At 54.0% G+C, this 121,896-nt stretch overlaps 3 protein-coding genes across 14 annotated transcripts; all 3 read right to left on the bottom strand.

Moving 5' to 3' along the window:
- On the bottom strand, positions 268-9,823 carry MBD3 (methyl-CpG binding domain protein 3). Of its 4 annotated transcripts, none has more exons than XM_003122994.4 (7): positions 9,595-9,823; positions 5,208-5,367; positions 4,564-4,701; positions 3,585-3,675; positions 3,162-3,339; positions 1,797-2,000; positions 268-1,625 (listed from the first exon to the last, which is right to left on the bottom strand). In XM_003122994.4, the coding sequence occupies exons 1-6, from the start codon at positions 9,606-9,608 to the stop codon at positions 1,802-1,804; spliced, it is 780 nt and encodes a 259-aa protein (XP_003123042.2). In that variant the 5' UTR covers positions 9,609-9,823; the 3' UTR covers positions 268-1,625; positions 1,797-1,801. The 4 variants fall into 4 exon arrangements, with proteins under 4 accessions (XP_003123042.2, XP_013850297.2, XP_003354028.2 ...); XM_013994843.2 differs by having other exon boundaries at positions 1,797-2,039; positions 9,595-9,809; XM_003353980.3 differs by having other exon boundaries at positions 9,499-9,793.
- Positions 17,427-20,484, bottom strand: LOC100524239 (cytochrome b-c1 complex subunit 10). The gene is made up of 3 exons (XM_003122996.3): positions 20,354-20,484; positions 17,972-18,116; positions 17,427-17,578 (listed from the first exon to the last, which is right to left on the bottom strand). The coding sequence occupies exons 1-2, from the start codon at positions 20,401-20,403 to the stop codon at positions 17,996-17,998; spliced, it is 171 nt and encodes a 56-aa protein (XP_003123044.1). The 5' UTR covers positions 20,404-20,484; the 3' UTR covers positions 17,427-17,578; positions 17,972-17,995.
- Positions 17,428-64,624, bottom strand: TCF3 (transcription factor 3). Of its 9 annotated transcripts, none has more exons than XM_021084225.1 (21): positions 64,333-64,624; positions 62,259-62,396; positions 58,612-58,684; positions 41,571-41,644; positions 41,401-41,479; positions 38,949-39,016; positions 37,744-37,873; positions 36,984-37,033; positions 35,605-35,707; positions 35,361-35,527; positions 35,140-35,272; positions 34,663-34,721; positions 34,472-34,550; positions 33,708-33,781; positions 33,170-33,331; positions 32,986-33,088; positions 30,140-30,263; positions 27,728-27,954; positions 20,354-27,479; positions 17,972-18,116; positions 17,428-17,578 (listed from the first exon to the last, which is right to left on the bottom strand). In XM_021084225.1, the coding sequence occupies exons 2-19, from the start codon at positions 62,328-62,330 to the stop codon at positions 27,337-27,339; spliced, it is 1,920 nt and encodes a 639-aa protein (XP_020939884.1). In that variant the 5' UTR covers positions 62,331-62,396; positions 64,333-64,624; the 3' UTR covers positions 17,428-17,578; positions 17,972-18,116; positions 20,354-27,336. The 9 variants fall into 9 exon arrangements, with proteins under 9 accessions (XP_020939884.1, XP_020939883.1, XP_020939882.1 ...); XM_021084224.1 differs by lacking the exon at positions 27,728-27,954 and adding an exon at positions 29,804-30,039 and having other exon boundaries at positions 64,333-64,609; XM_021084223.1 differs by lacking the exons at positions 27,728-27,954; positions 64,333-64,624 and adding exons at positions 29,804-30,039; positions 63,018-63,673.

Below are 121,896 nucleotides of genomic sequence, written 5' to 3'. Positions count from 1 at the left end.
AGGCAGAAGGGCCGCTGGGGGTTGGGGACAGAAAGCCCCACACAGGAGTGTAAGAAGGGGTCTGGGCACCAAGGCCCTGACCAGCTATGGATGGGGACAGGAGCACTGGGGGTCCAGGAAGGTGAGAAGCTGGGGGCAGCGGCTGTGTGGCTGCCCACTGCTCCCTCCTGTCCCAGCCTAGGACAGGATAATGAACTTCAGCCAGGGAGGCTCCTATCACTTTGACACAAACTCTGGGATGTGGATAAACCAAAGTCCAGACCACACTTGCCCAACACGCTTTATTCGATGCCAACCAGAGGAGCCTCATGTGGCCCCACCCAGTTTTCCCTCAGTGCCGCAGCCTCAGCAGAGGGGTCTTCCTGGCCCCTGGCATTGGTACTGCAGCCTCTGTGGGGCAGAGTTCACGGTCCTTAGGGTTTTGTGCTTTGACTTGGAAGGATGTGGTCAGCCCAACCTCCGGGCCAGAGCCCTGGCTGGGACCAGGCAGCGAGCCACTGCCCTGAGGGCCTCCCACTGTCACCATCATCCCTGCCCAGCAAGCCCTCCACAGCACAGCTCAGAGTGGCCAAACGGGCAGTGACCTGGGCCCCCTGTCAGTCACAGCTGCAGACAGGGCAGGGCTGAGACAAGGCTGGCTGGCTGTGGGGTGCCACTGGCCCATGGTTCACATCTCTAGCTGAGGGAGGGGAGCTGGCCGGGGTCCACTCAAAGCAGTGGAAGCCGCCCTGGCCAAGGGCACTCCGGCTGCAGGAGGTAAGTAGCAGGACTCTGATGGCCTCTAAACCCGATGCTTGGCCGAGGCTGCTGCCTGGGCCCAAGTGTGAAACATGCCTCAGGAGGGACGCGGGAGGGATAGGAGGCATGAGGCCCCACCCTGCCAGGTGAGTGTCACTGTCCCTGCTGAAGGCTGCCTCAGAGCCTGGCCTGGTGGGCCCAGCTTTGAGTAGTTCTCCATCCATGGCACCGACTGTCAGGCAGTTGGACAGACAGCAAGGCCATCCTCCAGCTGTGCCCCCGGGGGCGCCAAGGCCGGAGTTCCTGTCCACATGAGGCCAACACAGAGGGTGGAGCAGCTACGGGGACATCCGGCCTCATTTGTCCCATGGATTTATTGAAGGAACCATCTGCTTCAGGTGTGCCCTGCCCCACCAGTGGGCACAGGGGAGCCTTCCCGCACCCCTTGTGGAAGAGCTGATGGGGACCCTGAACGTGACTTCTCGCTTGCACAGGTCCGGAGGCAAGACTGTTCCAAAATGTTTCTCCAGCCCCATGGGGAGCTCTACAGGCTGCCCGGTGGCAGTTGTCCTGTGTGAGGAGCCCAGGACAGTGGCCGCAGGGACCAGCTGGTCTACGTCCAGAGTGAGCGATGACCCCACCGAAGGGCCTGCTGCAGACAGCCCTGGAGCGACTCGCAGTGATGGCCCCAGGCTCATGAGACAAGAGCAAATGTGGCAAGTATGACGGGCAAGGGCCATCCTCCAGCCGTGCCCCCGAGACCTGGGGGAGGGGACACACCTGGACAGGGTGAGGAGAAGCCACCTTCCTCCTGGCTGGGCTGGGCCACCAAGCCTGGTCCCAGTGTGGCAAGGGCTGAGTCCGAAGGTGGCCTGGCAGGCAGGCCTCTGTGGGACAGGAAGAGCACACCATCAGCTCGTTCTCCATGGAGACAGGAACTCTTGGGGACGTGCCAGCCCAGCACTGCTGCCACTGCCCAGAGGCAGGTTCCATGGACCGCCCCCCCATCCTGCAGTCACGGCTGGAGTGCATGATATGGCCTGGGGTCCACCTGGCACCTGCTCTAGACGTGCTCCATCTCCTGGTCCTGGTCAGGCTCCTCCTCCTCGTCGTCGTCCTCATCCTCGTCCTCCTCGTCGGCACCCACCTTGTCCAGAGGGGCCTCGCCGTCCCGGGCCAGCTCCTCCACATGGGCCAGCATGTCGGCCATCAGCGCCTCCTCCAGCCGCTTGCGAACTTGCTGCACCAGCTCTTCCTGCTTCCTGGGGACACACGGACCTGCTGGCCAGGGAACATCCCGCCTCGGGGCAGACCAGGAAGGACGTGCAGAAGTACATGGGACAGCTACCCTGGAACCTGTCTCCCTTCCCGATCTGGTGCGGCCTCTGGATGGGGTACCCACCCCGTCCTCAGACAGACACAGACCCTGGCCCTCCCCCCTGTGTTTATATCACCCCCTCCCCAGCACCTGCAGGTCCCCCCCGTCCCCTCCCTGCTGCCTTCAGACACACCTTCACGACGTGGACCCAACTGACTGTTGCTGGCCAGTCCCTCCCGCCAACACCGTGGGGGTGCCCCCCTCTCCACACAGCTGCCGGCCATAGGCCCCCTCTTCAAGCAGGACCAAGGGCACTGCCTGACCCGTGACATGGCTTCTCAAGTCAATGACCTTCTCTCTCTACAAGTTCTGCTCAGCAGTAGACTTGCACGTACTTTTCTGAAAGTTGTGTTCTTTCCTTACACTTTCACACCTGCCCTTCCCCTTGGGAGGAGCTGCCCGCGACATACACAAGGGGCTGTGGTATCTTCATTTCTCATGGGCACAGGGCTCCCCTCACACCACCTGGCTTGAGCTCTAGTCCCAAAACCACCTCCCCGATACTGCAAGAGCAGCTCCTGTGGCTTCTAGCACCTCAAGACCCTGCCTCCTCTTGAACTCAGCTGTGCTCCGTGGTTTCCAAGCCAAACAAGGATGTGCGTCCTTCTGCCTCATCCTCCTGGGTGTTTCTGACCCAGAGCAGGTTCCAGCCATCTTCTGGGAGGCCTTCCCAGATGGCTCCTCCTGCACCCAGACACCACCCACAGGGCTCTGGCCAAGGGCTGGCCCAGCACTCAGGGCCTGAGACATCCCGCCTCTCCTCCCCCACCCAGCCTGTTCCCAACTTCCCCACCCCCAACCCCCCTGCAAGCACCCAGAGGCCTCAGGTGCCAAGGGCAGGGGTGGGGTGCACCCTCGTGCGGCCGGGCACAGGGGAGCCCTGTCCTATACTGAGAAGGCAGCCCCCACTAGCGCCTGCCTGATGGAATAATCAAGTCTTGCTGCAAAGGCAGCCCCTGACACTCCCCTGCTCTGCGCCTGCCCCGGCCACATCAGTGTCACACCCAGCGCAGCAGAGGGTGGGGAGACATGGGGCAGGCGCTACCTGATGTCCTCGTCCGTCACCATGAAGGCCTTGCAAAGTGGCTGGGCCGTGTTGAGCCACACCCCGGGGTTCTTTTCCACGGCGGCCGAGAGCTGCCCAGTGATGGGCATGGTGCTGGTGTGCAGGGCACTGGCGATGGCCGAGAGCAGTGTCTCGTCTGTGCAGCCAGGACCCACGCCTGCAGGGCACAGGAGGACACTCACTGCCGGAACCAGCCTTGTTCCCCTGGGTCTCAACTGTGTCCCCAAACCTCCCTTTACAACAGCCTGCAGTTGCCGTTCCAGTCCACCCCCACTGGCCGAGCTGCAGTTGGCCCTGCCCGTGCCTCCATGGTAAGGTGCACCCTGACTGGCCCTGGCTGGAGGGAACAAGGCCCACCCTGGGTTACCAGCGGCCATTTACCAGGCTGTAGGGCTGGGTTACCTTGCAAGCCTTTGGGGAGGTCCATGGTCTTCACCAGCTCCTCTGCGATGTCGAAGGCGTTCAGACCACTCAGCTTCTTCTCCCAGAACAGCTGCCGCCACAGACAGATGTTAGGACAACAGGACAGCCAGGCTGTCCAACCCCACAAAGTGACCCCGGGTAGCACAGTGGTCTCAGCGTGATCTCTGACCTCCCCCAAAACTTGTCGGGTGGCTTGGGCACCTGACTGGGAGAGGAGGAAGTTATGGGACCCAGGAGGGGCCACTCCAGAGACATCAGACTTGCGTTGGACAGTGTTTCCCCTCACTCTGAACTTGGGAGTTTAGAGGTCCAACCTGCACCCTGGGCCCAGTGACTAGGGGCCCCAGGTGAACAGACTCAGCTGGCCTTGCCATGGCCTGAGCGTGGTCCATGGGCACTGCCTGGTACTGATAGGGGACCCAGAAGCCCCCAAGGGTACAACAAACTCGCACCTTCTGCTTCACCTTGAGACCTTAGGGAGAGCACCCTAACGGGAGTGGTTCTGAACCTGGACAAGAAGACACACGGGTCTCCCAACTGCTACCTGGAAGGCCACCACCCAAATGGCACTATGGCCAGCGGCGATGACAGGGGCCCCTGGGATCTGCGGGGCCCCGAGTGTGTCCCCTGATGCCAACCGCAGCCTCCTGCTGGCCCAGCCCCCACACCCACTGTTTACTAGGCGCTGTAAATACACATGAAAATGCCTGCATAGTGTAACTCTCAGTTTTTGAAAAACAGGTCAGAAAATTGCTTTCATAGGATCTTATTTAACACAACTCTCCTTGACCTACTCGAGAATGGTAGGTCCGAGGTGGCCCCCGTGCCCCCGTGTGGGCTGGCTCTGCTTCCTGCAGCCCTGGGGGACCTGGAGCCTGAGGACCGACCAAGCTGTGGCACCCGCCTGACTCGAGCTGGGCCTCCTGCCGTGACCACTAGGGCGTGTGTGAGGGCTCACCTGCCGGGGCTGCTCCACGGCCTTCTGGGGGTCACTCTTCACCTTGTTGCTGGGGTGGTTGGTGATTTTGGTCACTGGCTGCTTGAAGATGGATGCCGTCTGCCTGACCGGGAGGGCTGTGTTCAAGTCAGGCTTGCCCTGTAGAGACATGTATGGGCAGGGTCCTCAGCCGGCCTCCAGTTAGCAAGTAGGCTGTGTCCTCCTGAGCTCTGGGGGACAGGCCCTGGGTCACCCACGGATCTGGGGGCAATGCCAAATCGAGGTTCAGACCACTCCTGTGGTGGGGCTACAAAGGGAGCTTGGAACATACACCTGCCCTCTTGCCTTGTTCTCTGAGGAGCACGGGCCTGGAGGCACTCCGGCCAGGTCTGCTCTGTAGCCAGGGCATGCCGGACAAAGCCCCTCAAACTCAAGAGATGCCCACCAGAGACCAGTAGATCAAGTGTGGACAATAGCTGCCTCCTAGGGCCTGGGAGGTGGGCCTGCAGTGGTTCCTGGGGACAGACGGTGCCTGGTTTCCTACCTTCTTTCTGCTTTTCTGTGGCTGCCAAAGTTTTCCTCAACGAGGAGCTATACCTTTAAGCCAAGAGGAGGCTCTCCCCACACGTGGGTCTCAGAGAGTGGCCCAGGCCCTCGGGGCTCACCTTGACCTGGCTGGGGGAGTCGTACCGCACCCTCTGCCGGCTCTTGTTCATTTTGCTCATCAGCATCTTGCCCGTCCGGAAATCAAAGGTGCTCAGGTCCATGGAGCCACCCAGGTACCGTGCCAGCTGGGGCTTGCTCCGGAATTTCTTCCCGCTTGGGCTGCGGACAGAGAGGGGTCAGCAGTGGCCAAGATGTGCTGGGCCAACCTCCACCCTCTCCCCAACATGGCAGGGCCCTGGGGCTGGGCTGTAAAAGCTCATGCTAAGTCTTGGGGCCAGGACCCCAAACAGCTGCCCAGGCCTGACCTGTCAGGAAAGCTTGAAACCAGGCGCTGTAAACCTGGCTGTGAAGCTCTGCAATCCTACTTGCCGCGTGGACCAGCACAGGCAACTCTCCTTTCGAGGAAAAGTTGCCATGCATGCTCAGAGAGCAAGCTTATACTGGGAGTGACTGGCCCTGGGCCCAGCAAATCTTCACACTGATGGCTGGGCTGGGGAGGGCACAGCACTTTGGAAGACAGCCTAGCAGGTCCTCAAACGGTTAAATAGCAAGTCCACCCCTAAGCATCCGAGAGAAATCAAAATACACAGGCACGTAAAAACTTACACCCAATTATTCACAGCATGGTGACTCACAATAGGCAGAGTGAAAACAGGCTACATGTCCCTCCACACACGGGAGCATCATTCAGCCGTAAAAAGGAGAAAAGCACTGACATTTGCTACCAAGGGGACCGACCCTGAGACCATGATGCTCAGTGAGAGAAGTAGACACAGGACACAATGTGTGAGCCTATGGATGAGAAATATCCAGAAGAGACACATCCAAGGACAGGAGGGCAAAGGGAACTGGGAGGGATGCTGACTGGCACAGGGCTGACACCTTGGGTGATGAGACCACCCTGGAACTAGAGGGTGGAGGTGGCTGTACAATGGGGTGAACATCCCAACAGCTACTGAGTTGGACAGAGATTGAAATGGAATGGGAATTCTCAAATTTTAATTGTGTTTCTTTCTTTGTTTGTTTGTTTAGGGCCACACCTGTATCATATGGAAATTCCCAGGCTAGGGGCTGAATTGGAACTACAGCTGCCCACCTATACCAGTCACAGCAATGCTGGCTCCTTAACCCACTGAGTGAGGCCAGAGACTAAACCCCCAACTTCATGGATAGTAGTTAGGTTCTAAATCAACAGAGCCACAATGGGAATTCCTTATCTCTCAAAATTTTTTTTTTTTTTTTTTTTTGGTTTTATGGCCGCACCCGTGGCATATAGTTCCCAGGCTAGGGGTGAATCAGAGCTACAGCTGCTGGCCTACGCCACAGCCACAGCAATGTGGGATCCAAGCTGTGTCTGCAACCCACACCACAGCTCAGGGCAATGCGGGATCTCCAACCCACTGAGAGAGGCCAGGGATCAAACCCGCAACCTCATGGTTCCTAGTTGGATTCATTTCCACTGTGCCATGACAGGAACTCCCTTATCTTTCAATTTTAAAAATAGATTTTACAGATCTGTATAGACAAAAGATGTCCCTGATACTTTATCTAAGGAAAGAAAAATCTTCTGGATTTAGTAAAACCACACATATAGAACAAGCACTGTGACCTTTCTATGAACACAGACCAACCTGGGAGAGCAGAAAGGCAGCCAGAAGCTGGAAAGAGGGCAGCTCTGGGCTGAGTCGGGACCCCTGAAGCACTGGAGCCGTTAGAACCTGCTGGGCTGGTACCTGGCAGGCCAAGAACATGGAAGCCAGTGCCTAGCATGGACACAAGGCTGAAGGAGGTATAGTAAGTGTGGTATCGCCAAAGTGAGACCCAAACAGCAATCTGCAGCTGGTTACAGCATCCTGCTGAGCACCTTCTGCTCTCCTAAGCAGATTTCTGCCTTTGAAAGTCCTATTCCACACATCCAAAAAATGACTACCCCAGTCAAGGCACTAACTTCCCAAGAGCCCTTAACTTTTGCCTGATAGACACTGTCAGGCAATGAGGCTGCTTCATTCAGTGGCCCCCTCCCCACCTCCTGGTGCCAAGTCAGAGGGCTCTGTGGGGACACCTCCATAGGATGGTCTGTGAGGTCACCCTACCTTACCTGCCTGTATGACAATCTTGCAAAGAGCATCCTTGCTCCCTCCCACTCTCTGGACCAGAAAAATCACAGGTTCCACATCCCTAGGGGCAGGGCTAGGATCCAAAGATAGGGCTGTCCCACTCAGGGCCCCTGAGATCTGCCTTCCCTCTGCATTAAGAGAACCAAGAAAATCCCTGTGCTCCTGCCCAGTTGCCTGACTCAGCAGTGGCTCCAGCAGGTGGTGGGAAGGCCAAGGACCCACATTCCAGAAAACACCACAGGTTCCCTATCACATACTCCCCAGATCACCTACCTGCCAGGGCTGGGAGAGCAATGGACCTGTCGCAACCACCCCCCTATAGGCCCTCACCTCCCACTGGACTGAGATCCATCCTGTCCAGCCTCAGTCTGAAGCTCTTCCTACCACCAGACCCCAGTGCTCAGGACAGGGCCTTGCAGTGGGATCCCACTGGCTAAGGCCCTGAGAGGCTCTAGCAGGCGGGGACGAGAAGTGGGTGATGATGGTCTGGGGCCCTCTAGCCATGCTGGCCTTGGTTCAGTGTCCAATCCTCTGCACAGGCTGTCTGCACTCCCTGGACCACTCTTCCCAGCTCCTTGGCCAGGGCTCAGCTCTGTGTCACTTCCTCAGACAAGCACTCCCTGACTGGCCCTCGCTCAAGCAGGCATCCGCATCATCTGTCCCTCACAGATCCTGCATCTCTGTGTACGTCATCACATGTAACTTCGAAAGGAATGGGGTGATGGCTGGGGCACCAGCTGTCACCCAGGAGGGGAGGGCCTGGGTCTCACTCCCAGAAAAAAGACTGGGACAGGCCCCCAGCAGGTGCTGAAAAGACATCCATTAAATTAACAAAGGACTAGAAGCTGAGACTTGCCTTGGTTTTTAGATCTAAAAGGAAGTGAGCAACAAACATGATCGGAATTAAATGAGCAGGTGGGTCCTGGCCTGAGGCCTCTTCACAGACTACCAAACTACAGCACTGTAGAACTACAGGACTACAGAAGTAGGATTCAGGTTTTCTAAAGAGCCAGCAATGGAGTGATCTCACAGTGGCAGTAAAGGGGGACACACATACACCTCTAAGAAATGCTTAATTCCACCATCTCATGCCTGAAGTTATGGGATCCCAGCCAAATACGGCTCACACTGGGGGATGTCAGTCTTGTTTCCCCTTTCAGAAACTAGAACCTGAACTTGTTCTGAACAAGGTGCCATCACATCCTTACTTACTCCCCTCCAAAAGGGGTTAGCAAGGCCAGGACCTGCTGCACAACCCCATCACTGGGCAGGCATTCAACACGTGGCAGGTGTCCTGCCTGCCTTCCTTTCTCCAGAGTCCTGAAGCAAAGGGGAGTGAGCCATCAAAGCTGGCTCAGACACAAAACCATCTTCCACCAGTCAGGAGAAAAAAAAGGAAGAAGGCAAACAGCAGGTGGCCGACGGTCTGGGGCTGGGTTTCCAGTCGCCTACTAATTGTTTGTGGAGAAGGATCCTTGTCACTTTTCCAAAGCCAAGGGCAGCCCCCCTTTCAATTTGGGTGAGAAGAGCCCACAAATCTCATATCCCCCATCTGGCGGCTGGAGGGGCCAAAACCCAAGGGGGGCGCTGATCTTGAAACGCACCCAAGGATGGGGGAGGGGTGGCTCTTAAAAGACATGCTGTGGAGTTTAGGCCACCCTGGGAAGGGCTCAGGAAACTGCATCTAAGTTAGCCCTCTCCCTAGACCTCCAGGTCGAACGCTGCTCCCCGAACCCCTGGCTCGCCACCCGCCTCGGTGTGCACACCGCCCCTGGAGCGCCCCACGCGGATCAAAGGGACAGCCCAGCCCCCACCCCCGCCTCCCAGCGGCGTCTGGCCCGGGCCAGGGGGCCCCTCGCCCAGCCGGCCGCTTCCCCGCGGCGGCCAAACAAAGGCCGCCAGCAGCCGGGGACCTGTCCCAGAGCCATGCGGCCATGCTGCGAGAGCACGCACACGAGCAGGGGCCCTGGCGGGCACGCACGCGCACTGGGCTCGGCCCCGGCGGGCACGCACGCGCATGGGGCCAGGCGCCTGCCGCGCGCCAGCACGCACGCACGCACGCACAACGCACGCGCGGGGCCCAGGCCGCGGCCCGGGTCGGGGCACCCAGGCCGCCGCAGAGGCCGCTGGGAGGCGCCCGTTGGGGCCCTGCCCGGCCGGCACGTTCATTCACCTATAGTAAAAGACATCCCTGTGGCCGGCCGACAGCCCCGACCTTCTGGGCACTTCTTCCCTCTCCCAGCCCTGCGGGAGCGCCGGGCACTCCCACCTCTTCCGCTCCATCGCGCCCGCCTCCTCGGCTCGCCGCCGTCGCTGCCCGGACCCCCGCGCACTGCCGCCGTCTCAGCTGCCTCCACCGATGCCGCCGCCACTTGCCGCGGCTGTTCCGGCCCTCAGGCCCCCACCCTCCGCCCCCAGCCGGGCGCGCGCCGGCTTTGCCGCCCTCTCGGCCCCCTCCCCGCGCTCGCCAGCCCCCGCTCGGGGGGCCCGCTCCGCCCACCCGCCCGCGCGCGGGGCCCCGTGCTGCGCAGGCGCCGCCCCGCCTGCGACCGCCGGCTCCGCCCTATGGCAGCGGCGCCAATCATAGTGCGGCCTGTAGGCGGGGCCTGCGGCGGCGCGAGGCTTGTCCGTCTCGCGCCTGCGCCCTGGGCTGCCCTCGAGCAGCGCGCTGTCACAGCGGGGTTAGCAGTTACAAGCCACAGTCTCTCTTCTGCGACCCTCCTTTCCTCCACAGCTCCGCTTGTCTCCGAGGATCCCCTTCCAGGGCTGGACCGCCACCCCTCCACCCTGGCAACTACGTCTTGGGGGCCTTATCGGTGATCACCCACCTCCACATTCCAAGACCCACCGAACGCTTCAGCGACACCTTAGGATCCAGAAATCAGTACTCCTTTCTCCTCGCCTCCACTTTAGTCTAGCCGCCTTCAGTCTCCTGGGGGTCCAATATCTTCCTTGGGAATCTCCCGCCCCCTTTGTGTCCCCTCCTCCTTCCTCAGTCCCTCCTCTGGCTGCGCTTCTACCCCTGGGCGGAGTTCGGCCGGCCCAGACCCGGTGATAAAAAGATTGCTGAGTGGCCGCAGCTGTGGCCAGTGGCATCTAGTCCCTGGGTGAGTGAGGAAGCGCGGGTGGGAAGGTGCCACCAAGGGAAGCTGGAGCTCTACTGCTGGTCTCTTCCCAGCCCTGAGCCCCTGCGTTCTTTGCTCGAGTTGGTGTAAAACGGAAGCCCATGGCAGGCAGGGGTAACTTGTTTGTTTTAAAGTTCTCAGGTAAGTGCAACTTCTTAATTCTCAATTCCTTACATCCTTTAATCTTTTGGGTTTCTCAAGGGGTAGCTGGGCTGCGGTCTCACAGATAAAGGGCAAAGTGGCCAGACAAGCACCTTGGACTTTGGGTGGTCACCATATGACAAAGCTGGTTTGGGGCACTGGATTCCTGTGTGCAGAGTTCAGGCTCAAACCCAGGCTTCCAGGACCCTGGCCTCCCATGGAGGGCAGTGCTGGTAACTTTTTTATTTATTTATTAAAAAAATTTTTTTTTGCTTTTTAGGGCTGCACCTGTGGCATATGGATGTTCTCAGGCTAGGGGCGAATCAGAGCTGCAGCTGCCAGCCTACGTCACAGCAACACAAGATCTGAGCTGCTTTTACGACCTACACCACAGCTCGTGGCAATGCTGGATCGTGAACCCACTGAGCGAGGCCAGGGATGGAACCTGCAACCCCATGGACACTATTTGGGTTCATTACAGCTGAGCCACAACGGGAATTCCATCGTGCTGGTAACTGTGGTATGTGTTTTCTTCCACACTCCCCCCACCCCCAACCCTGCCCCTCTGTTGCATGCAGAAGTTCCCTGGCCAGGTTTCAGACCCAAGCCGCATTAGTGACAATGCTGGATCCTTAAGCCAGTGAGCCACTGGGGAACTCACCCTTCCTTCCTTCTTCCATACCCATGGCATATGGAACTTCCCTGGCTAGGGATCGAGTCCAAGCCGCATCCGTTGGAGATGCTCCAGGTTGGAGATTGAACTGGCAACACCACAGAGACAAGCTGGATTGTTAACCCACTGTGCCACAGCAGAAACTCCCTATTTCTTAATTTAAAAATCACAGCTACACACACACACACAAAAGAGAGAACTTGAATTACTGGGTCACATGATGATCCTGTCTTTCACTTTTTTTTTTTTTTGCTTTTTAGGGTCACACCAGCAGCATATGGAGGTTCCCAGGCAAGGGTTGAATGGGAGCTATAGCTGCTGGCCTACATCACAGCCACAGCAACGCGGGATCTGAGCCATGTCTGCCACCTACACCACAGCTCATGGCAACGCCTGATCCTTAACCCACTGAATGAGGCCAAGAATCGAACCTGCGTCCTCATGGATGTAGTCAGATTTATTAACCGCTGAGCCATGCCTTTTTTTGAAAAGGGCAAAACATTTTATTTTTTAAAAATTTTTGGAGTTCCCTGGTGGCCTCACTGGATAAGGATCTGTCATTTTCACTACCATGGCTCTGGTCACTGCTGTGGTGGGGGTTCAGTCCCTGGCCCAGGAACTTCCACCTGCCATGGGCACAGCCAAAACACTTATTTTTGTACAATTTTTATTAACGTTTACTTTTGATTTCCCCATGTTGTACAATACATCCTTACACCCAGTAGTTTGTCCCTCCCATTCCCCAGCCCCCATATTGCCCCTCCCCCCACTGTATCCACTAGTTCTTTGTATCTGTGAGTCTGCTTTTTTTCTAGTTTGTTGTGCTTTTTAGATGCTACATGTAAGGAATGTCATACAGTATTTATTTTTCTCTGATTTATTTCACTTAGCGTAATGCCTTCCAAGTTGATCCATGGTGCTGTAAATGGCAAAATTCTGTTCTTTTTTGGCGGCCGAGTATAGTGTATGTTTGTGTATATGTACCACAGCTTCTTTATCCATTCCTGTGTTGATGAACACTTGCATTGCTTCCACGTCTTGGCTATTGTAAACAGGGCTGCTGTGAACATTGGGGGTGCATGTATCTTTTTGAATTAGAGTTTCCATCTTTTCCTTATGCAAAGATTGAGATTGCTGTATCATACGGAAACTCTATTTTTAGTATTTTAAGGAATCTCCGTACTGTTTTGCACAGTGGTGCACCAATTTACATTCCCACCAACAGTGTAAGAGGGTTCCCTTTTCTCCACATCCTTGCCAACATTGGTTATTTGTAGAGTTTGGATGCTAACTATGCTGACAGGTGTGGGGTGATAATCTTATTGTGGTTTTGATTTGCATTTCTCTGATGATTATTGATGTCAAGGATCTTTTCATGTGCCTGTTGACCCTGTGTTTAATTTCTTTTTTATTTCTTTTGCTTTTTATGGCCGCACCCGCGGCAAGCGGAAGTTCCCAGGCTACGGGTCGAATTGGAGCTACAGCTGCCGGCCTACATACACCACAGCCACAGCAATGCTGGATCCCTGACCCACTGAGCAAAGCCAGGGATTGAACCCACATCTTCATGGATACTAGTTGGATTCGTTTCCGTTACACCACGAAGGGAACTCCCTGTGTTTAATTTTTTGAGGAACTGTCAGACACCTCTCCAGTGGCTGCTCCACTTCACATTCCAACCAGCAATGAATGAAGGCTCTGATTTCTCCACGCCCTCCATCTTTTGTTACTTTCTGGATTTTGATAGTTGTATACCACTGGGGGTGTGGTGTTGGATGGTAGGTTTTGATCTTAAGAACCACATTTGGGAGTTCCCGTGGTGGCGCAGTTGTTGATGAATCCGACTAGGAACCATGAGGTTGTGGGTTTGGTCCCTGCCCTTGCTCAGTGGGTTAACGATCCGGCGTTGCCATGAGCTGTGCTGTAGGTTGCAGATCCCGCGTTGCTGTGGCTCTGGCATAGGCCGGCAGCTACAGCTCTGATTTGACCCCTAGCCTGGGAACCTCCATATGCCGCAGGAGCGGCCCAAAAAATAGCAAAAAGACAAAAAACAAAAAAAAGAACCACATTTGAGGAGTTACCTTGTGACTCAGTGGATTAAGGATCTGGCGTTGTCACTGCTGTGGCATGGATTTGATCCCGGCCCAGGAATTTCTGCATGCTGTGGGTGCAAACCTAAAAAAAAAAAAAAAGAACTAAAATTGAAAATGCAGGAGCTCCCACTGTGGTGCAATGGGTTAAGAACCTGACAGGATGCGGGTTCAATCCCAGGCCTCACTCAGTGGGTTAACGATTTGGCATTGCTGCAAGCTGTGATGTAGGCCTGCAGCTGCAGCTACAATTTGACCCCTAGCCTGGGAACTTCCATGTGCCACAGGTGTGGCCCTCAAAAGAAAAAAAAAAAAGGAAAAAAGGAAAAGGAAAGAAAATGCCGTGTACCCCACCTCAAGAACCAGCCCCCACCCTCATTTGCTTCTCAGGGAATCAGAACCACTTGGGCTCAGGCTGACCACAGAGCATAGACAGTGGGTCCCTGGGGGCCACTTGCCACAAACCAGGCCCCTGAAATTGTCCTTGAGGGGTTGGTCCAGAGGCCTGGCTGAGAGGAAGGATGTGATGCAGGGGCACCATGGCAGACACAGAGGTGACAGGCTAGGAAACCTGGAGGCAGGGGATGGGCTGGGCAGCTCCTCTTCCATTGGCTGGCTCTGATTCTTTGAGAGACTTTCCCCAAAAAACATTAAAGTGGTTGAAAAAGTATTGAAATATTAAAAAGCAAGTTGTATTAAAACTCATAGAAGTTTAAGCCTAAATATTCTACTTATTCCAAGCCTGAATTTATTAGTTTTGCTTTTTTTTTTTTGCTATTTCTTTGGGCCGCTCCTGCGGCATATGGAGGTTCCCAGGCTAGGGGTCGAATCGGAGCTGTAGCCACTGGCCTACACCAGAGCCACAGCAACACGGGATCCGAGCCGCGTCTGCAGCCTACACCACAGCTCACGGCAACGCCTGATCGTTAACCCACTGAGCAAGGGCAGGGATCGAACCCAAGACCTCATGGTTCCTGGTCGGATTCCTTAACCACTGCACCACGACGGGAACTCCCCAGTTTTGCTTTTCCTGGTGTTCACAGAAACAAACTCATATATGTTTTCATTAAAGCCAAATGGAGTTCCCTTGCTGCTCAGTAGGTTAAGGATCTGACATCACTGCTGTGGTGCAGGTTGCATCCCTGGCTCAGAATTTGAAATTTGCACATACCATGGGTGTGGCAAGTAACAAAAACAAAAAACCATTAACTGTTATCAAAAAACCCCAAACCCATTAGCCATTATAGAAATACATTAAAAACTCCTGTGTTAGGGGCTCACACTTTCTTTTTTTTGGGGGGGCCACACCTGAGGTATATGGAGGTTCCCAGGCTAGGGGTCAAATCGGAGCTACATCTGCTGGCCACAGCCACAGCAAAGCTGGATCCGAGTCATGTCTGCAAACTACACCACAGCTCATGGGAACACTGGATCCTTAAACCACTGAGTGAGGCCAGGGATTGAACCTGCAACCTCATGGTTCCTAGTTGGATTTGTTTCTGCTGCGCCATGATGGGAACTCCTCACGTTTCCTTTTGTCCAGGGCTTTGATGGGGGACTGTGGGAATGTCTTCACCTGTGTGAAGAAATTGTTTCTTTCAGAGTTCCCACTGTGGGGCAGTGGGTTAAGGGTCAGGCTGCATCTGTGGCTGGGACCTATATACCTCAGGCGTGGGCCAGTGCAGGAGCGGGGTTTTGTTTGTTTTTAGGCCATAATGGCTGTGTGTGGAAATTCTTGGGCCAGGGATCAGGGATTGAACTTGAGCTGCAGCTGCAGCTGCAGCAATGCTGGATGCTTAAGCCACTCTGCCACCTGGGCACTTCCTAGAAATTTTTTTTTTTTTTTTTTTTTTTTTTGTCTTTCTGCCTTTTCTAGGGCCGCTCCCACAGCATATGGATGTTCCCAGGCTAGGGGTCTAATCAGAGCTGTAGCTGCCAGCCTACACCAGAGCCACAGCAATGCAGGACCTGAGCCACGTCTGCAACCTACACCACAGCTCACGGCAATGCCGGATCCTCAACCCACTGAGCAAGGCCAGGGATCGAACCCGAAACCTCATGGTTCCTAGTCGGATTCATTAACCACTGAGCCACGACGGGAACTCCTGACACTTCCTAGAAATTGTTAAAAAAAAAAAAAAAAAATCAAGAGTACCTTTTCTCACAAACTTACAGGTTTTTAAGTGGCATCTGTTCATTTGTCTGAAATAACATCACTCCATGGATACTGTTAAAATGGCAAATGACAGGAAATTAATGTCTCTTGCTAATAGACTTGTTAATAACGTTGGTACTAGGCAGCTGCTTAAAAACTTAAAAACTAAGGATGCTGTTTTTTTTTGTTTGTTTGTTTGTTTGTTTTTGCCTTTTAGGGCTGCATGCATGGTTTATGCAAATTCCCAGGCTAGGGGTCAATAAGAGCTAGGGATCACGGCAGTGCCAGATCCTTAACCCACTGAGTGAGGGTAGGGATCAAACTTGCAACCTCATGGTCCTAGTCGGATTCGTTAACCACTGTGCCATGAAGCGAACTCCTATTTTCAGTTTTTTAAGGTATCTCCATACTGTTTTTTATAGTGGCTGGGCCAAATTACATTCCCACCAACAGTGTAGGAGGGTTCCCCTTTTCTCTGCACCCTCTCCAGAATTTATTTGTAGACTTTTTTTTTTAGGGCTACACCCTCAGCACATGGAAGTTCTCAGGCTGGGTGAATGGGAGCTGCAGCCGCCAGCCCACGCCATAGCCACAGCCCCATGGGATGCAAGCTGTGCCTTCTACCTACACCACAGCTCACAGCAAGGCTGGATGGCCTTTATCATGGACACTGTGTCAGATTGTTAACCTGTTGAGCCACCAGGGAACTCCTTTGTAGAATTTTTGATGATGCATGTGCTTTCTTGTGTGTGTGTCTTTTTAGGGCCATACCTGTGGCATATGGAGGTTCCCAGGCTAGGGGTCAAATGGGAGCTGTAGCCACTGGCCTACAGCACAGCCACAATTCGTGGGTCCAAGCCATGTCTGCAACTTAACAACACAGTTCACGGCAATGCTGGATCCTTAACCAACTGAGTGAGGCCAGGGATTGAACCTGCGTCCTCATGGATGTTGTCAGATTTGTTTCTGCTGAGCCACAGTGGGAACTCCTTGTGTGCTTTTTTAAGTGGCATAGCTTCCAGGAAATAAGCTTTGGATAAAAAAAGTTTGTGCAGCAAAGTGTGTAGCAAATGCCACTACTTGTGTTTAAATATATAAAGGTGTTATGGACCAGATGTATGCGTCTCCCTAAAATGCGTATGTTGAATCCCTAACCTCCAGTATGGCTGCATCTGGAGATGGAGCCCTGGAGGACATAATTAAGGTCAAATGAGGTTGGAAGGGTGTGGCCCCAATCCTGTAGAATTAGTGCACCCTAAGTCACTGAAAGCTCACTTGTCATGTCAAGGAAAGGCCATGTGAGGACAGTGAGAAGGCAGCCATCCAAGGGCCAGGAAGCAGAGCCTCACCAGAGACAGGTGCTGCCAGATCCTGACCTGGGACCTTCAGCCTCCATAACTGTGAGATACCCATGCTGTTGTTAAAGCGCCCAGCCTGTGTTTTGTTGTGGCAGTGCTCGGAGCAGACTGACAAAAAGAGCTGTTTTCACAGAGAATGTTTCTAGAATCTTCAAGAACTTGGCAAGAGTTGGCAGGAACTGCTTGTATACCCCATAGCCTCATGTACCTGTTCATGTTTGTATCCTGGTGATGCAATTCCAGCTCCTGTCAGGCCTTCAGATGAGGCCAAGGCCTCGACTGCAACCTTGCAAAGGTCCCTCAACCAGATTCCCCCCCACCCCCATCACTCCCAAATCCTTCCTGGGAGATGATAAATGTTTGTTTTAGGGCAGCAACAAATAAAAATCACTCTGCAGGGATTATCCACTGAACATTTTAAACCAGCAAGCCATGTCTTCCAGCCACTGGGAAATGCCTACATTTGCACAGTTTGGGAGCTAAAAGGATCCCAGGATCTCTCAGGGCCCTGGGCCTGCAGTCAAGACAACCAGGCCCCAGCATAAGCACATCCAGGTGGGCAGGTTTCAGAACAAGTTTAATGCTGTGCATTCACACACCAAAGCGATTTCCACAACATAGAAAGTCTATTTGTTGTGTACTTCCCCGAAGTCCATCCTGAGAGCCTGGGCTATTCCAGATGCAGATGAAGGAGGCAGCACCACCAGATGCCTGGAGAGGACAAAGCAGGGTGAGCAGCAGGGAAGAGCAGACCCAGGAGTCTGTGAAACAAGGGCGCGCGTGCACCTCTGACAGTCGGGTGTGCAGCACAGCGCCAAGGTCAGCAGCACACACCGCAGCCCATGCAGGGAGGCCAGCCCCTGCTTCCTATTTGTAAAGTGGGTCACAGCCCCCTCCCTGTCCCACCCGGGGCTGGGCAGACCGAGATGACAAGTATAGCGCAGGGCGCTGGCTCCCTGCACTGAGGCTACCAGGCTGGGGGGTCCTTAGAGGGGCCCGTGCAGAGCTCCATCCTCAGGTGAGCCTCCCAGACCTGCAGGGAGCCCTGCTCCTCTGCCACTAGGAAATCACAGGCTATACCAACCAAAAGCTGCTGAAACTTACCAGAGGGGTCTGAGGGGGCTCAGTTTAATCTTCCTTCTTAAACTTGCCATTGATGTAGGGCACCCAATCCAGAATCAGCCGCCAGTCAGTGGCCCATACCAGCCCCACGGCACCCACAGCACCCCACATGCTGGCCGTGGGAATCCTGCAAGGACAGTAGGGGTCAGGCCCCATCCTCCTGGTAGCATGTCTGGATCCCACCCCCCATCCCAAGCTGCCATTTATCAGGGGCCCACCAAGTACTGCCCAGCATGTGGACACATCTTGCTGAGGATGGCATGAGGGCAGCCCATCCAGCGTGTGGGCAGGCATGAGGCAGATGACCTTAAGGCAACTCCATTCCCATCTACTTTCATATTGGGATCTGCTTAAGGTTTTATTTGAGGCATTCTAAAAAAGGCAGGAGCCAGAGCTTGTAACGGTAAGGATAGCTAAAGTACACACAGGGATGTTAATGCAGTTTACAGCAGCTCCATCCCTGACAGAATAGGACTGAGGGATATGTGAGTGTCAGGGGCACTGTCTTACAGATGAGGAGACCAGACACAGAGAGGGCACATCACTCTGTTAAGACACACAGCCTACTAGGCACAGAGCTGAGGCAAGGGGCTCCAGGACTACCACACCACGTTTATGTCCGGCAGGATCCAGGATGGGGCCAACAGTCCCACCTCCTACTGTTCACACCCTTCCTTGTACAGCCCTTCCCCTTGGGTGTGAGTAAGACCCTGTCCCTCATCTCTAACGAGTAAAACTCAGAGGGTGGGCCATACCTGTGTTACAGACTGTGGCTCCAACCAGGTCTGCTGCCTCCTCTTACTCCCTTTAGGGGGAGCTCCTGGCCCTTTGTGAGCTGCCCTGTAGAGGGGCCCATGTGGTCACAACACATGTGTGAGCTTAGAAAGCGATCCCCAGGCAAGGCTTCAGATGAGACCCTGAGCAGAGGACCTGGCTCAGGTGTGTCTGAATACCTGACCCACAGAAACTGATAATCAGTGTTTGTAAAGCTGCCGGATTTGGTGGGCTGTTTGTTACACAGCAATAGAGAAGTCTTACAGGTTCCATCGCTGGCCTGTGCAGGACCAGAATTTGTACATGGGTGACCACCTCACTGGATCATCCTAAGCCATGTGCTTGGGGGTGTTGGGGTGGAGAGTGGAGGGATCAACAGTCCCGAGCCACCTGCAGCAACCCCTGCTCTTGGGGTTGAGGCCCATAATACTCAGCTTTGAGCCTGGGAGAGGTCACAAGTTACCGCTGCCTTTGGAACAGACTACGGGGCAGGTGTCCTGAACAGAAGGGGAATCTCCTCCCACAGCCCAACAGCTCTGAGATTTAATGTCAGAGAAGCCTTCCCTCAGGGAGGCCACCACCCCTTCTCATTCCTGCCACGCACAGGGAGGGAGTGGCCACGAACCTGACTTCTAAGAGGAACCAAAAGATGGAGAGGTGGTGATGATGCTGACAGCCCCTCGTGGGACTTCCTTACACCCTCACGACCTGTCCTTCCCCTCCTCGCATGAAGACGTGGGGTCCAGAGGTCCTCAGTTGCTGAGCACAAAGTCTGGGACACAACCCCCACGGTTCCTGGGGCTGGATCCCGCTTCTTGGCCTCTGGAAGCCAGCAGGGGGGGGACAGGGTTGCACTACACCCCCTTTAACATTTTACATCAGCCTCAGGCCGTGGGTCACATCGGTTTATTTTTTCTTGTTCATGGACTAGAACGTCAGACACGAAGGTTCCGTTTATAGCTGTGTCTCTGACTAGAAGCGAATACACTCAAGAATGCTGCCGGCTGCCGACGGAAAGAAACTCTGGAAGAGGTGTCGCGGCTCTGACCACAGGCAGATAGGAATGGACAGTTCCGGGGGCCTGGGCCGCCTGCGGGAGGGGCTGCGGGTGCTGCCGGAGGTCCCACTCGACGCCAGGGACGGCTTTTTCGTTTGTAAAGCCCACCCGAAGATGCCTGCCAGATCCACCATCCAGGGCCAGCCCCCACCCCTAACTCCTTGCCGGGGACACGACTGCCGAGTATAAGCCGGTTTCCTAGCGCCCCACGTCGTGGGCACGCCCATCCTAGCTGCCACGTGGGGTCACCCCAACACTACCCGCCTCTGACAAGTGCAGCTGTCGGCTTCATAACGTCAAACAAAAGCAAAGTTAGGAGCGTATATGGTCAGTTTCCAGGCCCCAAGAGCTGAACCGGGGGTGCTGGGCGCGGACTGGGTGGGCAGCATTACGGTCCCCAGGGAGAGGGGGTCGGGGGCCCTCCACGCACGTGTGCTCAGAACACACCGCGCCGCCGCTCCGTGCCTCTGTTTCCCCCATCTGGGACCCGGCAGGACACGGGGTCCAAGTCCGAGGGCGAGCTGCGTCCTTACCAGTTTCTGGCCAGCTCGCGGTAGCGCGGACCCAGGAACCTGCTCAGCATTGCGGCGCAGTCTTAGCTCAGGGTGACCCCGGCCCCCTCGGCTCGGACGCACTGCGCAGGCGCGACCGCCGCTGCGCGCAGGCCCTCAAGGAAGCCCCGCCCCGTCTGGGCGGGCTGACTGCGCGAGACCCGGAGCCCACCGCTGCAGGGCGCTCAGACTTGGAAGACATTTGCAATCGCTTCCGGGGAGGGTCTGAAGATCGCACACTGGAGTGGGCGGGCCTGGGGGCGGGGCTTTCTTGCCGCGGGACCCGAGGACGCCGGCCCTGCCCCTCCGCTCCGCAGGTCAGAGTGACTCCTGCTGAGCAGCCTCCAGCAACTAAGCGTGGCCCGCGACATTTGTCCGGTGAGTTTGTGTCCTTACTACATGCCAGAACTTTATTAACAGTTAAACCGAGGCCATACGAGGAAGAGTGTCGCAGAGGGGAAAGGAGGCGTTTTGAACTCCCTTTTGGAGGATTTAGGCGTTCTCACTGGACTTGCTGTCAGCGGGACCTTGGCCAGATAGCAGTGCTACCCCGAGCCTCCGAGCGTCGGTTTGCTCGCGCTGAGTTGTTTGTTGCTAAGAGACCCTGTTGTAAATTGTTTGCACGTTTCGTTTGGGAGTGATTCCTCACTCCGGCGGCAGAGGGAGGCCTGGCTCCTCGCATTGTCAGCACTTCAGGACACCTGTTAGCTGCTGGGACCCGGACAGGCGGCTCCTCCTCACCCTGCTTCCCGCCGCCCCAAGCTCGCCTTCTTCAGTCACCGCCTTTGGGACCACCAGTGTCGAATGCAGGCTTGGGTATGAGGACTGGACTCTGGGTTTGTCTGCCCATTTCGTCGCGTTCCAGTCCTTTTGGAATCAGCACCTGGGCACCCTCCAAGACTGCAGTTTCAGGGGCTGCAGGTTCTCACCTGCCCCTGGCCACGGGGGTGGGGGGTGGGGCAGAGAGGACCCGAATAAACCTCTGTCCTTGATGGACCCTTAACATGTGGGACATAGAGGGTGCCCTGAAAATTACAGAGAGAGAGAAATCTTGAGGCAGAAGAATATACCAGCCCAAAAAGATGAGCAGAGGTGGGTGTAGAGGCCTTGGCGCTGCAGGTCCTGGATCCAGCAATTTCTGAAGCTCTGCCTCATTGTTCCTTCTGCTTAATGCACTTCAGCTCATGATGCAGAATACTTTTCCTTTCAAGTGATAAAGAACAAAAGTCGGCTTAAGAGAAAAGATGGACGTTTAAAGGCATGTTGGATGGCTTCAGGCACAGGTGGATCCAGGAGTCTAGCACTATCATGAATCTTTCCCTCCATTTCTCAGCTCTTTTGTGTTGCTCTCACTCTCTGGTGAACTCCCTCTGAGCAGAGGCACCCAGAAACTCTGGGTTGACATTCCAGCAACCCTTGCAGGAAGATGGCACCTCTTTCCAAATAATCACAGAGAATGCCCCAAAGCTGGTTCTCATTAGCCTGCTATGGAAACAGGGCAGAATCACCCCCTCTCACATGAGAACATGGACTGAAATTGGGAGAGGATCCCCAAAAGAGAATACCAGGGTTATGTGACCAGAAGAGATGGAGGATAAGCCAGAATGGTTGGCTACCCTGGCACACCACTGGCTCTCTGCCCAGGCCTCTGGGGTTCCCTGTAGGATCCTCATCTGGCCCTTGGGAAACCAAACTCCTTTTCTTGTGTTTAACTGATATGAAATTCACATAACATACAATTAACCATTTTAAAGTGTACAGTTTAGGAAGTTCCCCCTGTGGTACAGCAGAATCAGCATTGTCTCTGCAGTGGCTTGGGCCACTTCAAGGGTGTGGGTTTGATCACCAGCCTGGCACAATGGGTTAAGGACCCAGCATTCTGAATCTGTGCTGTAGGCCAATGCCTGGCCTGAGAACTCCATATGCTGAGGATGCCGCCATAAATAAATAAATTAATTAATTAAATAATTAATTAAGTGTACAGTTTAGTGGCCTTTAGTACATTCACAAGATCATGTACCCACCATCTCTGTTTTATTCCAGAACATTGTCCTCACCCCAGGAGCAACGTCAACCCCATCCCCAGCCCCTGACAACCAGGACCCCCTCTCTGTGTCTGGGGATATGCCTGTTCTGGACGTTTCCCATCCATGGAATCCCACACTGTGTGTCCTTCTGTGTCTGCTTCTGTCACTGAGCGTTGTGGTCTCCAGGTCCGTCCACGTGGTAGCGAGTATCAGTGCTTCTTTCTCCTTCAGGGCTGAGTGATGCTCCTATGTGTGGAGGGACCATGTGGTGTTCTGAGTGGTCCTTTCATCTGTTGACAGATTCTTTTCTTTTAGAGGTTTTAGAGCTTTATGGGGACATATTTGACATACAAAAATGCACGCACTTAAAGCATTTAACTTGGCACTTGGACACCTGTGCACACTGGTGAAACCATCATTGCTGTGGAGATGCTGAACAGCCCCCTCTCCCCCTGGGAGATTCCTCCTGCCCTTTTGAACCCCTCCCACTTCCCCTTCCCAGCCCCTGCCACCAGCATCTGCTCTCTGCTACTATGAATTATTCTGCACTTTCTAGACTCTTCCACAGAAGGGAATCATAGACTCCGTTCTCTTTGAGGTCTGGCTGCATCCATGCAGCACAGTTGTTTTGAGTCATCCAAGCCATTGCATCTGTCAGTGGTTCATTCCTTCTGCAGAGTTGGGTTCCATAGAGTGGGTGGACCTGGGTGTTTATCCACTGGCCTGTTGAAGGACATGTGGGTTGTTTCCATGTTTGGGGGCTTGGAAAGGAATCTGTGATGAGCAGTTGTGTCCAGGTCTTTGTGTGGACATGTCTCCTGGGTGGTCACCTGGGCTGGGCTGGCTGCTAGCTGACTACTAGGGGAGGCTTATGTTTAACTGTGGGAGAAACTGCTGGATGCTGTGATCATTCTTATTGTTACTGAGGTAGAGTTGACATGTAAAGTTAGGTGAGTTTCAGGTGTACTGCCAACCTCTTTTCTAAAGCTGTTGTAGCTGTTTATGGTCCCACCTGTTTACTGGAGTCCCTGTTGCATTTGGACTTGTTGCTGCCTTTTTTTTTTTTTTTTTTCTTTTAGGGCCACATTTGTGGCATATGGAAGTTCCCAGGCTAGGGGTCAAATCAGAGCTGCAGCCACCAGCCTACACCATAGCCACAAGCAATGCGGGATCCGAACTGCATCTTCAACTTACACCACAGTTCACAGCAACGCTGGATCCTTACTTAACCCACTGATCGAGGCTAGGGATCAAACCCACGTCCTCATGGATGCTAGTTGGGTTTGTTACCACTGAGCCACAGCGGACTTGTTTTAAAAAAGGGACAGACACACAGGCTCTTCTTCCCGTGGCTGCCGTGACACAGGACCACAAGCTGGGCAGCTTGAAACAGTAGGGACGGGAGTTCCCTGGTAGCACAATGGGTTAAGAATCTGGTGTTGTCATTGCTGTGGCTCGGGTTGCTGCTATGGTGTGGGTCCCATCCCTAGCCTGGGAACTTCCACATGCCACTGGCACTGCCACAGAACAAACAAAAAACATAAGGGATTTATCCTGTCCCAGTTCTGGAGGCCAGCTAAGGTTTCACAGAGCTGTGGTCCCCCTGGAGGCTCTGGGCGAGGGTCCTTCCTGCTTCCCCCAGCTTCTGGGGACTCCATGCATCCCCTGGCTTGGGGTTGCCACCCTCCAACCCTTTCCTTCTCTTGGCTTCTCCTCTTCTGTCTCTTATAAGGACACTTGTCCTTGATTTGGAGTCCCCCTAATCCAGGATGATCTTGAGAGCCTGCACTTGATTACAGCTGCCACATAGGGTCCTGTTCACAGGTCAGGACATGGGCCTCCTTCTTGAGGCCCCCACCATCCTGCAGCAAGGGCACCATCTGGCTGGCATGTCCCTTCCCTCCCAGGCATGCCGGTGGCAGGGCTGCTCTCTGTGCCCCATCTGCTACCCACCAGAATTCTCTGAACCCAGTCAAGCAGATGCTCCTTCCAGAAGTTTCCATGGAGCCAGCCCTTATTGGGACAGAGAGGCAACACCTCACGAGATGAGGATTTTTGCGCCATTGAGGTATTTTAAAACATTTCTATTGGGAGAAAACCCAGGCACCATACAATTCACCCATTTAATGTGCATCATTCAATGGTGTGCTGCGTTGTTAACTTTAAAAACAAATAGGTGGCGTCTCAGGGAGAGGCCTTTCCCCAGGAGCCAGTCAGCTGCCACATCCCAGAAGCCCTCATTCCAAGGGCCGGTCTCTGGCCTTGCCTCAGCAGCTTTGCTCTAGAATGCGGAATCACCTGCTTCCTGTTCAGCCTGAGGTTCCACTGGCCTCGTTCCCGACCGTGTTCCCAAACCCCAGTGGAGAGCTGAACTCTTGTCCCCCAGAGGTCGTGTTCAAGTCTTGAACTATCCGCCCCAACCATGAACAAGACCTTATTTGGAAAAAGTCCTTGTGGATGTGATTAGTCAAGGTCGTTCTGGATACTTTTGTGGCCCTAAGGCAGTGACAGGAGTCTGTGTAAGAGGGACATTTGGACCCAGACACGGGGAGAAGGCGCGTGAAGACAGAGGCTGAGGTGGGGGGGGGGATGAAGCTGCAGACCAAGGTACCCCAGGGCCCCCAGAGGCTGGAAGCAGCAGCAAGAACCCTCTCAAGAGTGTCAGGAGGGAGCACGATCTTGGCACACCTGGACCTGGCACTTCTGGCTTCCAGAAAGTGACAGAGTAAGTTCAGTGTTTTCAAGTCCTCCCCCCACCCCGCCCCCTGTGGGGAACTGTTTCAGCTGCCCCCGGAGATGCGCCCCTAAGGCCACAGCCCCGGTGCCATCCTTAGTAGGTGTTCAGGCCACCCAGTGAGCGCATAGGTGGACACGGGGGCGGGGCCACCTTCCTGACAATCCCACCCTTCCCTAGCCCCCTTTCAACAAGCAAGCACAAGGCAGCTGAATGATCCGGGGACAGCCATAAAATGTCACATTTATTGCTACAGTGCTGTTATGTACAGGACAGGTCTCTAAATCGACTTTAAAGAGGATCATTAAAAAAATCCAGCCAGCTGTGTTGACACTTGTATAAAATTATTCTTCTTTAAAAAACCATTAAAAAAAAATCAGTTATCCTGAGGCACTCAGAGAACAATTTCCCCTGTAACTGTGGTTCTTCCCCTTCTCCAAGGCTGTGTTAATCTCATTTTATGTGTGTGTGTGTGTATATAAGTATTTAAATTATATATGTAATACACATTTCAGAGTGTGCAGGCCTTGGGACCATGTGGGTCTGAGATGAGACCACCTGAGGCCAGAGAGAAAAACTGAGGCAGGTTCCCCAGCGACAAGGCCCACAGACCAGGGAAGTCATCAAGGAGAGTCCCCTGAATGGTCTCGGGGGCAGACCCCAGGGGTCAGGAGCTTGGCCCCTGGGGGGCCAAGCTGGGAAGTCCTGCCCGTGCTGGCTCCTGGGTTCCCACAAGGCGAGGTGTTCCAGTTGTAGGGGTAGGGCAGGTGTCAGGCAGCCCTGGTGCTCTGGGAGTGAGGGTTGGGGGTCCTGGGGGAAGACACCTGGGATGCTGGTGGGGTGCATGTGGCAAAAAACTGGGGGGTGGGGTGGTACATAAGGCCTCTACGTGGGGGTAAAGGGAAGGAAGCTGAGACCCCAGCAGACCTGGCCCCCTGCCCAGGTGACACGGAAGGTGATCAACTGCCCTGGACTTTCAACTTGCACCTGGGACAGCTCCAGGCAGCCCAGGACAAGCGGGAGAGATATACTTTGGGACACTGGGAGCTGGGGCAGAGGCTGAGGGTGGTTCCACACTCTGGTTTGCAGCTGGGCGTTAAACCTGGCCTTTCTGGCAGGGGGACCCAGTACCCTCTCCCTGATCCATCCACACCAGGTTGGCCACTTAAGGAGCAGGAGTTTCTGTGCTGGCTGCGAGCCACAGCTCCTGTGCCAGAGTTCAGAGAACAGGCTCAGGTCCCCTAGTCAAAGGGGTGCAGGAAGAGTTGTTTAGGGAAGCCCCCCAATATGTGTCCTGGCAGAATGGTCCCCATGCTCAGGAACAACGGTCCCCACTAAGTCCCAACTCAGGGCTCTGGGGCCAGCCTTGGCAATGACTGGGAAGTGTCTCCACTGAGGGGCCAGGGTGTCCCCCTTCCTGAGGGAGGAGGGTGGATGAGACAGGGGAGGTCCCCCCAGGGAAAGGCCCACCCACCACTTTACAGGTAGCCAAACCAAGAGGAGAAGCAGCAGGGACAAAACCCACTGTCCTGTTTGCTTTGGAGCAGGGGTGGGGACCTCAGGTTTACATTGGGTCTTTTTAATACAACTTTTAATAATCTGGTTGATCATGAAATGCAATGCTCAGTTCTAGAAACAGCAGCAGAAATAGCAAGAGACACAAGACTTTTATACAAAAAAAAATTTGTTGCTTACAAAACATATGCAAAAAAAGTAAAAAACAAAAAAAAGACCAAAGGCATCTTCTTTGCTAATTTTCTTCTACATTAAAAAAAAAAAAAAAATCTCATAACTAAAGTTCCTTTTACTCTCCTTAAAAAAAGTATCAAGGCGTAGGCACAATTTGCTGGCAGCTCTGACCCAGCTGGCTCCCTTGCAGCCCCTCCAGCGAGCAGTACTTCCTCATTTTATACTTAAGGCATTTTTTTTTCCTTTTCTGACAAAGTGTATATATCTCCTGTTTACTTTTCTTTCCAGTTTTGTTTATCAAAAACAAAAAAAATGCTCCCTTGGGCCTGGGTGCAGGCCAGTGGTAGGGTGGCCGAGTCCTGGGGTGGGGCCTGCCGTTAGAGCCCCAACACCAGAGCCCCCAGGTCCGCACTGGCTCGGCACTGACTGCAGGTGTACATGAGATGGGGACCCGGTGCTGGCGTGACCGTCCCAGTTAGATTGAGGTCAGGTCACTTGACCGGGCCGTGTCCCTGTCACATGTGCCCGGTGGGGTTGTGGGCCTCACCCAGGCCAGGGTGGGCAGCTGACAGCACCATCTGGGGGTCTCCGGCCACGCCCGACACCTTCTCCTCTTCTCGTCGCTTCAAGCAGGCCGCTTTGGGGTTCAGGTTGCGCTCTGGGGGGAGGGGAGAGCACTGTGGGAGAGGGTCCCCAGGAGGGAGAAGGGGAGGTGGGGGTCAGGGAGGGCGAGGCAGGGACTCTGCCGAGGCCGCTTGTTTCTCAGCCTGTCTCTTTCCCTGAGAAGGCCATGCCGGGGGTTGTAAAGAACAGGATGAGTGGGGGGAGCTCTGGGGCACCCCAGCGTCCAAGTCCACGCCGACTGGGCGGGGAGGGCGGGGCGGGGGCTCCGGGCCGGGCGCCTACCTCGCACCTGCTGCTCCAGGCCCAGGATGACCTGCACGGCCTGCTGCAGGATGAGCAGTTTGGTCTGCGCCTTGTCCGACTTGAGGTGCATCTGGCACATGCGCCCCAGCTCCCGGAAGGCCTCGTTAATGTCCCGCACGCGCACCCGCTCCCGCGCGTTATTGGCCATCCGCCTCTCCCGGTCCCTCAGGTCTTTCTCCTCCAGGGACAGCACCTCCTCTGTACTGCTGGGTCACAGCACCGGGGCCTCCGTTAGTCCCGGGCCAGGGGAGGGCACCCGCTGGCTGAGTGTGCATGTGCACGCCATGGTCGCGCCCTGTGCGTACCAGCACGGGGTCCAGGTAGGGGCTGTGGTGTGTGCTGTATGTGTGACCACTCCGTGGGGAGACCCATCCCGACCCACCCAAGACACTGCACGCAGCTGGAGGCAGGGCCTCAATTCCTATCCGGGCACCTATGGGGAGCTGAAGCCCTTGTCCCCTGCTCATCCCACATATCCCAAGACTGGCCAGGAGGGCAGGGCAGGCGGGCGCCCCTGCGGGGATGACGACCTTCCCCGTTCAGAACAGTCTGCTTGCTGGGGGAGGAAGAGCTGGGCCTCGCCGGCTCACCCGGAGCAAACCAGCTCACAGCCTTGAGACCCCTCACCCCTGTGGGGGCCTCCGAAATGCATCTGCCCCACACTGTACTCTGGCTGCCTGAGAGCTGGGCCTGGAGCAGCTACGCTGAGCCCTGCCCACAGGCCCCCTGGCACACCCACTGTGACCCTGCATTCTTCTCGCTGTACTGCGGGACAGGGCCACACCCGGCTCAGGCCTCAGCCCCCCCCCCACCTGCGCACGAGGAACACCTCTCTGCCTGCTGTGTCCCTACTGGCAGGACAGGCCCATTTCACTCAGGACACCTGCCACACATGGTGGCACCAAGAAAATGGACACAGGTGGAGGCTGGCGTGGCCTGCGAGCTCTGTCCTGCCCGCCCGCCCACCCGCCCTTGGGCCTGAGCGATCCCTCCGGGTGGCAGCGGTGGCGGCTGGAGCCCAGGACAAGCACGCAGACCAAACTGACAGTCAGGCCTCAGGTCCCCTTTCTTCCCTCAAGTCCCGTAGTGGGTCTTGGGGGAGGAAAGGCCCTGCCAGGGCAGCTCCAGTGCTCGGGCACAAGTGCGAGGTTAGGAGGGCGGCCGGTGGGAGCGAGGAGGTAGGTGGCCGGGAGAGGGGGGCGCGGGAGGCAGAGAGCAGAGAGGCAGGTGTAGGGGACACGGCGGGACGCCCACACCACCGTGGAGACGCAGAAACCTCAGAGCTGAGGGGACAGTGGGCAGCAGGCCAGGGCCCTAGCTCCAGTCCAAGCGACAGTGCTGCAGGAGAGAAAGGGTTAATGGGGCGGCGGCGGTGGGGGGGGCGTTTAAGGAAGCAGTTGGGGTGGGAAAGTCAGAGGACGGCCCTTCCTGACTGCCCACCTGCCCACCCAGCCTTTGGGGGGCGGGGTGTGAATCCCCTCAGATGTCTGCTCAGGGTTGACAGTGTCTGGGACCCAGGGAGGCCCTAGTCCCTGCCAGCCAGGCTCTGGGCTTCCTGAGAAAGAAGGGCCTGGCAGGTGGGGAGGCTCTGGGGTCTGTGAACACGGATCTGTGTCCAATTGCCCAGGCCTACAAGGCTGGAGTCCAGAGTCTCTCCCTCCTATTCCAGAGGGGACAATGAGGACTGGCCAGGTGAAGGGACAGTGATCAGAAGGAGAACGGTCACTGTGGTGATAGTAACTTCAGGGACAGTGGCCACTACAGGGAGGATGTTACTACAGGGGAAGGTCACAGGGTCTGTTGTCACTGCAAGGTCAGAGCAAGGGGAGGTCAGAGCAGGCGGTAGATCACTGCAGGGAAAGGTCACCCCCCCAAAGTGGTCACAGTAGGGGGTGACATCCCTGTAGGGAGAAGATCACAGCAAGGGAGGGGGTCGCTGCAGGGAAAGGCGGTGAGGTGGGGGCAGGGGATGTCAGCAGGGGAGGCTGGCTCCAGGAAGGGGGCAGGGAGCGAGCGAGGGCAGCGGTGGGGGAGGGGAGCGGCGCCCCCACTGACCTCGCACCTGCTGCTCCAGGTTCAGGATGACCGACACGGCCTGGTGCAGGATGAGCAGTTTGGTCTGGGGCTTCTCACTGTTGAGGTGCAGCTGGCACATGCGCCCCAGCTCCTTAAAAGCCTCATTGATGTCTCGGACCCGCAGCCGCTCCCGCGCGTTATTGGCCACCCGGCGCTCCTTCTCCCGCTCAGCCTTCTGTTCTGGGGGGAGAAGGTCGTCCTCGTCCTCCTCCGGGCTACGGGGCCGGGGGGCCAGAGGGAGACAGTGAGGCGGGGCCAGTGGCGCCCTGTGCGTGTGCGCGTGCACGCTGCGGGGTAGCGGGGTGGGGGCGGCACCTGGTGCGCGCGCGCGGGGCCTTGGGCTCCTTCTTCTCCTCCTCGTGCTCGGCCGCCAAGTTCTCCTCATCCTCCTGCTCCTCGCGCTTGATCTCACCAGCTCCAGAGGCGCCACGCCCGAGATCTGCAACAGCCTGGGTCAGGGGGGCGCCAGGACCACCCATCCTGAAGCCTACCAAGGAGACCCTGCCTGATGCCTGCATGGGCCCCCCACTCCAGGGCCGGGGACCCCCACGGGCAAGCAGACCCTCACAGCCTGTGGGAGAAAGTGCATGGCAATGCCAGAGAACCGTTTCCTGACACGCTGTCACAGCTGTCCTCGCAAGGAGATGGAGAAATCAGTGAACTCGAATATGGCAAAACTGAGCATTTCTGATCACTCGGAAAATAAGTCCACCCCAAGAAGGAAAGCACTCGGCTTGTACAAAACACAGCCTGAAAGAAGCCCCACAAAACAGGCAGAAGGGGACACATGGCTCAGGTGAGCAGGCAAAGCACCTGGGGGCAGTCACTTCAGCACTAAGGTAACCAGGAAATGTCTGGGCACTGCTTGTGGGTGTGGCCACGTTGGAAAACACCCCTTTTCTGGAATATGTAGGCACACACATACCCACACATTCTACAACCTGGGAGGATACCCAAACTAGGGGACACGGGAGGAAAGTTCTGGAAAGAGCCCGGTACTGGGACAGAACCTAGTGTCCCATCAAGCCAGGGCCAGGTGAGTGAGCAGGTGAGTGGCAAGGCCACGCAGCAGGACAACAACTCACAAAGCCCCTACTGCACATAAATAAGATCCAAGGCCAAGGGCACGCAGCTGCCTGACCCCACAACAGGGCTGTAGGCACAGCCTGGGCTCTCCAGCAGCTGAACCACGCTGGGGGGAAGCTGCAGGTCAGAGAGCAGCTCAGGGGCCCCCTTGCTGTTTCCAGGCTGGGGCATCCTGGGCACTGTGGGGCACAGAGCAGCATCCCTGCCCTGCCCCCTCAATGCCAGGAGCCCTGCTACTGTGACAAGTACAGGAGTCCCCAGAGGCCGCTAACTGGTGAAAGACCAGTTCAAAGGGATATCGTCAAGAAACCCAGGGGCGCTGGTCAGTCAGGCTGGTTCTAGGTGGGGGGGGGGGGTGCTGGGGGAGTGCTGCCATGTATGATGGCATGCTACTGCCACATGATGTGGCCTGTTTTATACAGGTGAATGAGAGGTGGGTGGGGGCCAGGTTTGGGGACTTCCCAGCGTGGGTCCTGGACCCTCTCCACCTCAGATTCCACAGCCCCCTGCCCCTGTTAATTGACCCTAGGACTGGCTACCATGACCCAGGACCCCAAGACCCCCATGGGTACTCGCAAGCGTGCTGCACTGTAACCCCCACCTCTGCACACAATCTCCTGCCAAGTAGACAGTTGTCCTCTGACTGGCTGCAGGATACTCAACGTGCTGGCCCCTCCTCAGCCTCTCTTAACCTTGCCCCTTCCTGCTACTGCGGATTGCTCTGCTCCCCTGGAAAGTTAACACCCCAGAACTCCAGACACCTCTCTCTATCTGCCTTGATTGGGTCCTGGACTCAGCAACCAACACAGCCCACCCTGCTCCATGTCCCCCAGCGCCTGCCCTGCCCCTGCCCCTGTGCAGACCAGGCTCTGCTCCATCCACTCTCCAGCTGGGACCCCATCCAGGCTCCCTGTTCTTCACTCCACCACGTGCCACAGACGCCCAGATCCCAGGTGTGGATCAGAACCCCACCTCCTCCTCTCCATCTGCAAGTCCTGTGGACCCTGACTTTAGAACACCTGGAAATCAGCCCTCTGCAGCCTCTGCCAGGGCCAGTCTCCAGCATCCACTCACTCCATCCCTTCTGAGAGGACAAGGTGGTCCCACGAGCCCTGGTCTGCCCTGTCTAGCCCTCAGCCCAGAGTCTGTCCTCCCTGCAGCGGCCACCAGAGGGCACCTCTGAGCACCTGAGTCAGACCCCACCCTCCTCTGCCACAGCCCTAGGGACTCCTACTTCTCTGGGGTAAAAGCCCAGGCCCCTGCTCCACCTGCCTGGCCCCTTCCTGCCCTCCTGCTCCCTCTCTGCCCACCTCACTCACTCAGCTCCAGCCACAAGGCCTCCTTGCTGTTCCCCCAACATAGCAGGCACAGGCCTGCCCCAGGACCTTTGTACAAGCTTCTCCTGGGCACCTGCCTCCTTTGATTCCTCCCTGGCTCTATCCAAATATTACAATCTTGTCCCCATCACTAACTTCAAAACCCCAGACTATTCAGCTCCCCCCGACCCCAGCAACTGTCCTGAAACACTCACTTCACCTTCCGATTTCCACACTACAAGGCACCCTCTTTTTCCGCTCAGTCTGTTTTGTTCCTGGTGCCTAGAAAAGTGTTAGGTTCACAGAGGATGCCAAACATATGTCTGTTGGGTGAGCTTGGTTTACTGGGTGAATAGAGAGGTAGTAGCCCCCTCCACAGCCACAGCTGGACCCCTGGGCCCACTTCCTTCCCAAAGGAGCTGACCCATGACCTTACTAGCCTCTAAGTACCACCAATACCTGCCCAGCTCCCTGCCACCCCTGTGGGATCTTGGCCCCAGGCCCAGAAGGGCTTCTCTGGTGAGGCTGAAGGTGGCATATTCCACCCCACCCCCCCTCATTCCATGGGCCTCAGTTTCCTCATTTGGAAATAGGGATGGACAGTCCTGAGCCCAGAGACCACCTAGGTCTGGTGGGTGGTTCTCAGTTCCTCTGCCACAAGCTCCCTCATCCCGCTTTACAGAGTTATAACGTGGCTCTGAGGGAGAGTGACACTCAATGGCCAGGCCACCCTGCCAGGGGAATGACGCTGGGACTTACCACCGTAGGAGTCAGGTGGTCGAGAAAGGTCGGGGAGGGCCACGTGGTTGTGCATGAGGCCACTGCTGCCTGAAAGGCCATCTTCTGAGTGGCCGGCTCCCACCTGTGGACAAGGAGGGGGCTCGTCAGTGTGGCCTACTCCCGCTGCCTGCCAGCCTGCCTGCCCGCTCCACCCGGCACTTACCAGGCCAGCGTGCCGCCCGCTCAGTGGCATGACAGGGCCGGCAAAGCCTGAGGCCAGTGCCCCGTGGCCAGGCAGCAGCCCGTGCACATCCCCTGCTGTGCCCACGGCGTGGCTGCGGAGGACATGGATGGCCTCGTCCAGGTGGTCCTCCATCTTGCTCTGCTGTGGAGGGGATGGGGGTGAGGGGCCTGGGACACTGGGACCCAAACAGCCTAGCCAGCCCATGTGGGCCAGGGCCACACCTTTGGCTGCCCACCAACTTTGGCCCTTATTCCCAACCAATTAACTGTGAAGTTCATTCTGGTCGAGGGGCACCTATCTAGCACATTCTGCTGTTTCCATGAGACCTGAGGGCTCTTACAAGACGAGGTGTCAATGTCACGTGAGATGTGGCCACAGCAGACATGCTAAGCTACACGCTTGGGTCTCCTCCCAACCCTGGGAACTGGAGGCTGTGTCTGTCACAGGAACCTCTGCCCACCCCACCCTCCACCCTCCTCCCATCAGCATGCACCCTCCTTGGCCCCCAGATGCTCACCAGGCCATGGAGGCCCCCATCGTAGCTGGGCGATAAGGCACCAGGAGCTCCGGCTCGGGGCCACTGTGACGTCCCTGGAAGGGCAGGGGGCACAAGAATGGGCAAGGTGTCCATGCAGCCTGACCCAGGGAGGGAGTTCGCATGGGGTTGTGATGCCCGAGCTGGCCACGTGGGGGCTCCCACGCCCAGAGAGCAGCCCCGGGGGACCCCAGAGACACGTCTCAGCTAGGCTAGGATGTGAACCCAGTGGCAGGTCAGGTGTTAGAGCCGCAGGTACCCCACCTTCAAACCCCATACCCAATCCTCCTGTTTAGGAAAAGCAGCTCTTCCCAGTCCTGACCCTGCGGGAAGAGCAGGGGAGGAGCTTGCCCCAGGGGACCCAGGCCAGGGCAGTGCAACTGCCTAGGCCCCCCAGCCCTCAATCCTCCCTGACGCCCAGCTGTACCTCAACATCTATCAGGTGAATAAACCCTAGTGTGCATGTTCTGGAGCTCAGGCAGGAGCCCGGGGCTGGCTGCTCTGGCTCTTGGATGCCCCAGGCTCCTGCTGGATCCCACCGCCTCTCAAGCTCACACCACATGGACTGTCGCGCTCTGCTTCCTGGCCTTTGTCTGTGTTGTGACCTAAGAGCACTGGCTTGGATACCTCCTCCCCCAGGGAAACTTCCTGGAGCTGAGGGAGGTGGTCTGTCCTGCTTCCCCCCCCCCAACTCCAGGGGCTGCACTCACTGCCACAGCCTCCCTCCCCCAGCATGCTGCACAGACCTGCCAGGCCCTGTGGGGAGCCCACGGGGGTTGAGGGGCTGGATGAGAAGTTATTGCTTGAGTGATCTGGGGAGTAGATCTGCAACAGGGACAAGGAGAGAGAAAAGGGCCACCAGGTAGCCAGTCAAGGGCCAGCCTCTCAGGGTCACCAGCCCAGCCCCCACTGCCACCCACCATGTCCCATGCCTCACCGAGGCTAGTGCCTTCCCAAGGGCGTCCCCTGAGCTGCTGGCTGTGGTCCCACGGGAGCCTGTGGATGGAAAAGGGAAGCCCAACCTCAGGGATGCAGCAGCCCTAGAACCTGGGCCAGGCTTATTTGCCCCGGCTGACGGGGAGCTCCCTTGTGGACGGACGCCCCAGCCTGGGACTGGGCAGCCCCAATCTCAGCCCACCTTCTTTCTGACATCTCGCCACCTGCCTCCATGGGTGACTGGGGAACAGGCAGGCTGTGAGACTTCAGGGGAACAATTCCCCTCTCTGAGCCTCAGTTTCCCCAATGAAAAATGGGACCTACTCTTCAAAAGGGCCTTTGTGAAACACCTGAAGGGAGGCTGGGGAGCCTGAGTCACAGGCTGGTCCAGGACAGGAAAGTGTTGTAAATAACAAGGACTGGACCCTGGGAAAACATTTTGAGTCCCCCAGGGAGCCAGAGTGAAAGGAAACCATACCCAGGAGGCCGTCGGCCCCGCTGACAGGGGGCGTGTGGCTGGAGACGCTTCCGTAGGCGGCTGCGGGGACCGAGGAGAAGGTGGACACGGCTGGGAGCCCGCCATTCACCTCCGTGCTGTGCAGCTGGTAGCCCTGCAAGTGGGGTCAGGGTCGGAGGGGGTCAGACAGGGGCCCTGCCCACATGCCACCCCCGCCCCCCAGGCCACGCCGAGGGGCCTACCATGCGCTCGTGCTGGTGTAGGCCACCAAACCCACCGCTGCCGCTGCCCACGGAGCTGCTGCCACCTGGTGGGAGGGGCAGGGGGGACGAGGCACCGCCCAGCATGGGCCCAAAACCTGCCTGGCCTGGGGGGCTCCAGAGTTCGGCTGGGGGGTGCAAGCTGCCATCTGCAGAGAGGGGAATGGTGAGGTGGGTGGCCAGAGGGACCCTGGACCCTGCCCTAGGCACCAGGAGCACCCCGCACCTGCCATGTAGAAGGGGGTGGGGTAGGCGCTGCTGGGGGTCTTGGTGGACGGGTAGGCGGCTGTGTTCCTGCTGTAGTCATCACCTGAGCTGGGTGGGTACACCTGCGGGGAGGTGGATACGTGGGAGTGGTCAGGTAGAGGGACGGGTGGGAACTGGCCAAACTCGCCCTCAGCCGGCCCCTTCTGTCTCCCCCTCCACCCCACTTCCCTGTGCTGCTCTAACCCTTCTGGCTACAACAGCACCACAGCCCAGCATCTGAGGCTCTGCTGGTGTTAATCTCTCTGCTATTCCTTCTTCACTCCCACCTCCCGCTTGCCCCACAAAGTCCCAAGCTCACACCAGAGGCCTTTGTAGACTGGCTTTCCTGCCCAGAATGCCTCTTCCCTCCTTAATCCAGCAAACTCCTATTGACCCATCAAAACCCAGTGGTACCACCCCTGGCCCTTCTTTCTCCCTTATTCCCCCAGCATCGGAACCTCCCTAAGCCCCAGTCCTGATTACACAAGACCTGGGGGCCTCAGAGGTAGGGCCTTAGGTGAACAGTCTGCCCAGACTGCCTCAACTCTGATTAGCTGGCACTGCCTGGAACTGAGGCTGGGCCAGCAGCAAAGTGCTGGGATCAACTGGCAGAATCAGCCCAGTACTGGAGCAGAGAGTAGGGTACCAGTTCGAGCAAAGGCAGTGGGACAAAGTGGGCTCAGGAGCCTCTTGGCTCTGATGTTCCACGACATGGGCAGGGCGGGGGGTCGGTCAAGTGAAGAAAATGCAGTGATGACATGAGCAGGGTCTTAGAATAGCCCACGCCTGCCTGCACCTCCTGGTTGCAGGGTTTCAAACTCTGATGGTGACTCTGGTGCAGGCTGCATCAGCCTCGGAGGCCATGCTGCAGGCCAACGAGGGAGCCAGGCAGAGGGCAGTGGTGGCTGAGCTGGAGAGTCTAGCAAATTGCCTTTTCCTCCAATGTGATTAAATTTCGGGACCACGGTGCTGGGAGCCACTGATGGCTCGGCACCATCTGCTGGGCCTGGCACCTTGCCAGGCAGCTCCAAGCTGGGCTGATGGGGTGGGAAGTAGTAGGTACGTCCAAGCAACCCTGGCAGGGTGGGGTGGGGACCCTCTGAACTGGCCCGCAGGTCGCCCACCTGCTCCTGCTCCCAGGACCCCTGTTCACACACTTTCTGAGGTGCCTCAGCCACAGGAAACCACTTTCTTTTACAGCAGGAGGGACCCAGGCTAGACCCAAAGAAGGACTTCCAGATGGCCTCAGAGGCTGTCTCTGGTCAGGGCTGGGTCTCAGGGCAGAAGTCCAGCTGAGCCCACCCCTGTGGGGCTCACAAGAAGCACTTGGCCTGTGGGGCCCTCTGTCCCCCAACTCACCGAGGATGGGAGACCTGGTGGCACCTTTCGGACCTTCTTGGGCTGTGCATCTGTCAGAACAAGAGGCATCAGCACCCCGGCCCAGCCCCCGGCTCTCCTGCCCAGACACACCTGTTCGCAGGGGTTGGGGGACAACTGAGAGACCCCCAAGCTTGCCTACCAATAGGATGATGCACACAAGCCTTGGGCCCATGTGCAGAACTCAGGGGGCAGGTGTGTGCGGGGAGCCGGGACGCAGGGGTTAATGGGCCCAGGGGCCAGTGTCGGCTCCTTAAGTGCCAGATCACACTTAAAAGTCCTGGACCTGCCAGTGCCCTGCCCCCGAAGTTACTAACCACCTCAAACCCAGGGTCCTTCTCTCCGTCTCTCGGGTGCCCTGTTTTCGCATCTATGGGCTTTGTGGTGGCTGATCGTGCTGTCTTGACAGCCCCCACGTTAGAGTTGCGGGGCTGTGTGATATCCTGGACACATGGAGGCTGTGACAAGCATCACGGGTGTTAAGGTGCTTCCTTCAGGCCAGGAGCTCAGCGTTAAGGGGTGGATGATAGACATTAAACACACATCACACAAAGGTGTGTGGGGGTTGGGAAAGCATGACCAGGGGCTCACAGGAGCCACACCCTTTGCCGCAACTTCTCAGAACACGACCACTAGGACCCATGGGAACCAACGGTGTCTGCTGCTCCGCAGCTCACCAGGGGTCCTGCTGCCCACCCCAGGCCCAACCCCCTCCCCCAGCCCCGGCAGCCGCCCCACTCACCTAGACCGCTGTCCGCAGTTCTCCTCCGAGGGTGGCCAGAGTAGGAATAATACTGGGTCCCTCCCTTGACACCTGAGGGGGACAGCGGCCCTGGGCTGCTAAGGGCCAGCTCACTGGGAGGGAAGCCAGCCTGAGGGAGCAAGAAGGAAGGGGAGGTCACGGCAAGCCTGCGCCCAACTCCCAGACCAATTCCAATTTAAAAAAAAAAAGTGCAAAGGCTGGGGCCAATGTACCAGGGTCCACGGGGTGACAGTGACCTGATGGGGGGGTTCCCTTCCTGCTGACAGCTGTGGCCTTTCTCTGAGCTAGACAGGGAAAGGAGTACCGTGGAGCCTGAGGGATGCTGTTGTTCTGGGTGCTAAAGGTGCATAACCGCGCCTCAGGCATCAGCAGACTCTGCCTGTTTCCCCCCTTTTTTTTTTTTAAAGGTAAATGGTTTCATCTTGCAGACATTAATTTGAAATAGACTCTTCCCTTGAGAGCAACTGGGAAAGCTACACAGCTTCAGCTTGTCTGACTACAAAATGCAAGCCATGGGGGTGGGCGGGCTGTGCAAGTTCTGCCCTTGGCACAGGCCCTGGTCCTTGGTGGGCGTTCAGCGCCTGTGACTACTGCCCCCTGCTTTGGGCCCATGTGCACACAGGCTGTGCTGCCTGGGATGGGGACATGGACTAAAACCCTTGGATGTCGGGGAAATGGCCCCAAAGAGTGACTGGGACAGGAGGCCACACAGGACCACTGTGCAGGTCACAGCCTCCCAGCTGGGGTGGGTGTGGGTGAGAATCCTGCCCAGGCCGGGGACCTGCAGAGTGGGCTCCCTGAAGGGCAACAGGGCACAGGCAGTGCTGGGCCAAGAACACAGGACCAGGCTGGGATGAGCAGGGCCAGGGCCTGTCTGCTACTTGGGGGTGGGAGGGTGGCTCCTGGAGCCCCTACATCTGTGCTTGAGGGCTCCCAGGCTGGACCCCAGGCCGTGGCCTCCCCCTTCCCAGCTGGCCAGGGTCAAGGACCTTTCATAGATCAGGAGGAAATGGGGACAAGTTTGTTTAAAATTACAACTAGGAGGGAATAAAAGGTGAGGATGAGGGGTCGAGCAGTGACTGTGGCTCCCACTGGGTCCCCCCAAGTCCCGAACCACCTGTGCTGCCCCTAGTCTGGATGTGGGATGCCACCCTTCCCCGCCCACCACGCAGACAGGGCCTCACCTGAGACAGGCTGCCAACCCCTGCGTCTCTCCCAAAGGGGGTGTATGTGCCCCGCTCGCCGCCCTTGCCTGGAGGATAGGAAGGAGGATCACCTGGAGCCAACTGGGCACCAGCACATGCCTACATACAGCAGGTGCTCCACAAGTGCACCATACTGAGAACCATGGTGGGACACCAGTCTCCCCACCAGGTGGCAAGGGGCTGAGGGGCAGGTGGGGGTCCAGCCAGATGCTGTACCCAGATGACCCGCAGAGGATTCTGCAAACCAGTAGGGCCCCCACATGTCCTCACCCCCAAGGCGGGACAGCACCAACTGGGCCCCCACCCCCGCCCTTTCCTCTGTTCAAGGTCATGAGGTGTCAACTCCCCAGGGTGCTGGGTTCCCAGGGGACAAGTCGGGGACCCTGGCATCTGCAAGGTTCAGCGGCTAGGCCCTGGGCCAACCTCCCAGCCACGGTTAGTGCAAGAACAAACATGTGACGTCCCTGGGGACGCTGATTCTAGAGACTCAGTAAGAAGGGGGCCTTGCTCAATGTGGGTGGGCCAGACCGAGGCCATGGGGATGGCTCGCCCAAGAGAGCTGCTGGTGTGACAGCTCCATAAACACCTGAATGCAGGCTCACCTAAAGCAGATCCTTGGATCAATCAGTACCTGAGCTACTTAAGTCTGTTTCTGGCTTTAGCTGAGCAACAATTTTGACAGGGTGGACCTTAACCAGTTTTGCTGTGAACAAGCAATCAGAACACTTGACTGACTGATTGGTTTACTCTTAAACTGGGTTGGGGGGTGGGGGAGAAATCTCCCCTTTATTTATTTTTTTGGCCATCGTGGCATATGGAATTCCTAGGCCAGGGTTCAGATCCCAGCCGCAGTTGTGACCTACACTGCAGCTGTGGCAATGCCCATCCTTAACTTGCCACAGAGATGCCACTGATCCCACTGTGCCCCAGCAGGAACTCCTCTCCCCTTTATTTTAAAAGGACAACAATTTTAAGTAGACCCTTGGAGCAAATGCTGTTCAGGGGGCAGAGAGAAGGGCCAGCTCCAACACCACGTGCACCAAAGAGACCGGAGGCATCTGCTCCCTGGGCCAGTGGTGAACCTCCCTCTTCCCAGGTGGGCGTGGGAAGCCAAGTGGGCCAGCCCAGCCAGGGCTCTGGGCTCCACCTGGGAATGTGGGTCTCCCTGCAGGATGGGGCTGTTGTGGGTCAGTCTTGCATGGTAGGCACTGAAAGGAAGGATGAGACCTTGCGGGGTCCAGAAACCCTGCGGGTATACAGTAGGCATCTAATCCGTGCACTGGGCCCAGGCAGAGCCATCTGGTCTCGTGGAGGAGCCAGACCAGGTTGGGGGCTGCAGGGAACAGAATGACTCTGCCCCCTGGAGCCCTGGCGATTAACACTTGCTGCCGTCCACTGCTATCCCCCCATGCCCAGCACCAGCCCTGATTTATAACCAAGGCCCAAGGAAGTGGAGGCTGTGCCCACCTCCCAGCTGGCTCGCTGGGCCCTGGCTCCACACTGCCCTCTCTGAGCAACTTGGCCACAGGGGCATGTAGTGGGCATGGGACACAGCTGGGCCTTGGGCCCTGCTGACCAGGCCCAGCAGTCGGAACTGCTCAGGCCAGGAAGAGACCAGAGGAAGGAAAAGCAGAAGGGTGCAGAGGCCACCCCAGGCCACATGGGCCGGGCCTCACCTCCAGATCTGGGGATGGGCACAGGCTCCTACTGGACAAATGGCATGCTGGTGGCTACCCTCCCTGCCTGCCTCCTGGGACTGCTCTCGGGCCTCACTTGCCATCCAGCTCCTACTCTGCGCCCCCACAAGGGCTGGATCCCAAAACCCTCCAGCCTCAGCTGCCCCACTGGTTGGTGAGGCCCAGAAACCTGCAGTTCCCCCATCCCCCAGCAGCCACCAACCCCATGATACACCTTTACCTGGGAGCCAAGCCCACCTGGCTGTCATGTGGAAGCACCTTGTGTCTCAGGACCGCTAGGCTGCACAGCACAGGGCTGGGGCAGGAGCCGACTCAGAGCAGCAAGGCCCCCCTTCCCCACCTGACCCCCTAGAGATGCCAGCTTTACAGTCACCCTGACGGGCTCTCAGAACAGGGAGGGGGCCTGGAACAAAGACCTGTACAGGCCTGAGGGTCCCAGCGGTTGGGTCCCTTCTCGCTGAGCCTTTGGCCTGGGGAGCTGCAAGTCCTCAGTACTGGCTACGCACAAGGTTCTGTAAGTGAGTCCCTGACCTGTAGGTCTAGGCTCAGTCCCAATTCCCGTGGGGAAAATGCCGGTGCCCCAAGGAGAGCATCGTTAGGACTCTGGGGTCCACTTCCCAGCAGGGACCTGGCCGGTCACCACTGACCCAGGGGAGCCAGGCTCTGTCCACTTGTGACCTTTGCTCCATGCTCAAGGACCATGGGGGCAGGGCCGGCGCCAGGCAGACACTCACCTCCGAGCCCGGGTCCTAGGAATGTGGACGAAGAGAGGCTGGCGTGGGACTCGCTGAACTGGGCACCTTCACCATAGCTCTGTAGGGAGACGGGTGGGGTGAGGGTACTGCCGGGGAAGTGAGCTCAGGGAGGCACCCCCACCCCAGGGAGGGTGACCCAGGGTCCTCACCCGGCTGGGGTCGAAGGAGGAGCTGTTCTGCTCACTGGCGCCCCACGAGCCTGAACTGGGCCGGTCCTCCAGACCTGCAGAGCGGGAAGACAGAGTCAGGGGCCTGCCTGCTCCACACCAGCTCCAGCCATAGAGCTTTCCAGGCCCTTCCCCACCCAAGCTGTGCCCATGGGCCCCCTTGGCCAACAGCAGCAACCCTTGACACATTGGTGATGAGTAACCCTCCAGGTGCACAGCTCAGAAGACAAGGCCACCAGCCATGCTGCTGGCAAAATCTGAGGCACCTACCCAGGGCCCGCCCCCACCCCCCGAATAGGCCCTCGCTTTCACTCTGACCTGCTCTGCCTGCCTAAGTCCCAGGTCCTAAGTCCCTCTGGCCCAGGTCAGGTTCTCAGGGGACAGGGCGCCAGGAGACAGGCAGAAGCTCTATTCTGAGAGTAGGAGCCTCCCGCTTCCCACCGCTTTGAGCAGCGGGGCTGACCCTTGGTTGAAATAACCGTGATGACTGCCACTGAGTACCTGCCAGGCATAGGCTGGCAGCTCCCTCAAGGTGGAATCCAGTCCCTAAGATGGGGCTCCACCCGGCCACACCTTGGGAGGCCAAGGCACGGCAGGGGTTAACCACTGCGGGGACAAGGACCTAGGACGGAGGGGTGGGCAGGGTGGGGCCCTTATCTCCCTGAACACTCGCCAGGCGGCACATGCTGGCACTCTTCCTAGGGAGTGGGCACGGGGGAATGAGCAGGGAGCTGTCCTCGACCCTCCGCCCTGTGCTCCTTTCCCTCTGCAGAGTGGGGCCAGCCCCATCTGACTCTGAGGCAAAGCTCCCCAAGCTAGGGTAGGAGGCAGAGGGACCCTACATGGACCCAACCTGCCCTCTGACCCCACATGGTGAACACCCCAAGCACCCTGGCTGCAGTCCTCCCCCCACTTTCCCCTGCTCATCTGTACCAAAAACTTCTTTCAAATTGCATCCTTCTATTTTGGTACCTCTGTGTTAATCATCCCTCCTGGAGAACTGCTGTTTAATTGTTACCTAATTTGCATAATTGTGCATATTAATCTCCCAGTCTGATGAATATTCATATTCCTCAGTTGATTCTGTATTCTAATCAGGAATTTCCAATGTGATAACGATGTGGGCCTTGCGGGCTGCCTTGGCGGGTAGGGGGTCAGACAGGAAGCTCTCATAGTTTCTGGGAATCCACCTAGCATTTGCCACCAGAACTGAGGTGCCTGCACCCCAAAGTCCTGGACCCCCCACCTGGGCTTCAGAAAGAGAGCAGCTGGTGAAGGGGGGTGACTGAGCAAAGTGCCAGCACCCTGAGCCTCAGCTTCCCTCTACATCCATGGACTTGTCAATTCCTCACCCTCTGGCACAGCCTTCCCACCCCCATGGGTATCCCCAGGAGTTCTGGAGGTGCCAGGACCCTTGAGCAAGAGCAGGAGGCCCCATCCAAGGCCAGAGCCAGGCTGCCTCTGAGCCCTCCCAGCCCCACAAGGCCTGGCAGAAGTGAGGGGAGTTTCTGGAGCCTGACACCCAGGGAGCCTCCAACAAGCTTCAGGCAGAGGCAATGGGGCCCTGCTCTGCCCTTTCTGGAAAAAAATCCTCATCCAGCCCTGGCTGTCCTCTTCTAGAAACAACAAAAAATAGGGGTTGCCCCTCCCCCACCACTCCCATTAATATAGTTATTAACCCCCTCACTGGTTAATTATGCATTTTAATAACCCAATCATGAATATTCATAACACAGCTCTTGTTTGTGTTCTAATTAAAACTTACTCACAGAATAAGATGGTGCTGTCAGAGTGTAAATTTTTTTTTTTAATGCTGGAGGTGAAGTGGTGGCAAGGTAGCCCCCAGAAAGATGATTTCTCTGCTCAGATCCAGCCCACTGCCCCAGAAAGGGGCAGAGGGCTGGGGGGTCCCAGAGCTGGTGAACCCTGGGGCGCTGTCTACAGCCCCACCTCCAGGACCACTTCGAGGATGCCACTGAGTGTGCCACAGCTGAACTCACCAAGCCCTGGCTCTAGCCAGGTGACCTCCTCTGCCGGCCTGGCTGGATGCAAGGGTGGTAGGCTTCACTAAGTGGCCTCTGTTCCAGCTGGTTCCGCCAAGTCAGGTCTGCAAACTGCAGCCCTTGAACCAAGTCCAGGGCATGCTGATTCTTGTAAAATTTCTTTTTTTTTTGTCTTTTTGTCTTTTTTAGGGCCGCACTTGCGAAATACGGCGGTTCCCAAGCTAGGGGGTCGAACTGGAGCTGTAGCCACCGGCCTACACCACAGCCACAGCAACACCAGATCCGAGTCGAGTCTGCGACCTACATCACAGCGACCTACAGCACCTCCTTGCCCAGGTGCCAAGGCTATATCCTGGGAGCCGTCCTCTCAACCTCCCTTTCCCGCACTGCCCACCCCTGTGGTCTCATATTAAGAGCCTGGCTTGGCCCTGTCCTGTGGGTCAAGCCTCATCCCTGCAGCAGCATGTCCCAGGTTCCCAGCCCACACTCCGCCCCAGGCAGACTGATGGAGCTTTCAGAAGCAAAACCAGGCTCTCTTCTCTCCAGTCTCTCCCATGGCTCCCCAAGGCCTTGGAGTAAAGATCAGACTCCTCCTAGCCATCCTCCTCCCCCAGCTCAGGGCTACCCACCCTCCAAAGGAGCAGGTCTCCACACCTGGTGATTCTCCATCCCCTGTTGTGGGGATGTCGCCTTGTGGTCCCCCCTGTCCCAGCATTGCTCACACAAGGCTGGCCCCCAAAGAGCCTCCACAAACATCTGCTTTTCATCTTCAATAACAAACTAACCCATCACAGTGTTCTTCTCCTGCAGTCACACGTGGCTACTTACCACATACATGGCTAGAGGCTGCTGTACTAGACACTGTGGCCTCCAGAAACGAAGACTAAAATATTCATAACAAAAATAACCATCAAGCACTATGATCACATATGAGAATTAACAGCACCTATGAGCAACCGTTCAACCCTCAAGAAAACGTTTCCTTCTTGCCGTTTATCAGGTGGCTGTTGGAGCCCCCAGCCTGTCAGCTCTCCCCCTGCCTTTCCCCTAGAACTAACCCCCCAAGAAACTGGATGGTGACCTGTTCAGCAGCATCTGGGGTCTCACAAGGGGGCAAGATGGACACCAATTTCAATGTGGGAGGCCCTTTCTCAAGGGGGGCTGGGAGCTCCCACCACAGGCCAGTAGGGGCCTTGCTTCTCTTCTCGTGATTTTGGGACAACTTTTGAGTTCTCACATCATCTCAGACTTAAAGGAAGCTTCAGGGAGAGACACAACATGCCCTAAACCTCAGGCCACTCATCACTTAACGTGCACCCTTCTACCATTTGCTCCTCTCTGTTCACAAGGACACTTTTTTTTTCTGCCTGTATAGTTTTAAAAGTTAATGAGAATTCCAGGCAACAAGGTCCTACTGTCTAGCAAAGGGAACTATATTCAATATCCTGAGATAAACAATCATGGAAATGAATATAAAGAAGAATGCATACATATGTATACTTGACTCACTTCGCCATATAGCAGAAATGAACAAAACATTGTAAATCAACTATACTTCAACTGAAAAAAAAAAAAAAAAAAAAAAAAATTCCAGGGCTCCAAGGAGCTCCTGTCAGAGGAAGCAAATTCTGGGCGGCTGAAGGAAAGCACTGGAGTGGCACAGAGCCCCTGCTGTTTCTGCTCCTTGAAGGTTGGGGATGAGAGTAGAGCAGGGGCCCCCATGCAAGTGGATCTGAGGCCGAAGAGGTAGTGGGTGGAGGCATTTACAAGAGCAGAGTCCCCCAAACTGGGGGTTTCACTCCAAAGCAACCACTCCTGAACCCCAGAGCCAGCAACAACAACCCCAGGGGCTTCCCTGATGGGCAGAGGATGCGTCGACATAGACATAATTCACAGAGAAGCGGCGTCCCCCAGCTGCAGAAGCTGTCCCACCCCCTCTCTCCTGCGAATTTCAGATTCGTGACCAAGGCAACAGCAGAAGGACCCCCTCCTGCTTCAGTTTCCAGGAGGACGCACGTGGTATCCAAGAGTGGATTCCTCGCCCCCACCCCACTGCCAAACATAAGCTCAGAATCCCAGCCAGGATCTCCCTGCAAGATACAGATACCGGGCGAAGCAAACACGGACACAGCCACATTCACAGCTCTGGTTAGGATTCACCCCAGGAAACCAAAGCTATCTAAGACAACCAGCACCATGCACCCTCAAGGAAACTGCAGAGCTTGTGGGTTCCCTGAAACAGGAGAAAGATAAGGCTTCAGGGATAGAGGAAAGCCAGAAAGCAGGAAAAACTAGGAAGTTTTTACAGCAAATTCAGAAGAGGTTTGGAAAATAGCATCAGAGGCAGCAAGGGAGATGGGGAGGGTGATCCAACAGGAGGGCAGGTTCTGGAGATGTCCCCGGCTCCGGGAAAAGGGGGATTCCGAGACCACAGGCGCAATGACTGAAAACAAGCCCTGACCCCAGAGCCAGCCTTGCACAGGGAACAGGAAAAACACTCAAACTTGTAATCACAGACACAGCTGGTGCAAAAAATGTTAAGGAAGCTGGGAGTGTGGCGCGTGCTCCTGTGGGACAGTGCCTGCTCCTGCAGTAGCACGTGCAATGACACAACCTGCAGGGCTGGCGCTGGGCGAGGAAAGTGAGGCCCCAGGAACTCCATCCCCAGCCCTCTGCGCTCAGGGCAGAGGCAGGTGCCAGAGGCAGTGTCCCCTCGCTGGAAAACACCCTCCAAGGAGGCGCTCGAGACCAGGAGGGGAGGCCCAGCATAGAGTGAGGATGTGATGGGTGCTCAGAGGGTGAGCACGTTTGGCTGACACATTAAGTTAAACTTGATTACTTAAGTGGAATTTAAGATGCCATCCCAACAACAGGAACCAGAGCATGCAGGAGCCGCGCTGCTCTGGCAACTTTGTGTGATGTGGTTTATCCCACAGAATCTTTGAATTGCTGCCACTATGGCCACCTCACAGATGAGACTGAGGCAAAATCAATACAATAATGCCCCGTGTGTTTCTGAGCTGGATACAAATATACACAACTCTATAATAAATATACACAATTGGCAAAAAGAGAGAAACAGCGTTTTTAAAAAGTGGCCATGTAGTACAACCACTATGGAAAACAGTATGGAGGTTCCCGAGAAAACTTAACTATAGAACTACTATATGATCTTGCAATCCACTCCTGGGCATCTATCCAGACAAAATTCATCCAAAAGGATATATACACCCCTGTGTTCGTAGCAGCACTATTCACAACAGCCAAGACATAGAAGCAACCGAAATGTCCATCAACAGATAAAGAAGCTGTGGCATACACAAAGGAATACTACTCAGCCATAAAAAAGAACAAAATAATGCCATTTGCTGGAACATGGGTGCAACTAAAGACTCTCATACTAAGTCAAGTCAGAAAGGGAAAGACAGGATTCCCACTGTGGCTCAGCAGAAATGAATCTGACTAGCATCCATGACACAGGTTTGAGCCTTGGCCTCGCTCGGTGGGTTAAGGATCTGGCATTGCCATGAGCTGTGGTGTAGGCCAGTGGCTACAGCTCCGATTTGACCCCTAGCCTGGGAACCTCCATATGCTGTGGGTGCGGCCCCTAAAAAAAAAAAAAAAAAAAAAAAAAAAAAGGAAAGACAAATACCATATGATATCACTTATATGTGGAATCTAAAACATGACACAAATGAACCTATGTAAAAAACAGAAACAGACTCACAGACACAGAGAACAGACTTGTCGTTGCCAAGGGGGAGTGGGGAGGGAGTGGGATGGACTGGGAGTTTGGGGTTAGTAGATGCAAACTATTACACACAGGATGGATAAGCAATGAGGTCCTACTGTACAGCACAGGGAACTATGTCCAGTCTCCTGGGACAGACCATGATGGAAGAGAATATGAGAAAGGGAATGTATATATATGTACCACTGGGTCACTTTGCTATACAGCAGAAATTAAATCAGCACAACATTGTAAATCAACTATACTTAAAAAAAAAAAAAAGTGGGAGTTCCCGTCGTGGCGCAGTGGTTAACGAATCCGACTAGGAACCATGAGGTTGCGGATTCGATCCCTGCCCTTGCTCAGTGGGTTAAAGATCCGGCGTTGCCGTGAGCTGTGGTGTAGGTTGCAGACGCGGCTCGGATCCCGCGTTGCTGTGGCTCTGGCGTAGGCCGGAGGCTACAGCTCCGATTCAACCCCTAGCCTGGGAACCTCCATATGCCGCGGGAGCGGCCCAAGAAATAGCAACAACAACAACAACAACAACAACAAAAAGTGGCAATATATTTATACTGAACAGGAGGGTTGGGGAAGATCGCTTTCCTGCAGGACAGGAAGATGTGATTTCACTTCTGGGGCTGAAAAGCCAGACATGGGAGTCTTCAGTTCATTCCTTAAAACCATTAGAAACACCATCAGTAGAGCTGCAAACCAGCCCAGACAGTCCAAATCCAATGCTAGGAAACACACCAGACACGACTGCAAGGAGGATGTATACAGACTGGAAGAGCTAAAACAAGAGTGTGGGGAAAGAGGCTGCAAATATACAACAGACCCAGACTCAATTTCTTGAAATCTGAAACACGGTACCTACGGAAAACATTTCTGGAACAAATGACTCAGGAAGACAAGCATATGCAAAAGAAATACCAGGTAATGCAACTGAGAAAGGGGGTCTGTGAGATTCATAGGAAAGGCTGAATTCATGGGGCAAGCTTTTGGTAGAACAGCGGGGAGGTTCTTCTGGATGGTGGGTGGGATCCACAGAGAACATCCTACCCCCTGGGTTCCAGGAGCCCAACTGCACAGAGACCAAAAAACATGGAAGCTCCCACCACTCTTGGTCCCTGACACTGAACAAAGTGCAAATCTAAACGGGATGGGCAGGAGACAAAAACCTTGTGGTTTTGTGTCACAGTACCCCTGGAGCTCTCAGGAAGAATGACAGCAGCAGCCCACATTTCAGGCAAGCAGGAATGTCATGCTTCTCCCCAACCACAGCCACAGCCCAAGCCGCCACGACTTTTTCATCAGTGACCAAAAATTCGATGATTGAGGAACAAACACACCACTCCCAACCTGTAAAGGAGAAACCTCCAAGAGAACTAGACTCAAAGGGAAATATTTTTAACCAATTATTATCCAGTGTCCATAAAAAAATAACAAAAATATGCATTACTGAAACCAACGGGATGTGGCCTAAGTGGTCTCAGAGGGAACCCGATAAGCCTCAACACCGACTGATCACCAAGCAAGAGAACAGAGGCAAACGGGTCTCTGATTCAAAAGTCAAAAAAAAAAAAGAAAGAAAGAAAAAAAGAGCAACCATTCTGGACTGAGACACGGATTCAACCTCCCAACAAAACAAGGGCTGTATTTTATTTAAGAATGCAACGTGGAGTTCCCATCACGGCGCAGTGGAAACAATCTGACTAGGAACCATGAGGTTGCAGGTTCGATCCCTGGCCTTGCTCAGTGGATTAAGGATCCTGCGTTGCCATGAGCTGTGGTGTAGGTTATAGGCACGGCCTGGATCTGGCACTGCTGTGGCTGTGGGGTAGACCAGCAGGTGTAGCTCTAATTGGACCCCTAGCCTGGGAACCTCCATATGCCATGGGTGCGGCTCTAAAAAAAAAAAAAAAAAAAGAATGCAACGTGACGGAGTTACTGCTGTGGTTCAAACGGGTTAAGAACCCAAATTTATCTGTGAGGATGGAGATTCGTTCCCTGGCCTCACTGAGTGGGTTAAGAATCTGGTGTTGCCCTGAGCTGTGGTGTAGGCTGTAGACTCGACTTGGTTTCTGAGTTGCTGTGGCTATGGTGTAGGCCAGCAGCTGTAGCTCTGATTTGACCCCTAGCCTGGAAACCTCCATATGCTGCAGGTACAGCACTAAAAAGCAAAAAAAAAAAAAAAAAGGCAAAAGATAAAAAAGAATACAATGTGAGCCACTTTCTTTTTTTTTTTTGTCTTTTTTTGTCTTTTGTCTGTTGTTGTTGTTGCTATTTCTTGGGCCGCTCCCGCGGCATATGGAGGTTCCCAGGCTAGGGGTTGAATCGGAGCTGTAGCCACCGGCCTACGCCAGAGCCACAGCAACGCGGGATCCGAGCCGCGTCTGCAACCTACACCACAGCTCACGGCAACGCCGGATCGTTAACCCACTGAGCAAGGGCAGGGACCGAACCCGCAACCTCATGGTTCCTAGTCGGATTCGTTAACCACTGCACCACGACGGGAACTCCCTTTCTTTCTTTTTTGGCAACTTCCACAGCATATGGGAGTTCCCCGGGCCAGAGCTACGACCTACGCTATAGCTGTGGCAACACTAGATCCTTAACCCACTGAACCCAGCTGAGGATCGAACCCATGCTGCCATAGAGACCACACCAGATCCTTAACCAGATGCACCACAGCAGGAACTTCAACATGAGCCCTTTTTAAATGTGCCTGAAATAGACGAATTTTTGCTAACAAAATGCTAGAACTGACAAGAGAAGTGGTCAAAATCTCAACAGGCCAAGTGCCACAGGAGAAATAAGGCAGCTGGAGAATTGTCAGATGCAAACATGGTGGCAGGCCAGCTCTAGTGCCGAGGTAATGGATGTCCCCCTCACTGGAGACTGTTCCAGAGAAACTGGGGCAGAAACATGACTGGAAGCCACAAGAAGCCTTAGTCCCACATGACAAAGAGACACAGGCAAATAGGAGCTAAATAGGAGTGGACCAAACCTGAAATTCAAGGAGTGCTGGGGTAAGAAAATCATTAGTGGACAGCATCAGGACATGGGGAAGGAGGAAACCAGGGGCCGTTCCCAGACGCCCAACACACACCATGACATGCCAATCACTCATGTGGATGGTCATGTAGGTTCAAAAGGAAACGCCCTGAATGTGATAAACACAGACAGACAGAGAGATCTATCTTGAATCAACAGCCAGGATCAGGCCCGGTCCTGCTGATAATAAACCAAGCTGCATACGCCCCTGTGGTTCTAGAAACACTAGCTGATGCAAAAAGGCACATGGCATCTGCACCAGGATGGGGGAGACCAAGTGCCTGAGGATGGTTTACCTGGAGAACGAAGCCAAGGGAAAAGTGCAAATAATTAAGAGATATCAGGGGACAACCAGGTAGAAAACATGATGATCCCCAAACCAGAGCAAAGCAAGTCCTAAAACACCTAGAAACAAAGCTCACTGAAAAAGTATGTGACCAGGAGCTCCCTTGTGGTGCAGTGTGTGAAATTTCTGGCATTGTCACTGCAGTGGCTTGGGTCGCTGCCGTGGTACAGGTTCAGTCCCTGGCTTGGGAACTTCCACGTGTTACAGGCACGGCCTAAAAAAAAAAAAAAAAGCATATGACTAAACAAAAAAAGAAAGAGAGGAAGAAAGAATGAGAAACCATACAATGACTAAGTGCTTTACACCTCAGTTTTCAAAGTTTATCTTAAAAATTTAATGGTCAAAACTTGAGAGGAGACACCATGCGCTTACAATGCGAAAAGGCAGTACTATGAAAACACATGGTTCTTCCTAAATTTATCTGTGAATTTATACATCAGAACCCCAAAAGGAGTTTCCTTTGTGGCTCAGAAGGTTAAGAACCCACTTAGGGAGTTCCCGTCGTGGTGCAGTGGTTAACGAATCCGACTAGGAACCATGAGGTTGCGGGTTCGGTCCCTGCCCTTGCTCAGTGGGTTAACGATCCGGCGTTGCCGTGAGCTGTGGTGTAGGTTGCAGACGCGGCTCGGATCCCGAGTTGCTGTGGCTCTGGCGTAGGCCGGTGGCTACAGCTCCGATTCAACCCCTAGCCTGGGAACCTCCATATGCCGCGGGAGTGGCCCAAGAAATAGCAACAACAACAACAACAACAAAAAAAAGACAAAAAAAAAAAAAAAAAAGAACCCACTTAGTATCCATGAAGATGTGGGTTCGATCCCTGGCCTCACTCAGTGAGTTAAGGATCCAGCATTGCACAAGCTGCAGTGTAGTTTGTGGACATGGCTCAGATCTGGCGTGGCTGTGGCTGTGGCTGTGGCAGACAGCTATGGGTCCAATTCAACCCCTAGCCTGGGAATCTCCATAAGCTGCAGGAGTAGCCCTAGAAAGACAAAACAAACAAAAAAACAACCCCAACAGATTTCTTTTTTGGAGAAATGTGGGAGGACACATGACATAATTATTCTAAAGAATCAGCATGTCTGAAAACATGGGGGGGAAAGACCTGAGAAACAAAAATTGAAGTAAGACTATAAAAACACCATAATGCTACAATAACTAACACTGAGCAATACTGAGAGAGTAATTGAAAAGTAAAAAGATGAGACAAAAATTCATGGGTAAATGGCAATTTAGGAAATGCTTCTAGGTATTTCAAACCACCAAGAAAGGTTTTCCTGAGTTTATTCTGTTGTTCTAGAACTTCTTAAATTGAATGTTTATTCCATTTCTTTTCATTGTATCTGAATACTGCCAAAGGCTATGATTCTTTCCCAAGGACAGCACTGGCTGCACCTCAGAGTGTCAATGTGTTTACATTATTGCTGATTTCTGTTTATTCTGTCTTGGGTGTTTTAATTTCCTCTTTAACCCAAGAGGTAGATAAAAAGGAAATTCATTATTGCCATAAGGTTAGTCATTTTACCTCTTTCTACATTTTAAAATTTATTTCTAGTTTTACCGCATTTTTCTCAAAAGAACGTGGTCTAAGATATTTTGGTCTCTTTCTCTCTTTTTTCATGTTTTTATTATACCCAGTATGTGGTCAATATTTATAAAACGGGTGTGATCCCTATTTATAGGACATGGCCTTTGAAGGCCATGCTTCCACCTGGAGGTGCCCCTCAGAATGTCGGGAAGCTCTTACAGGCCCCCCTCAAGCTTTTCATCAATGTCTCTGGGCCCAGGGCCCAGGGGTGTATGTTCTAAGCAGCCCTGCAGGTGAGCTGGATGTGTGCCTTTGGCTAGGAACTGCTGTGTAAGCTCAACCCTGATCACTTTTCTGTTCAGGTTTTCTACCTTCCACTTATTTTTCCTTTATTTGCTCTGCCAAGGACTGCAAAGGCACACTTTTCTGCCCTCCAGCATCTTTGCCTGTATATTCCTCAACTGGATGGAATGAGGAAGAGACACATTTATGACCCTCACATCGGCACGGGAAATAGACTGTGTCATCTAATTCTCAAAGATTTTTTGACAAGTAGCACCAAGGCTAGAACACCATAAATGAAAAGACCTCACAACAAAAAAAATTAATCCTATTGGAATTCCTGCTGTAGCTCAATGAGTTAAGTATCCACAAGGATGTGGGTTCAATCCCTGGCCTCGATCTGTGGGTTAAGGATCTGGTGTTGCCCTGAGCTGTGGTGTAGGTTGCAGACACAGCTTGGATCCTGAGCTGCTGTGGCTGCGGTGTAGGCTGGCAGCTACAACTCCAATTCGACCCCTAGCCTGGGAACCTCCTCCATATACCCAGGTGCGGCCCTAAAAAAGCAAGAAAAAAAAAAAAAAAATCTGACTGCAGCAGCTCAGGTTGCTGGAGAGAAGCAGGTTCAATCCCCAGCCTAGTGCAGTGGGTTCAAGGATCTGATGTTGCCACAGCTGCAACCTAGCTCAGACTCGATCCCTGCCCTGGGAACTTCCACATGCCTCAGGTGTGGCCATAAAAAACAAACAAAACAAAGCAAAAAAAAAAGTCTCCATCACAATGATTATAAATTAAGCTAGAAAAAAAGGTGCAATATCAATTGCGGAAGACTAACACTCTTCCTATATAAAAAGCTCTTGCAAATGAGTAAGGGCAGTATAGGGTGGTGTCCAGGACACTACAGAGAGATAGCAGTGGGTGATTAGTTAGGATGGTTACTAGACTAAATTCTCTGAGTATCAACTTCATCATAAGTAATAAAACGGGGATCATAACTGCCTAGTTCACCAAACCATGAAAAATGAGGACTCAGAATGAAGGCTTGGTACCTGGCACACAACAACAGTGTTCACAAAACACTGAAATAAATTTTTTGCTTGTTTGTTTTTTAAATTTGCTTTTTAGGATCACACCTGTAGATACAGAAGTTTGCAGGCTAGGGGTCGAATTGGGAGCTGTAGCTGCTGGCCTACACCACAGCCATAGCAACTTGGGGTCCAAGCCTTGTCTGCGGCCTCCACCATAGCTCATGGCAATGCCGGATCCTTAACCCAGTGAGTGGGGCCAGGGATCGAACCAGCATCCTCATGGATACTAGTCAGGTTTGTTACCACTGGGCTACAACAGGAACTCCGACATGAATTGTTGATAAGTATTATTACGCTGTATTTAAAAAGCTCATTGGGCAGCAATAAAAAGGGACAAACTGTTAGCAGTTCCCACTGTGGCTCAGCGGTAACAAACCTGACTAGTATCCATGAGAATGTGGATTCAATCCCTGGCCTTGCTCAGGCATTAAGTATCAGGCATTGTCTTGAGCTGTGGTGTAGGTTGAAGACATGGCTTGGACCCCGAGTTGCAGTGGCTGTGGTGTAGGCAAGCAGCTATAGCTCTGATTCCACCCCTAGCCTGGGAACTTCCATATGCTGCAGGCTTGGCCCTAAAAAGACCAAAAAAAAAAAAAAAAAGGAACAAACTGTTGATATAGCCAACAACTTGGATGGTCCTCCAGGGAACCATGCTCAACAGAAAAAGCCCATCTCAGAAGGCTACAGGCTGTATGTTTCCATGTACATAACATTCCCGACAGGACAGAATTTCAGAGACGGGGGTAAATTCGTGGTTGCCAGGGTGAGGGGCTGATGGGTGGTGAGTGGCAGCAGCTGAGAGGTCACGTGGTAATGGAACAATTCTGTAACTCGAATGTGGTGGTGACTCACGGTGCTACACACGGGATAAAACTGTAAAGAACTACACATGCACATACATGCATACACGTAAAACTCGAGAATAAATTAAAACATTCAAATAAGTTCTGTAGATCAGCTTCCCGACTAGAGGCCATGCGGGCTAGGGAAGGCCTAGGGAGGGGCCGTGCAGAACATCCCCTCACATTTCTTTGCAACTTCTCCTGAGTATATCATTATTTCCAAATAAAAAGTTGATCAAATCCAAAATAAAGTGTGGCCCTCAAGACAGTCATGGGAAAGTCATCAAAAATAACTTGTCTAGGGAGTTCCTGCCGTGGCTCAGCAGAAACGAATCAGACCAGGAACCATGAGGTTGTGCATTCGATCCCTGGGCTTGCTCAGTGGGTTAAGGATCCGGCATTGCCGTGAGCTGTGGTATAGGTTGCAGATGCAGCTCGGATCCCACGTAGCTGTGGATGTGGCGTAGGCCAGGAGCCACAGCTCAGATTTGACCCCTGCCTAGCCTGGGAACTTCCATACGCCGTGGGCACAGCCCTGAAAAGACAAAAGACAAAAACAAGACAAAACAAAACAACAACTCATCTAGGGTGTTCACCTGTGGTGCAGCAGGTTAAGGATCTGTGGTTGTCACTGCAGCAGCTTGGGTCACTGCTGTGGTTGGGGTCCAATCCCCGGCCTGGGAACTTAAATGTGCTGTGGGTATAGGCAAAAAAAAGACCCCTCACCTGGCCCATCTTTTTAAATTTGTTTTTCCTTCCTTTTTGGCTGCCCCTTGGCATATGGAGTTCCCAGACCAGGGATGAGATCCAAGCCACAGTTGGGATCTATGGTGCAGCTGCAGCAACGCCAGATCCTTAACCCACTGTTCGGGGCCAAGGACCCAATCTGCATCGGGTACTCCAGAGACACCACTGATCCTACTGCTGTGCCAGAGGTGGAACTCCCAGCCCATCTGCTTTTGAAAGATACTCGCCCATCACTGACATGTAAATGCCCACTGAACCGTCATAATCCTTTTCACCTACGGAAGGAGAGGAGGCTGGAAAAAGCCGGGGCTATGCTGCATGTCCAAGGCTGGCAGTTCTAGCCTGGAACGTACTCTGTGTTAATCTGGGGTCCTCTTCAAAGACCAAGTATCTACGCTGCCTTTTCTAGTGTGAGAGTCGTACCCAAGCACGTGATACATTCAGAATCACACAAACTGGGAAAGCCGTGGAGCTGTAACAGCAGGGTGTCAGCAAGCATGTGGTTTTCGGCAGAGGGAGGGCTGCCATTTTGCGATCTGTGCCTCAGGGTTTCCCAAAAGGGAGAGGAAAATTATTCCCATTTTAAAGTCTTCTCATCTGATAAAGACAGAAAACCTGTCTTGTGCTAGTTTGTCGTCAACTCCTTCCTGACAGAGTTTTTTTTGTTTTTTTTTTTTTTGTCTTTTTGCCATTTCTTGGACTGCTCGTGCGGCATATGGAGGTTCCCAGGCTAGGGGTCGAATCGGAACTGCAGCCACCCGTCTACACCACAGCCACAGCAACGAGGGATCTGAGCCATGTCTGTGACCTACACCACAGCTCACGGTAACGCCAGATCCTTAACCCACTGAGCAAGGCCAGGGATCAAACCCGCAACCTCATGGTTCCTAGTTGGATTCATTAACCAATGAGCCATGACGGGAACTCCCTGACAGGGTTTTTAAACAGAGATCAGCAAAGGCCACCTGTCTGCACCTGACACGCTCAGCTTCCCATTCCCACAACCTTCACCTTCAGAGACCCCTTGAGCCTCAAGCTGGCTGGGCTGCTGCTTTTCTAAAACAAAGTGCCCTTGCAGAGGGAATCAATGCGAGGCAAGCCGACTTAGAGAAGTTCTAAGTAAACACTAGGCAGGGGCATGAAAGGAGAATGAAGAGAACTGTGGTTGGTGGGACCCACTAGCATTCGAAAGCTCTTGACAAACGGTGCCCCCATAAGGTGACACTGCCTGTCCGGGGGAGGGGTGACCCACCTTACTGATGATAGAAACTGAGGCTCAAAGGAGGTGACTGCTCCAGGCCCATCCTGCTGATGGACCAACCCCTACCTGATCCTGGGGTCTCAGGCTCCACCAGGGAGGAGGCAGGGACATGCACTCAGGGCTGGGAGACCCCCTCAAGGGGCTTGTCTCAATTCCGGTGGCTCCCAGGTCTGGCGCTAGGACCCCCCACACCAACACACACAACGGTGAGCTCAAGGCAGATAAGGAGACGTGACCCAGACCTCAGGTCATAAAGCGCTTCCACAGCGAATCCTCTGCCGACAGGGAGACGCCTATTTTACACATGATGAAAGCAAGGCCTGCAGTCACGCCACCTGGGTCAGGCGACACAGCCCATCTTTTGCCTGAAGCTCGGGGCTCAGGGATCCTAGTCTCGGGCCCCCTCTGAAGGCGCATTATCACCGGAACTGAACTGGGAAAAGGGGTCCCCAGCTGCGTGTCCAGAATAGGGAACCTCCCAAGCTGGACCAGCCATACTACAACTCTTTTGGGCGAGAAACCTCAGCCCCAGACCGCCCCCCCCAACTCCAAAGTGGTCAGGGCAGGGCCAGAAAGCAGGCTGGGGCTGCAGAAATCAGGGAAAATCTATAGGGGCTCCACTTAGGCCATGCAGCATGGGGTGTCCTGGAGGGGCTCCTTCCTTGGAAGCCACTGCCTCCAAGTGGACCATAGATGAGGGAAGACAGCCCAGGGAGAGAGGCCTGGGGAAAGATGAGGGCATGCCTATGCCACCTCCTCCAGGAAGTCCCCTGGGACCTGCCCCGCCGCCTGAGCCAGGGAAGCAGCAGCACCCCCAGTTCCTGAGGGCTATTTCCGGGGGTGGGGGGGCAGGGTGACCATGGGGATTTCCACACTGAAGGGAGGACTTCAGCCAGCCCTGAGGCCACTTCCTCAGGCCGAGAGGAAGGCCAGTCCAGGACAGTGAGGGCAGCAGCACAATGTCCCTCCTTGGGGGGGGGTGAGTGAGCACAAACCACCCCTGAAACCCCCTCCTCCTCCAGGCAGAGCCCATTGCACACCCCGATGGAAAGGGCAGAGGACAGTCCCTTCCGTCCCTGACCCCAGAGATGAGGAAGGACACAGCCCCCATCCTGAGACCCCAGAAAGATGCTAAAGTCTGTGCAAAGCCAGCCTTCCCAAGGGGGTCCCCAAATCCTCCTGGCAGCCAGAGTGGACTCCCCAATATGCACACAGCTCCTCTCTCTGCCCACAGCCCTTGGGGTTCCCATCTCCTCTGGGTAAAGCATGAATCCTTCTGCCCATCCCCTCCCATCTCTCAGCCCCCAACTCTGCTCCAGCCATACGGCCTCCTCAACATTTTTCCAACATGCCAGCCCCGGTCAGGCCCCAGGGCCTTGGCACCTGCTACTCTAGACTCAAGACATCTCCTTGGAGACGGATGGCCCCTACCACCCTGTGTGGCAGCCCCCCGATCTGCTGCCTGACACTTGCTGTGTGCTCCAAGGCCACCGCCTGTCCTTCTTGTGCTGTGTCCTCCACGCTCAGTGCCAGTTAGAGTGACCCATTCGTCCAGGTTCGCCTGGGGTGTTCCCAGTTTGAATGCTCCAAGTCCCAGACCCCAGGAACCCCCTGGCTCCCCAACAAGCCAGGCCAGCTAATCACCCCAGTGCTGGATCTACACAGTAAGTGCCTAATACATACTTGACTGAAAAAAGCCAGGACATGGGCAGGCTGTGGAGAGCTGCGGCTCTACATCACGGGCCCTCTGGGCCTAAGTTTCCTCTCCGCCCTCCTCCATGGACTGGAGACCCAAAACCCCATTGCGGCTGGGGAGCCCCCACCTCAGCCCGGCACCATGTGAATGACACAGACGCCCCACACCCCAGCCAGAGGCCCGGGCTCCGGGTGCAGGACAGACACTGATGCTGGGCTGACCACCAGTCACCTTCCTCTGGCCCCAAAGCAGGTCATGTGAGTGTGACAGCAGCTCGTTCTGCGCTCCCCTCAGGCGCAACTTCAGGCCCTTCACCACACACCTCCCTCAGGCGCAACCAGCTGCCAGCCCCACCCCACCGTTGGCTTGGGGCTGCACCCTGTCCCAAACCACCCACCACACGTGGTCATCTGCTCACGAAAACGTGATGCCCCGAGGCAGCGGGGTCCTACCTGAGCTTCCAAACTGGGCACCAGCCAGGGAGGCAGACCGGCTCTTCCCGTTGGCCACCGGCAGGGGGAACATCTGCAGGGAGGGAGAGGGGGAGATGAGTAAGGGGCACAGCCCGGGCACAGGGCACCACTGGCCCAAGGGGAGAAAGGCTCTCCAGTGAGAACCAGCTCCTGGAGGCCCTCAGGAGAACAGCCTGGGGCACCAACAGTAACCCTGGGTATTTCGAAAACTTCTACCCCTGTCTTTCTGGGGGGTGGAGTTGTGGTAAAATAACCTATTTAGGCGCTTGATACAACATATCTACTCTTTTAAGTGATACAAAATCTCCTTTAAATTTCAGCTTAAAAAAAAAAAAATGAGATCATGCAAGTTCCCCTGTGGCTCAGTGGGTTAGGGATCAAGCATTGTCACTGCTGTGGCTTGGGTTCAACTCCTGACCTGGGAACTTTCATATGCTGCGGGTGCAGCCAAAAAAAAAAAGAAATTCCCATCGTGGTTCACTGGAAACGAGTCTGACTAGCATCCCTGAGGATGCCCGTTTGATCTCTGGCCTCGCTCAGTGGGTTAAGGATCTGGCGTTGCCATGAGCTGTGGTGTAGGTTGCAGATGCAGCTCGCATCCCGCATTGCTATGGCTCTGGCGTAGGCCAGTGCCTACAGCTCCAATCTTACCCTTAGCCTGGGAACCTCCGTATGCCAAGGGTGTGGCCCTAGAAAGAAAAGAGAAAACAAGACCATTCACACTCATAGATGGATGTAAAGGTTGCCTGAAACACTCGTGTCTCAACCAAAGACACTGACCTTCCTGCCAAGTCCAGTGTGTGTCCCTGACCCCCAAGTGGCAGGATGGGGACGGGGAGCAGGCGCCCTGCATGCTGGGCTCTGTGCTCAGATGCTGCCATCGGAAGGGGAAACCGAGGCTCAGAGAAGTGGCAAGGATGGATCTCCTGGGCAGGCACCAAGGTGGGAGAGTCACCACCCCTCCTGTTACCTCACCCAAATTCAGTGTTGGTGTTAAGTCCCTAAAGATTAAACGGCTTAGCAGTATTAACTGGGAAAACCCAACATCAACAAACCCACGTGCCACAGAGAAAACAAAACCTGTCCATCCCGTCCCTGCCCCAGGGGGTTGAGTTTTAGAGGTCCTTGTAGGGGTCCAAATGATTCAAAGCGGCCAGAATCGGGGCTGAGAGTAACCAAAGCCCCCAAACCTTTGCTCCATGGCTGCCCCAGAGGTGGAGGTGTGGGCGCGTGGGTGTGATTCTCCGGCAACATCATGAGCCCTGGCAGTGACCAGACAATAGGAATCCTGCCCCGACACCCCATCCCACAGAAGGGGAAACGGGGCCACAGGCTGAGCTGGCTGGGCGAGAGCAGAGCCATGGAGGGGTGGACTGGGCTGCACGTGGGGCCTCTCAGGCTGGCTTCCCCTCTGGGGGCATCCAACCCAGGACCCTTTCCTGCTGGGGACACGGAGGTCTGCCTTGAGGTGGGTAGGCCTGGGGAGTAGCAGCCAAGTCCCCCACCCTTCCTCGGGAAGTGGGGACTCAATTCCATTTCTGTTTCACTCTGGGTGGTGGTGGGGGGCAGAGGCTGCTGACGTGGCACTTGCCACAGGGGCACTGGGCCGTGTCTTATGGGTGCCTCAGGCCTTGTGATCAGCCCAGACGGGTCCCCACACCCCTCGGAGCCTCAGCGCTCCCATCAGTGAAATGGTCTCAGAGCTCAGACCACATGGGCCGTTGTGAAACCCAAAGGCACACAGGGTCCCTGGGCCCACAGAGGCCTCTAGGCACGTGCCTGCCCACCTGCCCACGGTGCCCTCCCTACCCCTCATCCTTCAAGGCCAGGGTTAGGGGACCACTGAGGCCCACAAGTCTCCAGAACCACCATTCTAACAAGGGAAGCTCAGGGCCTGGGTAGAGGTGGAATTTTTACAGCATGGTGCAGTCTTTTTTCTGGAACTTAATGGGCACTTGCTTTGTTTACTTTATACAAACCTGCCCCAAGGAAGCTTCCCTTTAAATTCTTCTGTTTTGATTAAAAACAAGTTGTTTTAAAAAACAAGCGAATTCAGTTTCTCTGGGGCAGATAGGAAGAAACAACCAGGCAGGGTTGGAGGAAGAGATGGGAGCTGTGACAGGGGCTGCCTCTGGGCCTGAGGCTCGCCTAGGCCTCTGTCCTTACAAGCACGAAGAGGGAGAACAAAAATCCAGTTCTGGGCTTACTGGGAGGAGAGCCACCAGGCACCCCATCCGTGCAGCCTTGGTTTCCTCATCTGTGAAATGGATTGCTGGTTCTGAGCCGGGGAGGGGGGGGAGTATGGACCCTCCAGACACAAGGGGGAGGTGGACAAGTGGTAGGGGCTGCTGGGTGGCAGGGGCCAAGGGGCCAGGTCTCTAGGTCTGAACCTGCACCCCCCCCCAGACCCCCAAGCCAGTCTGTTCCAGCCCAATAGTCTGTGACTTGTCAGTTTAACAAAAAAAACAACTGAGCAGCACCCCTGGTTACTCAGCTGGGGAGGCAAAAATAAAATGGGGCTTAAAAATACCGGCATGGCCCTTCCGGAGCCGCGGCCGCTGTCCCGTGGGCTGTGTTTTTCCGCAGAGTGGCTGATGTCGTTTCAGTTTGGGGACTTTTGTTTTCGATAGAACTCAGTGGCCTGGGCCTCGTACTGGCAGAGGATTAAATTCAGACCGAAAGCATCCTCCCCAACCTGTTTCAAACCAAAATGGTGCTCGCTGGGGGAAGGGTGGGGGCAGGATTCAGGAAGCCTACACACAATTCCCAGATGTGCGAGGAGATGGCACCTATGACAGGTGGTCCACCATACAGGCAGGCAAACCTAGGTCCCCAGTCCTCCAAGGTATGCACCACTCCCACTCTCCCTGGGCCTGTCTGACCTCTGGAAGCTGGCACCCTCTCTGAACCTCCATCAGCCTGGTTGGGGGAAGGGGCTATGTTGAGTGGAGCACACTGCCCAGGAAGTGTAAGGACACCCCCCCCCAACCCCCGCAGAGCCAGCACTGCCCACAGATTCCCGTGCAATGCTCTCAAGGTCTCCTCCCATCACCTGCACCTGAACTGCTGGTGACCCACCATTCTGGCTCCCATGTGACTAAATGACTGAAGAATTACAGATCCACTGCTATCTGTGTCCTCTCCCCACTAACAGAAGGTCCCTTCATGTGGGTCACTGAGGCGCTGGGCACCCCTGTTCTTTGCATCCACAAGGGAGTGAATAACTCTGATCACACCACTGTATAGGTCAAAAACCAAGGTCACTGTGTGCCCAGGGCCAAGCTAGGACCTCAGGGACAAACCCCACCAAGGAGGAGCTAGAGGCCCTGGGCAGACCCCTCCCTCACTCTGGACCTGTTTCTCCCTCTGTAAAAGGGCAGGTTGGACTCAGTCTGTGCTGGGCAAAGAGCTGTGTGACAGGTTCCTCTGGACACTGCTCCCTGCCATGAGGGGTGCCAGTCCATCCTTTGGCATGCACCCCAACTTCCCCAGCCCCACCTGGGGCCCTTTCACCCAAACAAGTTTGAGGTCCAAATGCTGGGGGTGTTTTTGGCAGATGCTTTTTTCCTGGGGAGCCTGTAGGGCGCCGTGCATAAGGGGGGGGAAGGGAGGGTGGGACCACTCACCATGCTGAAGTCCAGGAGGTCACTGAGCTCCTTGTCCGTGCCCACGGGCGCCATCCTCTGCGGCTGGTTCATTCTCCAGCAGCAACGGGGGCCCGATGGCCAAGGGCCAGGAGGGGCTCCTCAGGCCTAGAGACAGCCCTGTGTGGTGACCCACGGCGGGTGCAGGGGCAGGAGAAGAGAAGAGGTATGAGTGCCGAAGGCTGAGGCGGACCGATGGGAGTGGAGGAGCTAAGAGCCCCTCTAGCTGCTCTGAGGCTCTGGGTCTTCCCACGCCGAGTCCCTTCCAGACCCTGGGGGTGGGGGCAAGGCGGCCAGGATTCGGGGATTTGGGCCCCTTGAGACCCCTCCCCAGAGCCCTCGGGGAATTTGAACAATGGGTGGGGGAGCGCACAGAGTTCAGATTCCCGAAACTCCCTCAGCGACCACCAGGGAATCAAGTTGCAAATTTTAAACTGGATGCGGGGCGGAGTGGTCCCTTCCCAGCTCGGGCAGAACCCGCCCCTCTTCCCCGCCACTTCTCTCATTTCCAACCACCCCCAGGCTTCCCACTGGCCCCGCCCCTGGGAAGGGGGAGGGGCGACCCCAGCCCCGCCCCAAGGGAAATTTGGTGACTCCCCCCCACCCGGCAGCTGTCAGTGCACGTTGAAGACCCAGGCACCCCCAAATTCAAGGGGAATTAAATCCACAAGTAGGACGGCAGGCAAATCCCCCTTCCCGCTCCAGGGCTAAAGGAGGGGTCCGCCCAACACAAGGACCTACCCTCACAGCTTCCCTCCACACTTCGCCTCCTCCTCCCACAAAAAACAACTGAACTCTGAAAGAAGAAAAGCCACCCTAGGTTGTTTTATTGTCACCATGTATCCGGGAATTATTTTTAAGCAACTTTAAAAACATTCCTTGCCTCCCGGCCCTGGAAGGGGGGGGGGGAGTTGTCCTAATACCAGGGTTTCCCCAACAGGGTCCCCAGGGCTCCTTTCTAGAACGGGGTGGGGGATCCACCTGCCAAGCCCCGTCCCACACCCCGATGAGGGTCTCCGTCCCACAGTCAGACAGCGAAGTCCCTCCAGCTTCTCTCCCCGGGGACCCAGAAGGGGGCGGGAGCGGCAAGCAGAAACCGAGGGGTTAGAGGGGGTTCCGAGGTTGAGGAAGACCCGACATCAGAAAAGGAGAAACCCCCGCTTTGTTTGCCAACTGGAGACGGGTGTGAAACGGATGCCCCAGAGCACCCCCTCCTCCGCGAAGCTTTTTCTTCTTTGGAGGGCGTGTGAAACTGACTTTTTTGAGGAGTACGAAACCGCACTTTTTTGTGGGGTAGCTGAAACCGATTTTAAGGCAGACCTGGGGTGGGGGAGACTGAAACAGGCTTTTCAAGGAGATCCGAGACACTTCTGGGGTATCACAAGGACTTTTGGAGACTCGAAGCGAACTCAAAAGATGTACGAAACCACTTTGGGAGAAAGAGGGGCAAGGAACTTCTCGCTCTGGGGGGAGGGGTGGGAGGAGGCCCGGGAAACCAACCCCCACCCTACCCCCCCCCAGCAGCCGGTGCGGGCGGCGCGGCCCGGGAGCCCTTTGAAGCTCGCGGCGCTGCCGCCGCCACTGCGCTGCTCGCCCCGAAGCAGCCGCCGCCCGTGCCCGCGTACCGCGGAGCAGATGCGGCCCCCGGCCAGGATTTCGGCCCCCGCCTGCAGTGGCGCGGCGCACCTTCCCCGCAGACAAAAGGACGCTCCTTCTCCCTCTCTCGCTCCCCTCCAAACTCCGGCGCCGGCCGGGCCCCCGGGGGAGGGGGCGCCCGCGGGCCCCGCGCCGCTACCCCGCCGCGAAGTTGGGCAGCCCAGCGGCGCCCCCCGCGCCCCCGCCCGGCTCCGCAAACTTTCCTCAAGTGCCGACTGGCGGGGGCGCGCGGGCCCGAGCGCGCCCTCCACGTCGCCTGCCCCCTCCGGCGCGCAAAGTTGGAGAACAATGACTTCGGCCGCGCCGCCCCCCGCCCGGCCAGCCACTGCTCGGAGTCTCCGCACCCCAGAGCGGCCCAGCCCGCCAGGCACCGAGCGGCGGAGGGTCCCGGCGCGCTCACCTGCTCGGCGCGGCCCGGCCCGCAGCGCGCGGGGGGCGGCGACATGAACGGCCCCCCCGGACAAAGGGGCGTCGCGGCCCCGAGGGGCGCGCGTGGGCGGTGGCGCGTAGCCCGGCTCCCCGCGTATCCGCTCGGCGGACCGTCCGCGGTCCGGGCACTGGCGGAGGCGACGCGAACGGAGGCCGCGGTGCCCGCCGGCCGTGTCGCTGGGCTCGGTCCGGCCCGCTACGCCCGCGGCCGCCGCCGCTGCCTCATCTTCCTGCGGCGGGAGACATGTTCCGCCCCCAACCCGCGCCCCGCCCCCTACAGGCCCCGCCCCTCATCAGCTCCGCCCCGCGTCCGCCCGCGGATCCCTCCGCCGCGGTTTGCACGCCGCCCACTGCCACACGTCCGCCCCACGCTCCCGCCGAACGCGGCAGCGGGCCCGCGGAGCCCAGCGCCTGGAGCGGGCGATCCGAAGAATCGTGGGCCAACGGCATGAGGTGGGGGCAGGGACTATCTTCCAGAGCGGAGGCGCACGTGGATTGGCCGCATAGCCGTGACGCAAGCGGGAAGGACCGAGCGATGGAAAGAGAAGGCCGAGCGGACGAGGCCAATTGGAAGGTGCGAAAGCCTGATTGGCGGGGATGCCGGCCGTTCGCAACCAGGCTCCGCCCCGCCCCGCCCTCCCCTCTGCGCGTCCGGGTAAAGAAGGAGGCGGGACTCTCCGAGCGAGAGGCCGCGAGAAGCGATGGGGGAGGTGGGGCTTGGAGTTTTATTCTCAGGTGTGCATGGCCGGCCGCACGGCCTTTTGGGCTTGGTCGTGTCTGAGTTCCTAGGTCTGGCCCCTGCTGCTGGGTCTTGCGAGCGGGCATTCCAGACTTGGAAGGAATAAATCAGACCTATTTTCCCGTGGGGTCACTGATGCAGCTCTGTTTCAGGGTCAGAAATTCCCCCCGTGGAACCCACTCTGTGCCTCTGACTTGCTGGTTGCCTTTGTCTGCCTGAGACTCAGTTTATTCGTCGATAAAATGGGATCTTGGCCTGAGTTTGGACAAGGACTTAAGACCTTCTGACTCTCACTGGTCTGTGAGAGTCACTTAGATCCCCAGTTCCCTCCCACGTCCAGAGGCTCTTCAGCTTTTGAAAACCACAGACCCTACAGGATGGAAATAATTTTTTTTTCTTTTTGCCTTTTCTAGGGCCGCTCCCATGGCATATGGAGGTTCCCAGGCTAGGGGTCTAATCAGAGCTGTAGCCGCTAGCCTGCGCCACAGCCACAGTAATGCAGGATCCAAGCTGAGTCTGTGACCTACACCACAGCTCACCGCAACGCCGGATCCTTAACCCACTGAGCAAGGCCAGGGATCGAACCCGCAACCTCGGATTTGTTTCCGCTGCACCACAACGGGAACTCCTGGAAATAATTATTATAAATGAAAATAACACACTCTGTCATGGCCCCCTGTGTCCGCAGAGAGAAAGCTACACTCCCCTCCAGGCCAGGGATGGGCTCTTGACACAGCAGCCTCCTCCTTGCTCTTCTAGAATCTGCCTGGCTCATTCCTACCTGGGAGCAAAGGCTCTTCCATCCCTTCTGGAGCCTTGAGCCAGTTCAGTTCAGTGCTGCCCTCAATCCAGGGAACAGGACTGAAAGGAAGGAAGGAAAGTGGGGATCCTGGGGGGAATGGAAGTAGAGAAGGCCCCAGGGGCAATTGGGGAGCTCAGGAGGAGCCTAATAAAGCCCCCTCCTGCCACGCCCAAACTGGGCTGACCCTCACCCTGACCCCTCCAGGGCCAGAGTGCTCCCACGTGGGACAGGTCTGGGGAGGGGAGTGAGGTTCTTGGGGTCTGGGTTCAAATCTGGCATCCCTCCCTACACCACTGGGACTTTGGGCAAGTACTTCCCACTGTCTGGGCCTCAGTTTCCCCATAAGGAAAATGGAAGGATGAAGTGAGGGATGTGTGTTCTTATCCTGTGGCCTCTTCCCCACTGGCAGACCTGGGCATCTGGTGGGAGGCCCCCTCGGCCCCTACCTTTCCCTGTGGACCAACCCTGACCTCGCAGGTCGGTGGCCTGCTCTGGCTTTCCCCTAGCCTGGGGGTTTCTTGGGGACCAGGCTGAGGCAGAGGTCCCTCAGGGTCCCCAGCCTCACTCAGGGTAGGTCAGCACCCCTTCCCCCTCCAATGCTAAGGGTATAACCCATATAGAGCTGGGGCCAGTGTTTCTGGAATTACACATCCACTGAAGGGGAGAAATGATCTGTTCATGGGCCATGCAATCATTGACCACCGACTGTGTGCCAGGCTTGGTGCCGGGCATTAGAGCACAGTGGTGACTGTGACCTGTCCAGCCCCTACCCCTTGGGCCAAGATGAGCCATCAGAGGAACCCCCCTTTTGTCCCAAACGTGTTCTTTCCATCCACATGTTTGGCTCTCAGGTCCTCACGCCTGAGTGATTAAACCCATTGTACAGATGAGGAAACTAAGGTTCCAAAAGCTCCTCTCTGGGGCCCAGTCCACCCTGGGGCTCCTCACACCTGCCAGGAGGCCCTCCTGGCACCCACAAGCCACTATTGTCTTCTCTGGGGAGGCCCAGCATGGAGCTGAGTCACTGGGAGGAGCAGCCTGTGGGGGCCCCCACTCAGCCACAACCTCTGCCCAGCCCCAAGGCCCGGGTGCACCCCACAGGGCCCTGGCACAGGGACAGGCGGCCAGGGGCCCCTTGAGGGCGGCCCACAGACCGCTTGCCCGCCCCCGCCCATCTGACTGTGGCCTTTGTTCTCTGCTGGGTGCCCGCCACTGGGCCAGGCAGGCAGGAGCCCGCTGGAGACCTGCCTCCCCTCCTGCTCCCCCCACCATCCAAGCCACACCTACTGTGTGCTGTTCCCCCCGCCCCCCGCCTCCGGCTGGGGACCCCACAGGAGGGAAAAGACCTCATTTCTGGTTGGGAAAATGGGAAAACGAATGCCAAGGTCAGGTTCCCACCGTGGAGTAAGGCAGCTGGGGACAGAACGGGGGATGGATGGCCGTGGAAAGTTCAGGAAGACCATAGGTGTGCGAGCCAAGGTTGTCCACAGAGAGAAAACAGTTGGACTTCGGATGTGGGGGCCACCCTCCTGACCTCGTTTGCGTTTGTCTCCAGTGTGGGCACCTTCTCCTGGTGTGTGAACAGACACCTCCCACTCCCCACCCCACCCAGGCTCTCCCTGCTTTTTTGAAGCCTTGGAAGAAGGGAGGGGTATTTATCACTCCAGCCAGACCTGCACAAACCATGGTCTCAGAGTGCACTCTCAGGAGGGTAGGGGACGGCTACCTCCAGAGCTGGGGACTTAGTGGCTCATGGGACTCCTGTGGAGGGGCCTGGCCCTGACCTGTCCATCCTCACCATGACGCCTACCAGGAGCTCACTCTCACTCACTCATTCATTTGTTCTCCTGGCTTCTGCAGGGCCCGCTGCTAGGGGCTGGGCCTGGGGGTCTCCCTGGATGTTGGGGGGGTGCTATTACCCTCTGCAGAGGAGGGAGGAGGTGCTGGCCATGTTGAGTATTAAGCAGATGCTGAGGCAGCAGCCCACTGGCGGCTCCCCAAGCCTGCCTTCCGTGGTGCTTGCAGCCATGAGCGAAAGGAGGGAAGGGGACCCAGGATGACTGGGTGCGGTTCCCTCACTGCAGGCTTGTCCTGGGGAGCCAGTGGGCCAGGAGGGCAGGGTAGTGGGGGCTCTCAGGGGGGCTGAACCCCCGCCTCATGCCCCCTATTGTCAGGGGACCAGAAGGGACCCCGAACCCGCCCTTCCCTGGGGTGGGTTCCCTGGGACACTGAGACTTGGGTGTGACCAGAAGCATGAATGAAGTCAGGGGGCAAAGAGCAGGGCGCACTCAGCATGTGGGCGGGGGGACAGCAGGGGCAAAGGCCCGGAGGTGGGACTGTGCTGGGAAATTAAGAAACCCATGAGGTCTTGAGGTTGGAGCCCAGAGAAGTGAAGGGGAGAGAAGCCAAGGTCAGAGAGTCCGGTCTTTGGGGGGAGGGCACCTTGGTGGGGGTCTAAGCAGGAGAGGGACGTGGTTCCACTGCTGCTATGTGGAGGCGGCTTTAGGGGCAGGAAAGGAGGTGGTCCTTCGAGGGGAGAAGGGCTGGCCGTGGGGATGAGGGAGGATGAGGGGAAGATTGGCAGGTTTAGGGGTAACGGAAGGCTATCCCTGGAGGTGGGGGTAGGGAGACAGCCACCCACAGGAAGTCCTACCAGGACAGAGGCAGGGCTTGGCCAGGAGGGGCTGCAGAAACGAATGAATGAGTAGGGACCCTAGTGTAAACTCCAGCTCCACACTGAGCCCCAATTCTGCTCTGAACTCCTACCCTGGACCAGACTGGCAGCATGGGGTGAGACCTGGACCAAGCCCAAGAACACAGTGCCTCCTCCCCTGGGGCCCCCCCGCCCGGCCCTCTCCCCCGGCCCTGCGCCCATCTGCCCCCAGGGTTGATGCCACCTGTCGAGGACGGCCCTTCCCCCTCCTGGCCTGATGCCCACAGCTCCTGACTCAGGGGCCCCCAGGGCCTGTCCCACCACATTCCGGGGCGGCCTGTGCAAACACAGGGCACCTCCCGATCAGCCCCCTGGGCATTGTCCAACTCAGTTCCCTGGGGGCGGGGTGAGGGGTCTAGGGCAGGGAGCCCAGCTGGATCCCACCCACAGGGTGGCCCCACTGACCTCTGCCTGTGGGGGCACTGGGATGCTCCTATTCACCTGGGGGACCCAGGAGTAGGGGGCAACTCTTGAGCTTCTTGCAGGAGGCAGCAGGCTTCACCCCCATTGCTCAGATGGGGAAAGCTAAGGTTTAGATGCATGCCGGAGGCTGGCCAGCTGCCTCCACCTGGTTTGCTTGCCCTCGCAAGCTCCTTTACCTGTTCCCTGGTGCCTTCCAAAAATGGGGAGGGGGGCGTGTAGCTGTCAGCACCTTGCCACATTAGGGGGTGCAGGTTTTACTCAAAAGTGCTGGGGGTTTTACTCAAAGCCAGGAGGATGACAAGATCTCACTGGGGGCTGGGAGCTGAGCCTGAAATGCTGAGGTGTCCCCCAGGCCGGCAAGAGTGACCAGGAAGGGGGCACAGCTGGGGCAAGAGTGGGAGGTGGCGGGGGTGGGGGTCCCAAGCTGTTCCCTGGTGTGTGCTGAGGGCCATGGTGCGCCCTTGGCAGTTAATGACACTGACCCCAGTCCTGGCCTTCTCCCCTCCCCCACCTCACAACCTCTGGGGCTTTCCTGGAGTCTCCATCCCTCTGCCCTGTCTGTGCCCTCCTTCCAGGGCACCCTTCCTTCCTCTCACTGTATCTGGCCCTCTCCTCCTCATCCCCTGGCTCTCAGTTTGGGTGCCGCCTCCTCTGGGAAGCCTCCCAGCAGGTCAGGCCCCCTGCCCCTCTTATAATTCCTGTTGTTTCACCTTGTTTCTGTCACCCCATCACTTGCAACACATTAGAGGCCCCGGGGGTGGAGGCCTGGCCTTCTTGCTCATGTCACCCCACGAGGTGTGGTGCTCACCCCAGGAGAAATGCTGCATAGCCTGGAGGGTGGCAGCTGGCGGCCAGGGTGAGGCAGGGCTGATGGTTCTGAGGGACAGGCTTAGGGCCCAACAGGTGGGCGGCCAGGAAGGGAACAGAGCATGAGGTCTGCTCCCGGTCCTGGGCCTGGGCTGCCAACAGATCCAGGTATGAGTCCCACCTGCCTGGTGTCTTGGCTGGGAGACCCTGGGCGGGGTGGGGTGGGGTGGCTGAGCTGGGTGGTTCTTCACCCTGGTAGTGGCTCAGTGGCACTTTCTTTCCCTGAGGTAACTTCTCACTGAATCTCCCCTCTGCCTTGTGAGGCAGTGACCCTACAGCACCTGTTTTGTTGATGGGGAAACTGAGGCCCAGAGGGATGCAGTTACTTGACTGGGCTGTGAACTCTGGAAGTGTTCCGTGCCCAGGACCATCTGAGGGCAGGACCTGCAGGTGGGTTTTTATGCCTGTGTTACAGGAGGGGCAGGTCGATGGGGTCACCGGTCACTGTGATGTGGTTTCTTTTTTTTTTCTTTTACTTTTTAGGGCCATACCAGCAGCATATGGAAGTTCCCAGGCTGGTGGTCAAATCAGAGCTGTAGCAACACCACAGCCATAGCAACACCAAATCCAAGCCACATCTATGACCTACATCATAGCTCAAGGCAATGCCAGATGCTTTTTTTTTTTTTTTTTCTTTTTTTGTCTTTTTGCCTTTTCTAGGTCCGCTCCCTTGGCATAGGGAGGTTCCCAGTCTAGGGGTCTAATCGGAGCTGTAGCCACCAGCCTACACCAGAGCCACAGGAACTGGGGATCCAAGCTGCATCTGCGACCTGCACCACAGCTTACAGCAATGCCAGATCCTTAACCCACTGAGCAAGGCCAGGGATCGAACCTGCAACCTCATGGTTCCTAGTCGGATTCGTTAACCATTGTGCCACGACGGGAACTCCAAGGCAATGCCAGATGCTTAACCCACCGAGTGAGGCCAGGGATCAAGTCCATGTTCTCATGGATGCTAGTCAGGTTTGTTAGTGCTGAGCAATGACAGGAACTCTGGGACATGGTTTCTTTTTGGCCATGGCCATGGCAGGCAGAAGTTCCTGGGTCAGGAATTGAACCTGAGCCATGGCTATAACCACAGCCACAGCAGTGACCACACCAGACCCTTAACCCACTGAGCTATGAGGGAACTCCTGTGATACAGTTTCTATGCCCAGCATCTTCTTATCTGATCCCTAATTGCACTGTGCAGCCAGCAGGGAGTGTGTGTGGGGCAGGATCTGTGGACTTGACTGTGCTCTTTGCACTCCCAGGTTTGGAGGAGACTCTGAAAAGCCTGGCCTCCACCCCTACTACACACGCACTGCCTCCTTGCCTTCTTTGGCGGTGGAAAAGGCATAAAAGCCAGAACTATTAAGGGACAAAATTCTTTAAATGTGACTACATAAATGCAAAAATGCTTCTAAGTCATTAAAGAACCACAAATGAGTTTAAAGGAGTTGTGACACCTGGGGAGGAAATATTTTCAACATTATAACAGAATAAGGATTTGTGTCCTTCTTATACAAAGAGTTCCTAAAAATCAATAAGAAATCAACCCAAAAAGGAGTTCCCTTGTGGCACAGTGGGTTAAAGAGTTGACTGGCATTGTCACTGCAGCAACTCAGGTGGCTGCTTTGGCTCAGGTTCAATCCCTGGCCTGGGAACTTCCACTGCCCTTTGTGTGGCCAAAGAAGAAAAGAAAAGAAAACAACCAAATTGAAAACTGGGTAAAGGAATGAAGAATTAGGAGTTCCCATTGTGGCTCAATGATAACAAACCCTACTAGTATCCATGAGGATGAGAGTTTGAGCCTTAGCCCTGCTCAGTGGGTTAAGGACCCGGCATTGCCGAGTAGGCCAGCAGCTGTAGTTCTGATCTGACCCCTAGCCTGGGAACTTCGATATGCCACAGGTACAGCCCTGGAAAGAAAATTAAAAAAAAAAAAAAAAAAGAAAGAAATGTACAATTAGTTCGCCCAAGAAAAAACACAAATGGCCACTGGAGGGACAGAGAAAAAGAAGCCTAAAATCACTAATGATGAAAGAAATGCAAACAAATACCCACAAACAAGAAAGCATCTTTTGGCCTTAGAGTTGGCAAAACAGTACAGTGAAGTTGGGTGTGGGGGCCTCTGGGGGTGCTTGTTAGGATAAAGAAGCTCTACATCCCTTTCAAGTTCCCCTCCGATTCCAGCCCTAACACTCAGGAATCTAATAAAAATGACAGGACAAGCAGGGATGTTCACAGACCGTGGTTTGTGGCAGTGAATACTTGGAAAGAACCCATGTGAGCCACCGGCAAGGCAGAAGAAGATCTGGCCGTGGCTGCACAGGGAGTACGCTCAGTCCCGACCGACAGCGAAGGGGGCCTGCAAGCGTGTCCTGAGCCACAGAATCATCTGAAGTGGCCTGTTCCGATCAAATACAGGTTCGAGACCCATGGTGCCATTTCGATTTTGGGAGTAAAGCTTTTGTGAAGGCAAAAAAGTGTGTATCGAAAAAGTACAGGAGGAAATGCCCCGAGGGTTCCGTGGTTACCCTGGGTGCGGGGTGGGGGGCACTTTCAGTTCTTACTTTATATTTATATTCAGGAGGTGGGATGAACTGAGGTAGGATTTTCTTTGCTGTGCGAGTGTTCATGTTGTTCCGGTGGTTTTTAAATTCAAAGAAAGTTTAGTTTTTCAAGTCAGGGCTGAGGCTGGCTCTCTGAAGAGGAATGGACTGGGGAGTCATTTCCGTCGAGGGGGATCCTTGACCCCTTGAGGGACCACGCTCGCTGGGCGTTCCCTGGGTGGGGGGGCTTTCAGCTGCCCCAGGGTCCTCTGGGGGGAAACCCCTGGTGCCCCGGGGAGCCCCCCCAGGGCCATCCTGAGACTGAGCCAAGTACCTGGAGCACTGCAGAGAGAGTCCACGCGGGTTACTTCCCCACTCGGAGCCCCAGTTCTCATCAGTGAAAGGGGACCATGAGGATGCCACCCACCAGGGCAGGTGCGGGGGGAGCACAGAGGGACTGCCCCTTCCCCAAGGGGAGGGACGGCCCCCAGCACTGCCCTGAGGAACTGGGTTGTGGGGGTCAGGGACCCGCCCCTCTGAGGTCTCTGTCAGTGTTGCCTCATGGGCCTGTGACCTCTCTGGGTCTCATCTATAGGGTCTGCAGAATGGGCACAGAGAGGACAGACACCCCCAGGCAGGGCCGGGGTCTGGGCAGGCCCCATGGGAGAGCTAGGGGCAGAGGCTCCCACCTGTGTACTCCCACCTGGCCTCCATCCAGCCCCTCCAGCCACATGGGCTTCATCCTCCCTGCTCCTCGGACACCACGCCTCGCTCTGACTTCAGGGCCTTTGCACAGCACACCTCTTACCCTCACGCTCCAGACCATCATGCTGGTTTGTCAGCTCTCCCCTTGTCCCCAGCATGCCCACCACTGTCTGATTTGCTTGCTCAGTGTCCCCACCCGCCCCAGTTCCTCCAGGGCAGCACCCCCTGCCTGACCTGGCCAGTGCTATGTCTCCAGAGCCCAGCCTAGGCCTGGCATGCTGGGGGCACACCTGGGATGGAGAGGCTGGGAGAAGGGTTGGCCCCCTGTCACAGGTGAGGAAATTGAGGCTGAGGGGGAGGCCTGAGGTCAGACAGAGGCCCTAGAAGCCCAGCTCAGGCAAAGGCATTTCCTCTAGCTCAGGGGCTGCGGGGTCCTAGGCAGCTGGTGGGGAGCCTAACGGGCCTGTGTGTGTGTGTGTGTGTGTGTGTGTGTGTGTGTGTGTGTGGCAGTGGCAGCTGGGGCTCCTTGGGGGCCCAACCCCCACCCAGAGCGCAGGAGCAGGGAGGGAGGGGGGAGGGGAGTGGAGGCAGCAGCTGGCGGCTGGCCCTGGGCCAGCTCTGAGCCACTGCTGGGAGGGCCTGCGTTGGACTGGTCTCTGTGTCTCTTTCTCTCTCTGCATCTCCCTTTTTCTGTCTCTCTCAGACTCTGTTTCTCTGTCCCCTCTCTGGTCATGAGGGTTGGGGGCCGGTCCCGATTCAGGGCATTCGAATTCCCCCTTCGCCTCCACCTGCCTGTGTGGATGAGGGAACAGGAGGATCCCCAGCCTCTGACCCCTCCTGAATTGGGGACCTAGGGGACCCTGAGCAAGTCTTCTACCTGCAGTGTGGTCTCCATCTCTGGGCCAGGGCACTGGGTAGGGTGGGGGCAGTCACAGCCAGCCTGGAAAGAAACAGTTACCAAGGAGCCACTTTAAAGTTCCCATCATGGAGTTCCCGTCGTGGTGCAGTGGTTAATGAATCCGACTAGGAACCATGAGGTTTCGGGTTGGGTCCCTGCCCTTGCTCAGTGGGTTAACGATCTGGCGTTGCCGTGAGCTGTGGTGTAGGTTGCAGACGCAGCTCGGATCCCGCGTTGCTGTGGCTCTGGTGTAGGCCGGTGGCTACAGCTCCGATTCGATCCCTAGCCTGGGAACCTCCATATGCCGCGGGAGCGGCCCAAGAAATAGCAACAACAACAACAACAACAACAAAAGACAAAAAAAAAAAAAAAAAAAAAAAATCCCATTAAAAAAAAAAAAAAGTTCCCATCATGGCTCAGCGGTTAATAAACCCAACTAGCATCCATGAGGACACAGGTTCGATCCCTGGCCTTGCTCAGTGGGTTAAGGATCTGGCATTGCCGTGAGTTGCAGTGTAGGTGGCAGACATGGCTCAGATCTCGCGTTGCTGTGGCTGTGGCGTTGGCCAGCGGCTACAGCTCCAATTCAACCCCTACCCTGGGAACCTCCATATGCCATGGCTGTGGCCCTAAAAAGACAAAAGACAGAAAAAAAAAAAAAAAGGAGCCACTTTATAGGCATGTGTACCTGTCATGGGGGTTCAAGTTGGGTGGCCGGGGCAGGGGATACAGAGGCCAGGGGATGCAAAAGCCCTGAGGCTGGGGGGTCACCCCTAGCTAAGTTCCTGGGTCCCCATCCCCAAGTCATACCACCCAGCAAGCTGACCTGGCTGACCCTGTCCACTGACTGCCCTTACGGCCCCTCAGGCAGGAGGGCACTGGAGCGCAGGGAGCTGGGTGACCCCCCCCTCTCCCAGGACACTTACCACCCAGGTACATCCCCCCCCCCACCTCTGCCAGCACAGCAATCCCACTGAACCTCACTGACAATAGAATCCAACAGGCAGAAATATCCTTGGGGGCTGCAGTTTAATCACCCCCTGATTTGCATTTTTGCATATTAATGTGGCAGAGCTGCTAATTTTGTGGTATTATTTTAAAGGTGCAGAAACTCTGGAATTGCTGTGGGCTGAGGAGGGGCCTTCCTCACCAGGCCTGGGGGGCTGGGTCTCTGGATACAGGATCCCTGCCCTGTGTTATCACCCTTGCCCCCAGGCCATGCCCCCCAGGGGTCTCATTGTTTCTGCTCTTGAAATTGGGGCATCAACCAGTAGCCAGGGGAATGGGACCTGGAAGGGGATTCTGGAATTTTCTGCAGGTGGCTCCATCCTGAACAGCTGACTGCCCTATAGTGGGAAAATTGAGAATTTAGGATCAGGCTGTGTCTTAGAACCTTTGGATGCTGTCAGGAATCCTGAATCCAGCTGTCATTCTCACCCCCTGCCCTCAGGCCAGAAACCTGGGCCCATTGGCAGCCCCTGTGATGGGCTGCACCCCACATCTGGCCCCCAGGCTCACTCAGCCCTCTCACCTCAAAGCCTTTGCACATGCTGTTCCCCTGTCTGATGTGCTCTTCCTTTTCCTGCAAGGTCACCTGTCCAGTGGCCCTCGAAGCTACCCTAACCATGCATGTGCCCAACCTCCAGGTCCTCATTGCAAAGCTGGAAAACCGAGGCACAGAGTGGTGAGGCCAGGTCCTTGGGGCCACACACGGTCCTCCCAGACAGCTCCCCTCCCAGGAGCCATGGGGAGCTGGACCTTGGGGACTCCAGGGCTTGGGGTTCAAGCCCCGAGGTGAGCACTTGGGTGCGTGCTGCCACCTGGTGCCGCTCTTGCGTCAGCGCCTCCACCTGATGGAGCTCATTCTATGCTGGGGGATCCCAGGAAGTCCCCAGGTGCGCGGATACCCAGCCCACCAGACTCTCCTGGGCCCAGGCGCCCCCGCGCAGGTACCAATGTGTGGGATGGAGAGGCATCTAGGGTGAGGAAGGAAATGGGGGCTCGATCTGGCTGCTCCCGAGCTGACCCTGTCCTGACCCTTCCCACCCTGCCTTGACTGCTCTGAACCTCCCCGTCCCACCCTTGCCCTAATCTGACCACTCTACGTCCACATTGACCTCTGACCTGATCGGTGGCAGTGCGAGCGCCAGGGCTGGGACCCTCCGCGCTGAGTGGGACAAACATGTGGGCCGACATCCACTAGGGGGCGCCCGCCGCCCAGAAACCCGCGGGACAGTTGCGGCGTGTGGTGGCCATCTGCGCATGCGCATGTCCTCTTGCCTAGCCTTCCGAGTGCTGTGGCTCCGCGTGTACGTCCACGTGGGCCTGGGCGAGTCCTCGCACACGGGAGCCCCCTGTGCTCGCGTGTATATGAGCGAGCTGTGGTCACACGCTTGGTCCTGCTTGCACGCTGCAACAGCTCACTTGAGTACAGTATGCTCAGGTGTGTTCACGCGTGTATGCGGGCCCTGGCGTGTCCGTGCACATGCGCGCACATTTGTGTTTGCACTTGTGAGCCATGATGATGTTTGCTTTCACGTGTGCACACATACCTGCCATGCCCAGAGGTCCATGTCTCCTTCATGCTTTGATCTGTTGGCCTGCCTTGGGTCATGGTCACATGCGCATGTTCCCACGTGCTGCCTGGCATGTTCACGTATGTCCGTGTCCTAAAACGTGGGTGACATGCTCTGGCATGTTTACTGCCTGTTCACATTTGTACAGTGCCAGGGCATGCTTGCATGTGCTCGATTGTGATGTGACACGCATACGTGTGTTCACACATGCTCACATATATCCCTACCTCTCTGGCCTCCATTCAGTCTCCTCCCACCTGGTCAGTGGACACAAGCTCCATGTCACCTGCTCTAAACTCCTGGCTCCTGCACCAGGAGCTTCTGGCTGAGTTGACATCTAGGCCTTTGCTGTGGTGTTTCCCTTCAGCCCAGACCTCCCCAGGACTCTGTTGGCATGTCCCTAGCTCAGCATCACTTCCAGTCAGTGCTGGCCCCCACAAGGCCCCCCATCCTGTTTCTTTTTTGCCCTCACCTGGGTTTCTGCTGTTGCCTGTCCCCTATCAGGAGCTGTGCTTGAAGACAGCCCTGATGTCTGGGCACCTACCTGATAAACAACTCAGAGGCTGGACTGGCTGGAGGACATGCTCAGTGGTGCCCATGATTATGGGAAATCCATGCCCAGCTCCAGCCTCAGTCAGCCAGCTCCAGGGAAGTTCCACCATCACAGAGCCTGCCAAGCAAAGCGGAACCTCCCTGAAGCCCAGCCACCAGCCCTTTCCTTTCCACTTATACCATTGGAAAGGGGTGCCTTTCTCTTCCTTGCTGTTCCCCCCTCCACCCCCTCGAACTCCTATTGATCCTGTGGGGCCCTGTGCCATTGGCCCCTCTTCTAGAATGCCTTGCCTGTTCTCCTGGGTGTGAACGGACAAGAGGCCACCAGAGAGAGCAGGCAGGGTGATCCCAGGTGGTCCAGGACAAGTGTGCATCAAAGGTGGATGACAGGGAGGGGGAGTGCCGGTTCCTGGGCTAACCCGCAGCTGTTAGCAGCACTGACAAGCAGCCCAGGAGGCTCTGCTCTGAGTGTTGTGTCCCTTCATTGCTGTGCCCCAGTCCCTTCATGCCTCTGTCCTTCCCTCTGTCTGTCCCTTCTCTCTATCCCTCACTCTCTCTCCTCCTCTCCCCTCCCCCATGGTCACCCCTGGCCTGGCCACCCCCTAGCCCCCAAGGGCCATTTCCTTGGCAACAGTGGCCATAAGGTCAGCTGCTCAGATCAATCTCCTCTCACCCCTGAAGCCCTGACCCTGGACCTGGAAGGTGACAAGGAAGTGGGGTCAGGCCTGGGGTCCAGGGTGAAGGGATGCAGTGGGGTTAAGACAGGGCTCCCTCAGCCAGGGCAGGGGTGGTGAGCCTTGGAGAGGGAGAGTGGGTCCCTGGAGGTAGGGTCAGCAGGGTCAGAGGTCAAGTGAGCCCCGGGCTCACACTGATTCCAAACCTAGTCCAGGCCTGTTCTTCTGAGCACTCACTATGTGCAAGGACCAACGTGGGGGAGGGCGCGGGGAAGAAGGGCTCAGTCCTTGTCCCAATTTATAGCCGATAGATAACAAGGCCACCCGGCCAGGCACTGGCCCTGGAAACCACGGCTGCATCACCGAGCAAGTCCCCATCCCAGCTTCTGAGCTGGCTGCCATCGGTGCTTCTGGAATATTCCATTACTGCCACTGAGCAGGTGAGCAGGCCACCATTACTGCTTCTAGAATATTCCCCCACCACTTCCAGAATACCCCCCCTCACTTCTAGAACAGTCCACCATCATCACTTTAGAATAGTCTCTTCACTTCTAGAATAGTCCACTGTCGTCACTTCTAAAATATTCCATCATCGCTTCTGAGCAGTCCACCATTACAGCTTCTAGAATATTCCAGTCACCGCATCTAGAATAGTCCACTACGGCTTCTGAGCAGTCCACCATTAAAGCTTCTCGACTATTCTACCATCACTGCTTCTAGAATAGTCCATTACTGCTACTGAGCAGGCCAGAATTACTGCTTCTAGAACATTCCACCACCACTACTTCTGAAGAATCTACCCTCAGAGGCCTTTCGTTTTTCCCTTTTGGGGACGGGGCAGGGTAAGGTCCCTAAACACACCAGAATGAATCAGCTTTCTCCCTTCCTCAGCGATGGGGGGGACAGCTCAGCAGAGCAACACAGAGGGGTGGGGGCCACAGGGGGCCGGTTGCAGGTCGATGAGCTGGGCCTGTGAGGACATTGATCGCTAAGTGTATTTGTATAGATCCTGGGACAGGTAGCCGGGGGCCCGCGGGGAGGGGAGGCAGGGCCAATGAGCCTTGGGGTACCTTCGGGGCTGACTGGGGACACCAGGGCTGGGGGGGGGGTGGCAGCAGACTAGAGAAAACACCTCCTCTACTTGCTTCCTCCTCCTTCTCTCAAGCTTCACTTTCCCCAAGGGGGTGGAAGAGAGTGGAGGAGGTTTGCAGTGGGCCTCCTGGGCCCCCTTTTCCAGAGGAGACAGCGATAGCTCAGAGAGGTCAGGCTGCAGCCCAGGGCCACACAGCATGGGGGTGGGAGCCACAACTCATTATGCTGATGCAAAAACCTTTCTTTACCACAAAGCCTTTCTTCCCCCTCCATGGGGCAGGCGTTGGGGAGAAGGTGGGGGTCCCCCTCCCAGTCCTCCAGGCGGGGCCACTGGCCCTTTAAGAGCCTCGTTTTGGCGAGGCCTCAGGTTATCGATTGCAGCCTTGGAAACGCGATTAGATTATCCAGGCTGGGAGCGGCAGGCTGGTGGGGGGCTGCTCTGGGAAGACAGGCTTCTTGTAAACGGTTCCCCTAAGGGCACTGGGGCTGGGTCTAGGGGGATCCATCCCGAGGGCTTCCCGGATGCCTGAGGCCCGGTACTCCCTGGACGAGAGGGTAGATAATGGGCACCTCCATTTTGTGAATTTGGAAACTGGGGCGCACAGAGGGGTGCGTCTTTGTCCCGCCATATTTACCATATTTACTGAGCGCCTCATGTGAGCCGGGTGCATGAATCCAATAGTCACTATATAGAAAAACATAACCAAGCAGTACTATTATCATAAATAACAACTGTGTTTAGTAATTGGCCCCTGCCCTTCCACGAAGCCTTTCTGCACGTCCTCTCTGAGCACCGCAACCATGTGGAGTGGGGAAGTTTATGATCCCATTCTACAGACGGGGAAACTGAGGCTTGAGCTCTCCCAAGTCAGAGGGGCTGAGCCAGAGCATGCAGGCCCCTGGGGCGCCTCCCTGGCGGATCACTCGGAAACAGAAGGGAAGGGAGCAGGGGTGGGGAGTGGGAAAGCAGCGCGGGGAGGAATGAAGGGCCTCTGGATGCGTGCGGGGGGGCTGGGGCGCCCCCTCCATCACCAATTTCTGAGCTTGGGGAGAAAGCTCCACTCACCCGTGGCTTGGAAGCTGGGCGCGGACGTGAGGAGGTGCACCTCACGGCGCATGCGGACTTCCACCTACTGTTTGCGCAGCCGCAGACCCTCACTTGAGCACCTGTGGGCCGGCCAGCAAGAGCTGATTCCCACAGCTACCCTCACACACCCCGGAAGCGCCCTCAGAGGCTGCGTTCCAAATGCTCGCACAGTGAATGGTTGTCGATTGACTAAACAATAGTACTTAGCAATAATGGCCATAGCAGTAAAATAAGTCCAAACCATTTAGACTGGACTTGGACTCCTTTTTTGTCATTTTAGGGCCGCACCCGAGGTATATGAAGGTTCCCAGGCTAGGGTCCAATCGGAGCTGTAGCCTCTGGTCTACACCACAGCCACAGCAAGGAGGGATCCGAGCTGCGTCTGTCACCTACATCACAGCTCAGAGCAATGCTGGATCCTTAACTCACTGAGCCAGGGCAGGGATGGAACCCGCGTCCAGCATGGATATCAGTCAGGTTTGTTAACCGCTGAGCCACGATGGGAACTCCTGGATGTTGACTCTTGATTACCCTCTCAGCCTCATCATTCCTCAAACCTCTATCATCTAATCATTTCCAACATTTAGTGAGTGCCGACTGTATGCCCCAGCTATTCCCCTCGTCCTCTCAACAGCCCTGTGAAAAATAAGCCATCTGATCTGTTGACAAAGGAAGAAACAGGTCCAGGGAGGTGGAGGGATGAGTTTGCAAAGCCCAGAAGATGAGACTCTAAGCTCAGGTCCATCTGTGTCTGGCCCTCAGGTTGTCTCTGAGGAAAGGGCCTTGATCCTGTATTTCTGAGACTCTGGATATGAGGAAACTGAGGCACAGAGGTAGGGAGCGGCCTGGGTGTCTCCCAGAGCCTCGAGGAGGCAACAGGAGGCAGTTCAGACAAAAGTGGAGATGAGCTGGGAGTTCCCATTGTGGCTCAGTGGGTTAAGAACCTGACTGGTATCCATGAGGATGTGGGTTTGATCTCTGGCTGTGCTCAGTGGGTTGCAAGCTGTGGCGTCACGGATGCGGCTCTGATCTGCTGTGGCTGTGGAGTAGGCCGGCAGCTGCAGCTCATATTTGACCCCTAGCCTGGGAACTTCCATATGCTGCAGGTGTGAGATGAGCCTGGTTTGGGCCATGACCACACAGTGTGGCTTGAGTGCTTGGCCAAGGACTACCCTTAGGGAATGGGCCTGGCCATTGGAGGAGGGGTTTCAGTAGAGGGAGGTTCACGGAGGGGAGTCCACCCTTGCCCTCCCAGAGGGGATTCTAGACCAGCCAGCCAGAAGGGTGCTACACACAGCAGGAGCTTAGTAGATGCAGAGGGAAAGCCATGGGGTGACTGCCTGGGGGCTGGGCAAGAGGAGGGCCAAGGAGGAGGGGCCCATCCTGTCCTCAGTGTTTCCCCTGCACATCCCAGCACAGGGCCCCCAGGACTCCAGTGTGCCCTCAAATAGTGACTAGCACTCCACGCCCCTGTCCCTCTGTTTCCCCCATCCCTCTGTCCCTCCGTCTTCCAGTCCCTCTGTCTCCCCTGTCCCTCCTTTTCTCCGCCCTTTTTCTCCATCTCTGTCTCTGGGCAGAGCTGCAGCCATGTCTCCTCACCCCTTAATTCTGGCTCACCCCCTCCCCTGTCCCTTCCAGGAGCCACTGGCTGTGGCCTTTCCGGGTGCCTCAGTCCCCAGCTATGTAGAGCCTGCTGGGGGGCTGGAGACACTGGCCCACAAGCTCAGGGCCGCAAAGACTCGAGGAGTGCCACTGATGCCCCCCCCAGAGCAGGGTCTGAGGCCACCAGACTCTGTGGCCCTGGCCAGGCCCCTGCCTCTCTGGACAATGTTACCCCATTGTAGATCATCAGGCTGGGTGTGGGGGACCCCAAAGGGCTGGGCCGCCAGGCAGCTGAGAGGGGACACTCGGGGGCCCATTCCCTCCAACCCCACCCCCCAGCCTGACCTGCATACAGTGTCCCGCTCTGTCCTCCAGCGTGGGCCCCCCAAGGGCCAGTCACCCGTGGGGAGGGCAGAGAGAATATGTGAACCCACCTGTCCTTCAGGCCATCACCTCCCTGTCAGGTACCTCCCTTCACACCCAACTATGGATACTGAGGTAGCAGCAGGGCAGGGGTGCCTGAGCAGGGCCCCAGGTGTCCCTCTTGCTGGCCCTGGGCACCCCATAGATCCCCCAAGTTCCCCCACAGAGGGGCTGTGGGAGGGGAGCTGGCCTTCCAGGCAGAGGGAAAAGCTCTGATGCAGGCGGTGTTGCAGGAGCCAGGAGGTGAGAGGGAGAAGGAGGCTCAGATGCTGGCGGGGCTGGGCCTGGGGAGCCCTGTGGGCCATGGGGAAGTCTTGGGTCTTTTTCTGGAGTGCGCTGGGGAGCCACAGGAAGCCACAGAGTGATGGACAGATGAGGAAGGAGTCATGAGGGGGGTTTGTTTGTTTGTCTGTTCGTTTCGTCTTTTTAGGGCTATGCCTGTGGCATAGGCATATGGAAGTTCCCAGGTTAGGGGTCAAATCAGAGGCATATCCACTGGCCTGTACCACAGCCACAGCAATGCCAGATCTGAGCCGCATCTGCAACTTACACCACAGCTTGCAGCACCACCAGATCCTTAACCCACGGAGCAAGGCCAGGGATTGAACCCACATCCTTATGGATACTAGTCAGGTTCTTAACCCCCTGAGTCACAACGGGAACTCCTGTTTGTTTTTTTTATGGCCACACCCACAGCATTTGGAGGTTCCCAGGACAGGGATTGAATCCAAGCTGCAGCTGTAGCAACACTGGATGCTTTAAGCCCCTGAACTTGGCCGGGGATCAAACACACACCTCTGCAGCGACCCAAGGCGCTACCGTTGAATGCTTAATCCACTGTGCCGTAGCAGGAACTCCTGGAGTTACATTTTTAACTGGGGACTCTAGGTGCTGGGAGGGGAGGGACCCTGTAAGCAAGTGGAGAGTAGGGGAGACTGGGACGAGGCTGCCTCCAGGCCACTGAGACATCTGAGTTCAGGCAGGGATGGAGAGATGGGCCAGGTTTGCCTTCCTGCCCAGTCCCCGAGGCCCAGAGAGGAGATGGGAGGCTGGGAAGGGGCCGAGGGGCGGGAAGGGGTGCAGGGCAGTGGCTGTGGCCCTGCTGGCCCCTCCGAAGCAGTAATTAAGGGCTCCCGGCGTCCCCGCGGCGTGATGTATGTGCGCCTTAACTAATCATTTATTAGGTCACTGATGGTTCGTCAATATTAATTCATTTATTTAAACAACTCGGCTCCGTAATGAAGATGTTGCCTGAGAGGGGACGCCGGTGGGTGGTGGGGCCTGGGCTGCGGAGAAGGGGCTCAGGCCCAGGTCTGGGGGTCTCCAAGGCATCCAGAGTTGGCATCTGGGTGAAATGTCCCAGAAGTTCAGGGTTACGCCAACACCTCTGGGCCCTGGGAGTCTGAGGCCAGAACAAGAGGTGAGCTGCCTGAAGGCCCAATCGTGACTGGGGATGATAGGGAGCTCAGAATGACCCCTGGGGACCCCTCACCATTCACTGGCCCCCTTCCTGCTGCCCTGCTTCTCAAAAGCAAACTCTAGCCCAGCAGCGTGGCCCTGGGCTAAAATGCTCAAGGTTGGCTTTATCCTTTTTTTTTTTGTCTTTTTTTGTCTTTTGTCTGTTGTTGTTGCTATTTCTTGGGCCGCTCCCACGGCATATGGAGATTCCCAGGCTAGGGGTTGAATCGGAGCTGTAGCCACTGGCCTACGCCAGAGCCACAGCAACGCGGGATCCGAGCCACGTCTGCAACCTACACCACAGGTCACGGCAACGCCGGATCGTTAACCCACTGAGCAAGGGCAGGACCCGAACCCGCAACCTCATGGCTCCTAGTCGGATTCGTTAACCACTGCGCCATGACGGGAACTCCTGGCTTTATCCTTATGGGTGCTGTGCCCTCTGCCTGGTGCACTCTTATCAGTCTGCCTGCAGGCAGGCGGACTTACTGAAAACATTTAAAAACAAAAACCAGGGGGAGTTCCCACTGTGGCTCAGTGGGTTACAAACCCAGCTAGTTATCCATGAGGACCCAGGTTCGGTCCCTGGCCTTGCTCAATGGGTTAAGCATCTGGCATTGCTGTGAGCTGTGGTGTAGGTCACAAATGCGACTTGGATCTGCCATTGCTGTGGCTATGGTGTGGGCCAGCAGCTGCAGCTCCAATTTGACCCCTAGTCTGGGAACTTCCATAGGCCGTGGGTGTTGCCCTAAAAAAAGCAAAACAAACAAACAAACAAAACAAAACAAAACAAAAACAAAAAACCCCAAACCCAAACCCAAAACCAAACCAAAACCAGGGAATTTTCTTTGGCTCAGAGGGTTAAGGATCCAGCGTCATTACCGCTGTGGCTTGGTTTGCTACTGTGGCACAGGTTCCATCCCTGGTCTGGAAATTTCACATGATGCCAGTGGGGCTAAAAAAAAAAAAAAAATCAAATCACACCCCTCCTCTGCTCAAGAGCCATCCATGACTCCCCAGTGCTCTGCAGAGAAAATCCAAACTCATCTGTCTCCACTGATCTCCCTGATCCCCCAACCAAGGGCCCCCCCATCACATCTCTATTACCCGTGATCCTGTCCTGGCGATTTGTTTACCTGTTTGTCATCTGTTTTCCCTGCCAGCTCACCTCAGTGAGAGAAGGAACCTCGTCTGCCCCAGCATGTGGGTGACATTCAACAAATGTCCCTCAACAGCAGACACTTTGGGGCCTGGGTCTTGGCCCCATGGACCCTGTAATTTTCAGGACACAGCTGCCTGTCCCCAGCAAGCCTGCCCTCCTCTGTGCTTTTGGAGGGGCCAGATGCAGGGGCAATGTCCCTCCATGATCTGGTCCTTGGCAGCGACCACTCTGGGGAGTGGCCCTTGAGATCCCTCCCAGACCTGTACTTCAAGGGCCCATCAAGCCGCCATGTGAAGACTTTTCTTCCTTCCTGTCATGCCCGGGTGCCCTCCTGGTTAACCCACCTTCACTCAGCCTTGGTCTTGGGCTCAGCCTTTGGGGACCCCATTTGGAGACACCATGATCAGAGGTTCTGAGGTCCAGAAACAGGAAATGCACATCTCAAAGCTCTCCTACCTTCTGCTAAGAAAAAGAAAAATAAGATATTTAGGGAGTTCCTGTTGTGGTGCAAAGGAAATGAATCTAAGAACCATGAGGTTGCAGGTTCGATCCCTGACCTCGCTCAGTGGGTTAAGGATCCGGCGTTGCCATGAGCTGTGGTGTAGGTCCCAGATGCGGCTTGGATCTGGTGTCTGTAGCTGTGGCTGTGGCCTAGGCTGGCAGCTGTAGCTCCGATTGGACCCCTAGCCTGAGAACTTCCATGCACCATGGGTGCGGCCCTAAAAAGAAAAAAGAAGGTACTTAGGAGTTCCCTATTGGCCTAGGAGTTAAGGATCTGGCACGGCTGCTGCTGTATGAGTTTGATCCCTAGCCCAGGAACTTCTGCATGCTGCAGGCAACGCCAACAAAATTTTTTTTTAAATAACAAATAAGGAGTTCCCGCTGTGGTACAGTGGGTTAAGGATCCAGCATTGCCTCTGCATTGGCTCGGGTAGCTGCTGAGGCATGGATTCAATCCCCAGCTCAGTGTAGTGGGTTAAGGATCTGGCGTTGCCACAGTTGTGACGTAGGTTGCAGCTGCAGCTGAGATTCTATCCCTGACCCAAGAACTTCCATATGCTGTGGGTGTGCCAAAAATAAAAATAAGAAAGTATATAAAAATAAGGTATTTAATGAAATCTGCCCTGAGATGGCAGACACAGGAATGAGAGTGAAAAGCAGGGTGTAAAGGGACATAAAATTCAAGGCACCGGAGTTCCCGTCGTGGCGCAGTGGTTAACAAATCCGACTAGGAACCATGAGGTTGCGGATTCGATCCCTGGGCTTGCTCAGTGGGTTAACGATCCCGAGTTGCTGTGAGCTGTGGTGTAGGTTGCAGACGCAGCTCGGATCCCTCGTTGCTGTGGCTCTGGCGTAGGCTGGTGGCTACAGCTCCAATTAGACCCCTAGCCTGGGAACCTCCATATGCCGCGAGAGGGGCCCAAGAAATGGCAAAAAGACAAAAAAAAATAAATAAATAAAAAAATTCAAGGCACAGTGACCTAGAGGCTGGGCATCCAGAGTCTTGGAATTCTGGGCTATCAGGATTAGGGAGTTTCAGGATTTCAGGATTCTGTGGTTTTCAGGGCTTGCTGCTTCATTGTCCACCCAGGAGGCAAGGCAGCTATAGAGGGAGGTGAGCACCTCTCTCCTGAGGAATTTCCAGGTCCCTGCTGGCCTGGGATGGGTTTTTTTTTTTTTTTTTTTTTCGGCCACCCCAAGGCATATGGAGTTCCTGGACCAGGGATCAGATCTGAGCCACATCTGTGACCTATACTATAGCTACAGCAATGCTGGATCCTTAAACCCACTGTGCCGGGCCGGAGATCGAACCTGTGTCCTAGTGTTGCAGAGATACTGCTGATTCCATTACACTACACCAGGAATGTCCCTGGGATGGATTTTGTTCTCTCCTCTTCTCCCAAGAGCCTCACTGACCTGGTCGGCCAGCAGGACCTTGCCTGAGCTTCCAAAGGAGTGGTGTAGCCATTGTCATGACAACAGTGGCTGACATCTCGCCTCTCACAGCCAACTGTCCTGGACACAATCCTTGTCCCCTTTCTACAGAAGGGGACACTGAAGAACCGTGTAGCTGGGTTACACAGCAGACAAATGTCAAAGCCAGGACTCATGCTCCTGGTCCCTACCTCTCCCAGTCCAAGCCATTGCTAACAGGCATCCAGCCAGGGCCCTCTCCTGCTCTACACAGTGCCAGGCTCCCCACTGCCCACAAGGTCATGTCCCAGGTGGGCTCTCAAGGCCCACACCCTCCTGGCCTTGCCACACACAGTGCCCCCTCTGCTTGTCCCTCGCTCTGCAGCCTGGGCTCTGCCCTCGCAGTCCAGGACGTTGTGAGGTTTCAACAGGCTCCCTCTGTGGACACGTCTAAGGGGCCCCGGGGGGACCAGCCAGTTGTGCCCTCGGCCTTCCCAGCAGTGGCTTCCTGTCCTGGTTCTGGTTCAGGCTTTGACTTCAGTGCCCATTTTACAGATGGGGAAGCCGAGGCTCAGCATATGCAGCAGGCTGGCTGGGCAGGTGTGAGCCCAATAATCACAGTGATCACATCTCAGCCCTGGGGGGTTGTGAGGATTGGTGACTTGTTCATTCATTCCTTTGTGGCCCTGGGGGGCAGCTCTGGTCACTGGGTGACCTCGGGTCCCAGTTGGTGAGTTTAGGTGGGGTGGACACAGAGCTGGACACTGACATTCCAGCCCCCAGGAGGTCAGGGTGAGCGGGTACCTTTGTCTTCACGCTCAGAGGTGGCATCACGTCCAGGCTGGGGCTGGCCCACAGTGGTGGTGGTTCCACCCACATCCCTACCTGACAGCAGGGCCAGCCTCCCAGGCCTGCCAGAGGCTCCTACGGTGCACCCAGGAGGCGTCCCTTGCCTTTCTGCACGGCTGGAGGCGGCTGAAGCCCTCAGGGCCAGGAGTGGGGTCTCGGTGGCCCCGTGGTGTGTGGCGGGCCAGCACTGGTTCCCGCTCCAGACATGACACCGCTGGTCCATGTCTGGGGGTCTCCCGGGCTCCCTTGGGACCTTCCACCAGCTCTGCTGGTGTGTGAGGCGGCAGCCGGGGCATTAAAGTTAACTTCCTCTTAAACAGACTTAATTAGTGTTCTCCAGTCCCACATAAATTAATCGTGGCCAGCCACGGAGGCTGGAGCGCCCGATCGATGGGCAGCTGGATGGCGGCGAGGAATTCTCCAGCTCATCCGTCACGTCACTCTGGCTGATAACTGCTCACGGCTTTATCTTCATCAACCAGGCCCTGGCGGCCAGAGGAGGCTGAGAGGGGGTGGCCCCCTCTGGGCCTCAGTTTCCACATCTGTGAAGTGGGGGGATGCCAAGATGAGGTGAGGTTGGCAAGGAGCCTTCAGAGGAAGGAGGAGTAGGAATCACATACCAATCCCCCAGCGGGTCAGAGGACCAGCCTAGTGCCAAGTATCACCTAATTTAATTCTGGCAAGTGGCTGCAAGGCACCTGTTTCTGGATGTCGGCTGAGGGCAGAAGAGATCAAGCCCCAGACCATAGTTTAACCACGTCTCCAGGTGCCTCCTGCTCTGAGCACTGGGACTTTGGGGACGGTCACCTATGGTGTGGATTGTGTCCCTGCTATACTGGGGGAGGGGCTGGGAGGGGTGGCAAATCACCCAAGAGACCTGGTACCCCAAGGACTTCCTTCTGCTAAGAAAGGAAGTCACCTCCCTTCAGGAGTCAGTGGGCTTGAACAGAGTGAGGTTGTCCTGGGAGGTGAAGGGTGAGGCAGCTCCCAGGCCACCCCTCTGGACAAGTCTAGCCTGGCAGACCTTTGCTCTCTCAAGGCCCGGGGGCCAGGCAGAGGTCTCCAGGAGCCCTCTGAGTGGGGACAGTGACCCTGCATTCCTGCAGGTCTAACAAAGGTACCTCCTGGGCACCAACTCCTGGTCTGGGCACAGAAAACATTGTAGCGACAGCCTCCTTTGTTGGTAGAGACAAACAAATGAATGTCTAATTGGAAAACTGTGGCAGGTCTAGGGAGCGCTTCCTGGAGGTGGGGGCATTGGGCTTAGGGAGAAGGGTGGCCAAGGGCAAATGGATGTCGCTGCAAAGGGGTAGAGGGTGGCGGAGGTATGAAGGAGCTCCAGGAAGGCCCCAAACCTGTAACCATTCTGCAGTTGGCGGCAAGAGAGTGGGTTGGGAGAGCTCCCATTGTGGTGCAGCGGAAACGAATCTGACTAGTATCCATGAGGATGTGGGTTCAATGCCTAGCCTTGGTCAGTAGGTTAAGGATCTGGCTTTGCCATGAGCTGTGGTGTAGTTCGCAGACTCAGCTCAGATCCTGCGTTGCTGTGGCTATGGCATAGATCGGTGGATGCAGCTTGGATTCAACCCCTAGCCTGGGAAATTACACATGAGGCTCTAAAAAGACAAAAAAAAGAGGGGGGAGGAGGATGGGTCACATGGTGAGAGGCAGAGTGCAGTGGTGGAGTGGCCTTGGAGCAGCGACTTGCAAGAAGGTTCTGATCAGCACCCAGAGTTTATGTGGGGGTGTGGTCTATTTGGGGGTGTGGCCTGGGCAAGGTAGAGCCAGGTAGGGTCTCCCCTCTTTGAGGGCAGGGCTCAGGTAGCAAATGCTCCCACACCACATTAGAATTTGGACCAAATGAGGTCCTGGATGCTGGTGGCAAACAGAGCTGGACATGGATGCTTCCAGGCCTGTGCAACAGAAGAGGAACAGAAGGGGGGTGGAGTCCAAGGGGTGTTAGAGGCTCTGCTTGGGGTGTGGGGAGGGCTCCCCAAAGAGAGGACTTTGAAGAAAAAGGAGCTGGCTAGGTGACAAGAAGACCGGTATCTGCATGTGCAAAGGTCCTGAGGCAGGTGCAGCAGAATCTTGTTTGGTGGAGAGAGAATGAGGGACGGAGAGTGGAAGAGCCTCAAATCCTGGGTGTGGCGAGCAGGAGTCTGGGTTTTAGCGAGAAGGGAGGGAACCATGGGGGCTTCCAGCAGGTGTGTGTGGGGGGGCTCTAATGTAGTTATCTTTTGGAAATCTGCCATGGAGACTGCGGGGGCAGGAGGAAAGGAAGGGGGGGGGACCAGGCAGGAAACGAGGGGTGCATGGAGTGTAGGGGTTACAGAGATGGCCAGATAATGGTTCAGGTTTGGGGGGGGTGGAAGGATCAGGGAAGATCCCCCCCACAGGCCTGGGGAGAGGCCCAGGAGGTGGTGTGTCCCCGCCCCCACCCTTACAACCTCCTGAGCGCAGACAGGAGTCTTCGATCTTGGTGGCTTGGGGCTGCCTGGAATTATTATTCATAACCATATTTCAGGCCCAGCTGCTGAGCTGGAATCCTAGCTCTGCCTGTCTGCCGTCCACGTCTGGCTGCTGTAGGGAGCAAACTGTTCCTGGCCCAGAATCAAACAGCCACCCAGGTGGGCAGCTCCCCCACTTGGCTGGCCTCAATTTACCAGTCTGCGCAGTGGGATTTCCTGTGGACCATGTTGGCTAATGGGGCTCTGCAGGCAGGGGCAGCTGCATGTGACCCCCACCCCCATCCGCACCCCCCTGGCTATGAGCTCTGCCCTGGGGAGCCTCCTGGGCTGGGCTGGGGGTGACTCCACACACACTCCCCCTCCAGGCTTCAGATTCACCCTGTGGGTCTAGTTCATGACCAGGCAAACAATTACAACAATACCAGTAATAATAATCCCTATCCAGTGGGGGCTGAGGGGGGCTTCCCAGGTACCCCTGTTATTTCGGCCAAATGACCTTTCCCTCCAGCCTGGCAGGAAGGATGCTGGCAGTTAGAGAAAAATGACCACTGTGGACAATGATGGTCTGGGTGGGGCTGAGCGTGGTTCTGTGCAGACGGGCCAGAGGCAGCCAGCACTGCGTCCATGTCCCAGGCCACCGGTCTGCTTGGGCCAGTCTCTGAACCTCAGTTTCCCCATTTGTGAAACTGGGTGCTTTTGCCCAAGACAGACTTCTGAAGCTTGGGGCTGAGGACTGGGTGCGAGGGACGAGGTTACCTGTGTAAAATGAGCCCCAGCCCCATTAGAACCTCACCTCCCAGAGGGGAGGTTGGGCCCCCTGCCCTGGGTGTGTCTGCAGAGCTTGGACATGGCAGGGGGGCAGGCAGGAAGGGACAAGGAAGGAGGGGCTGCCCCTTCCCTTTAGGGGACCCGGTGCCTCTAAACTTCCCTGGAAGTTTGAGAGGGTCTTTTTTTTTGTCTTTTTAGGGCTGCAACTGAAGCATATGGAGGTTTCCAGGCTAGGGGTTGAATCAGAGCTGCAGCTGCTGGTCTACACCACAGCCACAGCAACACCAGATCCTTAACTCACTGAGTGAGGCCAGGGATGGAACCCCCATCCTCATGGATGCTAGTCAGATTCCTTTCCACTGAGCCACGACGGGAACTCCCTTGCATCCTTGAGCCTCGGTTTTCCCAGCTCTGCGATGACTTCACTGATTGGCATGCCCTTTTTGGGCCTGGCCCCCCTCTCTGTACCACTTGCATCCCCCCAAGGGATGAGGAGCTCACCCCCTCTCCAGACCCCAAGAGTGGAGGTTTGATGTGCAGCAGGCTGGGGCCCGGGGACGGGTCTGGGGGAGGCAGTTCTGAGAAGAGGTGGAGACAGTTCTCAGAAACCCCCGAGACCCTGAGGGACTCCTTCCCCTTCTCAGAAATGCTCCCCCACTGTGCCGGAAGACGACTGAGCAAGAAATGTGGGCCCCCGCAGGCAGGGGGCTCAGACCACCACAGACACCAGTCCTTGACTCTGTTTCCCCACCTCCAGCTGCTCCCCATCCTCCACCTCTCCAGCTATGGCCCCTCACCCTTGCCCCCATCCTTGCCCTCCAGGCCCAGATCCTGCCGGCCCCCTCCCGACATCCCCCCAGGTCCTGAGTTAACAGCCTCCCTGCCCTGCCCAGGCGCACTTGACACTTTGAGCTGACAACACCATTCTTCCAGAAGTCGTACCCACCCAGCACAGATTTGGAGGCTGCTACGGCCCTGTCTGCCTGCTGTCCAGACATACTCCCTGCCCCCACACTAAGGGGATGACACAGTGACCTGCAGCCTCTCCTCCCCACAGCTGCCGGGTTGCTCTGGCCCAAGGTCATCTTGGACACTACACCCCACCAAAGTCGAACATCTCTGGGTCCCCACCCCCAGGAAGCAGAGCCAGCCCAGGGACAATCCCTCAGGGTGTCTTGGGTGGCAGCCCTGGGGCGGTGGGTCACCCTGATGTCTGGCTGGGAATGGCCGCCACACACAGCAGGCTGACAGTGGCTCCTCCTGCACAGCTGGCGTCTCCACCAGGGTTCCCAGCAGGGAGGATACTGATCCTTGTCTGAGTGTTCATACCGGAGCCCTTACCTGTCCCAAGTCACCCCCGTGATCTGGAAGGAAGGTAGGGCTCTGGAAACTGGTGGGTAGTGGTTAAGACACATGGGGCCCTGCCCTGGTGTCAGGAAGGAGACAGTGAGAAGAAAAGGAGAAACAACCCTCGCCCAGCCATTCCCAGAACACAGCCCCTCCCCCAAAAAAACCCCAGGCAATCATCCCAGGAGCCCCACCTGGGAAGTGGGGGGGTAGGTGTGGGAGAGGGAATCAGACTCAGGTCCCAGCCCCCACCGGGGTTCCTGTGCCCCTCTCAAGGGGTCTCCATGGGGTGACCCCCTCCATTAACGCTCTGCCACCCAGTCCCTCCTAAGGATGGGCGGCCTGAACTCCTGGGCACACCAGCTCTGCCTCAGAAATCACTGACAGTTCCGCAGCTTTTGAAGCCCCCAGCCTCCCGTTTCTGCCATAAACATTACAGGTTTCACATCCATCAGAGCTATGCTAAGAAGCAAACAGGGGGGAAAGGGAGAAATAATGATTCGGAGAGGAGATGGAGGAAGTGGCATCCTCGGGCATTGCTGGAGGGGATGTGAGACGGGCAGCCACGGGGGAGAGGGCCTGCCCATCCCTCAGGACTGAAACGGTCGCCCGTGGACAGCTGCACCCTCAGGTTGCAAGGCTGGAGGCTGGATTTTTTTTTTTTTTTTTTTTTGCTTTTGCTTTTTAGGGCCTCATCTGTGGCATATGGAGGTTCCCAGGCTAGGTGTCGAATCGGAGCTACAGCTGCCGTCCTACACCACAGCCACAGCAATGCCAGATCCGAGCTGTGTCTGCGATCTACACCACAGCTCACGGCAATACCAGATCCTTAACCCACTGAGCGAGGCCAGGGATCGAACCCACATCCTCATAGATCCTAGTTGGATGTGTTAATCGCTGAGCCATGAAGGGCAATTGAGCAAAGCTGGATTTTTTAAAGATTGAGGTCAAGCTGACCTAATGTAAAGCTAACCATTTTGCAATGAACAGTCCAGTGGGTTTCAGTACACTCACGACAGCGTGCAAACATCACCTCTGGTTCCAGAATATGTTATTACCCCCCAAAAAAGCCCTGTCCCCATCAGCACTTGCCTGCATCCCCTCACCGAGCCCGACAACCACAAACCCACTGTTTCTGTGGACTGGCCTGTTCTGGATGTTTCCCATCCACGGAATCCCACACTGTGTGTCCTTGTGTGTCTGCTTTTCTCACTGAGCATCATGGTCTCAGGGTCCTTCTCTCCTTTTTAGGCTGAGGGATGCTCTCCATGTGAAGGGAACTCATTGTTTATCCATCATCTATTGATGGGTGTTTGGGCTGTTTCCACCTCTTGACTGTCGTGAATTTTGCTGCAGTGAACACGGGTGTGCAGATATGTGTTTGAGTCCCTGCTTTCTATCCTTTTGGGGGTACACAGGAGTGGGACTGCTGGGTCATATGCTAATTCGATGTTTATCTTTTTGAGGAACCTCCAGACTGTTTTCCACAGTGCTGCCCCATTACAGCTCCTGAATGTCCCCTTCATCCTCTGGGGAGAAAACCCATGGGAGAAAACCCATCTGAGAAAGTGGGGGCAGGAAATGGAGAGGCTTGGCGAGGTGGATGCTCAGCCCCAGCTCAGCCAACCATAGGTCAGACTCTGCGCTCCCCACCTCGCCTCAGGTTCCCCGTCTGACAGGTGGGCAAATGGGGACAGACAGGGGCTTCTGATCTTTTTTTTTTTTTTTTTTTTTTTTTTGGTCTTTTTGTCTTTTCTAGGGTTGCACCTATGGCATATAGAGGCTCCGAGGCTAGGGGTCCAATCAGAGCCCGGTCTATGTCAGAGCCACAGCAATGCAAGATCCAAGCCACATCTGCAACCTACACCACAGCTCACAGCAACGCTGGATCCTTAACCCACTGATGGAGGCCAGGGATTGAACCCGCAACCTCATGGTTCCTAGTTGGATTCGTTAACCGCTGAGCCACAATGGGAACTCCCAGGGCTTCCAACCTTTGCACATAGTGGCAGGACCCCTTTTTTTCAAAGACCGACTTGCAGAAGGCTAAGGCTTTGGACAGATGAGCAGGGCTCCTCTCCTCCAGGTGGGATTACAGGCTGGGGCACCTGAGTGTCCTGCTGTTGCTCCAACAAACTCCACAAAACCACACACATTTGTTCTCTTTCAGTCCTGGAGCTCAGAACTCAGACATGAGTCTCACAGGTGCGGGCAGGACTGGTCCTTTCAGAAGCTCAGGGGGAGAGTCTGTTGCTCCTTTTCCAGCTTTTGGAGGTGCTGCATCCCTGTCTCACGCCCCTTCCTCCATCCTCACAGCTGGCAGCACGGCATCACCTGTCTCTATCCCTGGCCCTCCCACCGCCCTCTTATGAGAACCTTGGGATGACACTGGGCCCCCGGGGAACAGAGACCTTCTGGCCCACAAATCTGAACTTATTTACTCTCTGGCCCTTTGCAGCCTGATCTGCAGGAGTAAGAGGAGGCAAGGCTGAGGAGAGCCTTTTCCAGGGAGACGGAGCTGACCTGATGGAGGAAGACGGACGCCTGAATGCGGGGGCCAGAGGAGGGCTGGTGGACAGCATCTCAAGCTGGGAGATGAGTGGCTTGCCAGGTGGTCACTGATGGGGACACGGAAGGACCCTGAGCCCAGGGAAGATGGCTGAGTGGAGGGCCTGGGACAGTGCCCTCAGGAGAGCACTGCAGTGGCCCGTGGGCCTGGAACCTCCTCTGAGGCCTGGTGGATCTGGGCCAAGGGCCCCAATTGGGCCCTTAGGAGTGGCCCCTGGGTTGCCAAAAGTGACTGGTGGGGACAGTCTAGAAGGCCACATGGTGGAAACTCAGAGAATCCAGAACTGCCCTGCAGGCGAGGCAGCCATCAGGTATGGAAGGTCTTCTGGGAGGCCGCCCAGCTAGTCTGGGGGCAGGCTCCAGAATCCAGAAAGTTCCCCCAACCCAGGAAGACCAGGGCCCATTAGGTGTAAGTGACCGGGCAGAGGTGCCCAGATGGTGGGGGGCTAGGCAGGCCCGGGGGCCAGGGTTCAGCACGAGCAGAGCTGCAGATGACGACCAGAGGCCAGGAGGCTTCATGCCACACAAAATGGCTCTCTCAGGCTGCACCAACTGCCCCGTGGCCCCAAGGGCGACCTGTCCAGGCCCCCAGCTCCACACTGAGCTGGCCCCAGTGGCCCCTTCTGGCCAGGCCGAGCACCCCGCCTGGGCCCCTGCAGCCTCCCTGGCTCCCTGGGCCCCGCCTGGCACTGCCCCTAGAGCTCCGAGGATGCCCGGAAGGATGGGCCATGGGGAGGGCCGGGCGATCAATACCTCCGACAGCGGCGGGGGCGGGCGGAAGCAAGGCCCGGGCGCTGCCTGTTGTCCCCCACCCCACCCTCCAGGAAGGCGGATAAGACTCAGGGACCCTCTTGAGTGAAGCCGGGCACCCGCCTGCCACCCGGCACCCCTATCTGCCGCAGAAGGACCCAGTTCCTGAATTGCTCCGATGGGCCGCATCGCAGGCCTCCACCGAAGCCTTTAATAGCCTGGGCCTAATGTTTTATTGTTGGTTTTAAAAGTGTAATTAGTTCAAGTGTAAACAGAAAAAACCTGCTTAATTAAGAATTTTTAAACAGGGGCATAAAAGCGCTGGCGGAAACACTGCGAACCCCTAACTGCTTTCATAAAATCGATCGGGAAGAGGCTTGGAGCGCAGGGCCGGGCGGGGCGGGGGGCGCGGGGGCTGCGGGAGAACCTTCCCATGGAAGCCATTCGCCCAGCGGCCTGGGCCCCAGGGACCTGCCGGTTTACGATCGGGGTCTCCGGTCCGGTGCCTAATGATTTTTACGCATTAATGGAGATGACAGTTGGCTAAGACGAGTCTGTTTAAGGAGCCTTTATGGGTGGCTTGGAGCCGAGTCCTGAGACCTGGGGCGGCTGGGTGGTGTGAGCCCCGGCCCCCACCAGGGAGGCCCTGGGCCTGACCCCTCCTTGGGCTGGTGGCCGGCCAGCCTCTTGGTGTGGGACACACACACACACACACACACATACACACAGTATCGGTTTGGTGGAAGCTCGGTGGTCACTGGGTCACCTCCTGGCTGATCAGGCCTGTCCCCTTCTCGTGTAGATGTTCTCCCTCAGTGTCAAGTGCATGAATGCCCCCCTGGACACAGTCAGTGCCTGCCTTCCACAGGGGGTAAGGTGGTGTCCACAGAGGTGCTGGAGGGCTTGGTAGGAGCCAGGGCCCAAGGCGAGATCGCCGGACCCCTGCTGATGGAGAGGGTGGGTGGAACTGCCATCTGTCGCCAGGTGGTCATGAAGGCCCAGACTGGGCCTGACCACTCTCACTACTTTCAGCGCCCAGCAGTGGTCTGCTCCAAGCGTCACACTTGAGGGCCAAGAGAAGGTTCCAGAGAGTGGAGGGGTTGATGGCACCATGCCGGTGTTGACTGGAGGGTCCTGGGGCCAGCTGTGGCTCAGCCCCAGAGCCCTAGTCTGTGAAGGGGTTCCATGGCCCTCCCTCGCCCACAGCCGCTTTCTGAGGATGGGAATCTGCGGTGTTTTGGAATGGTTGGCAGGTGGAGCTTGGGGTCTGGGACCCACTTGGGGTCTCAGAGCCTCGAGGGTAAAAAGGGGCTATGGGTCCCTTCACCACTGTCCCCTAAGACCCTCCTCAGGTGTGCCCAGCCCTGCTCCCTAGGAATGGCGATGGGGGACAGGAGATGGCCTGGGCTGAGGTCTTTGTTTGCCAGAAGCTGCAGGGATTCTGGTGCTACTGTCCCTGTATCCCACGTGGCCAGAACACTGTCCCACTGGAGCGGTGTGGACACCTGGGCCTGCCAGCCCCATGTGACCTGGGGTAAGATCCGGCTGTACCCAGCTCCAAGGCCCCATGGAGACCCCTGGGGAGGGCCCAGAAGGAGGAGACCCTCCCTTTCCTGAACAAAGAAGCCATCTGCAGGAGGTCCTAGGTTCTCAAGTCCCTGTTACCTGGGCAGGAAGGGGACCTGTGGACGCCGACCAGGTGATCAGAGAGGCTGAGATAGTTGCCTCAGGCAGCCCAGTGGGACAGGGGAGGGTGAGCAGGAATCTTGGGGTCTTCTCTTCCTAAGGGACAGGAACGAGGTGGGTCCCCTTATGGCCCCCTACTTGCCTGCCTGCTAGTACTGGGGTATATGGGCTGAGCCCCTAAGTCTAGGGGGTACGTCCTGGGAATCATAAAGATACTGATACATGGAGGGAGGCCTGGGGCTGCATCAAGGCTGTTGCCTGAGCCCCGCCTGCTCGCAGCCGCAGCCACGAAGGCAGATCAATACCTGGCGAGGCAGACAGACTGGGGATTTCTCTCCTTTAATTGGGAGGTGCCGGTGGGGAGAGAGGCGGGCTGGGGCCAGATGTGCAGGCATGGCCAGCAGCGCTGAGGCCAGCGGGTGGGGTCTGGGGTCTCAGCCCCGCTCTGCAGCTCTCCTATTTGGGGTCTCTCTGTCTCGTCTCCCTCTCTCTCCCCACGTCTCTGTGTTTCTTTGTTTTCTGTGTCTTTGCATCTCTTTATCGCCCCTTTGTTGGTCTCCACTTCTCTGGGTAAGTCTTTGTGGATCTGTCTCTCTTTAAAAGAGTCTCCATTTCTCTCTTTGTCTCTTTCCCTCTCAGTGTCTCTCTGTCTCTCCCTCTGCCCCTGCCTCTCTGTCCTTCTCTCTCTCCCTCTCTTTCTCTCTCAGAATCCAAACTCTGACTTGAGATCTTCCCAGAATGCACCTCCAGGAGCCCCCAGCCCTGGATGGAATGCAGTCAGGCTCACCTCCCTGTGGACACCAGGCTCCCACCCTGGCCCTGCTTGCATGTCCTTTGTGTCTGCAGCGTTTGCTCAAGTTTGAACAAGCTTCCATCATGTAAAAGCCACAATTTCCAGGGAAAATCCTACTCTGGCCTTGGCTGGCATTCCTGGCATGGCCCTGGCCCCCCAGTCCCAGGTGCTGCAGGCCTGGCTTCCTGTGCCTGATCTGTTTGGACCCTTGCCATCTGCATGGTGGGGGGTCTGTACTACAGATGAGCAGATCCAGCAGCTCCCCTTCCTTTCCCCACCCTGTGTTAGCATCTTCCTCTGGGTGGGACCCTGACTGAGTTCTCAACCCCTTGGAGCCTCAAGACTACTGTCTACAAAGTGGGGGGTGAGTTTCAGAAAATGATTCCAGTACCCTGAGATGAGCAGGGCTCCCTTAGCAGGCAGATGCTTGTGGGTGTGAGAAATAAGAAACTGGATTCCAGTGGCACCAATAAGAAATCATGGAGTGGGCCTATGGGCTGAAGTCCAAAGATGGCAGCCGCAGGTAAGGCTTGATCCAGCAGCACAGCCTTGTCACCAGAACCCCAAGATAATGGCCAGCAGCCTTTTCCCTCTTTCAGGTGCAGTGGAAGAGAGACAGAGAAAGAAGGAACAAGAGGGAGGGAAAAGGAGAGGGAGAGAGATGTATCCCCATTGTCCCTTAAGCAGTACAAGATCTGAGGTTTGCTTTGACTAGATCACCTAAGTCATAAGACCACCCGGATTTAATCCCTGCAGGCCTGGGATGAGCAGCTTTAACTGGCTTTGCCTCTGGTATGGAATTTCCTTGGGGATGGAAATCGGGCCCATTGGGAAGGGAGAAGGAAGTTATGATGTCAACAGTGACTATCTGTGCCTCCAGCCCCCAGTCCTGCCTTTGCAGGGGAGAGGGTGGGGAATTGAGGAAGGGGCAGCAATGCTTGTGCAGCTGGATTAGGTCAAGCTACCCAACCCTGGTCAGCCCCAACTTCTTTCCACCTCCAGCTCCCATGCCCACTCCTCCAGGCAGCCTTCCTTGACTCCTCCACCCTGAATTTCCCCAGATGGAAATGTTCCTGCTGGCTTAGCTCTGGCCACACAGGGCTGAACTTATCCAGCTTTGCGCCCACCCCTGAGGAAAGGTTGTGGGTCTCAAGGCCTCTCTGACCAACACTCCCCCATCCCTATCATCTACATGTTTTCAAACCCTGCCTCCCTCTGACCAGTTGTGACCTGGGGCATGCTCTCGTCCCAGCCTCAGTTTTTCCTCCTGGAAGAGAATCTCGATCAGGGAGAGGATCTGGGGGTGGAAGAAGGGCTCTCAGTCAGCATTTCAGCCAGAGAGGGAAAAAACATGGGAGGCCTGGTGAGACTTGAACTTCAGAGACGCAGCAAATGCATTTTTAGTGCAAGAGCAAGTTGTAGTGCGCATTCCAGTCTCCACGTGACTCTCTGGGCAGGAGGGGTCAGGTGGCTGCCAGCGACCAATAAGACCATGGCTTCTAGCTCCACCCGTGCTGGGGTGGGGGCCCGGAGGCCTCCCAGAGGGCATCTGAGAATGGGGGCTGGACCCCCACAGATGCCCCCAGCTCTGGAGGAGGGCACCTGGCGCCCAGATTTGGGACGACTTACACTAAATATTAGTCGTTTAGCTGATGTCCCATGTAACTAGCCTCCTGATTTTATCCCGGAATCCTGCAGGGGAGGCCGGCTTTGTGGGTGCCCCCCACCACCCAGGGCCTGACTGACCTCAGGAACTCTACCCCCTCTAGCGAGCATTTATTAAGCACCTACTGGGGAGCTTAGACACACCCCCAGAGGTGGGGTGGGGTCAGCGGATGCCTGGATTTGGAGGAGCCGTGGCCCGGAGAGGCCAGGACCCCACCTGGGGTCACAGAAACCCAGAAGGAGCTCCCTGGGGGAGAGTGTGGCCGGGCCTCCGGGAGCCCCCATCCCACCGGGCCTGGCCACCGCATCCCTCCTGAGGCTGCAGATCGATGGCTTCGTGGTGTTTGCAGGAGCCGCTAGCAGCCCAGATCGAAGCCGGCAGGGAAGGTGGTGGGGAGGGGCGTGGGGTGGGGAATGGACCACAGGGGTGAGCAAGTGTGTGTACATGCTTGTGTGTGCATGTGCATGTGTGTAACCGTGTGCACGTGTATGCAGACATGTGCGTGTTTGTGTGTGTACCTGTGCACACATCCGTGTGGGAGCAATGCATTTGCATCAATATCTCTGTCTGCACACCAGTCATCTGTGTAGACATCCAACCAGTGCGTGCCTGGACGTGGACGTCTGTGTGGTCTGTGTGGACGCATGTGTACCTCTGTGTGTGTCCCTGAGAAGGACCCTCTGAACCCTGTGGCCTTGTCTTTTGTGACTGGTGGTCTGGCCGGGTTGAAGAGATCACCCTGGGCCATGGGCGGCACAGGCCAGGATAGCAGGGACCCTCAGGAAGCCAGAATCACAAAGGTCGAGGGTCCTGGGCAGCCTCAGGGCTCAAGCTCCATGGTTCACAAGTGGACACCAGGCTGGTGGTCCCAGGATGTCCACCTCCACTTTGTGGCTGGACAGGATGGTTGCCAGGCCACCATCCCTCAGAAGCCACTTAATAAACTCCCAGTATGAGAGGGGCTGGGGGCCAGGGGATCCAGAGCCAGAGCCAGAGGTGCGGGGCTATAGAAAACCACCTAGAGACACACACAGTGGCAGCTCTCACGGCCTCTGTCTCTGTCTGTCTGCCTGTCTCTTTATCTCTCTCCCTGTCTCTCTGTCAGCCTTGACCCCATCAGGCCAGCAGGATAACAGATCCATCCATGAAAACAGATATAAATAAGGATGCCCCCCAAGGGCACGCTTTCCTGGGGAGGTTTCTCTTTGCCTCAGGAGCTCTGGCCTGTGTGTGGCCAGCAGAGGTTAGGATCAATATATTCACAACCAGTGGACAGAGCCCTCAAGTCTGCCCTGCGCAGCAGTTCCCACCTACCTCCACCCTTCTGGTCACAGCAGCTGGAGGGAGTGAAATGCGCACTAGATTGTGCCACTCTCCTGCTAAGACGCTTGCTGGCTCCCTATTGCTCTTAAGATCAGATCCAGGCTCCTCACATTGGCCATATCAGAGGTGTGTCCTCCTGTCACCCCATTTTAGAGAGAAACACTGAGGCTTAAAAACAAACAAACAAACAGGAGCGGTTTCTCAGGGCTCCCTGAAATGCTGCCTCTTGGCCTTAGGTCCTAATTTTGCCCCACGTAAAACTTAACTCTCAAAACGAGCAAACAAAAACACTGAGGCTTTGGGTGGAAAAGGGACCCAGGCAAACTTCTGAGTTCTGGCTCGGCTCAGAGAGTAACAGAAGCAGCAGTCAGGCATGAAAGGCTATGAGAGGAAGGTTGGATACAGGACAGGAGTCCAAAATGGGGAAGGACCTGCTAAAAGTTTCCAGGTGCAAAAACTCAATGCCCGAAATTTCCCAGCATGAATGCGCAGGCACATTTACTCAAAGGAGAGAGCCTCACTTGTGTTCTAGTAACTCTTAAGCTACAAACAAATGTGACAGTTTAAATTCTTATTTCCAGGCTGTAAGTTCAAGGGGAGAGGGATCTGCCTGTGCTGAGAAGCTGGGAGCAACTAAACCAGGCAGTGACAGTGAGGCAAGAGGCACCAGAGCAGACCCGAGGTTGGCAAATGATGTTCCATACTTGGGGGCTAAATAGTAAATACTATCTACTAAATAGTAAATACTGCAGAGACCGAAAGCATGACAAAGCCCAGACATCACTGCATCCCAGAAAACTGATCTTCATCTGGACCCCAGTTTACCCAGAAAAATCACAATCCACTCCACAGCCTCTGTTTACCTAGAAGACCAACTCTGTGATACAGTTTTCTATATTACAATAATTTGAGCTCTATTCTCATTACAAAGGTCATATGTTAACCTTATAGACACTTCAGAAAACACTGATAAAAGCAGAGAAAACCAAAGGAACATTGCCCAGTCCATCTGTTCTGGGTTGAATAGAGTATCCCCCTCTCAAATTCATGTCCACCGGGATCTTAGCATAGGACCGTCTTTGAAATTAAGGTCTTTCCCAATATCATTAATTAAGGGTCTTGAGATGAAATCACTCTGGAGTTAGGGGGGGTCCTAAATCCAACAAGACAATTATTTTTTGCTTTTTTTTTTAAGGGTTGCACCATACCCGCAGCATAGGAAGTTCCCAGGCCAGGGGTGGAATCATAGCTGCAGCTCCTGGCCTACACCACAGCCACAGCAACACAGGATCTGTGCTGGGTCTGAGACCTATGCCACAGCTCATGGCAACGCCAGATCCTTAACCCACTGAGAACAAGGCCACGGATGGAACCCCCATCCTCATGGACACCAGCTGGGTTCATTACTGCTGAGCTACGACGGGAACTCCAACTACTATTTTTTTTTTTGGGGGGGGGGTTGGTCTTTTTTTTTTTTTTGCTATTTCTTGAGCTGCTCCTGCAGCATATGGAGGTTCCCAGGCTGGGGGTTGAATCGGAGCTGCAGCCACCCGCCTACGCCAGAGCCACAGCAACTCGGGATCCGAGCCGTGTCTGCAACCTACACCACAGCTCATGGCAACGCCAGATCGTTAACCCACTGAGCAAGGACAGGGACCGAACCCGCAACCTCATGGTTCCTTGTCGGATTCGTTAACCACTGCGCCACGACGGGAACTCCCTATTTTTTTTTTTTTTTTTAAATGCCGGCCCCTGAGACATATGGACGGTCCCGGGCCAGGCAAAGATGAGACATTCCTGGAGATGATGGTGGGGATGGTTGCATGACAATGTGAATGTGGTTAATGCCACTGAGCTGTGGGCTTGAATGGTTACGCAACAGGGATGGACCTAGAGATGATCATAGGAAGTCAAGGAAGCCAGACGGAGAAAGACGAATATCATATGCTATTGCTTATATGCTGGATTGGAAAATAAAATGATACAAATGAACTAATTTACAAAACAGAAATAGACATGAAAACATAGCGAACAAACTTCTGGTTACCAAAGGGGAGGCATAAACTAGGAGTTTGGGATTAATATACACACACTACTATATATAAAATAGATAACCAGGAGTTCCCGTTGTGGCGCAGAGGAAACAAATCCAACTAGTAACTATGAAGTTGTGGGTTTGATCCCTGGCCTCGCTCAGTGGGTTAAGGATCTGGTGTTGCTGTGAGCTGTGGTGTAGGTTGCAGATGTGGCTCAGATCTAGCATTGCTGTGGCTGTGGTGTAGGCTGGCGGCTACAGCTCCGACTCTACTCCTGGCCTGGGAAACCTCCATATGCTGCGGGTGCGGCCCTAAAAAGCAAAATAAATAAATAAATAAAATAGACAACCAACAAGGACCTACTGTATAGCACAGGGAACTCTACTCAATGTGTTATAACAACCTATAAGGGAAAAGAATCTGAAAAAAATAGATATACATGTATGCACAACCGAATCACTTTGCTATACACCTGAAACCAAATCAACAAGCTTCAATTTAAAAAAAAGATGGTATACACAAAAAAATAGCTCAGATGGTAAATTTTACGTTACGTCAATTTGGCCACAATACAAAAAATTTTTCAACGGGAAAAAAAAGGTAAAATTTGTAGCGATTTTTTTTTTCTTTTTAGGGCCACACCTGCGGCATATGGAGGTTCCCAGGCTAGGGGTCTAGTCGGAGCTGTAGCCACCGGCCTACACCACACCCACAGCAACCCCAGATCCCAGCTGCGACTGTGACCTACACCACAGCTCACGGCAATGCCGGATTCTTAACCCACCGATGGAGGCCAGGGGTGGAATCCGCAACCTCATGGTTCCTCATCGGATTCGTTTCCATTGCACCACCATAGCAACTGCCCTGTAGCAAATTTACACACAGCAAAAAGCACAGATCTTAGTCTCTAGTTTGATGAGTTTTAACAAAGCCATGGCTCGTTAGGTAAAAAGAGTCCTACCGCATTGCAATGCTGTGTTTCTTACTGGTTCTCTGTTTCCTTCTTGTTGGCTTTTGCCCACAGCAACAGGGGGTGCTGTTGCCAAGAACCAGAAGCAACCTGAAGGGCCCTCAAAAGGGGGCTGGTCAGCCCGGTGGGCCTGCCTCCCAGGCGGACACTCCGCCCAACTACATGTGCCCACATGGGCCAGGCGTCTGGGGATAATCTTGAGGTCAGAGCGTGTCACAGGAGACGTGCGTGGGGGATACACACACTTGCACAACCCCAGCCTGTGTCTGGAAGGAGCCTCCAGACCCCTGTAACGTGGCCCTCCAGGAGGGGGGCCAAGACGGTGGTCTGTTTGCTCCGTTCTGTTTGGGATGGCTGAAAATATTGCTCACGACTACATATAATAAAGTAAATGCGCTTGCAATTTAAAATTCACTGCTGGCGCCAATGTCCCCTGAGAGCAGAGCCCCCTCCCCAGTGCAGCGCTGAAGACTCTTCCTGGCTGACAGGTCTACCTTGTCTGCCCCCACCCCCGCCCCACCCCTCAGATTCCGGCTGCTGGCCTTTGAGACTCACCCCTTCCGCTGGCAGAGGACTGAAGTCCCTTCCCAACTATGACTAAAGGCTCAAAGGATGTAAGAGTGGGTGGGAGGGAGATGAGAGGAGACACATGAAGGTTTTAGAACAGGGCCTGGAGGATGGTAAGCAATCAATCAAGTGTTACCTTGTGGAGGGACGGAGGAGAGGGTGGTGCAATAGACAGTGAAATGGATGATTGTCTATGTGGTAAAAGGGGGAATGAATGAGCCATAATGGAAAAGTGAATACATAGGCAGAATCAGTCTGTAAATAAGGGCTCAGGTGAATATGTAACAAATGTGATGCAGTGGAAGTGAACCTGAGTAGTACCCATGAGAATGCGGGTTTGATCCATGGCCTCACTTGCTGGGTTAAGGATCCGGCATTGCTGTGAGTTGTATAGTTCGCAGAAGCGGCGTGGATCCTGTGTTGCTGTGGCTGTGGTGTAGTTCAGCAGCTGCAGCTCCAGTTCAGCTCCTCGCCTGGGAACTTCCAAATGCCATGGGTGAGGCCCTAAAAAAAAAAAATAGGTAGGGGAATGGACAGATGGAAGGATGGTGAGTGTGTAGAAGAATAGAGAGATGATGGATAAATCCATGGGTCTATGGATGGATGGTGGGTGATGTGTTACAATATGAATGAAAGGAGTTCTCTGGTGGTCTAGTGGTTAGGAGTCAGCGCTTTCACCACTGTGGCCCTGCCTCAATCACTGGTCTGGGAATTGAGGCCCCACATTAAGCCACTGCATGCTGCAGCCAAAATAAATAAATAAATACATAAATAAATAAATAAATAAATAAATGCATTTCAGATCCATCCTTCTTATAAAATAAAATATAGATGGACAAATGGATAGATGGATGATGAAAGAATGGATGGAAGGTAGATGGATGGATGATAGGTAATGTATTAATATATGAATGGATGGATGGATAAAAGAGCATATTATAGATGATAGATGAAGGATGGATGGATGATAGATATAAGGATGGATAAATAATGGATGGATGGATGGATGGACAGATGGATAGGGGAATATATTGCAGATGATGGATGTAAGGATAGATGGATAGATGGGTCTATAGGTAGATGATGGATGTAGGGATGGGTCTGGGGGTGGATGATGAATGTAAGGATGAATGGATGGATGGATGGGTCTATGGAGGGATGATGGATGGATGCGTGGATGGAGGACCATATGCATGGACGAATGAAGAGATGGATAGACAGATAGGTGCATAATTGTCCCCATGAATCCCACATCCAACAGGGCTACAGGCTACCACTTCCAGGGCCTGGATGCCATCTGCTGTCCCCTGCATCTCCATCTCTCCCCACATTCAGGAAGGGAACCCCAGGGGACCCAGAGCCAGCTATGCTGTCCCCTCTCACACCACCCACATTCCTCCTCCCCAGCAAGGACCAGTCCAGGAGCAACGAATGGGGTGGAAGATGCAAAAGAGTAATTAATCTACGGAGGGGAGAAGAGTGTTAATACCTTGAAGACACGGGGGACACACTGTCAGCTCCTACCAATTAGTGGCCTAAACCTGTGTGGGTGCTCTCGGTGGTATGGCTGAGTTGATTACTCTAATTAATTTTGCATCGACCAGCATGGATCTGCCAGGGAGCGCTGATTGGCTTGGGAGATGGATGCCGCCGGCCCGCCTGCGGACCCCATGGCCCCCACCTCCCCGTCCCCCAGCCATTCAGTGCCTCCTTCATCCTCCAGTCTGCAAGGTCACCTGGCCTCCTCAAAGGCCCTGGGCAGGGCGCCCGGCCTTGTCCCTCCTGAGTCCAGCCCTCTGCCCCAGACACACCCAGGCCTGCGGGACAAGGAGAGGGCACAGCTGTATCCCAGCAATGATGGTTGGGGAGGAACTAGAGGCATCTTCCAGGGCGACAAGAGACCCTTCGTTGGCCCAGAGACAGGCCGTGGCCACTGAGGGCTGCCCGATGGGGGAGCATATATGTAGGTGAAAGAAAAGTTCGTAGCTAATGAAGCTTCTCCCGGCCTTGGCTTCTGGCAGCAGCCAGACTCAGCTTCCCCGTATGTGAGAGACTTCCGTAAATCAGGGGGTTTTAGTTTCCTACGCCTGCTATAATGAACTGCCAGCAATGCAGTAGTTTAAAACTAGACAGTTCTGGAGGTCACGGGCCTCATGGGGCTACACCCAGGCCTGGGCAGGGCTGGTTCTTCCAGAGGCCTCAGGGGAGAATTGGTTCCTGCTTTTTCCACCTTCTGCAGATGCTGCATCCCACAAATGTGGAAACTATGGATACAGAATGCTGTCTGTATATATGTGAACTCACCATGATATAGGTGTTAAATATCTTATAATTCTAACTACCAATTATGTGTCAATAAAGCAAAAATTTTAAAAAGGCAGTAAAGCAAAATATTTGGATGGGAAAGCACTGTGTCCTGAATTAGGTCCTAATTCCTTTTTTTTTTTTTTTTTTTTGGTAACACACACAACACAAAGAAGTTCCTGGGCCAGGAATCAAACCCACACCAGAGCTGCGACCCAATCTATAGCAGGGATAATGCTAGAGCCTTAACCCACTGAGCCACCAGGGAACTCCCAGATCCTAATTCGATCCCTCATTTTTTTTTATTTTTTCTTTTTTGTCTTTTTAGGGTCACATATGAGGCATACGGAGATTTCCAGGCTAGGGGTTGGATTGGATTGCAGCTGCCAGCCTATGCCACAGCCACAGCAATGCAGGATCCAAGCCACATCTGTGACCTACACCACAGCTCATGGCAATGCTGGATCCTTAATTCACTGAGCGAGGCCAAGGATCGAACCCACGCCTTCATGGATACTAGTTGGGTTCGTTACTGCTGAGTCACAACAGGAACTCCTATTCCTCACTTAGAAGGCTTCAGCCACACATTTTAAGCAAGAAGTCATGATACACACAGCCTATTTGTCCTCCCTAAAGATGCTGAAGGATGGAATGCAGCAAACAGAATAAAGCAAAGAAATCCCCAAGGAAGAAGACATGGTGAGTGATCATAGCATTTAAAGATGAAACTGAGTATGCATAAGGGTTGAAAATAGGATGATAAAACAGCAAATATAATTTTTTTTGTCTTTTTTTTTTTTTTTTTTGCCTTTTCTAGGGCCGCTCCCACGGCATATGGAGGTTCCCAGGCTAGGCGTCGAATCAGAGCTTTGGCTGCCGGCCTACATCAGAGCCACAGCAACATGGGATCCGAGCCGAGTCTGTGACCTACACCACAGCTCACGGCAACGCCGGATCCTTAACTCACTGAGCAAGGCCAGGGAACGAACCCACAACCTCATGGTTCCTAGTCGGAGTCGTTAACGACTGAGCCGCAACGGGAACTCTGAAACAGCAAATATAATGTTGAGAGACAATGGGTAACACACAATCATTTAAGGGACAAAAATCCTAGATCATACCAACAAAAATTGAGAGTTTCAGTAGATACTGCTCTATTAATAAAGTAGCTTCTTAGAGAAACTCATGGTCACTGCTGTTTTAACCTGAAAGAATCTACTGGTAGAACAACCAAGTGCTGTATTCTTCCCAAGTTACTGAAGAAAAAATATCCGAAAAGACATTGGTCAAAATCCAAAGAAATAGGAGTTCCCGTCGTGGAGCAGTGGTTAATGAATCCGACTAGGAACCATGAGGTTGCCGGTTCCGTCCCTGCCCTCGCTCAGTGGGTTGACGATCCGGCGTTGCCATGAGCTGTGGTGTAGGTTGCAGACGCGGCTCGGATCCAGCGTTGCTGTGGCTCTGGCGTAGGCGGGTGGCTGCAGCTCCGATTCAACCCCTAGCCTGGGAACCTCCTTATGCCGTGGGAGTGGCCCAAGAAATAGCAAAAAAAAAAAAAAAGAAAAAAGAAACAAAGCAATCGGCAAGAAACACTGCTGGAAGAAAAAATAAAGTCACATGATCAGGGTAAAGCTAGAAATCTCTGGCATACAAATCAAGGTAAATGAGACAAACTCACCTCTTTTTTTAAAGACTCCCAATTTGGGGGAAAAATCCAACTTCATGTGCACACAAAAAACCCAGCTGACTTGGGACCATAAAAGTAATGATTGTGGGAATTCCTGCTGTGGCTCAGCAGAAATAAACCCAACTATTATCCATGAGGATATGGGTTTGATCCCTGACCTTTGTCAATGAGTTAAGGATCCGGTGTTGCCACAAGCTGTGGTGTATTTTGCAGATGAGCCTCGGATCCCATGTTGCTGAGGCTGTGGTATAAGCTGGCACCTGCAGCTCCAATTCGACCCCTAGTCTGGGAATTTCCATATGCTGCAGGTGCAGCCCTAAAAAGACAAAATACAATACAATACAACACAAATAAAAGTAACAATTGTGGAGTTCACACTGTGGTGCAGTGGGTTAAGAATCTGATTACAGGAGTTCCCATCTTGGTTCAGTGATAACAAACCCGACTAGAATCCATGAGGATGTGGGTTTGAGCGCTGGCCTCGCTCAGTGGGTTAAGGATCCAGCATTGCCATGAGCTGTAGTGTATATTGCAGACATGACTTGAATCCCACACTGCTGTGGCTGCGGTGCAGGCTGGCTGCTGTTGCTCCAATTCAACCCCTAGCCTGGGAACTTCCATATGCCTCAGGTACAGCCCTAAAAAGCAAAAAAAAAAAAAAAGACTTGGATTTGATCCCTGGCCTGGAATAGTGGGTTAAAGTTCTCCATAGCCCACAGCTGTGACTCAGATCAATCCCTGGCCAGGGAAGATCCATATGCCGTGAGTGTGGCCATAAAAAAACCCCAAACTGGAGTTCCTGTCATGGCTCAGTGGTTAGCGAATCCGACTAGGAACCATGAGGTTGTGGGTTCAGTCCCTGGCCTCTCTCAGCGGGTTAAGGATCCAGTGTTGTCGTGAGCTGTGGTACAGGTCACAGATGAGGCTCAGATCCTGCGTTGCTGTGGCTCTGGCATAGGCCAGGGGCTACAGCTCAGATTAGACCCCTAGCCTGGGAACCTCCATATGCTGCGGCTACAGCCCTAGAAAAGACAAAAAAGACAAAAAAAAAAAAAAAAAGAAAGAACCCCAAAGCCAAAACAAACAAACAAAAAAGTAATATTTGTTCAATGCCATGTGGGACCCTGGATGGGATCCTGGGATAGAAATGGGACACTGGTGGAAAATGGGAATCCCAAACAAAGCGGGAAATTTAGTTTATAATCATGTACCAATATTGCTTTTCTTCCTTCCTTCCTATCTATCTATCTTTCTTTCTTTCTCTCTCTCTCTCTTTCTTTCTTTTTGTCTTTTTAGGGCCACACTCATGGCATACGGAAGTTCCCATGCTAGGGGTCTAATCAGAGCTGTAGCCGCTGGCCTACATCAGAGCCGCAGCAACAATGGATCCGAGCGGCGTCTACCACCTACACCACAGCTCACAGCAACGCCGGATCCTTAACCCACTGAGCAAGGCCAGGGATGGAACCTGCAACCTCATGCTTCCTAGTCGAAGTCATTTCTGCTATGCCAAGACGGGAACTCCCAATATTGCTTTCTTAACTGTGACAAATGTGCCCTGGTGAAGTAAGATGATAATGTCAGGAATTATCTATACTATTATTACAATTTTTTTTCCCTTTAGTTGCACCTGTGGCAGGCAGAAAGACAAGGGACTGAATTCACACTATAGCTGCAACCTAAGCCACAGCAGTGACAACCTCGGATTCTTATCCCACTGCACCACCAGGGAACTCTTTGTTATAATTATATAAATATCAAATTACTCCAAATTAAAAAAAAATTTTACAACATGGGAGAAAGTCTAGATGAGTTTGCATATGGCAATGACTTTTTAGATATAATACCAAAGGAATAATCCATGGAAGACCTAACTGATAAGCAGGATTTCATTAAAATTAAAAATGTTTCTAAAAAAACTTCTGAAAGTCACCTTGAAGAAAATGAGAAGACAAGCCACAGATTGGAGAAAACATTTCTCCAGATGTGCAAAACACATCTGATAAAGGACTTGTCTCCAAAACATACAAAGAACACCTAAGACTCAACACTAAGAACACAAGCAACCCAATTCTAAAAATGGGCAAAGACTGTAACAGACACTTCACCCAAGAAGACGTTGAGATGGCAAATGAGCACATGAAAAGATGTTCCGCATCCTAGGTCATCAAGGAATGCAACTACAACAACTACAAGATACCAGTGCACACCTGTCAGAATGGCCACACTCTGGAACACTGACATCACCAAGTGTTGATGAGGATGAGGAGCCACTGGAGTGCTCATCTATTGCTGGGGGGAATGCAGAATGGTCCAGCCTCATTTGTTGGTTTCTTTCAAAGCTAAACATACTCTTACCACACGATCCAGCAATGGTGCTTCTTGGCATTTACCCAAATGAGTTGAAAACTTACGTCCACACAAAAACCTGCACATGGATGGTGATAGCAGAGTTTCATTCATAACTGCCAAAACATGCAACCAACCATAATGTCGTTCAGTAGGTGAATGGATAAATAAACATGGGACATGCAGGAAATGAAGGGCTATTCAGCACTAAAAAGAAATGAGTTATCAGATTGTTATGATCACTATAAAAAAAAAAGAAATGAGTTATCAAGCCACGAAGGATACGGAAGAAACTTAAATGCATTTTTTTTTTTTTTTTGGCAGGGGGGCTGTGCCTGTGACACACAAATTTCCCAGACCAGGAGTTCCAACTGTGGTGCAATGGGATTAGTGGAGTCTCTGCATTGTCAGGATGCAGGTTCACTCCCTGGCTCTTCACAGTGGGTTAAAGGATCTGGTGTTGCCACAGCTGCCTCATAGGTTGTAACATGCAGCTCAGATCTAATCCTGGGCCTGGGAACTCCATATGCTGCAGAGGTAGCCCAAAAAGAAAAAAGTTCCCAGGCCAGGGATCAAACCTGCAGCATAGCAGGGACCTGAGCCACCACAGTGACAATGCTAGGCCATCAGGTAACTCCTTAAATGCATTTTGGAAAGGGAAAGAAGCCAATCGGAAAATACTACTTGTGTGATTTCAACTATGTGATGCTCTGAAAAAGGCAGAATTATGGAGATGATAAAAAGGCTCATTACTGGAATTCCCACTGTGGTGCAATGGGATCAGCAGTGTCTTCGGAGCCCTGAGACACAGGTTCAATTCCTGGCCCAGCACAGTGGATTAAGGATCTGGCATTGGTCACAATTGCAGCTCAAATCTGATCCCTGGCCTGGGAACTCCATATGCTATGGGTGATGAGAAAAGAAGAAAAAAGAAAGCCCATGATTGTCAGTAGTTGAAGGGAAGGAGGGGTGACTAGACAGAGCACAAAGGGTTTTTGGGGTCCTGCAACTATTATGCGTGATATCATAATGGTAGATACATAATATCATGCAGTTAAAACCCATAGAATAGGAGTTCCTGTGGTGGCACAGCAGAAATGAATTCGACTAGTATCCAAGAAGATGCCGTTGGAGATGAGGCATTGCCATGAGCTGTGATATAGGTCACAGACACACTCGGATCCTGTGTTGCTGTGGCTGTGGCATGGGCTGGCAGCTGTAGCTCTGATTCGACCCCTAGCCTGGAACTAGAATATGCCATGGATGTGGCCCTAAAAAAACCCCCAAACCTACAGAATATTAGTACAACCACTGTGGAAAAGAGTATGGAGTTTCCTCAGAAAACTAAACATAGAACTACCATATGATTCAGCAATCCCACTCCTAGGCATATATCCAAATAAAACTGTAATTTCAAAAGATACATACATGCACCCCTATGTTCATTGCAGCACTATTCACAATAGCCAAGACATGGAAGCAACTTAAACGTCCACAGACAGATGCATGGATTAAGAAGATGTGGTACATATATACAATGGAATATTACTCAGCCTTAAAAAAGAACAAAATAATGCCACTTGCAGCAACATGGATGGATCTAGAGATTCTCATACGATTCCAGGCAAATGAAAGCCAGAAAGGCAGGAGAGGTCACAATTTGATATCAGACAAAAATGACTTTGGGGAGTTCCCACAGTGGTGCCAAGGGATTGGCAGCGTCTTAGGAGCACTGGGACACAGATTTGATCCCTAGCCTAGCACAGTGGATTGTCACGTTGTCGCAGCTGCAGCTTAGGTTGCAACTGAGGTTGGCATCTGATCCCTGGCCCAGGCACTCCATATGCTGTGGGGAGGACAAAAATGAGGAGAAGAAAAGTGACTTCAAGATAAAAAGAACAGAATGGGGAAGGAAAGCCATGTATACTCATTAAGAATATAGGACAAGGAGTTCCTGTAGTGGCTCAGCAGAAACGAATCTGACTAGTATCCATGAGGTGCAGTTTCGATCCCTGGCCTTGCTCAGCAGGTTAAGGATCTAGCATTGCCATGAGCTGTGGTGTAGGTTGTGGACGTGGCTAGGATCCCACATTGTTGTGGTTGTGGCCTGGACCAGTGGACAGCTCCGATTCACCCCCTTGCCTGGGAAACTCCATATGCCATGGGTGTAGCCCTAAAAAGTAAAAAAAAAAAAACAAAAAAAACAAAAAACAAAAAACAAAACCCAGATACCTCATAATAGGTTTGGGTATTTTTAAATTTGTTTTCTTTTTTCTTTTTCAGCCACCCCTGTGGTATATAGAGGTTCCTGGGCTAAGGATCGAATCTGAGCTGGAGCTACAGTAAAGCTGGATCCTTACGGCACTGCACCATCATGGAACACCTTAATCAATATTTTTTAAAATTGAAGTATAGTTGATTTACAGGGTTGGGTAAATTTCCAGTGTATAGCAAAGTGATTCACACATATGTGTGCGTGTGTGTGTCCATATATATATATATATATATATATATATATATATATATATTTCTTTTAAAATATTCTTTTCCATTAGGGTTTATCACAGGACATTGGATATAGTTCTCTGCACCATGGAGTAGGACCTAGCTGTTTATTCCATCCATGTTTAACAGCCTGCATCTGCTAACCCCATCCTCCACTCCATCCTTCCTCAACCCCTACCCCTGTGCAACCACAAGTCTGTTCTCTATGTCTATGAGTCTGTTTCTGTTCTGCAGAAAGGTTCATTTGTGTCATATTTTAGATTCCACATATAGGTGATATCATATGGTATCTGTCTTCCTCTTTCTGACTTACTTCACTTAGTATGAGAATCTCTAGTTGCAGCCACATAGCAGGTTTTAGCCCATCTCTGCTAGTACTTGTCAAAAAGAATATGTAGAAAAATAAGTCTGACAAGGGACTTCCCATGGTGGCGCAGTAGATTAAGGACTCGACTTTGTCTCCATGAGGATGAGGGTTCAATCCCTGGCCTTGCTCAGTGGGTTAAGGATCCAGCGTTGCCACAAGCTGGGGTGTAGGTCACAGATGTGGCTCAGATCTGAGGTTGCCGTGGCTGTGGTGTAGGCAGGCAGGTGCAGCTCAGATTTGACTCCCGTCCTAGGAACTTCCATAGGCTGTGGGTGTGGCCATAAAAAGAAAATAAATTGACGAGAACCAGCGTGGTTTAAATAATGAGACTGAGCTCGCAGACACATAAACCTCTGCTGGGCCAGTGGACGGAATTCTTCCTGAGATCCAGGGATCAAAAGCCAGTCACCTACCAAGCCCCAAAGAAATTCCAATACCTTCCTAAGAGTAGTAAGAGCACTGGCCATGTTTGTCAACCACAGTGAATAAAAATAGGAGTAAATACCAGAATATTACAATTCAAAGAGATACATACACCCATGTGTTCATTGCAGCACTATTCACAACAGTGAATACACAGAAATAACCTCAATGTCCATCAACAGATGAATGGACTAAGATGTGATACAGGCATACAACAGAATATTACTCAGCCATAAAAAAGAACAAAATAATGCTATTCATGGCAACAGAGATGCAACTAGAGATTATCATACTAAGTGAAGTACATCAGAATGAGAAAGACAATTGACATATGATATTACTTATATGTGGAATCTGAAATACAGCACAAATGAACCTGTCTACAGAACAGAAACACACTCATAGACATAGAGAACAGACTTGTGGTTGCCAAGGGAAGGGGGAAGGGGATGGACCGGGAGTTTGGGGTTAGTAGATGCAAACTATTACATGTAGAATGGATAAGCAATGGGAATTCCTGTCGTGGCTCAGTGGAAATGAATATGACTGGTATCCATGAGGACGCCGTAGGTCCAATCCCTGGGCTTGCTCTCAGTGGGTTATGGATCTGGCATTGCCATGAGCTGTGGTGTAGTTCATAGATGCCGCTCAGATCCTGCGTTGCTATGGCTGTGGTGTAGACCAGCAGCTACAGTTCCAATTTGACCTCTAGCCTGGGAACCTCCATGTGCTACAGATGCCTCCCTAAAAAGACAAAAAAAAAAAAAAAAAAAGGATAAGCAATGAAGTACCACCATATAGCACAGGAAACTATATTCAGTCTCCTGGGCTAGACCATGATGGAGGATAATACAAGAAAGGGAATGTGTATATATATATATATATATATATACACATATATATGACTAGGTCACTTTGCTGTACAGCAGAAATTGGCACATTGTAAATCAATTATAATTTTTTAAAAAGGGAAAAAATACCAAGGTCTTAAAATGAACTTGTAAATCAACTCTACTCCAATATAAAATAAAAATTCAATTCATAAAACTAAAAAGGAAAAAGACCTAATTTTTGGCTCAAAATGTTTCCAGGGTACCTGAGAAACAATGATAAGGAAACTCTCCTCACTAAAATATATGGGTGGTGACTGGGCACAAATCCATTGCCTTAAATGCTTTCATGGCTAAAGGAAAAAACAGTGAATGTAAATAAAGTCAGCAATTCAAGAAGACAACCACCCCCAAAACAGAACGAATGAAAGCAGAGGAACAAATTAATAAAGATAAAAGCTAAAATTAACGAGTTAGAAAAGGGGAACACAGCAGAATTAATAAATAAATCCCACAGCTTCTCTAGAAAAAAAAGCAAAACATTCTAAAACAGATAAACCAGCTAGTGGAATCCAGAAAGAGAGAAGAAACGCAAATAAGAATTAGGAATGAAACAGAGGCTATGAAACGATAAATACCGAGGGCATTTAGATGCATAAAGATAAAGCAGTGTAGGATTATATGCTAATGAACCTGGAAACTGGGATGAAACGGATGGTTTTCTAGGAAAAACATAAATTACCCAAATCGACCCAAAAAGCAGCACAATACTTAAAAACATGAGAGAGCTTTGCCTTAAGATGATACCATAGGTTTCTACCCAAAATAACTGAAGAAAAGAAAAGTTCAAACAAACACTTGTTCATAAATGTTTATAAGCAGCATCATTCACAGCAGTCAGAAGGTGGAACAGCCCAAATGCCCATCAATGGTGAATGAATAAACACACATGTCCCTCCACACACGGGGGCATCACTCAGCCATGAAAAAGAGAGAAGCAGCACTAGACACTTGCTACCACGTGGACAGAATTGGAGACCACAATGCCCGGTGAGAGAAGCAGACACAGAAGGACACACAGTGTGGGATGCCATGGATGGGAAATGTCCAGAACAGGCACATCCACAGTCAGAGAGTGGGTTCCTGGTTGTCAGGGGCTGGGGGTAGGAGGAGGGGTAATGCTAATGAGGATGGGGTTTTTAACTAGGGCGATGTGATATCGCAATTTATGATAAGAAATATAATATGTACCTACAGTCGACTAATCTATGACAAAGGAGGCAAGAATATACAATGGAGAAAAGAGAGCCCGTTCAATAAGTGGTGCTGGGGAAACCGGACAGCTACATGAATGAAATTATGAATGAAAAGAATGAAATTAGAACACTTTCTAACACCATATACAAAAATAAACTCAAAATGGATTAAAGACCTAAATATAAGACCAGATACTATAAAACTCTTAGAGGAAAACATAGGCCAAACACTCTCCAACATAAACCACAAGGACATCTTCTCAGATCCACCTCCTAGAGGAATGACAATAAGAACAAATAAAAACAAATGGGACTTAATTAAACTTAAAAGTTTCTGTATAGCAAAGGAAACCCTAAACAAAACAAAAAGACAACCCACAGAATGGGAGAAAATATTTGCAAATGCAGTGACTGATAACCTCTGCAGCTCGATACCAAAAAAATAAACAACCCTATCAAAAAATGGGCAGAAGATCTAAACAGACAATTCTCCAAAGAAGACATACAGATGGCCAAAAAACAGGAAAAGATGTTCAACATCACTAATTATTAGAGAAAAGCAAATCAAAACCACTATGGCCAGAATGGCCATCATCAAAAAGTCTGCAAACAATAAATGCTGGAGACAGTGCAGAGAAAAGGGAACCCTCTTACACTGTTGGTGGGAATGTAAATTGGTGCAACCACTGCAGAAAACAGTATGGAGATTCCTCAGAAAACTAAAAATAGAATTGCCATTTGATCCAGCAATCCCACTCCTGGGCATCTATCCAGAGAAAACCACGACTCGCAAAGACACATGTACTCCAATGTTCATTGCAGAACTATATACAAGAGCCAAGACATGGAAACAATCTAAATGTCCATCGACAGAAGAATGGATAAAGAAGATGTGGTACATATACACAATGGAATATTACTCAGCCATTAAAATGAAAGAAATAACGGCATTTGCAGCAGCACGGATGAACCTAGAAATTGTCATGTTAAGTGAAGTCAGTCAGATCGTGAGACACCAACATCAAATGCTATCACTTACATGTGGAATCTAAAAAAAGGACACAATGAACTTCTTTGCAGAACAGATGCTGACTCACAGTCTTTGAAAAACTTATGGTTTCCAAATGAGACAGGCTGGGGGTGGGGGATGGGCTGGGAGTTTGGGATGAAAGTGCTATAAAATCTGGGTTGTGATACTTATTGTACAACTATAAATGTAATAAAACTCACTGAGTAATTTAAAAAAAGAAATATAATGAACAAATGCTAGAGAGGGTATGGGGAAAGGGGGACCCTCCCACACTGTTGGTGGGAATGTAAATTGGTACATCTACTATGGAGAACTGCATGGAAGTTCCTTAGAAACCTAAATGTAGAACTACTATATGACCCGGCAATCCCACTCCTGGACATATATCTGGAGAAAACCGTAATTTGAAAAGATTCATCCTGGATGAGTGAGCAGATGATGATATATTCATCCTTGAACATATCCTTATGGGCATACTACTTCTGTTTGAAATGATGCTGTGTTTTGGTTGTGGCCTGAAGCTTTGAAGTGCTACTTGGCATCTCCTTTCTTCCATGGAGCGCTTAGCATTCGGCAACATCAGAGCTGGTCAAATACTAGTTAGGTCACCTTAGTCTTGCTTGCCTCTACAGAGTCATCTTTGCATGAATCCAGTGGTGGGTTTTGTTTATGTTTAAAATGGTTTTTAACTGATGTTGATGAAGAGCAGTGAGTACCTAGAGCTGTGCCACCAAAGAGAGGAAATTCTATCTAAGAAGGTGTATTTCTGTACCAGAGCCGTGTCATAACCATCCTTTGGGCCCTCTGCTGGAATAGTAGAATCAAGTCTTGAATAATGCCTTTTTAATTATATCCTCTAGTATTATAGACGTAGGACAGTACTGTATCATACCTCTGTGAATATAAAATATCTTGTACCTGCTTTATGATATGTAGTCGTGACTGTGCTTTATCAGAGCTGTTTTTAATGATGTTATTCTAGAATGTTTTCTTTCCAGATGATGACTGAGAAGCTAATAAAAAAAATGGTGCCAGGTACCACGACAGTAACAAAATTTTGTCGTTTTCTAGGGTTTTGTTTTTTACCTTTTTTTTTTTTAAATGGAGTGTGCTAGTTGTCTCTATAATTTTGTTCAGATGACTGCAGAACCTGGAAAAGCTGTTGCTCCTATTGATGCATAACATACTGCTATTGGTCTTTTTATATATATAAATAAATAAATATATATATATATATAAAGAAAAGATTCATGCACCCTATGTTCATTGCAGCACTATTCACAATAGCCAAGACATGGTAAGAACTTAAACGTTCATGGTCAGAGGAAAGGATAAAGAAGATGTGGTACGTGTGTAAGGAACCCGAGTAGTATCCGTGGAGACGCAGGTTGGATCCCTGGCCTTGCTCAGTGGGTTAAGGACCCGGCATTGCCATCAGCTACGGTGTAGGTCGCAGACACGGCTCAATCCTGCGTTGCCGTGGCTGTGGCATAGGCCAGCAGCTGCAGCGCCAATTTGACCCTTAGCCTGGAAACTTCCATATACCGAGGGTGTGGCCCTAAAAAGACAAAAAGTAATTAATTAATATAATTAAATATGGTACAAATGAACTTATTTACAAAACAGAAATAGTCGCACAGACTTTAAAAAAAATCTTATGGTTACCAACGGGGAGATGTGGGGGAGAGGGATAAATTAGGAGTTTGCGATTAACATATACACACTCATATATAAAACAGATAACCAATTAAACTTTAATAAAAAATTTTAAAAAATAGATAACCAACGAGGATCTACGCTATAGCACAGGGAACTCTACTCAATATTCTGTAATCCCTTACTGAGGAAAGAATCTGAAAAAACACAGATATATTTATAACCAAATCACTTTGCTGTGCACCTGAAACTAAGACCGTAAATCAACTCTACTCCAATATACAATAAAAATTAAATTATAAATAAGTAAATAAATAAAGAAGAACTGTATATTTGATCTTCACCCCTGTTGCTGGCCCAGAGCTCTTAAAATGTTGGAATTTCCTATGTGATAAGAGAGATAAAGAGGTCTTTCTTATTTACAATAAGCCCCCTTCAACCACACCTGAGTTTACATTAATGAGGCAGCTTTTGGACTGCCCCAAAGCACCTGGGGCAGGTAGCCAGGGAACCAGCCAAGGGATCAAGGGATGAGAACTTTCGGCTCCCACCCCCGTATTTCTAGGGCTGGGGAAGAGCTGGAGATTGAGTTCACCATCCAACAGCCAATGATTTAATCCATCATGTCTATGGAGCAAGGAACCCTCTGAAAAAAACCAAAAGGACAGGGTTCCAACAGCTTCTGGGCTGTTGGACAGGTGGAGATGCTGAAGGGTGGTGCCCAGTGGGGGCGCAGAAGCCCCGAGCCCTTCCCCATACCTTGCCTCCTGCATCCCTTCCATCTCATTGTTCCTGAGTCGCATTCATCTTTTTAAAAAAATTGAAGTAAGGTTGATATATGTTCATTTCTGCTGCACAGCAAAGTGATTCAGTTATATGCTTACATATATCCAGACAAAACTCTTAATTCAAAAAGATACATGAGGAGTTCCCGTCGTGGCGCAGTGGTTAACGAATCCGACTAGGAACCATGAGGTTGCGGGTTCGGTCCCTGCCCCTTGCTCAGTGGGTTAACGATCCGGCGTTGCCGTGAGCTGTGGTGTAGGTTGCAGACGCGGCTCGGATGCCGCGTTGCTGTGGCTCTGGCGTAGGCCGGTGGCTACAGCTTCGATTCAGCCCCTAGCCTGGGAACCTCCATATGCCGCGGGAGCGGCCCAAGAAATAGCAACAACAACAACAACAAAAAGACAAAAAAAAAAAAAAAAAAAAAAAACAAAAACAAAAAGATACATGAACTCCAGTGTTCATTGCAGCACTATTTATAACAGCCAAGATATGGAACCACTTAAATGCCCGTTGACAGAGGAATGGATAAAGAAGATGTGGTACATATCCATACCCACAATGGAATACTATTTACCCATAAAAAAGAATAAAATAAGGCCATTTGCAGCAACATGGATGCTGAGTGAAGCACGTTGTAGCCTTTTATAATAAACAGACAATCTAGTAGGCAAACCAGTTTCCCAAGTTCTGTGAGCCGCTTTAGCAAATTAATAGAACCTGAGGGGGGCAGTCCTGGGACTCTCTGATTTATAGCACTGTTGACAACCTAGCTTTTTGCTGAGTGTCTGAAGTGGGTGTCAGTCTTGTAGGACTGAGCCGGGTGGAGGGTGTCAGAACTGAGCTACAGTTCAGATACTCTGCTGGTGTCTCAGAGCTACTTGCTGTGGAAAAAAAAACTCCAAATATTCGGTTTTTGGTCTTTTTAGGGCATACAGAGGTTCCCAGGCTAGGGGTCGAATCAGAGCTGTAGCTGCTGGACTATGCCACAGCCACAGCAACATGAGATCCTGACTGCATCTGTGACCTACACCACAGCTCACGGCAACGCCAGATCCTTAACCCACTGAGCGAGGCCAGGGATGGAACCTGCATCCTCATGGATGCCAGACAGATTTCTTTCTGCTGAGCCATGAGGGGAATTCCAACACATTTGTTGATAAGAGGTGGACTAGCATGTGAGCAGGATAGTATACTGGTGTATAAAAGCTTTGAAACTAGACAGAGAGGGTGAGCGCACAGCAGTGTGAACATAGTGCCACCAAATTCCACCCTTGACAAAGGCTGACTCTGCTATGAATTTCACCTCGGTGTTTTTTTTGTTTTTTTTTAACAATACACGAAAAAAAATAAATAAAAGGTAAAGCCAGACGACTTCATAAGGAATTTCCTTCCCGGTTAAAGAAAGAAGTGAATTTGATTCCATGTAACTATCCCGAGGATGGGAAAATGAGAAACACCCAAAAACAAGGTAACTAGTGTCCCATGGGCCTCCACTTCATGTCCACAAGGACCCTCAGAATGTCATCTTATTTGGAAACAGGGTCTCAGCAGATGCAATTAGTTAAGATGAGGTTGTGCTGGAGGAGGATAGATTCCAAGTTCAATGCCTGGTGTCCCCATATGAAGTCAAAGGCAGAGGACACCAAAGACTGCCAGACCCACAGAAGCTGGGAGAAGGACCAAGAACCTATTCTCCCTTTGCAAACAGCCCTGCCTACTGACACCTTGACCTCGGACTTCTGGCCCCAGGACCGTAAGGGAATACCTCTCTGTTCTGTTAAGTTCAGTGGGTCAGTGGAACTTAGTTACAGTGGCCTCGGGGCATTAATATAGCCGCCCTCCATTATCTTATGATATGAGCAGACCCCAATATGCAACCCCCAAAAGACAGAATGAAAAAGCCATCTGCAGACCACCCCCACTCACTAAAGGCTGCCAAAGGATAAACTCTCCTCCAGGTGAATCTAGAAATATTGGAAGAAAAAAAAAACCCACCATCATCAATTAAGGCTGATTCCAGATGGCAGAAGTTAGTGTTATAAAATCTATTCAATTAAAAATAGACTTCACTGTCTGAAGAGACTGGAGGAGATGAACCAAGGGCTTGCCAGGAGATGCCACAAACATTTAATAGAGACTGTAGTTAAGGCAAGACTCTACCTTCAACGTGATGAAGAAATGGACGGGTCAGTAGGCATCGTTATAAACCACGTGAAATCTTCACAGACGTTGTGAAAAAAGAGGTTCCCATTAGCATCTTGTACAACAAGAAGAATTCACTTGAGCCTTGACCAGTGACAAGGTGTTCCTGTGGAAACAGGATGCTGGGG

The sequence above is a fragment of the Sus scrofa genome, chromosome 2 (assembly GCF_000003025.6).
Source record: "Sus scrofa isolate TJ Tabasco breed Duroc chromosome 2, Sscrofa11.1, whole genome shotgun sequence".
In the NCBI taxonomy this organism is placed as follows: domain Eukaryota; kingdom Metazoa; phylum Chordata; class Mammalia; order Artiodactyla; family Suidae; genus Sus; species Sus scrofa.
This window is presented reverse-complemented; position numbering and strand designations above follow the sequence as displayed.

Excerpts from the sequence above, each read along its gene's own strand:
- LOC100524239 (XM_003122996.3), bottom strand. The coding sequence starts at position 20,403 with ATGCTGAGCAGGTTCCTGGGTCCGCGCTACCGCGAGCTGGCCAGAAAC. Across the intron at positions 18,117-20,353 it reads CGCGAGCTGGCCAGAAACTG|GATTCCCACGGCCAGCATGT; the intron begins GTAAGGACGCAG and ends CTGTCCTTGCAG.
- TCF3 (XM_021084224.1), bottom strand. The coding sequence starts at position 62,330 with ATGAACCAGCCGCAGAGGATGGCGCCCGTGGGCACGGACAAGGAGCTC. Across the intron at positions 33,782-34,471 it reads CTCCCCACAGGGCCTGGCAG|GGACGTCACAGTGGCCCCGA; the intron begins GTCTGTGCAGCA and ends CTGCCCTTCCAG. Across the intron at positions 30,264-32,985 it reads ACCACCTGACTCCTACGGTG|ATCTCGGGCGTGGCGCCTCT; the intron begins GTAAGTCCCAGC and ends AGGCTGTTGCAG.
- MBD3 (XM_013994842.2), bottom strand. The coding sequence starts at position 9,608 with ATGGAGCGGAAGAGGTGGGAGTGCCCGGCGCTCCCGCAGGGCTGGGAG. Across the intron at positions 3,340-3,584 it reads CCTCCCCAAAGGCTTGCAAG|GCGTGGGTCCTGGCTGCACA; the intron begins GTAACCCAGCCC and ends TGTGCCCTGCAG. Across the intron at positions 2,040-3,161 it reads GTGACGGACGAGGACATCAG|GCGGGATGTTCCCTGGCCAG; the intron begins GTAGCGCCTGCC and ends GTCTGCCCCGAG.